The 144,179-nt window shown below is 33.7% G+C and overlaps 2 protein-coding genes across 10 annotated transcripts in view; one reads left to right on the top strand and one right to left on the bottom strand.

Moving 5' to 3' along the window:
* Nucleotides 1-27,444, bottom strand: part of LOC143250371 (putative arginine--tRNA ligase, mitochondrial) — a 219,331-nt gene extending 191,887 nt beyond the window's left edge. The window contains exon 1 of the mRNA XM_076500815.1: nucleotides 27,271-27,444. Coding sequence (XP_076356930.1) covers nucleotides 27,271-27,444 — 174 coding nt within the window. The remainder of the gene's footprint in view (nucleotides 1-27,270) is intronic.
* A 20,948-nt stretch (nucleotides 27,445-48,392) lies between these two features.
* Nucleotides 48,393-139,901, top strand: LOC143251208 (POU domain, class 3, transcription factor 4-like). 9 transcript variants are annotated; one of them, XM_076502648.1, is made up of 2 exons: nucleotides 48,393-50,337; nucleotides 137,497-139,901. In XM_076502648.1, the coding sequence occupies exon 1, from the start codon at nucleotides 48,630-48,632 to the stop codon at nucleotides 49,998-50,000; it is 1,371 nt and encodes a 456-aa protein (XP_076358763.1). In that variant the 5' UTR covers nucleotides 48,393-48,629; the 3' UTR covers nucleotides 50,001-50,337; nucleotides 137,497-139,901. The 9 variants fall into 9 exon arrangements, with proteins under 9 accessions (XP_076358763.1, XP_076358761.1, XP_076358758.1 ...); XM_076502646.1 differs by having other exon boundaries at nucleotides 48,393-50,407; XM_076502643.1 differs by having other exon boundaries at nucleotides 48,393-50,523.
* Nucleotides 139,902-144,179: the final 4,278 nt, after the last annotated feature.

Below are 144,179 nucleotides of genomic sequence, written 5' to 3'. Positions count from 1 at the left end.
AAGATTTCAACAGTTGTACATATTGTTAGATTAGTAATATCGACACAGTATATAGTCTTGGTAAGAAAGATTTCAACAGTTGTACATATTGTTAGATTAGTAATATCGACACAGTATATAGTCTTGGTAAGAAAGATTTCAACAGTTGTACATATTGTTAGATTAGTAATATCGACACAGTATATAGTCTTGGTAAGAAAGATTCAACAGTTGTACATATTGTTAGATTAGTAATATCGACACAGTATATAGTCTTGGTAAGAAAGATTTCAACAGTTGTACATATTGTTAGATTAGTAATATCGACACAGTATATAGTCTTGGTAAGAAAGATTTCAACAGTTGTACATATTGTTAGATTAGTAATATCGACACAGTATATAGTCTTGGTAAGAAAGATTTCAACAGTTGTACATATTGTTAGATTAGTAATATCGACACAGTATATAGTCTTGGTAAGAAAGATTTCAACAGTTGTACATATTGTTAGATTAGTAATATCGACACAGTATATAGTCTTGGTAAGAAAGATTCAACAGTTGTACATATTGTTAGATTAGTAATATCGACACAGTATATAGTCTTGGTAAGAAAGATTTCAACAGTTGTACATATTGTTAGATTAGTAATATCGACACAGTATATAGTCTTGGTAAGAAAGATTTCAACAGTTGTACATATTGTTAGATTAGTAATATCGACACAGTATATAGTCTTGGTAAGAAAGATTTCAACAGTTGTACATATTGTTAGATTAGTAATATCGACACAGTATATAGTCTTGGTAAGAAAGATTTCAACAGTTGTACATATTGTTAGATTAGTAATATCGACACAGTATATAGTCTTGGTAAGAAAGATTTCAACAGTTGTACATATTGTTAGATTAGTAATATCGACACAGTATATAGTCTTGGTAAGAAAGATTTCAACAGTTGTACATATTGTTAGATTAGTAATATCGACACAGTATATAGTCTTGGTAAGAAAGATTTCAACAGTTGTACATATTGTTAGATTAGTAATATCGACACAGTATATAGTCTTGGTAAGAAAGATTTCAACAGTTGTACATATTGTTAGATTAGTAATATCGACACAGTATATAGTCTTGGTAAGAAAGATTTCAACAGTTGTACATATTGTTAGATTAGTAATATCGACACAGTATATAGTCTTGGTAAGAAAGATTTCAACAGTTGTACATATTGTTAGATTAGTAATATCGACACAGTATATAGTCTTGGTAAGAAAGATTTCAACAGTTGTACATATTGTTAGATTAGTAATATCGACACAGTATATAGTCTTGGTAAGAAAGATTTCAACAGTTGTACATATTGTTAGATTAGTAATATCGACACAGTATATAGTCTTGGTAAGAAAGATTTCAACAGTTGTACATATTGTTAGATTAGTAATATCGACACAGTATATAGTCTTGGTAAGAAAGATTTCAACAGTTGTACATATTGTTAGATTAGTAATATCGACACAGTATATAGTCTTGGTAAGAAAGATTTCAACAGTTGTACATATTGTTAGATTAGTAATATCGACACAGTATATAGTCTTGGTAAGAAAGATTTCAACAGTTGTACATATTGTTAGATTAGTAATATCGACACAGTATATAGTCTTGGTAAGAAAGATTCAACAGTTGTACATATTGTTAGATTAGTAATATCGACACAGTATATAGTCTTGGTAAGAAAGATTTCAACAGTTGTACATATTGTTAGATTAGTAATATCGACACAGTATATAGTCTTGGTAAGAAAGATTTCAACAGTTGTACATATTGTTAGATTAGTAATATCGACACAGTATATAGTCTTGATAAGAAAGATTTCAACAGTTGTACATATTGTTAGATTAGTAATATCGACACAGTATATAGTCTTGGTAAGAAAGATTTCAACAGTTGTACATATTGTTAGATTAGTAATATCGACACAGTATATAGTCTTGGTAAGAAAGATTCAACAGTTGTACATATTGTTAGATTAGTAATATCGACACAGTATATAGTCTTGGTAAGAAAGATTTCAACAGTTGTACATATTGTTAGATTAGTAATATCGACACAGTATATAGTCTTGGTAAGAAAGATTTCAACAGTTGTACATATTGTTAGATTAGTAATATCGACACAGTATATAGTCTTGGTAAGAAAGATTTCAACAGTTGTACATATTGTTAGATTAGTAATATCGACACAGTATATAGTCTTGGTAAGAAAGATTCAACAGTTGTACATATTGTTAGATTAGTAATATCGACACAGTATATAGTCTTGGTAAGAAAGATTTCAACAGTTGTACATATTGTTAGATTAGTAATATCGACACAGTATATAGTCTTGGTAAGAAAGATTTCAACAGTTGTACATATTGTTAGATTAGTAATATCGACACAGTATATAGTCTTGGTAAGAAAGATTTCAACAGTTGTACATATTGTTAGATTAGTAATATCGACACAGTATATAGTCTTGGTAAGAAAGATTTCAACAGTTGTACATATTGTTAGATTAGTAATATCGACACAGTATATAGTCTTGGTAAGAAAGATTTCAACAGTTGTACATATTGTTAGATTAGTAATATCGACACAGTATATAGTCTTGGTAAGAAAGATTTCAACAGTTGTACATATTGTTAGATTAGTAATATCGACACAGTATATAGTCTTGGTAAGAAAGATTCAACAGTTGTACATATTGTTAGATTAGTAATATCGACACAGTATATAGTCTTGGTAAGAAAGATTTCAACAGTTGTACATATTGTTAGATTAGTAATATCGACACAGTATATAGTCTTGGTAAGAAAGATTTCAACAGTTGTACATATTGTTAGATTAGTAATATCGACACAGTATATAGTCTTGGTAAGAAAGATTTCAACAGTTGTACATATTGTTAGATTAGTAATATCGACACAGTATATAGTCTTGGTAAGAAAGATTCAACAGTTGTACATATTGTTAGATTAGTAATATCGACACAGTATATAGTCTTGGTAAGAAAGATTCAACAGTTGTACATATTGTTAGATTAGTAATATCGACACAGTATATAGTCTTGGTAAGAAAGATTTCAACAGTTGTACATATTGTTAGATTAGTAATATCGACACAGTATATAGTCTTGGTAAGAAAGATTTCAACAGTTGTACATATTGTTAGATTAGTAATATCGACACAGTATATAGTCTTGGTAAGAAAGATTTCAACAGTTGTACATATTGTTAGATTAGTAATATCGACACAGTATATAGTCTTGGTAAGAAAGATTTCAACAGTTGTACATATTGTTAGATTAGTAATATCGACACAGTATATAGTCTTGGTAAGAAAGATTTCAACAGTTGTACATATTGTTAGATTAGTAATATCGACACAGTATATAGTCTTGGTAAGAAAGATTTCAACAGTTGTACATATTGTTAGATTAGTAATATCGACACAGTATATAGTCTTGGTAAGAAAGATTTCAACAGTTGTACATATTGTTAGATTAGTAATATCGACACAGTATATAGTCTTGGTAAGAAAGATTTCAACAGTTGTACATATTGTTAGATTAGTAATATCGACACAGTATATAGTCTTGGTAAGAAAGATTTCAACAGTTGTACATATTGTTAGATTAGTAATATCGACACAGTATATAGTCTTGGTAAGAAAGATTTCAACAGTTGTACATATTGTTAGATTAGTAATATCGACACAGTATATAGTCTTGGTAAGAAAGATTCAACAGTTGTACATATTGTTAGATTAGTAATATCGACACAGTATATAGTCTTGGTAAGAAAGATTTCAACAGTTGTACATATTGTTAGATTAGTAATATCGACACAGTATATAGTCTTGGTAAGAAAGATTTCAACAGTTGTACATATTGTTAGATTAGTAATATCGACACAGTATATAGTCTTGGTAAGAAAGATTTCAACAGTTGTACATATTGTTAGATTAGTAATATCGACACAGTATATAGTCTTGGTAAGAAAGATTTCAACAGTTGTACATATTGTTAGATTAGTAATATCGACACAGTATATAGTCTTGGTAAGAAAGATTTCAACAGTTGTACATATTGTTAGATTAGTAATATCGACACAGTATATAGTCTTGGTAAGAAAGATTTCAACAGTTGTACATATTGTTAGATTAGTAATATCGACACAGTATATAGTCTTGGTAAGAAAGATTTCAACAGTTGTACATATTGTTAGATTAGTAATATCGACACAGTATATAGTCTTGGTAAGAAAGATTTCAACAGTTGTACATATTGTTAGATTAGTAATATCGACACAGTATATAGTCTTGGTAAGAAAGATTCAACAGTTGTACATATTGTTAGATTAGTAATATCGACACAGTATATAGTCTTGGTAAGAAAGATTTCAACAGTTGTACATATTGTTAGATTAGTAATATCGACACAGTATATAGTCTTGGTAAGAAAGATTTCAACAGTTGTACATATTGTTAGATTAGTAATATCGACACAGTATATAGTCTTGGTAAGAAAGATTTCAACAGTTGTACATATTGTTAGATTAGTAATATCGACACAGTATATAGTCTTGGTAAGAAAGATTTCAACAGTTGTACATATTGTTAGATTAGTAATATCGACACAGTATATAGTCTTGGTAAGAAAGATTTCAACAGTTGTACATATTGTTAGATTAGTAATATCGACACAGTATATAGTCTTGGTAAGAAAGATTTCAACAGTTGTACATATTGTTAGATTAGTAATATCGACACAGTATATAGTCTTGGTAAGAAAGATTTCAACAGTTGTACATATTGTTAGATTAGTAATATCGACACAGTATATAGTCTTGGTAAGAAAGATTCAACAGTTGTACATATTGTTAGATTAGTAATATCGACACAGTATATAGTCTTGGTAAGAAAGATTTCAACAGTTGTACATATTGTTAGATTAGTAATATCGACACAGTATATAGTCTTGGTAAGAAAGATTTCAACAGTTGTACATATTGTTAGATTAGTAATATCGACACAGTATATAGTCTTGGTAAGAAAGATTTCAACAGTTGTACATATTGTTAGATTAGTAATATCGACACAGTATATAGTCTTGGTAAGAAAGATTTCAACAGTTGTACATATTGTTAGATTAGTAATATCGACACAGTATATAGTCTTGGTAAGAAAGATTCAACAGTTGTACATATTGTTAGATTAGTAATATCGACACAGTATATAGTCTTGGTAAGAAAGATTTCAACAGTTGTACATATTGTTAGATTAGTAATATCGACACAGTATATAGTCTTGGTAAGAAAGATTCAACAGTTGTACATATTGTTAGATTAGTAATATCGACACAGTATATAGTCTTGGTAAGAAAGATTTCAACAGTTGTACATATTGTTAGATTAGTAATATCGACACAGTATATAGTCTTGGTAAGAAAGATTTCAACAGTTGTACATATTGTTAGATTAGTAATATCGACACAGTATATAGTCTTGGTAAGAAAGATTTCAACAGTTGTACATATTGTTAGATTAGTAATATCGACACAGTATATAGTCTTGGTAAGAAAGATTTCAACAGTTGTACATATTGTTAGATTAGTAATATCGACACAGTATATAGTCTTGGTAAGAAAGATTCAACAGTTGTACATATTGTTAGATTAGTAATATCGACACAGTATATAGTCTTGGTAAGAAAGATTTCAACAGTTGTACATATTGTTAGATTAGTAATATCGACACAGTATATAGTCTTGGTAAGAAAGATTTCAACAGTTGTACATATTGTTAGATTAGTAATATCGACACAGTATATAGTCTTGGTAAGAAAGATTTCAACAGTTGTACATATTGTTAGATTAGTAATATCGACACAGTATATAGTCTTGGTAAGAAAGATTTCAACAGTTGTACATATTGTTAGATTAGTAATATCGACACAGTATATAGTCTTGGTAAGAAAGATTTCAACAGTTGTACATATTGTTAGATTAGTAATATCGACACAGTATATAGTCTTGGTAAGAAAGATTTCAACAGTTGTACATATTGTTAGATTAGTAATATCGACACAGTATATAGTCTTGGTAAGAAAGATTTCAACAGTTGTACATATTGTTAGATTAGTAATATCGACACAGTATATAGTCTTGGTAAGAAAGATTCAACAGTTGTACATATTGTTAGATTAGTAATATCGACACAGTATATAGTCTTGGTAAGAAAGATTTCAACAGTTGTACATATTGTTAGATTAGTAATATCGACACAGTATATAGTCTTGGTAAGAAAGATTTCAACAGTTGTACATATTGTTAGATTAGTAATATCGACACAGTATATAGTCTTGGTAAGAAAGATTTCAACAGTTGTACATATTGTTAGATTAGTAATATCGACACAGTATATAGTCTTGGTAAGAAAGATTTCAACAGTTGTACATATTGTTAGATTAGTAATATCGACACAGTATATAGTCTTGGTAAGAAAGATTTCAACAGTTGTACATATTGTTAGATTAGTAATATCGACACAGTATATAGTCTTGGTAAGAAAGATTCAACAGTTGTACATATTGTTAGATTAGTAATATCGACACAGTATATAGTCTTGGTAAGAAAGATTTCAACAGTTGTACATATTGTTAGATTAGTAATATCGACACAGTATATAGTCTTGGTAAGAAAGATTTCAACAGTTGTACATATTGTTAGATTAGTAATATCGACACAGTATATAGTCTTGGTAAGAAAGATTTCAACAGTTGTACATATTGTTAGATTAGTAATATCGACACAGTATATAGTCTTGGTAAGAAAGATTTCAACAGTTGTACATATTGTTAGATTAGTAATATCGACACAGTATATAGTCTTGGTAAGAAAGATTTCAACAGTTGTACATATTGTTAGATTAGTAATATCGACACAGTATATAGTCTTGGTAAGAAAGATTTCAACAGTTGTACATATTGTTAGATTAGTAATATCGACACAGTATATAGTCTTGGTAAGAAAGATTTCAACAGTTGTACATATTGTTAGATTAGTAATATCGACACAGTATATAGTCTTGGTAAGAAAGATTTCAACAGTTGTACATATTGTTAGATTAGTAATATCGACACAGTATATAGTCTTGGTAAGAAAGATTTCAACAGTTGTACATATTGTTAGATTAGTAATATCGACACAGTATATAGTCTTGGTAAGAAAGATTCAACAGTTGTACATATTGTTAGATTAGTAATATCGACACAGTATATAGTCTTGATAAGAAAGATTTCAACAGTTGTACATATTGTTAGATTAGTAATATCGACACAGTATATAGTCTTGGTAAGAAAGATTTCAACAGTTGTACATATTGTTAGATTAGTAATATCGACACAGTATATAGTCTTGGTAAGAAAGATTCAACAGTTGTGCATATTGTTAGATTAGTAATATCGACACAGTATATAGTCTTGGTAAGAAAGATTCAACAGTTGTACATATTGTTAGATTAGTAATATCGACACAGTATATAGTCTTGGTAAGAAAGATTTCAACAGTTGTACATATTGTTAGATTAGTAATATCGACACAGTATATAGTCTTGGTAAGAAAGATTTCAACAGTTGTACATATTGTTAGATTAGTAATATCGACACAGTATATAGTCTTGGTAAGAAAGATTTCAACAGTTGTACATATTGTTAGATTAGTAATATCGACACAGTATATAGTCTTGATAAGAAAGATTCAACAGTTGTACATATTGTTAGATTAGTAATATCGACACAGTATATAGTCTTGGTAAGAAAGATTTCAACAGTTGTACATATTGTTAGATTAGTAATATCGACACAGTATATAGTCTTGGTAAGAAAGATTCAACAGTTGTACATATTGTTAGATTAGTAATATCGACACAGTATATAGTCTTGGTAAGAAAGATTTCAACAGTTGTACATATTGTTAGATTAGTAATATCGACACAGTATATAGTCTTGGTAAGAAAGATTTCAACAGTTGTACATATTGTTAGATTAGTAATATCGACACAGTATATAGTCTTGGTAAGAAAGATTTCAACAGTTGTACATATTGTTAGATTAGTAATATCGACACAGTATATAGTCTTGGTAAGAAAGATTCAACAGTTGTACATATTGTTAGATTAGTAATATCGACACAGTATATAGTCTTGGTAAGAAAGATTTCAACAGTTGTACATATTGTTAGATTAGTAATATCGACACAGTATATAGTCTTGGTAAGAAAGATTTCAACAGTTGTACATATTGTTAGATTAGTAATATCGACACAGTATATAGTCTTGGTAAGAAAGATTTCAACAGTTGTACATATTGTTAGATTAGTAATATCGACACAGTATATAGTCTTGGTAAGAAAGATTCAACAGTTGTACATATTGTTAGATTAGTAATATCGACACAGTATATAGTCTTGGTAAGAAAGATTTCAACAGTTGTACATATTGTTAGATTAGTAATATCGACACAGTATATAGTCTTGGTAAGAAAGATTTCAACAGTTGTACATATTGTTAGATTAGTAATATCGACACAGTATATAGTCTTGGTAAGAAAGATTCAACAGTTGTACATATTGTTAGATTAGTAATATCGACACAGTATATAGTCTTGGTAAGAAAGATTTCAACAGTTGTACATATTGTTAGATTAGTAATATCGACACAGTATATAGTCTTGGTAAGAAAGATTCAACAGTTGTACATATTGTTAGATTAGTAATATCGACACAGTATATAGTCTTGGTAAGAAAGATTTCAACAGTTGTACATATTGTTAGATTAGTAATATCGACACAGTATATAGTCTTGGTAAGAAAGATTTCAACAGTTGTACATATTGTTAGATTAGTAATATCGACACAGTATATAGTCTTGGTAAGAAAGATTTCAACAGTTGTACATATTGTTAGATTAGTAATATCGACACAGTATATAGTCTTGGTAAGAAAGATTCAACAGTTGTACATATTGTTAGATTAGTAATATCGACACAGTATATAGTCTTGGTAAGAAAGATTTCAACAGTTGTACATATTGTTAGATTAGTAATATCGACACAGTATATAGTCTTGGTAAGAAAGATTTCAACAGTTGTACATATTGTTAGATTAGTAATATCGACACAGTATATAGTCTTGGTAAGAAAGATTTCAACAGTTGTACATATTGTTAGATTAGTAATATCGACACAGTATATAGTCTTGGTAAGAAAGATTTCAACAGTTGTACATATTGTTAGATTAGTAATATCGACACAGTACATAGTCTTGGTAAGAAAGATTCAACAGTTGTACATATTGTTAGATTAGTAATATCGACACAGTATATAGTCTTGGTAAGAAAGATTTCAACAGTTGTACATATTGTTAGATTAGTAATATCGACACAGTATATAGTCTTGGTAAGAAAGATTTCAACAGTTGTACATATTGTTAGATTAGTAATATCGACACAGTACATAGTCTTGGTAAGAAAGATTCAACAGTTGCACATATTGTTAGATTAGTAATATCGACACAGTATATAGTCTTGGTAAGAAAGATTTAAACAGTTGTACATATTGTTAGATTAGTAGTATCGACACAGTATATAGTCTTGGTAAGAAAGATTTCAACAGTTGTACATATTGTTAGATTAGTAATATCGACACAGTATATAGTCTTGGTAAGAAAGATTTCAACAGTTGTACATATTGTTAGATTAGTAATATCGACACAGTATATAGTCTTGGTAAGAAAGATTCAACAGTTGTACATATTGTTAGATTAGTAATATCGACACAGTATATAGTCTTGGTAAGAAAGATTTCAACAGTTGTACATATTGTTAGATTAGTAATATCGACACAGTATATAGTCTTGGTAAGAAAGATTTCAACAGTTGTACATATTGTTAGATTAGTAATATCGACACAGTATATAGTCTTGGTAAGAAAGATTTCAACAGTTGTACATATTGTTAGATTAGTAATATCGACACAGTATATAGTCTTGGTAAGAAAGATTTCAACAGTTGTTGTAGATTATATTGTTAGATTAGTAATATCGACACAGTATATAGTCTTGGTAAGAAAGATTAAACAGTTGTGCATATTGTTATATTAGTAATATCGACACAGTATATAGTCTTGGTAAGAAAGATTCAACAGTTGTACATATTGTTAGATTAGTAATATCGACACAGTATATAGTCTTGGTAAGAAAGATTTCAACAGTTGTACATATTGTTAGATTAGTAATATCGACACAGTATATAGTCTTGGTAAGAAAGATTTCAACAGTTGTACATATTGTTAGATTAGTAATATCGACACAGTATATAGTCTTGGTAAGAAAGATTTCAACAGTTGTACATATTGTTAGATTAGTAATATCGACACAGTACATAGTCTTGGTAAGAAAGATTCAACAGTTGTACATATTGTTAGATTAGTAATATCGACACAGTATATAGTCTTGGTAAGAAAGATTTCAACAGTTGTACATATTGTTAGATTAGTAATATCGACACAGTATATAGTCTTGGTAAGAAAGATTTCAACAGTTGTACATATTGTTAGATTAGTAATATCGACACAGTATATAGTCTTGGTAAGAAAGATTTCAACAGTTGTACATATTGTTAGATTAGTAATATCGACACAGTATATAGTCTTGGTAAGAAAGATTTCAACAGTTGTACATATTGTTAGATTAGTAATATCGACACAGTATATAGTCTTGGTAAGAAAGATTTCAACAGTTGTACATATTGTTAGATTAGTAATATCGACACAGTATATAGTCTTGGTAAGAAAGATTTCAACAGTTGTACATATTGTTAGATTAGTAATATCGACACAGTATATAGTCTTGGTAAGAAAGATTCAACAGTTGTACATATTGTTAGATTAGTAATATCGACACAGTATATAGTCTTGGTAAGAAAGATTTCAACAGTTGTACATATTGTTAGATTAGTAATATCGACACAGTATATAGTCTTGATAAGAAAGATTTCAACAGTTGTACATATTGTTAGATTAGTAATATCGACACAGTATATAGTCTTGATAAGAAAGATTTCAAACAGTTGTACATATTGTTAGATTAGTAATATCGACACAGTATATAGTCTTGGTAAGAAAGATTTCAACAGTTGTACATATTGTTAGATTAGTAATATCGACACAGTATATAGTCTTGGTAAGAAAGATTTCAACAGTTGTACATATTGTTAGATTAGTAATATCGACACAGTATATAGTCTTGGTAAGAAAGATTTCAACAGTTGTACATATTGTTAGATTAGTAATATCGACACAGTATATAGTCTTGGTAAGAAAGATTTCAACAGTTGTACATATTGTTAGATTAGTAATATCGACACAGTATATAGTCTTGGTAAGAAAGATTTCAACAGTTGTACATATTGTTAGATTAGTAATATCGACACAGTATATAGTCTTGATAAGAAAGATTTCAACAGTTGTACATATTGTTAGATTAGTAATATCGACACAGTATATAGTCTTGGTAAGAAAGATTTCAACAGTTGTACATATTGTTAGATTAGTAATATCGACACAGTATATAGTCTTGGTAAGAAAGATTAAACAGTTGTGCATATTGTTAGATTAGTAATATCGACACAGTATATAGTCTTGATAACAAAGATTTCAACAGTTGTACATATTGTTAGATTAGTAATATCGAAACAGTATATAGTCTTGGTAAGAAAGATTTCAACAGTTGTACATATTGTTAGATTAGTAATATCGACACAGTATATAGTCTTGATAAGAAAGATTCAACAGTTGTACATATTGTTAGATTAGTAATATCGACACAGTATATAGTCTTGGTAAGAAAGATTTCAACAGTTGTACATATTGTTAGATTAGTAATATCGACACAGTATATAGTCTTGGTAAGAAAGATTTCAACAGTTGTACATATTGTTAGATTAGTAATATCGACACAGTATATAGTCTTGGTAAGAAAGATTCAACAGTTGTACATATTGTTAGATTAGTAATATCGACACAGTATATAGTCTTGGTAAGAAAGATTCAACAGTTGTACATATTGTTAGATTAGTAATATCGACACAGTATATAGTCTTGGTAAGAAAGATTTCAACAGTTGTACATATTGTTAGATTAGTAATATCGACACAGTATATAGTCTTGGTAAGAAAGATTTCAACAGTTGTACATATTGTTAGATTAGTAATATCGACACAGTATATAGTCTTGGTAAGAAAGATTCAACAGTTGTACATATTGTTAGATTAGTAATATCGACACAGTATATAGTCTTGGTAAGAAAGATTTCAACAGTTGTACATATTGTTAGATTAGTAATATCGACACAGTATATAGTCTTGGTAAGAAAGATTTCAACAGTTGTACATATTGTTAGATTAGTAATATCGACACAGTATATAGTCTTGGTAAGAAAGATTCAACAGTTGTACATATTGTTAGATTAGTAATATCGACACAGTCTTATAAGAAAGATAGTCTTGATTAGTAAGAAAGATTAGTCAACAGTTGTACATATTGTTAGATTAGTAATATCGACACAGTATATAGTCTTGGTAAGAAAGATTTCAACAGTTGTACATATTGTTAGATTAGTAATATCGACACAGTATATAGTCTTGGTAAGAAAGATTTCAACAGTTGTACATATTGTTAGATTAGTAATATCGACACAGTATATAGTCTTGGTAAGAAAGATTTCAACAGTTGTACATATTGTTAGATTAGTAATATCGACACAGTATATAGTCTTGATAACAAAGATTTCAACAGTTGTACATATTGTTAGATTAGTAATATCGACACAGTATATAGTCTTGGTAAGAAAGATTTCAACAGTTGTACATATTGTTAGATTAGTAATATCGACACAGTATATAGTCTTGATAAGAAAGATTCAACAGTTCTACATATTGTTAGATTAGTAATATCGACACAGTATATAGTCTTGGTAAGAAAGATTAAACAGTTGTGCATATTGTTAGATTAGTAATATCGACACAGTATATAGTCTTGGTAAGAAAGATTTCAACAGTTGTACATATTGTTAGATTAGTAATATCGACACAGTATATAGTCTTGGTAAGAAAGATTTCAACAGTTGTACATATTGTTAGATTAGTAATATCGACACAGTATATAGTCTTGGTAAGAAAGATTTCAACAGTTGTACATATTGTTAGATTAGTAATATCGACACAGTATATAGTCTTGATAAGAAAGATTTCAACAGTTGTACATATTGTTAGATTAGTAATATCGACACAGTATATAGTCTTGGTAAGAAAGATTCAACAATTGTACATATTGTTAGATTAGTAATATCGACACAGTATATAGTCTTGATAAGAAAGATTTCAACAGTTGTACATATTGTTAGATTAGTAATATCGACACAGTATATAGTCTTGGTAAGAAAGATTCAACAGTTGTACATATTGTTAGATTAGTAATATCGACACAGTATATAGTCTTGGTAAGAAAGATTTCAACAGTTGTACATATTGTTAGATTAGTAATATCGACACAGTATATAGTCTTGGTAAGAAAGATTTCAACAGTTGTACATATTGTTAGATTAGTAATATCGACACAGTATATAGTCTTGATAAGAAAGATTTCAACAGTTGTACATATTGTTAGATTAGTAATATCGACACAGTATATAGTCTTGGTAAGAAAGATTTCAACAGTTGTACATATTGTTAGATTAGTAATATCGACACAGTATATAGTCTTGGTAAGAAAGATTTCAACAGTTGTACATATTGTTAGATTAGTAATATCGACACAGTATATAGTCTTGGTAAGAAAGATTCAACAGTTGTACATATTGTTAGATTAGTAATATCGACACAGTATATAGTCTTGGTAAGAAAGATTTCAACAGTTGTACATATTGTTAGATTAGTAATATCGACACAGTATATAGTCTTGGTAAGAAAGATTTCAACAGTTGTACATATTGTTAGATTAGTAATATCGACACAGTATATAGTCTTGGTAAGAAAGATTTCAACAGTTGTACATATTGTTAGATTAGTAATATCGACACAGTATATAGTCTTGGTAAGAAAGATTCAACAGTTGTACATATTGTTAGATTAGTAATATCGACACAGTATATAGTCTTGGTAAGAAAGATTTAAACAGTTGTACATATTGTTAGATTAGTAATATCGACACAGTATATAGTCTTGGTAAGAAAGATTTCAACAGTTGTACATATTGTTAGATTAGTAATATCGACACAGTATATAGTCTTGGTAAGAAAGATTTCAACAGTTGTACATATTGTTAGATTAGTAATATCGACACAGTATATAGTCTTGATAACAAAGATTCAACAGTTGTACATATTGTTAGATTAGTAATATCGACACAGTATATAGTCTTGGTAAGAAAGATTTCAACAGTTGTACATATTGTTAGATTAGTAATATCGACACAGTATATAGTCTTGGTAAGAAAGATTCAACAGTTGTACATATTGTTAGATTAGTAATATCGACACAGTATATAGTCTTGGTAAGAAAGATTTCAACAGTTGTACATATTGTTAGATTAGTAATATCGACACAGTATATAGTCTTGGTAAGAAAGATTAAACAGTTGTACATATTGTTAGATTAGTAATATCGACACAGTATATAGTCTTGGTAAAAAAGATTTCAACAGTTGTACATATTGTTAGATTAGTAATATCGACACAGTATATAGTCTTGGTAAGAAAGATTTCAACAGTTGTACATATTGTTAGATTAGTAATATCGACACAGTATATAGTCTTGGTAAGAAAGATTTCAACAGTTGTACATATTGTTAGATTAGTAATATCGACACAGTATATAGTCTTGGTAAGAAAGATTTCAACAGTTGTACATATTGTTAGATTAGTAATATCGACACAGTATATAGTCTTGGTAAGAAAGATTTCAAAAGTTGTACATATTGTTATATTAGTAATATCGACACAGTATATAGTCTTGGTAAGAAAGATTCAACAGTTGTACATATTGTTAAATTAGTAATATCGACACAGCATAAAGTCTTGGTAAGAAAGATTTCAACAGTTGTACATATTGTTAGATTAGTAATATCGACACAGGATATAGTCTTGGTAAGAAAGATTTCAACAGTTGTACATATTGTTAGATTAGTAATATCGACACAGATTAGTAATATCGACACAGTATAGTCTTGGTAAGAAAGATTTCAACAGTTGTACATATTGTTAGATTAGTAATATCGACACAGTATATAGTCTTGGTAAGAAAGATTTCAACAGTTGTACATATTGTTAGATTAGTAATATCGACACAGTATATAGTCTTGGTAAGAAAGATTCAACAGTTGTACATATTGTTAGATTAGTAATATCGACACAGTATATAGTCTTGGTAAGAAAGATTTCAACAGTTGTACATATTGTTAGATTAGTAATATCGACACAGTATATAGTCTTGATAACAAAGATTCAACAGTTGTACATATTGTTAGATTAGTAATATCGACACAGTATATAGTCTTGGTAAGAAAGATTCAACAGTTGTACATATTGTTAGATTAGTAATATCGACACAGTATATAGTCTTGGTAAGAAAGATTTCAACAGTTGTACATATTGTTAGATTAGTAATATCGACACAGTATATAGTCTTGGTAAGAAAGATTTCAACAGTTGTAGATATTGTTAGATTAGTAATATCCACACAATATATAGTCTTGGTAAGAAAGATTTCAACAGTTGTACATATTGTTAGATTAGTAATATCGACACAGTATATAGTCTTGGTAAGAAAGATTCAACAGTTGTACATATTGTTAGATTAGTAATATCGACACAGTATATAGTCTTGGTAAGAAAGATTTCAACAGTTGTACATATTGTTAGATTAGTAATATCGACACAGTATATAGTCTTGGTAAGAAAGATTTCAACAGTTGTACATATTGTTAGATTAGTAATATCGACACAGTATATAGTCTTGGTAAGAAAGATTTCAACAGTTGTACATATTGTTAGATTAGTAATATCGACACAGTATATAGTCTTGGTAAGAAAGATTTCAACAGTTGTACATATTGTTAGATTAGTAATATCGACACAGTATATAGTCTTGATAAGAAAGATTTCAACAGTTGTACATTTTGTTAGATTAGTAATATCGACACAGTATATAGTCTTGGTAAGAAAGATTTCAACAGTTGTGCATATTGTTAGATTAGTAATATCGACACAGTATATAGTCTTGGTAAGAAAGATTTCAACAGTTGTACATATTGTTAGATTAGTAATATCGACACAGTATATAGTCTTGATAAGAAAGATTTCAACAGTTGTACATATTGTTAGATTAGTAATATCGACACAGTATATAGTCTTGATAACAAAGATTTCAACAGTTGTGCATATTGTTAGATTAGTAATATCGACACAGTATATAGTCTTGGTAAGAAAGATTTCAACAGTTGTACATATTGTTAGATTAGTAATATCGACACAATATATAGTCTTGGTAAGAAAGATTAAACAGTTGTACATATTGTCAGATTAGTAATATCGACGCAGTATATTATCTTGGTAAGAAAGATTTCAACAGTTGTACATATTGTTAGATTAGTAATATCGACACAGTATATAGTCTTGATAACAAAGATTTCAACAGTTGTACATATTGTTAGATTAGTAATATCGACACAGTATATAGTCTTGGTAAGAAAGATTCAACAGTTGTACATATTGTTAAATTAGTAATATCGACACAGCATAAAGTCTTGGTAAGAAAGATTTCAACAGTTGTACATATTGTTAGATTAGTAATATCGACACAGTATATAGTCTTGGTAAGAAAGATTTCAACAGTTGTACATATTGTTAGATTAGTAATATCGACACAGTATATAGTCTTGGTAAGAAAGATTTCAACAGTTGTACATATTGTTAGATTAGTAATATCGACACAGTATATAGTCTTGGTAAGAAAGATTTCAACAGTTGTACATATTGTTAGATTAGTAATATCGACACAGTATATAGTCTTGGTAAGAAAGATTTCAACAGTTGTACATATTGTTAGATTAGTAATATCGACACAGTATATAGTCTTGATAACAAAGATTTCAACAGTTGTACATATTGTTAGATTAGTAATATCGACACAGTATATAGGCTTGATAACAAAGATTCAACAGTTGTACATATTGTTAGATTAGTAATATCGACACAGTATATAGTCTTGGTAAGAAAGATTTCAACAGTTGTACATATTGTTAGACTAGTAATATCGACACATCATATAGTCTTGGTAAGAAAGATTTCAACACTTGTACATATTGTTAGATTAGTAATATCGACACAGTATATAGTCTTGGTAAGAAAGATTCAACAGTTGTACATATTGTTAGATTAGTAATATCGACACAGTATATAGTCTTGGTAAGAAAGATTTCAACAGTTGTACATATTGTTAGATTAGTAATATCGACACAATATATAGTCTTGGTAAGAAAGATTTCAACAGTTGTACATATTGTTAGATTAGTAATATCGACACAGTATATAGTCTTGATAACAAAGATTTCAACAGTTGTACATATTGTTAGATTAGTAATATCGATACAGTATATAGTCTTGGAAAGAAAGATTCAACAGTTGTGCATATTGTTATATTAGTAATATCGACACAGTACATAGTCTTGGTAAGAAAGATTCAACAGTTGTACATATTGTTAAATTAGTAATATCAACACAATATATAGTCTTGGTAAGAAAGATTTCAACAGTTGTACATATTGTTAGATTAGTAATATCGACACAGTATATAGTCTTGGTAACAAAGATTTCAACAGTTGTACATATTTTTAGATTAGTAATATCGACACAGTATATAGTCTTGGTAAGAAAGATTTCAACAGTTGTACATATTGTTAGATTAGTAATATCGACACAGTATATAGTCTTAATAACAAAGATTCAACAGTTGTACATATTGTTAGATTAGTAATATCGACACAGTATATAGTCTTGGTAAGAAAGATTTCAACAGTTGTACATATTGTTAGATTAGTAATATCGACACAGTATATAGTCTTGGAAAGAAAGATTTCAACAGTTGTACATATTGTTAGATTAGTAATATCGACACTGTATACAGTCTTGGTAAGAAAAAGTTCAACAATTGTACATATTGTTAGATTAGTAATATCGACACAGTATATAGTCTTGGTAAGAAAGATTTCAACAGTTGTACATATTGTTAGATTAGTAATATCGACACAATATATAGTCTTGGTAAGAAAGATTTCAACAGTTGTACATATTGTTAGATTAGTAATATCGACACAGTATATAGTCTTGGTAAGAAAGATTTCAACAGTTGTACATATTGTTAGATTAGTAATATCGACACAGTATATAGTCTTGGTAAGAAAGATTTCAACAGTTGTACATATTGTTAGATTAGTAATATCGACACAGTATATTAGTCTTGGTAAGAAAGATTTCAACAGTTGTACATATTCTTAGATTAGTAATATCGACACAGTATATAGTCTTGGTAAGAAAGATTTCAACAGTTGTAGATATTGTTAGATTAGTAATATCGACACAGTATATAGTCTTGGTAAGAAAGATTTCAACAGTTGTACATATTGTTAGATTAGTAATATCTACACAGCATAAAGTTTTGGTAAGAAAGATTTCAACAGTTGTACATATTGTTAGATTAGTAATATCGACACAGTATATAGTCTTGGTAAGAAAGATTTCAACAGTTGTACATATTGTTAGATTAGTAATATCGACACAGTATATAGTCTTGGTAAGAAAGATTTCAACAGTTGTACATATTGTTAGATTAGTAATATCGACACAGTATATAGTCTTGGTAAGAAAGATTTCAACAGTTGTACATATTGTTAGATTAGTAATATCGACACAGTATATAGTCTTGGTAAGAAAGATTCAACAGTTGTACATATTGTTAGATTAGTAATATCGACAAAGTATATAGTCTTGGTAAGAAAGATTTCAACAGTTGTACATATTGTTAGATTAGTAATATCGACACAATATATAGTCTTGATAAGAAAGATTTCAACAGTTGTACATATTGTTAGATTAGTAATATCGACACAGTATATAGTCTTGGTAAGAAAGATTTCAACAGTTGTACATATTGTTAGATTAGTAATATCGACACAATATATAGTCTTGATAACAAAGATTTCTACAGTTGTACATATTGTTAGATTAGTAATATCGACACACTATATAGATTTGATAACAAAGATTCCAACAGTTGTACATTTTGTTAGATTAGTAATATCGACAGAGTATATAGTCTTGGTAAGAAAGATTAAACAGTTGTACATATTGTTAGATTAGTAATATCGACACAGTATATAGTCTTGGTAAGAAAGATTTCAACAGTTTGTACATATTGTTAGATTAGTAATATCGACACAGTATATAGTCTTGGTAAGAAAGATTTCAACAGTTGTACATATTGTTAGATTAGTAATATCGACACAGTATATAGTCTTCATAACAAAGATTAAACAGTTGTATATATTGTTAGATTAGTAATATCGACATAGTGGATAGTCTTGGTAAGAAAGATTTCAACAGTTTGTACATATTGTTAGATTAGTAATATCGACACAGTATACAGTCTTGGAAAGAAAGATTTCAACAGTTACAGATTGTTAGATTGGTAATATGTCCTTAACAAGCTCTTTTCTTGTGAAAATATATGGAAAACGTTATTAGGAGACATCCGTCGGTTGTTTAAACAAAAGACGAAACTCTTTTGTTGAGTTTATTTTCAATCGCTTAATTCATATTGTAATCTTAAATACATCACGATTATGTTTTAAAATATTACACCAGCTGTCGTATATTTCTACAGCTAATATCGAACTTTATCCTAATGTTTATTTTTCTACTACAACACATCATGAACTCGTAATTATTTAGTTAGGAAGTGACTGAAATTTAAAACGTTTAAACCAAAATTTCGTTATTAAAATATCTCTACACTGCAATATGTTTTCATGTTCTTCCTAATTAGTTCTTTTTACTTCATAAAAGTTAATTTAAGATCCGTGTAAAAAGATAGTGTTAGAGTTATCTTTGGCTCTCCTTTGCTCGCGATTTGATCCATATAAAAAGTAGATCAGAAATTCAGTTTTCACAGACATGTGATCTGAAACCTATAACGAGCTAATTAAAGTCAATGGTTTAGAGTGGCAATCGCACGAGAGATGTTGCCGCGATTTTTTACAAAACTGAGCCGACTCTTTGATTTGAACATCTTAAACTTAGTAAAGGAAAAATGAAAAAAAAAACGTGCAGACAAACAAGGCACGTGAACAAATCGTCTTGCAAAAGAATATAGAAAAGTTTTGTTTCAAACGAAGTAATGACTTTGAGAACGGTACGTTTAGTCGAGATAAAAAAAAATACGTGTCGTTTGGAGCAGGTGAGACTGATAGACAATATCAATACCATAAGAAGAATAACACAATAAAAACATGTAAATAATTTATTACTTGTTATCATGCAAAACTTATCTTACTAACATCAGGTCCTGTTGACTTTATAGCTAAATTTATCTGTTGCAGCATCACTTCTCAATTTACAGCGGATCTAATGGAGCTCTGGTGGTCAGAAAATGTCAACAATGGAATTATGGGAGATTGATAGTGTCACCACCTATATAAAAAAATTTACAAGGTAGAGTAAAAACGTTATTTTTTGGTTCAGGTAAAAATTCCAAAGAGGAAATACAAAATTATGAGCTAAAATAAAATACATTATTTTTATTCTATACATAAAGTGTGTGTTTGAGTGTTTGTGTTTTCTTATAGCAAAGCCACATCGGGCTATCTGCTGAGCCCACCGAGGGGAATCGAACCCCTGATTTTAGCGTTGTAAATAAGTAGACTTATTGCTGTCTCCACGGGGGACATTGGTGTGTTTAACATAAGCACCCGCTGGAAAAGAGAAAGAGGGAATATCACCACCTAACATTTCACAAATCATTACACATATTGTGAATTAAATTTAACACCGTAACTAAATTAACTTTTGTTGATAATGTTTGTTAAAATTAAATTTGTGTTCGCTTTCAACCACACATAATACATATCCTTCCAGTCTGTTGTCCTGCATTCTAAAGGCTGATTCCTTACATTCATGTATTGCCCCTCAACACCTGAAAATATTTCTGTGGGCGTCCAGGATGCTTTACACATGAGGAAGTATTGTTTATGTCTCGTTAAATTTAATATGTTAATAATTCAGACTTTGGCAAGCATTTGTTATGTGCTATAAAAGTCACAAAATCCATTCGTCGGCTAACAAGTTTTATCGCATTAAAAAATTATCCGAATTTGACTTACGTGAACGTTCGTTAATTTTCAGCTTCGTCATCAGAATCAGACTGATTTTATTAATTTATTTTTGGCATTGCTACGTTTTACAATTAAAATGAATCTTTATCGGAATAAGGGCAACTGTGCAAAAAGAAACACACACAAAACATGGGTTTTATTAAGCTATATAGTTGGTATGCAGTAAGTTTTCGGATCTATAATCCTAAAATCCTGGGTTCGATTACCCCCGATAAATGTAGAACAGATATTGTTTTACTCTAGCCCACAAGCGGCATGCCTACGGACTTAAACGCTAGAAATCGGGTTTCGATGGTCGTGTTGGGCAAAGCACATATGGCTCATTGGGTAGTTTGTAATTAATTTTAAACAAACAGCTTTGAGTTAAAACAACTATAACAGCTAGGTAAGCTCTTTAAATTTGATATCGAGACAACATTACTGATAAAAACAAAATATCTGTGATAAAAAGATGGAATTACTTCTAGATACATTGTTCTTTGGCAGAAAAGGGAGTTATTTAGGATAGGTGTATTTAAAATGAGTTACATCTGTAGGGGACCATTTACAAATCATAATTGTTTGTTTTTAATTTTGCACAAAGCTACATAAGGGCTATCTGCGCTAGCCATTCTAAACTTAGAAATTTAAGAATAAAGATAAGGCAGTTAGTCATCACCACCCACCTCCTACTGCTGGACTACTCTTTTACTATTGAATAGTGGGATTTACCGTAAGCTTATAATGCCCCCAAGGCTGAAAAGGCGAACATGTTTGGTATGACGAAGAATACAAATTATGAAAACGTAAGTTACATTAAGTACCCGTTATCTGCTAATGTTGGAATATTTCTGTAACTATGGTAAAAGATAGACAACTGTCTCACATAGTGATCGAGCCTGAAAAATGCCTTGAAAATATAGTTTGTGGCGAGATTTTTGGAAGATGTAGAACCATAGGACGTAACGTTTCGAAAAACCAAAAGGTGTTATATTTGGAAGCGGAAAAGAAAAAAAGTTCTCCCTCAGCGAAACGATTGGAACACAAACGGTCTCCTGGATGGTGGTTTAGCAAAGTGTAGTCTGTGAACCCTGAGAGGACAATCCGTGAAATTGAGACAAGTTCCTGGAACTGTTAACATTGTAACAGACAAGAAGTTAAAGACAAACCAGATGTTTACAATTTTCCTCGAGTATAAGGGCTACTGTTTTGAGAAATATAACCAATGGAAAATAGCCATCACTTTCGACCACATGTCCGTCAGTCCCCCTGCGTTGTTTCGATCAGCTTTTACGGTTTTTGTCCTGCTTAATTTACTACTTCGAAATCATTGACCTAAGACATCAGTCAATTTATCGAAAGCTGCACAAGAGGGTTGTACATTGTACTAGGCCTAGTATATTGTTTAATACCGCATTCTTGATCTGGTCCCTTAGGGATTTTCAAGAATTACAAGTGTGCAATAATAATATTCAAACCACGCTACACTCGACGAGGATGCTCTCCGAGGAAACGGACTCATGTAAATATCATTGCAGGGTCATTGTTAAGAAACAGAACATGGACATTGAGTTTGCATTGGAAAAAAACGACTTGAAATACAGAAAAAAAAATATCATATTTTTTTTAAAGAGAAAACTGTTTTAAGCTTATGTTTTATTATTCTAAACTGTTATATTAATTTCACGAAGAAAAAAGGGTAAATACGGTAGGAGTATACAGTGATCACGTAAAAAGTAAGACATAGATCTGTAAAAAACAAAAGTATTCTGTAGTAACAACAATATCATCACGTAAATTACGTGCAATCAAAGAAAGTACGTTAATGATCCTGAAGTAAGTATGTTCTAGTTTAACTAATAAAAGGCCCCGGTATGGCTAGGTGGTTAAGGCGCTCGACTCGTAATCTGAGGGTCGCGGGTTCGCGCCCGAGTCGCGCTAAAACATGCTCGCCCTCCCAGCCGTGGGGGCGTTATAATGTGACGGTCAATCCCACTATTCGTTGGTAAAAGAGTAGCCCAAGAGTTGGCGGTGGGTGGTGATGACTAGTCATCACTAGCCTTCCCTCTAGTCTTACACTGCAAAATTAGGAACGGCTAGCGCAGATAGCACTCGAGTTGCTTTGTGCGAAATTCCAAAACAAACAAACAAAACAAAATTTATCAGCTACAAGTAAGTGTGTATAAAACATGCAAAGCACAAATAATACAGTGTTAAAGCAAGCAGTGCAAAGTCGTCGGTTTATCTTGTTTACTATATTATAATAAATGATCTAGTCCAAGTTCGGTAATATGTACACATTACCTAATATACTTAAATTAACGCTTACTGTACTTGTACTTTACTGCCTATTCAAAGATATAAAATGTGGCCCCATATGGTGCATAATAAATATGCCCTAATTGGATTTTACAATTAGTATATATTTATACGATACAATATATTGTTGTTATACTTAAGTATATTATGATTAGTGTTACGCTTTGCTTCCCCCTATATTTTAGCTGGCTTCTTCTAGAGAATACTTCGAAATAAACTTTTTCTCTCAATGACTTAAAGCTTCGGGCTCAGTTTGCGAAATGGTTTCGGCAAATTCCTTAATGTATTTTTTCACCAACAGATGTCCTACTATACTCAAGTGGCTCTGATACCAGGCTGCCTGAATACGAATTGGGTCTATAGTTGTAACAGCCGTTACTTAATTAATCTAGAGAAAGAGACGATGGATGTTAAAACACTCGTTGTTTTTTTTCTATATCCTGTTGATAAACACTTTCTTTGTTTTCCAACACGTTCAAACAGTCACTAGTCAGTTAATAATTTTACAGAAAACCACACTTTCTTCCAAATATATATCACAATTACTTCTTAAAATCTTAAATCGCGTTTTCGATAAATGTTTTCATAGCAAAGTTTCACTTTAAAAAAACCAAAACGTGTAGTTCTGTTTCCAAATGCGAAGCATAAAAAAAACTTATACGAATCGAGCTTCTCGTTTAAATTACCGTTTTATAATAATGTTTGTCCGGTGAATCAGTGATAAGTTTTTGCCGTAGAATGCTTTTATGCGTGGTTCGATTTCCCGAAATGGACAGAGTAGACATCTCCATTATGTAGTTTCACACAAGTTCCCGGCATGGTCAGGTGGTTGAGACACTCCACTCGTAATTTGAATGTCAAGAGTTCGAATCCCGGTCGCACAAAACATGCTCGCCCTCTCAGTAGTGGGGGTGTTATAATGATACGGTTAATTCCATTATTTAGGGGTAAAAGAGTAGCCCAAGAATTGGCGGTAGATGGTGGTGACTAGCTCTCTTCCCGCTAGTCTTACACTGCAAAATTAGGGACGGCTAGCGCAGATAACCTTTGGGTAGCTTTGCGCGAAATTCCAAAACAAACAAAGAAAAACAAAACAAGTCTAAAGTAATACATAACAGTAAATACCAAGTTACAATCGTGATAACTGTACGGTTGTTTTATTGTTTTATTAAGGAATAAAATAGAAATAATATATACTTTTATAACAGCAGAGGAAGTCCAACAGTATTCCATTTTAGGATAAATTATATATTAACGTTCTGGGCTCTCATGAATTGTGCCCTGAAAAGCTTAAAGATATAAAACAAAGTTACCATAAGTTCAAAGACTTTTGTCTCTTACAATGAATTCTGGAACACCTAGACTCACGTCTACAGTGCATTGACTCCCCTTTGAAGTGACCCTTGCCGTAAGCGATAAAGGCTTATTGGCCTAAAACTGCTGTTATATTTTACTTCATTTAACGCTTCAACAGTTTTTGTTGTTGTTTTTTCGCAGTCATAACTTTAAACAGAAATATGGAGGGACTTTCGACTTTTTATAGAGTTTTGTTTTTTATGATTTTGAGATATTAGAAAAGTTAAGATAATGATAATAAACTGGATAAAAGATAAGGTGCTATTGAATGCAAAAAATGTTCCCAAGCGAAGTGCATAATCTTTAACTAAAAATAATGAGTAATTGTTTCACTTGTCACAAGTTGATTAAAATGAGTAGATTACAAAGCTGTAACAAAATATTTTAATCGTGATAAAGATAAGTAAGGCAAGGCAATTTGTGAGCTCATTAACTTATTTAAAAAATTGTCCAATCAGATGCGGTGTTTTATCTTAACTTATTTTCAATGTTACCCAATCAGATGAGGTGTTTTATATTCACTTAATTAAAACGATATCCAATCAGATTAAGTGTTTCATCTTAATTTATTTAAAAATTATGCAATTAGATGAAGTGTTTAATCTTAACTTATTTATAAAGTTATTTAATAAGATGATTTTTTGTTTTCTTGACTTGTTTTAAAAAGTTGTCCAATCAGATGGTGTTTTTGTCTTATTTTATTCATGAAATTGTCCAATCAGAAGAGTTGTTTCTATCTTAACTCATTTATGACGTTGTCCAATCAGATGTGGGGTTTCCTTATATTTTATTTAGCAGACGAACAGTTACAAAACAAATACGATTTATAGTCTAAAAGTTATTATTTACATAAATCAAATAACAACTAAATAATCGCTAGTTGTTATTTTTAATAAGTTAGTAAGATTTCTTTTGTACTTAATGTTCTAATTTTGTTTTGTTTGTTTTTAAATATCGCGCAAAACTACACGAGGGCTGTCTTGCGCTACCCGTCCATAATTTAGCAGTGTAATACTAGAGGGAAGGCAACTAGTCATCATCACCCACCACCAACTCTTGGGATACTCTTTTACCAACATATAGTGGAACTGACCGTCACATTATAAAACCTCCACGGCTGAAAGGGCGAGCATATTTGGTGTGATGAGAATTCGAACCCGTGACCCTCAGATTACGAGTCAAGAGCCCTATTCACCCGGCCATGATATTCTAATCCTCATAAAAGAGTTGGAAACTTTTGATGGTATTTTTGAAAATCCCTCTAATTCTGAACGATCCAATCAGATATTTTATTTTGGTTGTTAAGTCACGGGATACATTGCAAGATGGTGGCAGAGTGAACTGGTCCAAAACCTTTAGGCTTAGCTCATGTATTTTCTCTTCAATTTTATTTTACAAATTCGACCGAAAAAAATTTTAACCGAATAACGTTGTGCTTTATACTATTTTTTACTCTGCTTGGCCTAATAGTTAGAATGTAATTCCGAGGATTTATCGCTCGCAAATCGTTGTAGAATAAACACTTTGGGACCTTAGGTGCGCTGTAAGAACAACAGTTAAATGTCCTAATATTCTTGAAATACAAATAGCCTAAGACTTAACGGTGAGTGCTTTTAACTAACTGTCCTCCCTCTAGTCTATAAGCCTTAAATCAGGGATGAATATGCGCATATAATTCTTTGTGTAGTTTCTCGCGAAAAACCTGAAAAACAAACAAATCCTTACTGTTAACCATAAGTGGCTTATGTGATTCTGTTGTTACCTAAGCAATATATCACTTTATCACCATATTTTAAAAGTAATTTAGCTTAAAATAAGTTATTTGATCTCAGTGAGCAAGCACACTCATGTAGCCAACAGCTTTCTGAAAGAGAACATATATATGAAGATATGACATTTATTGTATTGTAATAATATTCGCACCGTCAGATTATGTTTCTCATGGGTTATCTTGTATATAATTATTTAGATAAATGTGTATAATGTACAATTATATATTTTTTGTTTCCCTTGTGAATTCCTCTACGTAATGACAGGACCTCCCTAAGATGGTTCTGTACTTTCAGTTTACCTCCTCTGGGACCTCTCTAAACATCTACCCACGTATCTGCCATGCGTGAAGACCTGTGAAGGTGAGAAGAGGATCCTTGTTGTTGAGGTTTCTAACACGCTACTTTGGCCTAGAATTCCAATGGACGGACGGCCTTGGGGTGGCCCATAAGAGTCAATCGGTTGATCCATTTGGGCTAGGGTCAACCAAGTACCAGTGTTGGACATTCTCAGCATGTGCTCACGTTGCTGCAATATTCTTGTTTGGCATTTTAGTGTGTCTCCTCGTAGGATTTCGTGGTGGGTGGGAACAGTGGACATTGAAATGTTTTTATTTGACGATGGATACCCCCACTCATGAACAAAAAAAAAAAAAAAAAACAAACAAAAAAACAGATTATCGGAAAACGATCACGCATGGACTACTCTGTCATACAGTCACCATCAAAGTCAGACTCAACACCTCAATTTCGTATTCTGCATTCATTGTCTGAAAATATTTAGGGCAGATGTCCCCCTTCTCATCCAAAAGGAATTAGAAGGGCTTGCTGGCTCCCCCAAGTCAGTAAGAAAGATGCACTCAGGAGACATCTTGGTGGAAACATCTTCACCTGAACTCCTCTTGAAGCCATGGGAGATATCGACGTTACTCCCCATGCAAGTTTGACCAGAGGAGTTAGAAGGGCTTGCTGGCTCCTCCAAGTCAGTAACAAAGCTGCACTCAGGAGACATCTTGGTAGAAACATCTTTACCCGAACTCCTCTTGAAGCCATGGGGGATATCGACGTTACTCCCCATGCAAGTTTGACCAGAGGAGTTAGAGGGGCTTGCTGGCTCCTCCAAGTCAGTAACAAATCTGCACTCAGGAGACATCTTGGTAGAAACATCTTTACCTGAACTCCTCTTGAAGCCATGGGGATATGGACGTTACCTCCATGCAAGTTTGACCAGAGGAGTTAGAGGGGCTTGCTGGCTCCTCCAAGTCAGTAACAAATCTGCACTCAGGAGACATCTTGGTAGAAACATCTTTACCTGAACTCCTCTTGAAGCCATGGGAGATATCGACGTTACTCTCCATGCAAGTTTGACCAGAGGAGTTAGAGGGGCTTGCTGGCTCCTCCAAGTCAGTAACAAAGCTGCACTCAGGAGACATCTTGGTGGAAACATCTTCACCTGAACTCCTCTTGAAGCCATGGGGGATATCGACGTTACTCTCCATGCAAGTTTGACCAGAGGAGTTAGAGGGGCTTGCTGGCTCCTCCAAGTCAGTAACAAAGCTGCACTCAGGAGACATCTTGGTAGAAACATCTTTACCTGAACTCCTCTTGAAGCCATGGGGGATATCGACGTTACTCCCCATGCAAGTTTGACCAGAGGAGTTAGAGGGGCTTGCTGGCTCCTCCAAGTCAGTAACAAAGCTGCACTCAGGAGACATCTTGGTAGAAACATCTTCACCTGAACTCCTCTTGAAGCCATGGGAGATATCGACGTTACTCTCCATGCAAGTTTGACCAGAGGAGTTAGAGGGGCTTGCTGGCTCCTCCAAGTCAGTAACAAAGCTGCACTCAGGAGACATCTTGGTAGAAACATCTTTACCTGAACTCCTCTTGAAGCCATGGGGGATATCGACGTTACTCCCCATGCAAGTTTGAATTATTCCAGAGTAGTTATAGTTAAAGGGATTTAAAGAACATTCCATAGTCGGAAATTTTCGCTGGTTTCTCCAACCAAGGCGTTTCTGTGGTGCACCACTCAGAAGGATTATGTTTCTGTGGTGCACCACTCAGAAGGATTATGTTTCTGTGGTGCACCACTCAGAAGGATTAAATAGAGCTACCTGTAAATAAACTTATTTTGCCGTTTACATCCCACATCCACCTGTTACTATCAAGGCAGGATACGTAAATTATAAGATAAAACCACATATTCCCAACCCTCCCCAATGTTTCCAGTGCCAGTGGTTCGGACATTGAAAGATCTCTTGTCATGGACCTTTAACATGTGCTCGTTGTGGTGGCAAAGACCACGACGTCTGGGGTGGTGCTGATATTGATGGGAAGAGCTGTTCCATATTCTGTCGAATCACAACATTTCTCTCTCCAATACTGCTTATTATCAAGCACCTAGTCAGTCATTTACTGCCATTGAACTCTCTATCAGCTCCCCTTCACTCTTCTATCAGTTATCGTGGGGGGTGACAGAAATCTACGGAACAGTGATAATTTTCTTATCCATTTGAATGAGACTGGTCATATTCGATGCCACCAGACCCGGTGAAAGCTGGATCAGGCCAATTAGCCCTCTCTCACTTCTCTCTTTGAACTTGATCCTGCAGTCGTCTCTAAGCCATAGATAGACGAATATTATCCAGGCAGCTGCTCAATGTATTCCTGAAGCCTTGATACGTTTCCATGGTATCCTCATTCGTGGTAAGATTCTGCCGCCACATGATAATGAAGGCTCAAAAATGGGCCTGGAGTACCTTTTGTAAGCATCCCACACTTTCAAACTGCATCGCTTTTCAGTTTACTCGTGCACATGCTCAGCAAGTAAGACATCAGAGACAGAAGGAATCTTGGATTAAGTTCACAACTGGCGTCTCTTCTATCACCAGTTCCTAAGTGAGATGGAACAAAATTCGGAAGGTGAGTGGGCAGTATACTTCGGACTCTCCTTCGATCTTACTCTCTGATGGTCAGGAAGATACTGATGCTCAGAGCATCATCGATTCTCTCATCGAAAACTTTTCTCGTGAAAATACCTGGGCAGAGTGATCGTCTTTTTCCTTTTAGAATGATCGTCTCTGTGACTATAATCGCCTCTGTACACTGGTGGAATTCAAGCTTGCTCTTCCTTGGTCTGGCAGAACAGAAGTATGACCTGATACTATTCACTACGAAATGCTATGCCATCTCTCTCCTGTCTCTTGGTTATTTTAACCGATCTGGCATAAGAATGTTTTTCCTGATGCTTGGCGTGGAGCTATTGTTCTCCCTTTCTAAGCCTGAAAAGGATCCCAAGGTTTCTTTTAACTACTGTCCAATTGCATTGACATGTTGTCTCTGTAAGATCTCAAAGAGAATGGTTAATTTTCGTCTTGTTTGGTTCATCGAATCAAACAACCTCCTCTTTCCCACCAAGTGTGGGTTCTGACGACAGTACTCCACTATGGATCAAGTGATTTGACTTGAAACATCAATCAGGGAAACATTTTTCAAGTTAAAACGTTTTGTTTTCATATTTTATGACCTTGAGAAGGCTAATGATACTGCATAGAAATATGGCATTATGCAAGACTTCCACTCATATGGATTGTGTGGCCATTTGTCCGTTTTTATTAATCATTTTTAGTGGATTAGCGATTCCAAGTCCTTGTGGGTTCAACACTTTCCCGTTCTTTCTTAAAAGAACTTGGAGATTTTCAAGGCTGTGTCATAAGTATCACAACTGAAACGAGATGTGAAAGTCATTGGCATAAACACTATTTGCAAATGTAGGAGGATGTTGTCCAGTGACCTCCACATCTCATGTCAGTTGTCTAACATGAACGGCAGCTACAGACTGCCCTCAATCGTTTACTGAAGTGGACCACAGCAAACTGTCATACCTTTATCTCTCTAAAATCGTTTGCATGCACTTCTGCCACCAACGGGGTATTCTCCCAGAACCCGAGCTCTGTCTCAGTAAAGTTGTTCTTCCTGTGGTCCCCTCCATCAAAGTTCTTGGGACTTATATTGGCTGTAAACTGACTTTCGTCCCACACACCAAGTAAAGTGTACAGGGGCACTGGACATCCTCCATATCCTCTCTTTCACCACTTGCAGAGTAGATCGATACTCTATGCTAAAAGATCTATCATTCCCTTATTCAATCGGCACTGAGCTATGATTCTCTGGTCTATGGCTCTGCCAGGACCTCGGCTTTGAAGATTTTGACCCCTGTTCACGGTCAAGGGTTTCAGCTCTATATGAGTCCACACTTCTCAGAGTTTGTATACTGAGTTTCATGAACCCCCTCTATACCTCTGCCATTTGCAACTGTCTTTACTTCAAAATTTCGACCACAGCATCCTACCTGGACTTGTTTTTCCTTCCTCAGTGAGCTGTGCTTTTACAGAATAGACGGTCTGCTATTGTTTCTTTGGCTTTTCATATCCAGGCGCAGCTTGCTGAATTGGATTTGACCTTGGATGACGCTGCTGTCTCCAATGGTCAGCCCCTCCGATTATGGCTTATTACCATCTCCAATTGTGACCTTTCTTTGAGTCATATGATGAAGGCGAATATTCCCAATTGAAAGTACTGTCTTCTGTTTGCTCAACATCTCTCGAACCATCCTTTCATTCCATTTCATTCGGATGGTCCAAGATCAGATGATTTTGTAGGCTCTGACATGGTTTGTTTTGGTTCGGTGGTTGCATATAGGATCATCTGTACAGTTTCTGCACTCACTACCTAATTGTACGTCATGTTTCTTGCCCTGGATCACGTAGAAGCTATACAATACAAGAACTGTACGATTTATACAGACTCGCTTAGCTCTCTTTTTGCCTTAGAATCGATTCACGTTGGTTCTCGTAGATATTCAAACCCATTTCTCTTTATCATTCATTTCCATCCAGACCAAGTCGGTATTCACGAGAACGAGCTCGCTGACCTACAGCTAAGTCCGTCTGCTCTGGTGCTATTACAGCTGTGCCTGTCCCATATATGGACTGTGGTCCTGTAATAAGGCTCTGCTCCTTGCCCGTTGGCAACTGACTTGGAGTGAGAAACATGATAACAAGCTTTTCCAGATAAAACTTTGTGCTGTTCTTTGGTCTCTTGCTTCCGAAAGAATCGAAAGAAGGAAGTTGTCACAGTTTTCCATTTCTTTTATCTGGTACTGATGCACCGATGCGTGGGCTGTGTGACACTCAAGTTACAACAGCCCACATTTTACTTTCGAGCTGTCGTTACGACAGTAAGCGACGACAACATTTCGCTACGTGTTTACCATGGGTTCTCCCTGACGTTAGACAGTGTCATAAGCGATGCTGACACTGTCCACCTTGGTTGTGTTTTCAAATTTTTAAGGGCCATTAGCTTTGTTAGTTCTATTTAAGTTTTTCATTCGAAAACTGACATTTGTTGTTTTTTTAACATGATTCATTTTTATATATTATAATAATTATACTTTTATTTTTTTATCAGTTGTTTGCCGCGGACAGCCTAGTTGCTTTGTGCCAGTAAAGGCTAAACAACTAACCAACCAATCATGTTGTTATCCGCCTGAACTAAGTTACACATCCAGATCATAAATCATGTTTTTATCCACCTGAACAAAACCTTATTCATACAGTAAGTTACACATCCAGATCATAAATCATGTTTTTATCCACCTGAACAAAACCTTATTCACACAGTAAGTTACACATCCAGATCATAAATCATGTTTTTGTCCACCTGAACAAAACCTTATTCACACAGTAAGTTACACATCCAGATCATAAATCATGTTTTTGTCCACCTGAACAAAACCTTATTCACACAGTAAGTTACACATCCAGATCATAAATCATGTTTTTGCCCATCTGAACAAAACCTTATTCACACAGTAAGTTACACATCCAGATCATAAATCATGTTTTTATCCACCTGAACAAAACCTTATTCACACAGTAAGTTACACATCCAGATCATAAATCATGTTTTTATCCGCCTGAACAAAACCTTATTCACACAGTAAGTTACACATCCAGATCATAAATCATGTTTTTATCCGCCTGAACAAAACCTTATTCACACAGTAAGTTACATATCCAGATCGTAAATCATGTTTTTGTCCACCTGAACAAAACCTTATTCATACAATAAGTTACATATCCAGATCATAAATCATGTTTTTATCCACCTGAACAAAACCTTATTCATACAGTAAGTTACACATCCAGATCATAAATCATGTTTTTATCCGCCTGAACAAAACCTTATTCACACAGTAAGTTACACATCCAGATCATAAATCATGTTTTTATCCGCCTGAACAAAACCTTATTCATACAGTAAGTTACACATCCAGATCATAAATCATGTTTTTATCCACCTGAACAAAACCTTATTCATACAGTAAGTTACACATCCAGATCATAAATCATGTTTTTATCCACCTGAACAAAACCTTATTCATACAGTGTGTTACACATCCAGATCATAAATCATGTTTTTATCCACCTGAACAAAACCTTATTCACACAGTAAGTTACACATCCAGATCATAAATCATGCCTGAACAAAACCTTATTCGCACAGTTTTATCCGCCTGAACAAAAAAACCACATCCAGATCATAAATCATGTTTTATTCACACAGTAAGTTACATATTCAGATCGTAAATCCTGATGAGTCAGGCTTAACAGTTCCTACTTTTGGTCTGTGGACAGATCATTCAGTCTGGAGCATTTTCCGTCCGTAACGGCTGTTCTTAACCTAATAGTGTGATTGACTGTCAATCTTATAACGCACCTACAGCTAGAAGTGTGAAGTGTATTTGTTTAATAGCAGCACCATATTTCTGATTCGAGACTTTAGGATACCTATGTATTGTTATTATCTGCAAAAAGGCTTTAAATCTGATATTGTGTTATTCGTAAGGTCTTTTCTCTTCAAACCCTCTTACCATACGTATACAACCTTGACTTACCATACGTATACAACCTTGACTTACCATACGTATACAACCTTAATATATGGTTATTCTCTGCATACGGTGTTTCGATCGAATCTTAACTTTCTCTGTATGTAATACGTAAGGTTCTGATTTTGTGTTTCTTCCTCTGAGATTTAGAACCAAGGTTTCTAAATGACGTTGATAAAACGAAAGTAGTCTATAAAGTTTATAAAGACATCTGCACAATTCTCTATGCTTTTCTTTATTTAAGCTAACAAATATTTCAGTTTAGAACTAGTTCTAGCAACGCCCGGTTATCTACACAAACAGACACTTCAGTTTAGAACTAGTTCTAGCAACGCCCGGTTATCTACACAAACAGACACTTCAGTTTAGAACTAGTTCTAGCAACGCCCGGTTAACTACAGAAACAGACACTTCAGTTTAGAACTAGTTCTAGCAACGCCCGGTTATCTACACAAACAGACACTTCAGTTTAGAACTAGTTCTAGCAACGCCCGGTTATCTACACAAACAGACACTTCAGTTTAGAACTAGTTCTAGCAACGCTCGGTTATCTACACAAACAGGCACTTCAGTTTAGAACTAGTTCTAGCAACGCCCGGTTAACTACACAAACAGACACTTCAGTTTAGAACTAGTTCTAGCAACGCCCGGTTATCTACACAAACAGACACTTCAGTTTAGAACTAGTTCTAGCAACGCCCGGTTATCTACACAAACAAATATTTCAGTTTAGAACTAGTTCTAGCAACGCCCGGTTATCTACACAAACAGACACTTCAGTTTAGAACTAGTTCTAGCAACGCCCGGTTATCTACACAAACAGACACTTCAGTTTAGAACTAGTTCTAGCAACGCCCGGTTAACTACAGAAACAGACACTTCAGTTTAGAACTAGTTCTAGCAACGCCCGGTTATCTACACAAACAGACACTTCAGTTTAGAACTAGTTCTAGCAACGCTCGGTTATCTACACAAACAGGCACTTCAGTTTAGAACTAGTTCTAGCAACGCCCGGTTAACTACACAAACAGACACTTCAGTTTAGAACTAGTTCTAGCAACGCCCGGTTAACTACACAAACAGACACTTCAGTTTAGAACTAGTTCTAGCAACGCCCGGTTATCTACACAAACAGACACTTCAGTTTAGAACAAGTTCTAGCAACGCCCGGTTAACTACAGAAACAGACACTTCAGTTTAGAACTAGTTCTAGCAACGCCCGGTTATCTACAGAAACAGACACTTCAGTTTAGAACTAGTTCTAGCAACGCCCGGTTAACTACACAAACAGACACTTCAGTTTAGAACTAGTTCTAGCAACGCCCGGTTATCTACACAAACAGACACTTCAGTTTAGAACTAGTTCTAGCAACGCCCGGTTAACTACACATACAGACACTTCAGTTTAGAACTAGTTCTAGCAACGCCCGGTTAACTACAGAAACAGACACTTCAGTTTAGAACTAGTTCTAGCAACGCCCGGTTAACTACACAAACAGACACTTCAGTTTAGAACTAGTTCTAGCAACGCCCGGTTATCTACACAAACAGACACTTCAGTTTAGAACTAGTTCTAGCAACGCCCGGTTATCTACACAAACAGACACTTCAGTTTAGAACTAGTTTTAGCAACGCCCGGTTATCTACACTGACAAACACTTCACTAAGGCTAGTTCTAGCGAGGTTCAACTATGTAAACTGACAAACACTTCACCAAGGCTAGTTCTAGCGAGGTTCAACTATCTACACTGACAAACACTTCACCAAGGCTAGTTCTAGCGAGGTCCAACTATCTAAACTGACAAACATTCTTAGTTATATCACCCCAACGACTGAAATACACGATAAACTTAAGTTTGTTGCTTCAGTAATTACTCACTGTTATTAAAATTCTAAAGTTTAGTTTTTTAAACGAAGCTCATGTTCTCGTAAAGAATGTGCTGATTAACAAAACCCTAAGCTGTTAATTTAATCATGTTAAACTAAATCAGGAACTCACATAAAAATCAGGCTTAAACAGTGTGTAAACCACCGGCCTTACTGTATATTATCATTATATATATATAATTACTTCCTGTTTATGGTTTTTGAAGTTGAAACAATAATTTCACATAATGGTTAGTTTTTATTAATTTCATATACTTCCAAAGATCCATAACTCACAGATAATTAATGAATTAGTGCCTGAAACAAGAATTGAGTAGCCTCAAAACTGGTAGTGGGTGATGCTGACAAGGTGTCTTTCCGCTAGTCTATCACTGCTATATTTGGGATAGCCCGTGAAACTTGGCGCGAAATTCAAAACAAACTAAACCAAATTTTTTGACGAATTAATAAAAGCTTTTTTTAAAACATATTATTCTGATCACTGCTAGAGATAATTTTGAACTATTTTTAAAAATTCTCACAAAACTAAACGAAACCTTTGTTTATTTGCATCAATAGTTCTATAACCAGCTACTGAATGAGATTACGGAGCTAAACTTGTGGAATATTATTTTCCTAATCGTTACAAACAATTAATTGATTCTGGGCTTCGAGGGTTTAGATTTAATCTTATGTTCCGCTTGAAAAGAGCACGTTTTCACTCAGATTTTTATTACAGCAACGTACCAACACATGCTATTATCGCTACGTGTATTTTTAAGTACAAGTGTGTATCATATAAGCTAATTATTTTGAATATAATTTTATAGTTTACGTAGGAAAACAAGAGTTCTAGACGAACGTTTTGGTTTATTGGTTTCTTTGCTTCGATGCTAAGCTACACAATATTCCATTTGTGCTCTGTCCATCGTGGGTATCGAAACTCTATTTTTAGTGTTGTAAGCCCTCGAACTTGTCGCTGAGATACTGGAGGGTGTTAAAAACAAAGATTCTGATATGTGAGATAACTTAAGATGTGAAGGAATACTGGGATTGACCATCATATAATAATGTTCCCTCAGCTGAAAGGGCGAGCATGTTTGACGTGGTTGATATTCGAACCTGCATATTACGAGTTGAGCGCCCTAACCACTTTGTCATGCCGACTTCACTTGGAAGGAAAGATTAGTAAAGTTAAAAGGAATTCCATACCTTTGGTACTGACTCATTTTCTAGCTATAAATATTGATATCTCATTTGTTAACACACAATTTAAACAAGCAGTGAAGAAGTGAAATCGATTCGAGATAAAATTTCGTTAAGTTGTCATCATAAAGTCACGTTATTGAATAAGACTAAAAACACAGATTATTTCTATTAAAATGTGTTCATTCATGAGAAAAACGTTATGTTAAACACAGATTATTTCTATTAAAATGTGTTCATTCATGAGAAAAACGTTATGTTAAAACAATGAAACCAGTTCAAAAATATAATGTATCAATATTAATATATTCTATATTGGTGAAACAGACGATTCGAGATGGAGGAAGAACTTACATCAATTGATGTCAAATGTCACGAAACAAGCCCACAAAATGTTAACAAACATCTTAATGAATGAATTACGAAAAAAATTGTGGAAAACAACATTTTTTTCATTGATTTCTTACAATTTCTTTGTTTTATTATATAAAACAATAAAATATTTTGTAATTTTTTTACAACACTTTAAATAGACAGAGGTAAGGGGGCCAGCATGGCCAGGTGGTTAAGTCACTCACCTCATAATCTGAAGGTCATCGGTTCAAATCCTCGTCACACAAAACATTCTCGCCCTTTCAGCTGTGGGGGTGTTATAATGTTACGGACAATCCCACTATTCGTTACTAAAGAGTAGCCCAAGAGTTGGCGGTGGGTGGTGATGACTAGTTGGCTTTCCTTTTAAAGTAGGGACAGCTAGCACAGATAACCCTTATGTAGCTTTGCGCGAGATTCAGAACAAACCACAACTAAACGTAGTTATCCTATGTTATAACTCGCACCCTTTGAATTGGTGCAACGTTTTCATTTTTACTTTTGTTTCGACTTATTTTCGGTTATAACAAACTAATATAATAAGTCAGAGGCTTCGATTCTCTGTTTTTAACGCAGTTCTTCCTTGATTTTGTTTCAATTTATTTAACTCTTTAGTATTAATATATATATATATATACACCGTTCTATAAGTATTACATAGAAGCCTTTCAATCGTTAAAATTATATTATATATATATCGTGTTCAGTATTTATTACACGTCATATCTAAATGTATGTTTTAAATGCATAACACATTTCATGTCAAATAGGTATTATATATATAAATATTTTTCATGATAAATATTCGTGATGTTATATAAACATACAACGTGCTGACGGCACCTTATACATTCAGGAACTAAAGGGTTACGTGAGAGACCCCTATATTCGTGTACAGCTGCTCCTGGTTTCGAACTGCGGACCTGAAGGAAGGAAACTTACCATGAACACCCGTAGTAACAATGGCTTTCTTAGGTATTGAAACGAGTAATGGTAGTTGTTTTTCACTCTTGTAACGCACACCCATCTGTATGTGTTGCTCGTATTCGATGGCATGGCGGCTCGAAACTGGAATCTTACGATCTGCAGACCGCCAAATTTAGTGTTCGATATCCCTTCCCGTTCCTGCAAAGTTCATAAAGTTAAAAAGAGATGATACAGTATTTAACTTTTACTGAATGTGCTACCTAACTTCAAACTATTCACGCCAATACCTATCGTCTCAGTGCTTACATTTGATGTCGGACAATGAACTATTTTTTAGAGTTATTTTTCATTTCGTGTCTTTAGTTTTTTCAGGTTATAACCCGTGTTCATAAGCAGTGGCTCTGACAGATAAAGGCTTAAAAGGAGGAATTATTTGTAGAGGTTGTTTTTTTTTTCTGTAAAGGAGGAAAGATGGGGCACAAAAATTGAGAGACAAACATGATGTACGTTACTATTAATTCTGTCGTTTCTTAGAACTGATTTTGTATTCCGCATTTCCTAAAGCGTTAAAAGTAATTTTGTGATAAACGTTAATTAACATAAGTAAATTTAAGCCAAAGTATTCTAAATGGTGTAAGGTACATTGTTTATTACTACATTTTATTATGACTCCTCACGCAGAGATCTGGAATGGTCTTGGAGGGATACAGACACTCCTCATCACGAGAACCATGTAAGGCTAAATAGCTATAATATAAGAAGAAATATTGTGCTATATATATATATATAATTACAACATTTCTCTTGTAGGATAACTTTCATTAAACCAGACTGTTAAACGATGTAGAGAAGAAAAAAAAAGACGAGGCGTTTTGTATAATTTATCTATAATGTTTGCCATGCAAGTGAGGAACTCGTTCAATAGTGCGTTTAAGGCAGCAGTGGATGTTGAAACCACATAAATCTACTCTGGGACAATGCGGTTATACCAAATATGAAGACTGCGGTTACGAAAGAGAATCTTTTGACCCAAAAAGCCATTGTTATCAATAGAGCAATATTTTCTGGTTCTTTAAGCAAGATAATAAACAAGCGTTTGAAGTCAACGAAAGCTCACCAGCTTCTAGTCACGTGGTGAAATCATAATTAAGCACAGTCTCGGAAGCTGACGTGTAAAGAAACGTGTGTGAAAAATGTGTGGTGAACAAATGACCTTACTATCTCTGGTAGAAGCTTGTGTTAACATAAATTGTGATGTCTAGCAAAACAAAACGACAGAAGTAGTTCCAAGGGATCTGAAACATCTTTTTTATAAGATTAGTTTAGGAAGTTTGAAAAAGTTTTACTTTTACTTATAGTTTATTACTATTATATCTTACTCAGTAGTTTCTAGGTTAGGTTGGAGTTGTGTAGCTGAAGTGGACCACTTGCCTCCTAAATTTAGTATCTAGGTCACTTCAGTGCTGTTTGTGTAACACTTGCATTGTGATTTGTAGTAGTGGTCCCACAGGCATGACATGCAGGCGACCTAAGTTGGGTATTAAACCTGTTTTCATGGTCAGCATGTGCGGATTGCTCATGGCTTGTAATATAAAAGGTACGCGAGAAAGTTTTTATTTTTCAGTCTTGCGATTAATAAAGCGAGGGAACATTTTGCCAAATACGGACATGTTTCTTCAACGAGATTTATACTGTCATTTCGGAATACTTATCATGTTCCCTTATAGATTGTTCAGTAAAAAAGTACTTATGTCCATACTGAGTTTAATGCACCAAAACTGTATGTTGTAGAAATGCAAGCGTAGAATACGGCATGTCAGAAGTCTTCCACTTTTCGTCTTCAGGATGACTTTCGAAACATTGTCTTATTTTCTTACATTTCTACAACAGACAACTGTTGTGCATTCAACTACATTTTGTTGCTTTTTATACGTGTGACAACGGACATCATCATAAAACAAAGTTTCTCAAAATTGCAAATGTGGTAAAGCATGTCACGCTTTCTAATTAATTCCTTTTAACCCAGGCCTGGCATGGCCAGGTGGGTTAAAGCGTTCCACTTGTAATCTGAGGGTCGCGGGTTTGAATCTCCATTGCACCAAACATGCTTACCCTTTCAGCTGTAGGGGCGTTATAATGTGACACTCAATCCCACCATTCGTTGGTAAAATAGAAGCCCAACAGTTGGCGGTTGGTGGTGATGACTAGCTGCCTTCCCTCTACTCTTACACTGCTAAATTAGGGATGGTTAGCGCAGATAGCCCTCGTGTAGCTTTGCGCGAAATTCCAAAACAAACAAACAAACTTTTATCCCTTTTGTGAATTAAATGTATTAATATTCAGGCTGTAATAATTCGTTTTATTTATCCAAAGGAAAGAGCAAGTATACATATATTCAGCATGAAATAATCGTCAAAGAAAGTAGTCCATACAATCCTTTAAGCCTAAATCTTTACACATTTCTTTATTTATACTAGAACCACCGGTTACTAAACAAGTTTTACATTTTGGCTACTTAACTGGTTTGGTTTGTTTTGAATTTCGCGCAAAGCTACACGAGGGCTATCTCCGCTAGCCGTCTCTAATTTAACAGTGTAAGAATAGAGAGAACACGACCAGTCATCACCACCGACTGTTAACTCTTGGGCTACTCTTTCACCAACGAATAATGGAATTCACCGTCACATTATAATGCCCCCACGGCTGAAAGGGCGAGCATGTTTGATGCGACGGAGGTTCGAGCCCGCGACCAGGTGAAAACAACTGCACGTGATGAGAGTTCAAAACCAGGTCTTGTTGTCAGTTGTTCATTCGTTTTGAATTTCATCTTAAAATACTTAATTCGAGTGACTCCCCGAATGTTTTCAAGATGGCTCCATTCCTTGGATGGTTAGGAAGTGGATGTATTCCAGATATCCACCATTATCTGTTAGATTTGCACATGGACGTTTACAAGGGGGGCTGAATTTTCTACAAGTAACTAAAAGTGTTCCAGATGTGTATCATTCCATACTAGTTGAGTAACTGGATATTTTCAAGATGGACACCAGTCTAGAATAGTAACCAGTTGCTTTCAAGATGTACACCATTCCATGCTAGGTTGGCTGTGTGGATTCACAATCACTGAAATATAATAAACATCTCTTATTTTTCCCTCTTTATTCGAGTGTAATTACCTGTTATTGTATTATATTCTCGGATATGATGTTATGCTACTGGAGATCTAATATTTCATAATTGAACTTTGGTTTCATTGTGTTTGTTGGACTCTACATTTACAATAGATATATACATGTATATTTTTCGAGTATTGTCTATTTCATGGTTTTTGCTTGTTTTTCTCTTCCCTCTTAGCTTTTTCTGATTTAAAAACTTTGTTCTACCTCAGAACTAAGTCAGATTATGATGCCCGTCTGTACCATGGTGTGATATGTAGTTATCTTTATATAAGTAATTATCAGAGTTTATGGGGTCTCTATAGTTCCACGGTACAGAAACTATGTTTCTTGGCTATCATAACGTATGGGGAAAGGGAGATGTTACCTTTACCTTCGATTTTATTACAAGTTGTTTCTCTGGCTGTTGGTGAATATTGGAAATTATTTCTATGACTAGGCCCGGCATGGCCACTTGACCATGGTTAGGGCGCTCGACTCGTAATCTGAGGGTCGCAGATTCGAATCTCCGTCAAACCAAACATGCTCGCCTTTTCAGCCGTGGGAGCATTACAATGCTACGGCCAATCCCACTCTTCGTTGGTAAAAGAGTAGCCCAAGATTTGGTGGTGGGTGGTGATGACTAGCTGCCTTTCCTCTAGTCTTACACTAGTAAATTAGTGACGGCTACCACAAATAGCCCTCGAGCATCTTTGCGCGAAATTCAAAAAACAAACAAACAATCTGTGCCTGATGATTGGAATGGTGAATATCTGTAGTTAACTATGGAAGGCAACCACAGATGTGGGAAGGTATCGGTTTCCCTCTGTATCAAGTTTTCTCTAATGTTTATTGACGTGAGGTTTGAATTGCCGTCTTAAGGGATTATATACTGTCCATTATAATATTTATCTTCAGATAGGAGCTACCAATTGTATTCTTCAACTTACGTTATTTTTACGGCGTGTTTGGTCCTGTCTTGGAACAAGACGTTATTGAGTTTCTTATTACCTGATTAGCGCACGTGTATCTTGAGAGCGTCTGTGGAATATCTTATGACCATGTGGGTGTCATTTAATTCTATTTATTAGATATGTTTACTGACACAGCACTGTGTTAAGACCAAAGAATGTTTCAACATACTTCCCATTTCATGGGACTAATTCTTCCTTGTCATCACTAGCCCCCCAGACGCTCAGCGGTATGTCTGCGGACTTACAACGCTAAAAACCGGGTTTCAATACCCGTGGTGGGCAGAGCACAAATAGCCCATTGAGTAGCTTTGTACTTAATTCAAAACAATAACAACTGTCATTATAGAACGTATACTGCAACACCATAGTAATGTTTTACTGATCCCTGTTCACAATTGAATGAGCCAGGGTCAGAATACTTATCATTCTATAATTCTCATATACTTGTACCAAGGGTGTGTCACAAGAGTTATGTTAAAATGAACATACTGGTTAAATTTAGGGTCTGAAATAACTGTCATGGTTCTCCATGTAGCTAAGCTAGCAAGGAGCTACCATACGGTACTGGTATATGTTGTAAGATATCAATTTAATAGCATTTCACAAATAAAAAACAACGTTTATCGCTATATATTAAGTTTTGTTGTCACACTACAACCCAAAAGACATAGATAATTGTAAGTAGAACAGAGAGTTTGAATAACAGATTTACGTGATGCTGGTTGGACTCGCTGACAAATTACTACAGACTTGATGCTCCCCTAACACTGTCAAGTAAACCCTAAATCGTGAGACCAAGACAGGTAGATTTGAAACTAAGAAAGGAAGAGACAAAACACCTGAACTCAATGATACTTGGTGTTAAGTATCTTTGTTTATTCAGACTTTAGAACAGAAGGAAGATTGACACTGATCTCAAGCATGAGATAAACAACCATGTACCAAATGATAGGAAAGTGTCCACATTTACAGTATTAAGAAGACTTAATAATAATGGAATACTTGGTAGTGTATCAGTTAGGAAAACCTTGACTTAGATCTACAAATATTGTTAATATATTGAAATATGTTAAAAAGTACATAAACTGGACTGTTAATGATATGAAAAGTGTGTTGTGGACAGATGAGTCCAAGTTTAAAATATTTGGTTTAAAGTGTAGGTTGTATGTCCAGCGAAAGAAAGGTGAAAGACACCTCAATCAAAGTACCTACCACGAAGCCCGGATGATAATTTGAAGATGTTTTCCTGCTGAGATGTATTTATAAAACAGATGGAATAATAGATCAGTATAAGTACCGCCAGACAATGATCCATCATGGTATACCAATGGTCTGTGTACTATTGGTAAATAATTCTACTACCACGAATGTAATGACCCAAAACACTCATCCAGCCTGTTCAGAAATTATTTAGCTAAGATAGAAGCTGCTGGAGTCATTCAAATGATGTAACAGTCCCACAGAGCCGTGACCTCAACCCAATTGAGGTCAAATTCTCAAACGAATTGAGAAGATATGGGATTTGATAGATCAAAGACTTAACAAATCAAACGTTACCCCCAAAGAAACTTTATAGAAGTCTATTAAAGACATTTAGAGCAAAATTACAAAGGACTCTTTGATTAAATATGCCACAACAATGCCTGAAAAGCTGTCTCCAGTTATTAGAGCAAAACGGGAGATACACAAAATATTAACTGTTTGCTGAGCTCACACACTTCTACCAGAGTTTCTGTTGTACGAACTATGAAGTTTCATAAAGGTTTGATATTTCACTTGTGATTTATCTTCAACTGTTTTTGAAAGTAGCCTGAAATCTAACTTTTGTCTTTGTTCTAACATATTTCCATATTACTGTATGCTCACATTTTATGTCATCTTATAATAAATCTTCATTCACTTTTTTCAAATACAGAATCAATAAATGACATCACACTTTTATAACCCAAGCGAAATTATATTTTAATGGTTGGCAGGGAATAGAAAATAACCAACGATAAGCTACTCGAAAATTCATAAACTTATCGTACAGTTTTCTTTATATTTATATCATTAACAACAAACAGAGTTTATTTGTTTTGCATTTCCGTGTAAAGCTACATGAGGGCTATCTGCGCGAGCCATATTTATTTTAGCAGTGTAACACTAAAGAGAAGGCAGTTATTCATCACCAACCACTGGCAACTCTTGGGCTACTCTTTTACCAACAAATAGTGGGATTGATCGTCACATTATAACGCCCCCACAGCTGAAAGGGCAAGCATGTTTAGTTTGGCAGGTATTCGAACCCGCAACTTTCGGATTACAAGTTGCCTAAAGATTTGAAGGTAAACGTTTAATGACTTCATAAATAAATGTTCTTATTCTATGAGATATGTCGTGACGGCCCGGCATGGCCTGATGGTTAAGATTCTTGTTAAATTATCTTTAATACGACCTGGTTCTTGATCTATGTGTCCAACACATAATCAATGTAAAATATAACGCACTTTGCCTAACAAAATAAAACGATATATTTTTGTAACAAGACGAATCAATATGTTTTCTAACAAACAGTACGTGTTAAGGATATTTTAATGACATTTACTTAGGTTAAAATCCTTATGAAGAAGTCGCTACGACATCATGAACAGAAAATCACTGACATTTTTAATCTGAACGCCACCCCATACATCAGATGGGCTAAGCGCTCAGTCCGTAGTTCCTTATAAGAGATGAGTACAATCATCTCTGAGTTAGATCTGTTGGTCAGATGGAAGAAAATCTTTCAGCACTCTCCTTTCATATGGCTACTCTTGACCAAGTAGCGAGATTTAATGTCATTGTTATATCCGGTGTACATACACACAAGACATTACGGTTCCTCAGCTAACTACTAAATTATGTCTATCTATGTAGATACAATCGTTGCGACGCTACTGGAGAAGTTAAAGCAGTCAATTTGTGTCGTTTTAACGATATGTTTTCCCTACATTTGACAGCAAAAGTAAAATTTAAGAAATTCTAGAGTGTCGGTTTCAAGCTGCAGTATTACACGTGAAGATATCATGTCCAATGGATGGACATAACTTTCTGTTACTTTGAATCAAATACACCACGTAGGAACCCAACAAAGATAAACGATAATTGATATGATACTATGGAATATTCTGTAACAGATAAAGATGGATAAATTCACAAGGATGCTACATTTCGTCTAATCCTAATTAGTATGTATTGCAATGATACTGTGGAATCCCCTAAAACAATTGAAGATGAAAAGGCTTAGAAGGAAGCTACATTTTGTCTAACCATAATTAATGTGTGTTGATAAAATACTGTGGAATCCCCTAAAACTACTGAAGATGAAAAATTTTACAAGGATGCTACATTTCGTCTAACCCTAATTAGTATGTTGACATGATACTGTGGAATCCCCTAAAACTACTCAAGATGAAAAAGTTTACAAGGATGCTACATTTCGTCTAACCCTAATTAGTATGTTGACATGATACTGAAGCAAATGAAAATAGAGAAATTTACAAAAACGGCACATTTTGTCTAATACTAATTAGCACATATTATATTGTACATATACAGTTCGCTGTTTCCGCTACATTTTCAAACCACGCTCTCAATAGGAGATAGGAAACTTGTCGGTTCCTCCACGTATGTTGAATTACATAAAATAATTATTTGTTGAATAAGAGTTGTCTATGGGTAGGTGAGTGATACGTCTAATGATTTAACATGCTAGAACTGGGTTGTGGTACTTTTGAAATTCACAGCACAGATGGCCTTGCAGCTTTGTGTTTGACAACCAGCTTACCTGGTGACGCTGTAAAGATACTTGTGCACATATGTTGAAATATTCCAAATTTCATAAATGCAATTGAAACTGAAACTCTGGACTGTACAGTTTGTTTATTTTTGTTTCTTTTGATAGTGAAAAAAAAAAGATTAAAGTATATTCACGCCATTTTGAAAGATTACACTTGGTTTAACAACGAATCTGGGCCCTGCACGACCAAACGTGTTAAGGCGTGCGACTCGTAATCTTAGGGTCGAGGCTCATCAAAATATTTTGTGAAACAATTGTTCACGATGAATTTAATGATACAATTTTGGTTCGTTGAATCGTAATTATTACCTTCACCTTATTTATTTTTTGCGTATTGGTTCGACCGTAGAAACACAACTAATGAAGATATAACAGTAATATAACTTCAAGAAATTAAAGACAGTTTCTTAAAAATCAAGGAAACATATATCGCGACAGAAACGTACTTTTCACGCTAATTCCACAGTTAGAACAATCAGGTTAAGTTTTGTTTTATAACAATAATTAGTATTTTTTTGTGTTTTATGGAAATGTTAAGGGAATTTTTCTCCAATACATGACAAACACATAATTAATTGAAACACATTTCATCATGACGTTGTTTTTATTTCGTTCTAGAACAGATAGTAATTAAACATTTAAAGCTTGTCATGAAATAGCACAAAAGTTTAAGTACGTTTCCAGTTCTTCGCTCTATCATAACGTGTTGTTTTAAAACAGGTAGACATAAACACATAGAAACAGATTTAAAACTCACTCACGGCAGACTCCAGTTTCCTCTCGCTTCTGCAGAAATGTTTTAAAGAGGAAAACCGTTTTACAAAGCAATTAGTATAAAATATTATATACCTAGCGAAAATCTCCGTGTGTCCGTAATTAATTTGATCACGCAAAACTTTCATTAGAAATGAAAAACCAAACTTAATTCGAGAGGTTAGGGCTTGTGTAAATATGGTATCTTTCTTAACCTGTAGGGAAGGCAGCAAACAATCAGGGGAGAGCGAAGCACGTGGATATTCATATTACTGAAGACCTACCATATAGATTTCGACATACTCCATGAGCACGTGCGGTGTTCTTAATACATTTATTTATTATTAAATTACTTATTCACGTCAGCTATATACCAGACGAATCTCTTACGGTATCGAAATAAAAACTAATCGCATATGTAAAATACATACTATGGCTTCACGAACTACAATGTTTCGTATCACGTTCAAAATACACACATGTATATATATAGTAGGTGTTAGTTCGTGTAGCAAGTGATAGATAGAGGTCACCCTGTATGTTTTTTAGGTTGTTCTTCGTACAGTTTTCTCTGTACATCTTTTCGACTGGAAGTTTCAGATCTCATAAAGTATGTCTTTAGGTTTCTTTGTTTAGTTAATTTCGCGCAAAGCTTTCGTCCCTACTTAAACAGTGAGACTAGAGGGAAGGCAGCTAGTCATCACCACCCACCGCCAACTCTTGGGCTACTCTTTTACTAACGACTAGTGAGATTGACCGTCATTTTATAACACACCCACGGCTGAAAGGGCGAGCATGTTTGGTACGACCGGGATTCGAACCCGCGACCCTCAGATTATGAGTCGAACGTTTTAACACACTTGGCCATGCCAGGCCCCACACAAGAACGTACAGCTATAAATCGATAACTGATTTTTAAATAAAAACATCAATATAAAAATTATTTATCAGTGAATTCATTTTTAGCCTTATTTTAGAGGAAGTGTATGACCTTCATGTGTATCGGAACTTATAATTCATAACCTTCATGTGTATCGGAACTTATAAGTCATAACTTTCATGTGTCTCGGAACTTATAAGTCATAACTTTCATGTGTATCGGAACTCATAAGTCATAACTTTCATGTGTCTCGGAACTTATAAGTCAAGCCAAACTTGAAATATTAGTGTTCTCTACTTAAAAAAAGATATTTCCTCAGTAAATAATGGATCCTAAGGAAAATTAACGTGGTGAGCATGCGTATAATCAATCACATCTCGTGATTTTGGCCTAAAGAACACGTCACTGTCAGCTGATCAAGACCAAAGAAGACAGCGATATATTTACGTGTCAATCAAAAGGTCATAACTCCCGCCTATTGCTGAAGTACCGCCTTTCGGTTTTCTCTGTTGTCCGTTATTTTAGAAGGAAGAAAATAAAGTCGACATCTGGACCTCAGCAACAGGAAAACACCACCAATCTTCAAATGTTGAGTTTGTTTCCCAACAAGGTGGTAAGGGTGCGGTTCCGTCTTGTTCCGGGCCTACTCAACCCTTCGTCTGCATCGAGTCGGAGCCAATGAGTTCTGGAGTGTTGTGATGTATTGTGTGACGCCTTGCCTTTTGCATGTCGTCATCTGAGCTTGCGCCAATCGACAACGAGAAACGTACCCATTCATCAGCGCCATGCTGGGGTGCTTTGCTCTAAAGCGAGGCCACCTTGGCTTGTTTTGTAAGTATGATCGGCTCGGCGCCAATGTCTTCTGTACAATGGCTACCAACTCGCCAGATCCATACGCAGTCACAAGTAGCGTGGCCTCTCTGACGAGCACACACGCTAGTAGGAGTAGCGACATGCAGCTCGCAAGTTCGCAGCCCGGTTTTATGCGCGACCCTGCGGAGTTCAAGTACATGCCGCAGCAGCACCAGGGCCCTAACGGGCACACTCTTGGCCCTCACACCCAGTGGGTCGGCTTTTCTCCTCACGGAGACCCGGGTACGTGGCCGTCCAGCATGGCTCACCACGGTTTACATACACAGGACATTAAACCTCCACCCCACGCTGGAGTTGAACTACACTCGGGCACTCTCGCCCAGTACCGTCCCTCACAGCAGGTGCCAGCGTCCTACCCGTGGCATCCGTCGTCGTTAGCAGCGTCTCATATGACGGGCATGGTGCCTCCGGGTAACGGATCATCCCCCCCGCAACGTCCAGCTTATGGGATGAATGGAATGCTCAGTCACAGTGCTAGCCAGCTTCAGCCGGTCATGAGGGACTCGTCTCAACATCTGGCAAGTGACCATCATCACCGTTATCATGACTCCATATACCATCGCAGTTTCGATTCCAGATCGTTTGATAATGACCATGCCGTGATAAACGACTCGCCACCACCCAATTCAGAAGATCTCGAAGTGTTTGCCAAGCAGTTCAAACAGAGAAGAATAAAGCTCGGCTTTACGCAATCGGACGTCGGCCTGGCTCTGGGGACTCTCTACGGGAACGTATTTAGTCAAACAACCATCTGCAGGTTCGAGGCTCTACAGCTGAGTTTCAAAAACATGTGTAAGCTCAAACCACTGCTGTCTAAATGGCTGGAGGAAGCCGACAGCTCTACTGGTTCTCCGACCTCGCTGGACAAGATCGCTTCTCAGGGTCGCAAGCGAAAGAAGAGAACAAGTATTGAAGTGTCTGTGAAGACAGTGCTGGAAACTCACTTTCACAGACAACAGAAACCAGTGGCTCAGGAGATAGCAAGTCTGGCGGATAGCTTACAATTAGACAAAGAAGTGGTACGAGTCTGGTTTTGTAACCGACGTCAGAAAGAGAAACGTATGACCTCGAACACTGATGCCGCCGAAAACCCTCTACCGGACAACGAAATGACAAAGGGAGGACAGAAAAACAACGGAAACCAAGATATTCTTCTGAGACATAGAGAAGAAGGGTTTCACAACAGTCAAGTCCCACTCGCCACAAACAGTCCCCCCGTGCTACGTTCTCCTGCAACTCATTCTGCTGACCACTCTATAGGTCAGTCCTTAACCGCACACTAACATGAAATAATAGGGCTCTCGTGATTTTGTTTTTAATGATTAGGAACCACAAGCATTTCACACTTGACACGTGATTCATAGGCCTAAAACAAGTTATGTGTACTGGTGCAATGTATAAACAAAATTTTGGTCTTTTCTTGGTAAACAGAGGGTTTACGTTTCGTTTGCTCATGTTGAGGTAACTTGTATATAATAATGACGTAACGTCGTCTTAGTTTTTGTGTTTTCGTGCCAATTTTCCATTCTCTGCCATTATCGTCGGACAGCATCCTAAATCTCGTGCACTCGTGTGGAGGAGACGAAACAACGACGAAAGAAGCTTAGATAAATACGAAAGGTGAGAACACACACTAGTCCAAGTAGGAACCATGGGACGGAAACCAGGAAACGTCTGCAGTGCTATCAAGGTAACAGTTTGGTTTATGACCTTAGTATGTGCCACCCCTTGAAGAACTTATAGATTTAAAGATCGAACCTTTCTGTCGAACTGGGTGTTCTATTTGATTTCAACTTTAATACAAAGGTAACATAAAGGTAAATTTCTATCCTTAGGCCTAATAATTGTATTTTTAACCTCTATTCTTACTTCATGTAAGTTATTTAGATGACATCATTAAAATGTGTAATTTTTTTTTAATGTTCGTTTACAGACAACATTTCATGTTTCGAGTGTCAGCGTTAAGACTTATTGTTATTATTTTTAAACTGAAAATTAAACCCCCGAATGCTTAACTGTTTATAACACTGAGGAAAGAGAATGTCTTTGTTGACGTAAACTAATAATAATAACAAATACGAGCCATACAGTCAAAAAACTTACCCGGTGAACTATTGTATATAATATTTATGAAATACTTTATATGTGAAAGACCCATTTTATTTATGGATTTCCAATGCTAAAGTAATTTTACAGAATAAAATAACGTGGGCTAAGTTTTATAACACTCTAGAATAACAAATGCGGTTCCAAACCAATGAGGAGATGGAAAAACACTCATAATAAAACTAATATTGTTCAGTAATGACCGTGAAGCTTAAAAATTACAAAGTTGTTTGTGCTGTTTGTATTAAAAGTGTGAAACATCACAACTACAAACATTCATAAATAACGTATACAAATCATGATAACTAAATTGCAAACAAAGGGTTTGTTTTTATTTGGTTTCTCGCTGGTACAGCGGTAGGTTTAAGGATTTAAAATCGCTAAAATCATGAGTTCGATTCCGTGGACTCAGAAGATAGCCTGATGTGGCTTTACTATAAGAAAAGCGCGTATTGTTATTTGTGTAAACGATAATTTAAAATTACCTGTTTATATTTAATTTTTATTTTGAACCAAATCGCTTGACTGAATTTAATGTAATGGAAATAATAAACGATCGCATTGAAAGGTACTTTTAATACTAACAACACGTTATTTGAAATACAAATAAATATATGTGAAAAATAATTGTGTTAATATATTTTATTTACTTTATTATTCGCGTTTCTTCAATTATGACGCGTTTGTTGGAAGTTTTAAAACCCAAAAGTGCTTTAAATAGAAATACAGATTGGAAATTCGAACGGAGGCTATCTCAAATCGAACTACAAATATCTGTTTGTGCGAGGTACATTTACGAACGTTTGAAATGGAATTCAAAAGTTTTATATGGAACAGAAACTGTACAATTTTCAACTCTAAAACCTTGTATTCAAAAAAATATCAGGGAATAACTCGTTTTGTTTTTAACTCGCCTATTATTGTTTTGTAGAATTACTGTTAAAACGTTTAATATTATATGACGTAAGATAAGCGTCTAAAAAGTAAAACAGCGTTGGCGCACAGTAATTGGAACACACATAACAGTGTCTACCAATCAAGGTGGTACTTGTTGAGATAAATTTATAATTTAAAATAATATGATTATGTACCAATACAAACAAACCACGAAACACTGCATATTAAAATTGATTGGAAAACAGTTTCAATTATGAATTATGTGAACTTATAATTCCTACTTTTAGTAAATTATGGTGATAACAACGTAGATACTTTTGATTCTATTAACACCTAACACATAACACGCTCACTGTTTGAATATTTTTGAATGGCAAAGTAAGGTAATACACATCTGAAATATTTAATCAATCGATAGTTAAAGGAAATCGATCAAATTTTCTAATTCTTTGATAATTTTGTTTTAAAGCACATAATAAAACCACATTATTTGTTGTTAATGTAATTTTAAGATGCAATGTTTTCTGTTTTTGAAAGCATATAAAAGGCGTTTATTTTGGTTAAAATAGTTAAAGCTATTTTACGGTAATAGATAATACGAAGGTCATACTTATGTGTGTACTTATAGAACTTCTCTATATATGAATATGTTTGAAAAGTGACTGAATGAAATGTATACGATATTTTCAAAGTCACTCTCCAATAGGACAGTTTCTCAGATCTCAAAATTAAAAAAAAATTAAATTATTTTCAATACTGAGTCCCTTCTATTAATGTATAGTACACAGAAGATAGTTTTATAGAACTCATAAGAACTTGTAGTTAGTTGGACATATCCTATTTATCGTATTATATCATATACCATTTTGCGATTAAAACCCAGATTTTTTTCTGTGCGTGTGTCTGTGTTACGAAAGACTAGCAGATATGCCACATTATTCACTTCACAGAAAGGACTATCTCTCACCCTTTCCTGAATTGATTAATATATACTTCAAAACCCTTGTTGAATTGCGTCTTTTATGAGTCGTTAGTAGAGCCGATGTTATCAAAGTGACTTTAATTCGAAAACACTGAAGTCAAAAATTTTATGTTATTGCTAAGATAGTTATAAGCCCGGATGATATTATCTGGGAAATCGCTATATGTTTATTTACGTCGCTTCGCCAGCTCCTAACAGTTAAAAGTTCGCCCTCTTACGGCTGACCTTCATTTCTCAGAATCCCACTGCCAGTTGCGTGTTCAAATTCATAATTCATGTTGAGTAGCAGTCAAAAATTTTTATTTTACCTTTAGGTTAAAAAAACAACAACAAAAAAAAAAGTATCGAAGAAAACATACATGCCTACAGCTATTGCGAAACTTCAAATATCCGTTTAGAGAAACGTAACACACTCCACGACAAGGGATTGGCTGTTATATAAACAAAAGTTCCTGGTCTTGCTACATTACGTAACTTGGGATGATAGATTAGAATTCGATTGGCCAGTGGCCCTATGTTTGTCTCACACAAATTTGAAGAATTAGGCATTTCTGAAAGACAGATTGGCCAGTGATTCTATGTGTATATTACATAAACCTGAAGAATTAGGCATTTCTGAAAGACAGATTGGCCAGTGATTCTATGTGTATATTACATAAACCTGAAGAATTAGGCATTTCTGAAAGACAGATTGGCCAGTGATTCTATGTGTATATTACATAAACCTGAAGAATTAGGCATTTTTGAAAGACAGATTGTCCAGTGATTCTATGTGTATATAACATAACCCTGAAGAATTAGACATTTCTGAAAGACAGATTGGCCAGTGGTTCTATATGTATATTACATAAACCTGAAGAATTGCATATTCCTAAGATGATTGATCAGTGTATGCATTAGCTAGTTTTTTCAGAATACTTGTTTGGTAAAAGTTTGGTAACCGATGCTATTGAGATGTGAATTATAAATACATTTGAAATACCAAAACTGGTATATTTTTATATACATAGATACGTGTCGAAAGTTTCCATTTGCAGTTCAACTTCACCATATATTTAGCTTGTGCATGTTGTGTAGGTTTTAGGTTTCGTCTCCAACGAGGACGATAGAAATAGACCACTGATTGTGTTCAGTGTTTCAATAGTTAAAGATTAAGCCTGTGATTAAATCAAAATAACATGCGGCTCTTTTGAAAATGTGCTTTGATAAGACCAGTAAAGTGCACTCAAAAGTGGAGTTATGTTAAATTGCACTCAAAAGTGGAGTTATGTTCTTTGCACTTTGATTATTTAATGCTTCGAAGTATTGGATTTTTATTGCCACTGTACATTCAGTTGGAGTTGACACTTTTACCCGTGTATATTAATGTATTTGTGTGTATATATAGTCATTGACTGTATTAAATTTATATATATATATATATATATATACCTTTGTATAACTGTATCATATAGGTTGACATGAAATGACAAATAATAAACAAGTGATACTGTGACATGAAATTCTTGTCTTTTTCTGCTAAACCCATCATCACTGTAATATCTGGATTTTGAAAGTTGAGAGACCTGTTTTGTTTCTTCATCAAACTTCAATCAAAATCACAACAACCTATGACACCACACATCAGATACATTATGTAGGGATTTCTGTTTATTCTATTAAATATTTTTACATTGAGTGCTCTCAGCTTTACATTATTAGGAAATACATACCAAAATGTCATCACATTAGTTTCTAATTTTAACATTGAATATCCAGTCATTGTTGGAGCAAACTATTAACTGAATCTGAATACTACCTTTAATACAATATAATGTTGTTGTTGTTGATTATAGATACTATATTTATTGTAATATAGTGTTGTTGTTGTTGAATCTAGATACTATATTTATTGTAATATAGTGTTGTTGTTGTTGTTGAATACTACCTTTAATACAATATAATATTGTTGTTGTTGTTGAATACTACCTTTAATACAACATAGTGTTGTTTTTGTTGAATACTACCTTTAATACAATATAGTATTGTTGTTGTTGTTGAATACTACCTTTAATACAATATAGTGTTGTTGTTGTTGTGGAAAACTATATTTTTATATACTATATTTATTGTATATTGTAGATACTATATTTATTGTAATATAGTGTTGTTGTTGTTGTTGAATACTACCTTTAATACAATATAATATTGTTGTTGTTGTTGAATACTACCTTTAATACAACATAGTGTTGTTTTTGTTGAATACTACCTTTAATACAATATAGTATTGTTGTTGTTGTTGAATACTACCTTTAATACAATATAGTGTTGTTGTTGTTGTGGAAAACTACCTTTAAAACAATATAGTATTGTTGTTGTTGTTGAATACTACCTTTAATACAATATAGTGTTGTTGTTGTTGTGGAAAACTACCTTTAATACAATATAGTATTGTTGTTGTTGAATACTACCTTTAATACAATACAGTATTGTTGTTTTTTAAATTTTTCAATTTTTCCTCGTTGTTGTTACTGACGCAATGATTATATAATATATTGATGTACTACCGACAATATTTCAACCAAACATGAGTACGGTAGTTGTTGTTACTGACACAATGATTATATAATATATTGATTTAGTACAGACGATATTTCAACCAAACATGAGTACAGTAGTTGTTGTTGCTGACACAATGATTATATAATATATTGATTTACTACCGACAATATTTCAACCAAACATGAGTACAGTAGTTGTTGTTGCTGACACAATGATTATATAATATATTGATTTAGTATAGACGATATTTCAACCAAACATGAGTACAGTAGTTGTTGTTGCTGACACAATGATTATATAATATATTGATTTAGTACAGACGATATTTCAACCAAACATGAGTACAGTAGTTGTTGTTGCTGACACAATGATTATATAATATATTGATTTACTACCGACAATATTTCAACCAAACATGAGTACAGTAGTTGTTGTTGCTGACACAATGATTATATAATATATTGATTTACTACCGACAATATTTCAACCAAACATGAGTACAGTAGTTGTTGTTGCTGACACAATGATTATATAATATATTGATTTAGTACAGGCGATATTTCAACCAAACATGAGTACAGTAGTTGTTGTTGCTGACACAATGATTATATAATATATTGATTTAGTATAGATATATTTCAACGAAACATGAGTACGGTAGTTGTTGTTGCTGACACAATGATTATATAATATATTGATTTACTACCGACAATATTTCAACCAAACATGAGTACAGTAGTTGTTGTTGCTGACACAATGATTATATAATATATTGATTTACTACCGACAATATTTCAACCAAACATGAGTACAGTAGTTGTTGTTGCTGACACAATGATTATATAATATATTGATTTACTACCGACAATATTTCAACCAAACATGAGTACAGTAGTTGTTGTTGCTGACACAATGATTATATAATATATTGATTTAGTACAGACGATATTTCAACCAAACATGAGTACAGTAGTTGTTGTTGCTGACACAATGATTATATAATATATTGATTTAGTATAGACGATATTTCAACCAAACATGAGTACAGTAGTTGTTGTTGCTGACACAATGATTATATAATATATTGATTTACTACCGACAATATTTCAACCAAACATGAGTACAGTAGTTGTTGTTGCTGACACAATGATTATATAATATATTGATTTACTACCGACAATATTTCAACCAAACATGAGTACAGTAGTTGTTGTTGCTGACACAATGATTATATAATATATTGATTTACTACCGACAATATTTCAACCAAACATGAGTACAGTAGTTGTTGTTGCTGACACAATGATTATATAATATATTGATTTAGTACAGACGATATTTCAACCAAACATGAGTACAGTAGTTGTTGTTGCTGACACAATGATTATATAATATATTGATTTAGTATAGACGATATTTCAACCAAACATGAGTACAGTAGTTGTTGTTGCTGACACAATGATTATATAATATATTGATTTAGTATAGACGATATTTCAACCAAACATGAGTACAGTAGTTGTTGTTGCTGACACAATGATTATATAATATATTGATTTAGTATAGACGATATTTCAACCAAACATGAGTACAGTAGTTGTTGTTGCTGACACAATGATTATATAATATATTGATTTAGTACCAGACGATATTTCAACCAAACATGAGTACAGTAGTTGTTGTTGCTGACACAATGATTATATAATATATTGATTTAGTACAGACGATATTTCAACCAAACATGAGTACAGTAGTTGTTGTTGCTGACACAATGATTATATAATATATTGATTTAGTATAGACGATATTTCAACCAAACATGAGTACAGTAGTTGTTGTTGCTGACACAATGATTATATAATATATTGATTTAGTATAGACGATATTTCAACCAAACATGAGTACAGTAGTTGTTGTTGCTGACACAATGATTATATAATATATTGATTTAGTACCGACGATATTTCAACCAAACATGAGTACAGTAGTTGTTGTTGCTGACACAATGATTATATAATATATTGATTTAGTATAGACGATATTTCAACCAAACATGAGTACAGTAGTTGTTGTTGCTGACACAATGATTATATAATATATTGATTTAGTATAGACGATATTTCAACCAAACATGAGTACAGTAGTTGTTGTTGCTGACACAATGATTATATAATATATTGATTTAGTACAGACGATATTTCAACCAAACATGAGTACAGTAGTTGTTGTTGCTGACACAATGATTATATAATATATTGATTTAGTACAGACGATATTTCAACCAAACATGAGTACAGTAGTTGTTGTTGCTGACACAATGATTATATAATATATTGATTTAGTACAGACGATATTTCAACCAAACATGAGTACAGTAGTTGTTGTTGCTGACACAATGATTATATAATATATTGATTTAGTACAGACGATATTTCAACCAAACATGAGTACAGTAGTTGTTGTTGCTGACACAATGATTATATAATATATTGATTTAGTACAGACGATATTTCAACCAAACATGAGTACAGTAGTTGTTGTTGCTGACACAATGATTATATAATATATTGATTTAGTACAGACGATATTTCAACCAAACATGAGTACAGTAGTTGTTGTTGCTGACACAATGATTATATAATATATTGATTTAGTATAGACGATATTTCAACCAAACATGAGTACAGTAGTTGTTGTTGCTGACACAATGATTATATAATATATTGATTTAGTATAGACGATATTTCAACCAAACATGAGTACAGTAGTTGTTGTTGCTGACACAATGATTATATAATATATTGATTTAGTATAGACGATATTTCAACCAAACATGAGTACAGTAGTTGTTGTTGCTGACACAATGATTATATAATATATTGATTTAGTATAGACGATATTTCAACCAAACATGAGTACAGTAGTTGTTGTTGCTGACACAATGATTATATAATATATTGATTTAGTACCGACGATATTTCAACCAAACATGAGTACAGTAGTTGTTGTTGCTGACACAATGATTATATAATATATTGATTTAGTACCGACGATATTTCAACCAAACATGAGTACAGTAGTTGTTGTTACTGACACAATGATTATATAATATATTGATTTAGTACCGACGATATTTCAACCAAACATGAGTACAGTAGTTGTTGTTGCTGACACAATGATTATATAATATATTGATTTAGTACAGACGATATTTCAACCAAACATGAGTACAGTAGTTGTTGTTGCTGACACAATGATTATATAATATATTGATTTAGTACAGACGATATTTCAACCAAACATGAGTACAGTAGTTGTTGTTGCTGACACAATGATTATATAATATATTGATTTAGTACAGACGATATTTCAACCAAACATGAGTACAGTAGTTGTTGTTCTGACACCAAATATGATTTAGTAGACGATATTTCAACCAAACAGTAGTTGTTGTTGCTGACACAATGATTATATAATATATTGATTTATTGATTTAGTATAGACGATATTTCAACCAAACATGAGTACAGTAGTTGTTGTTGCTGACACAATGATTATATAATATATTGATTTAGTATAGACGATATTTCAACCAAACATGAGTACAGTAGTTGTTGTTGCTGACACAATGATTATATAATATATTGATTTAGTATAGACGATATTTCAACCAAACATGAGTACAGTAGTTGTTGTTGCTGACACAATGATTATATAATATATTGATTTAGTATAGACGATATTTCAACCAAACATGAGTACAGTAGTTGTTGTTGCTGACACAATGATTATATAATATATTGATTTAGTATAGACGATATTTCAACCAAACATGAGTACAGTAGTTGTTGTTGCTGACACAATGATTATATAATATATTGATTTAGTACAGACGATATTTCAACCAAACATGAGTACAGTAGTTGTTGTTGCTGACACAATGATTATATAATATATTGATTTAGTACAGACGATATTTCAACCAAACATGAGTACAGTAGTTGTTGTTGCTGACACAATGATTATATAATATATTGATTTAGTACAGACGATATTTCAACCAAACATGAGTACAGTAGTTGTTGTTGCTGACACAATGATTATATAATATATTGATTTAGTACAGACGATATTTCAACCAAACATGAGTACAGTAGTTGTTGTTGCTGACACAATGATTATATAATATATTGATTTAGTATAGACGATATTTCAACCAAACATGAGTACAGTAGTTGTTGTTGCTGACACAATGATTATATAATATATTGATTTAGTACAGACGATATTTCAACCAAACATGAGTACAGTAGTTGTTGTTGCTGACACAATGATTATATAATATATTGATTTAGTACAGACGATATTTCAACCAAACATGAGTACAGTAGTTGTTGTTGCTGACACAATGATTATATAATATATTGATTTAGTACAGACGATATTTCAACCAAACATGAGTACAGTAGTTGTTGTTGCTGACACAATGATTATATAATATATTGATTTAGTATAGACGATATTTCAACCAAACATGAGTACAGTAGTTGTTGTTGCTGACACAATGATTATATAATATATTGATTTAGTACAGACGATATTTCAACCAAACATGAGTACAGTAGTTGTTGTTGCTGACACAATGATTATATAATATATTGATTTAGTACAGACGATATTTCAACCAAACATGAGTACAGTAGTTGTTGTTGCTGACACAATGATTATATAATATATTGATTTAGTACAGACGATATTTCAACCAAACATGAGTACAGTAGTTGTTGTTGCTGACACAATGATTATATAATATATTGATTTAGTATAGACATGATATTTCAACCAAACATGAGTACAGTAGTTCAACCAAACATGAGTACAGTAGTTGTTGTTGCTGACACAATGATTATATAATATATTGATTTAGTACAGACGATATTTCAACCAAACATGAGTACAGTAGTTGTTGTTGCTGACACAATGATTATATAATATATTGATTTAGTACAGACGATATTTCAACCAAACATGAGTACAGTAGTTGTTGTTGCTGACACAATGATTATATAATATATTGATTTAGTATAGACGATATTTCAACCAAACATGAGTACAGTAGTTGTTGTTGCTGACACAATGATTATATAATATATTGATTTAGTATAGACGATATTTCAACCAAACATGAGTACAGTAGTTGTTGTTGCTGACACAATGATTATATAATATATTGATTTAGTATAGACGATATTTCAACCAAACATGAGTACAGTAGTTGTTGTTGCTGACACAATGATTATATAATATATTGATTTAGTATAGACGATATTTCAACCAAACATGAGTACAGTAGTTGTTGTTGCTGACACAATGATTATATAATATATTGATTTAGTATAGACGATATTTCAACCAAACATGAGTACAGTAGTTGTTGTTGCTGACACAATGATTATATAATATATTGATTTAGTATAGACGATATTTCAACCAAACATGAGTACAGTAGTTGTTGTTGCTGACACAATGATTATATAATATATTGATTTAGTACAGACGATATTTCAACCAAACATGAGTACAGTAGTTGTTGTTGCTGACACAATGATTATATAATATATTGATTTAGTACAGACGATATTTCAACCAAACATGAGTACAGTAGTTGTTGTTGCTGACACAATGATTATATAATATATTGATTTAGTATAGACGATATTTCAACCAAACATGAGTACAGTAGTTGTTGTTGCTGACACAATGATTATATAATATATTGATTTAGTACAGACGATATTTCAACCAAACATGAGTACAGTAGTTGTTGTTGCTGACACAATGATTATATAATATATTGATTTAGTATAGACGATATTTCAACCAAACATGAGTACAGTAGTTGTTGTTGCTGACACAATGATTATATAATATATTGATTTAGTACAGACGATATTTCAACCAAACATGAGTACAGTAGTTGTTGTTGCTGACACAATGATTATATAATATATTGATTTAGTATAGACGATATTTCAACCAAACATGAGTACAGTAGTTGTTGTTGCTGACACAATGATTATATAATATATTGATTTAGTATAGACGATATTTCAACCAAACATGAGTACAGTAGTTGTTGTTGCTGACACAATGATTATATAATATATTGATTTAGTATAGACGATATTTCAACCAAACATGAGTACAGTAGTTGTTGTTGCTGACACAATGATTATATAATATATTGATTTAGTATAGACGATATTTCAACCAAACATGAGTACAGTAGTTGTTGTTGCTGACACAATGATTATATAATATATTGATTTAGTATAGACGATATTTCAACCAAACATGAGTACAGTAGTTGTTGTTGCTGACACAATGATTATATAATATATTGATTTAGTACAGACGATATTTCAACCAAACATGAGTACAGTAGTTGTTGTTGCTGACACAATGATTATATAATATATTGATTTAGTACAGACGATATTTCAACCAAACATGAGTACAGTAGTTGTTGTTGCTGACACAATGATTATATAATATATTGATTTAGTACAGACGATATTTCAACCAAACATGAGTACAGTAGTTGTTGTTGCTGACACAATGATTATATAATATATTGATTTAGTACAGACGATATTTCAACCAAACATGAGTACAGTAGTTGTTGTTGCTGACACAATGATTATATAATATATTGATTTAGTATAGACGATATTTCAACCAAACATGAGTACAGTAGTTGTTGTTGCTGACACAATGATTATATAATATATTGATTTAGTATAGACGATATTTCAACCAAACATGAGTACAGTAGTTGTTGTTGCTGACACAATGATTATATAATATATTGATTTAGTACAGACGATATTTCAACCAAACATGAGTACAGTAGTTGTTGTTGCTGACACAATGATTATATAATATATTGATTTAGTATAGACGATATTTCAACCAAACATGAGTACAGTAGTTGTTGTTGCTGACACAATGATTATATAATATATTGATTTAGTACAGACGATATTTCAACCAAACATGAGTACAGTAGTTGTTGTTGCTGACACAATGATTATATAATATATTGATTTAGTATAGACGATATTTCAACCAAACATGAGTACAGTAGTTGTTGTTGCTGACACAATGATTATATAATATATTGATTTAGTACAGACGATATTTCAACCAAACATGAGTACAGTAGTTGTTGTTGCTGACACAATGATTATATAATATATTGATTTAGTAGTATAGACGATATTTCAACCAAACATGAGTACAGTAGTTGTTGTTGCTGACACAATGATTATATAATATATTGATTTAGTATAGACGATATTTCAACCAAACATGAGTACAGTAGTTGTTGTTGCTGACACAATGATTATATAATATATTGATTTAGTATAGACGATATTTCAACCAAACATGAGTACAGTAGTTGTTGTTGCTGACACAATGATTATATAATATATTGATTTAGTATAGACGATATTTCAACCAAACATGAGTACAGTAGTTGTTGTTGCTGACACAATGATTATATAATATATTGATTTAGTAGTAGACGATATTTCAACCAAACATGAGTACAGTAGTTGTTGTTGCTGACACAATGATTATATAATATATTGATTTAGTACAGACGATATTTCAACCAAACATGAGTACAGTAGTTGTTGTTGCTGACACAATGATTATATAATATATTGATTTAGTATAGACGATATTTCAACCAAACATGAGTACAGTAGTTGTTGTTGCTGACACAATGATTATATAATATATTGATTTAGTATAGACGATATTTCAACCAAACATGAGTACAGTAGTTGTTGTTGCTGACACAATGATTATATAATATATTGATTTAGTATAGACGATATTTCAACCAAACATGAGTACAGTAGTTGTTGTTGCTGACACAATGATTATATAATATATTGATTTAGTACAGACGATATTTCAACCAAACATGAGTACAGTAGTTGTTGTTGCTGACACAATGATTATATAATATATTGATTTAGTATAGACGATATTTCAACCAAACATGAGTACAGTAGTTGTTGTTGCTGACACAATGATTATATAATATATTGATTTAGTACAGACGATATTTCAACCAAACATGAGTACAGTAGTTGTTGTTGCTGACACAATGATTATATAATATATTGATTTAGTATAGACGATATTTCAACCAAACATGAGTACAGTAGTTGTTGTTGCTGACACAATGATTATATAATATATTGATTTTAGACGATATTTCAACCAAACATGAGTACAGTAGTTGTTGTTGCTGACACAATGATTATATAATATATTGATGATTTAGTACAGACGATATTTCAACCAAACATGAGTACAGTAGTTGTTGTTGCTGACACAATGATTATATAATATATTGATTTAGTATAGACGATATTTCAACCAAACATGAGTACAGTAGTTGTTGTTGCTGACACAATGATTATATAATATATTGATTTAGTACAGACGATATTTCAACCAAACATGAGTACAGTAGTTGTTGTTGCTGACACAATGATTATATAATATATTGATTTAGTACCGACGATATTTCAACCAAACATGAGTACAGTAGTTGTTGTTGCTGACACAATGATTATATAATATATTGATTTAGTATAGACGATATTTCAACCAAACATGAGTACAGTAGTTGTTGTTGCTGACACAATGATTATATAATATATTGATTTAGTATAGACGATATTTCAACCAAACATGAGTACAGTAGTTGTTGTTGCTGACACAATGATTATATAATATATTGATTTAGTATAGACGATATTTCAACCAAACATGAGTACAGTAGTTGTTGTTGCTGACACAATGATTATATAATATATTGATTTAGTATAGACGATATTTCAACCAAACATGAGTACAGTAGTTGTTGTTGCTGACACAATGATTATATAATATATTGATTTAGTACAGACGATATTTCAACCAAACATGAGTACAGTAGTTGTTGTTGCTGACACAATGATTATATAATATATTGATTTAGTATAGACGATATTTCAACCAAACATGAGTACAGTAGTTGTTGTTGCTGACACAATGATTATATAATATATTGATTTAGTATAGACGATATTTCAACCAAACATGAGTACAGTAGTTGTTGTTGCTGACACAATGATTATATAATATATTGATTTAGTATAGACGATATTTCAACCAAACATGAGTACAGTAGTTGTTGTTGCTGACACAATGATTATATAATATATTGATTTAGTATAGACGATATTTCAACCAAACATGAGTACAGTAGTTGTTGTTGCTGACACAATGATTATATAATATATTGATTTAGTATAGACGATATTTCAACCAAACATGAGTACAGTAGTTGTTGTTGCTGACACAATGATTATATAATATATTGATTTAGTATAGACGATATTTCAACCAAACATGAGTACAGTAGTTGTTGTTGCTGACACAATGATTATATAATATATTGATTTAGTATAGACGATATTTCAACCAAACATGAGTACAGTAGTTGTTGTTGCTGACACAATGATTATATAATATATTGATTTAGTATAGACGATATTTCAACCAAACATGAGTACAGTAGTTGTTGTTGCTGACACAATGATTATATAATATATTGATTTAGTATAGACGATATTTCAACCAAACATGAGTACAGTAGTTGTTGTTGCTGACACAATGATTATATAATATATTGATTTAGTATAGACGATATTTCAACCAAACATGAGTACAGTAGTTGTTGTTGCTGACACAATGATTATATAATATATTGATTTAGTATAGACGATATTTCAACCAAACATGAGTACAGTAGTTGTTGTTGCTGACACAATGATTATATAATATATTGATTTAGTATAGACGATATTTCAACCAAACATGAGTACAGTAGTTGTTGTTGCTGACACAATGATTATATAATATATTGATTTAGTACAGACGATATTTCAACCAAACATGAGTACAGTAGTTGTTGTTGCTGACACAATGATTATATAATATATTGATTTAGTACAGACGATATTTCAACCAAACATGAGTACAGTAGTTGTTGTTGCTGACACAATGATTATATAATATATTGATTTAGTACAGGCGATATTTCAACCAAACATGAGTACAGTAGTTGTTGTTGCTGACACAATGATTATATAATATATTGATTTAGTACAGACGATATTTCAACCAAACATGAGTACAGTAGTTGTTGTTGCTGACACAATGATTATATAATATATTGATTTACGTACCAGACGATATTTCAACCAAACATGAGTACAGTAGTTGTTGTTGCTGACACAATGATTATATAATATATTGATTTAGTACAGACGATATTTCAACCAAACATGAGTACAGTAGTTGTTGTTGCTGACACAATGATTATATAATATATTGATTTACTACCGACAATATTTCAACCAAACATGAGTACAGTAGTTGTTGTTACTGACACAATGATTATATAATATATTGATTTAGTATAGACGATATTTCAACCAAACATGAGTACAGTAGTTGTTGTTGCTGACACAATGATTATATAATATATTGATTTACTACCGACAATATTTCAACCAAACATGAGTACAGTAGTTGTTGTTACTGACACAATGATTATATAATATATTGATTTACTACCGACAATATTTCAACCAAACATGAGTACAGTAGTTGTTGTTACTGACACAATGATTATATAATATATTGATTTAGTACAGACGATATTTCAACCAAACATGAGTACAGTAGTTGTTGTTGCTGACACAATGATTATATAATATATTGATTTAGTACCGACAATATTTCAACCAAACATGAGTACAGTAGTTGTTGTTACTGACACAATGATTATATAATATATTGATTTAGTATAGACGATATTTCAACCAAACATGAGTACAGTAGTTGTTGTTGCTGACACAATGATTATATAATATATTGATTTAGTACAGACGATATTTCAACCAAACATGAGTACAGTAGTTGTTGTTGCTGACACAATGATTATATAATATATTGATTTACTACCGACAATATTTCAACCAAACATGAGTACAGTAGTTGTTGTTACTGACACAATGATTATATAATATATTGATTTAGTATAGACGATATTTCAACCAAACATGAGTACAGTAGTTGTTGTTGCTGACACAATGATTATATAATATATTGATTTAGTACAGACGATATTTCAACCAAACATGAGTACAGTAGTTGTTGTTGCTGACACAATGATTATATAATATATTGATTTAGTACAGACGATATTTCAACCAAACATGAGTACAGTAGTTGTTGTTGCTGACACAATGATTATATAATATATTGATTTAGTATAGACGATATTTCAACCAAACATGAGTACAGTAGTTGTTGTTGCTGACACAATGATTATATAATATATTGATTTAGTATAGACGATATTTCAACCAAACATGAGTACAGTAGTTGTTGTTGCTGACACAATGATTATATAATATATTGATTTAGTATAGACGATATTTCAACCAAACATGAGTACAGTAGTTGTTGTTGCTGACACAATGATTATATAATATATTGATTTAGTATAGACGATATTTCAACCAAACATGAGTACAGTAGTTGTTGTTGCTGACACAATGATTATATAATATATTGATTTAGTACAGGCGATATTTCAACCAAACATGAGTACAGTAGTTGTTGTTGCTGACACAATGATTATATAATATATTGATTTAGTATAGACGATATTTCAACCAAACATGAGTACAGTAGTTGTTGTTGCTGACACAATGATTATATAATATATTGATTTAGTATAGACGATATTTCAACCAAACATGAGTACAGTAGTTGTTGTTGCTGACACAATGATTATATAATATATTGATTTAGTACCGACGATATTTCAACCAAACATGAGTACAGTAGTTGTTGTTGCTGACACAATGATTATATAATATATTGATTTAGTATAGACGATATTTCAACCAAACATGAGTACAGTAGTTGTTGTTGCTGACACAATGATTATATAATATATTGATTTAGTACCGACGATATTTCAACCAAACATGAGTACAGTAGTTGTTGTTGCTGACACAATGATTATATAATATATTGATTTAGTACCGACGATATTTCAACCAAACATGAGTACAGTAGTTGTTGTTGCTGACACAATGATTATATAATATATTGATTTAGTATAGACGATATTTCAACCAAACATGAGTACAGTAGTTGTTGTTGCTGACACAATGATTATATAATATATTGATTTAGTACAGGCGATATTTCAACCAAACATGAGTACAGTAGTTGTTGTTGCTGACACAATGATTATATAATATATTGATTTAGTACAGGCGATATTTCAACCAAACATGAGTACAGTAGTTGTTGTTGCTGACACAATGATTATATAATATATTGATTTAGTATAGGCGATATTTCAACCAAACATGAGTACAGTAGTTGTTGTTACTGACACAATGATTATATAATATATTGATTTAGTATAGACGATATTTCAACCAAACATGAGTACAGTAGTTGTTGTTACTGACACAATGATTATATAATATATTGATTTAGTACCGACGATATTTCAACGAAACATGAGTACAGTAGTTGTTGTTGCTGACACAATGATTATATAATATATTGATTTAGTACAGGCGATATTTCAACCAAACATGAGTACAGTAGTTGTTGTTGCTGACACAATGATTATATAATATATTGATTTAGTACAGGCGATATTTCAACCAAACATGAGTACAGTAGTTGTTGTTGCTGACACAATGATTATATAGTATATTGATTTAGTACAGGCGATATTTCAACCAAACATGAGTACAGTAGTTGTTGTTGCTGACACAATGATTATATATTATATTGATTTACTACCGACGATATTTCAACCAAACATGAGTACAGTATTCATAAATATAAAAGTATTTTAATACAAATAGTAGATTATCACTGTAAGAACAGATAGTTGATTTTAAGAATATGATAACATCAGGTTTCTGAACCCATGCAACTAAGTTATTACAGTTATAACTAACGACATATTTTACAGCAGAAAAGCACCGTAATACAAAAACAGTTCTTGTGTTTACATAACTCTGCTAAATACAGAGTTGGTTTTCGATGTTTGGGAGTTAAAAATGTCTAATGATATGAAAAATCTAGCTGAGTATAACTTATATTTAATTCGCTAGTGGATGTGTTTGAATGTTATATGAACTGTGATTTTAGTTTAGGAATATATCCTCTAATTTATAACAATGTTTGATCTCTTACCGAATACAAGAAAAACGGTGTTAAGAACACGAACAAAAAAACGACATTATGAAACACACCACGATTCGTTTAAATTTCGACTATCGTACCCTTGTGTCACAGCTTATGTTAATTTCATATATTGCGTTGTTTAAGACATCTCTAAACTACACTATCGCAACATGTTTGGTAAATGTAAATTAAATTGAGTTTAGATCTCAAGATAAATAATATTACAACTTATATTTATGAATATAATTTGATAAAGACAGAGTTTCAATGCTAGATGAATCTTTAACAAATGATTTCAGCCTGTGAACAACAACTCCTGATTAGAGCATAATATTTTCTTCGAGTGAAATGAAAATTCACCCTCGTAATGAATATAGATAATTGAATATATTTATCTTATAAAAAATGATAATGTACTGGAGTTTATCAGTTGGATAACTTCACTGATAAGAACATTTTTGATCGTAATTTCTTATCATTGTCTACGCATACTAACCTAATATGACACAGGAACTTTTTTGGAACTTCATTTAAAATTGCATGGGTGTCCATTAACGTGATATGTTTGTCAAGATTTCTTACCAAAGTCTTTGATCAATGAAGCTGAAAACGTCTTCAAGGAAGGTTTTAAAAATAACTGATGTTCTTCCGTTCTCGCCACATTCTTTTCGCTTGTATTATAGAAGTGTAATCACATTTTTGTTTTGATTACGAACTTTTTTGTGTATTTGTTACTAATGACAGGAACACTTCCTGAGCTTTATCCCATATAGTGATCTTATATGTATAAAGACGCAATATAAATATACGGGTTCTCAGAAGATGAATCTATTTTGAGTACGTGGTCTAATCGACACAAACAGAAACACCATCAGGCCGTCAGAAGATGAACCAATTTAATCATGTGGTCTAATCGACACAAACAGAAACACCATCAGGCCATCAGAAGATGAACCACTTTTATCATGTGGTCTAATCGACACAAACAGAAACACCATCAGGCCGTCAGAAGATGAACCACTTTTATCATGTGGTCTAATCGACACAAACAGAAACACCATTAGGCCGTCAGAAGATGAACCACTTTTATCATGTGGTCTAATCGACACTAACAGAAACATCATCAGGCCGTCAGAAGATGAACCAATTTAAGTATGTGATCTAATCAACACTAACATAAACAGTATCAAGTAGTCAGAAGATGAACCAATTTAAGTATGTGATCTAATCGACACAAACAGAAACACCATCAGTCCGTCAGAAGATGAACCAATTTTTTCATGTGGTCTAATCGACACAAACAGAAACACCATCAGGCCATCAGAAGATGAACCACTTTTATCATGTGGTCTAATCGACACAAACAGAAACACCATCAGGCCGTCAGAAGATGAACCACTTTTATCATGTGGTCTAATCGACACAAACAGAAACACCATCAGGCTGTCAGAAGATGAACCACTTTTATCATGTGGTCTAATCGACACAAAGAGAAACACCATCAGGCCATCAGAAGATGAACCACTTTTATCATGTGGTCTAATCGACACAAACAGAAACACCATTAGGCCGTCAGAAGATGAACCACTTTTATCATGTGGTCTAATCGACACTAATAGAAACAGTATCAAGTAGTCAGAAGATGAACCAATTTAAGTATGTGATCTAATCGACACAAACAGAAACACCATCAGGCCATCAGAAGATGAACCAATTTTATCATGTGGTCTAATCAACACTAACATAAACAGTATCAAGTAGTCAGAAGATGAACCAATTTAAGTATGTGATCTAATCGACACAAACAGAAACACCATCAGGCCATCAGAAGATGAACCACTTTTATCATGTGGTCTAATCCACACAAACAGAAACACCATCAGGCCGTCAGAAGATGAACCAATTTAAGTATGTGATCTAATCGACACTAACATAAACAGGTTACGTTGTTCTTCTGTGCGTTACGAAAGTGTTTTAACAAAACCTTTAAACCCTTTATACATCTCACTCTGTAAGATCTTACACAGTGACAAATTCTCCTTGTTTCGACTATCGTGTGTTCCTACCCTTATATCTGTTTCATACGTAACGAAATATGTTACATCTTTACAGAAGCCAGCAAGTCGCTTAAACTCACATTATGATGTTTGCCGAAGGCCTTTCAAAGGGTGTGGGTTAGGGGGGATGCGATGAGTAATAATAAACAGTGGCGCAAGGGGTAGGGGTTGCAGAGGATGAGCTGTGTATGGTTTCTGAAATAATAACCCTACATATATCGAGAAGGACTAAACGTATGTTTTTATGGGATACAATACTTAAGTTGCAGACCACACAACAGATATGATACATAAATACGTAAGGGCTAACTGAGACAGTGTTAGTTCATATGAGATTGAAACATATTGTTTTCCATCCATTGTTTTACTTATTTATTTATTCATTTTAGTGATTGTGTTGTGTTACGTAAGGGCTAACTGAGACAGTGTTAGTTCATATGAGATTGAAACATATTGTTTTCCATCCATTGTTTTACTTATTTATTTATTCATTTTAGTGATTGTGTTGTGTTACTTTCAGGTTTCTTGAGTCAAATGTTTTCAGTGACACAAATTTCAGGTTTGCACGAGCTCTTCTAAAACGTAACGTAGTTCCATTATATCCTTTTCTTACCCCATGTTTTCAAAGACACGACGATCCGATGACCTGTTTCTTAGTTTGAAGATGTGACAATATAAAGTTAAATAGTTAAACGTTATTTTTACCTCAATCTTACTTTAGTTCACACTTTCTGCCTCGGCCCGGCTTGGCCAGGTGGTTAAGGCACTCGGCCCGTAATATGAGGGTCGAGGGGTTCGAATCCCCGTCACACCAAACATGTTAGCCCTTTCTGTCGTGGGGGTGTTATAATGTGACGGTCAACCCCACTATTCGTTGGTAAAATAGTAGTCCTAGAGTTGGCGGTGGGTGGTGATCACTAGCTGCCTTCCCTCTACTCTTACACTGCTAAATTAGGTACGGTTAGCGCAGATATCCCTCGAGTAGCTTCAAGCGAAATTGGAAACAATCTAACAAACTTTCTGCCTGAAGTTTTGCCGTCGTCCAGAAGACCTGTTTTGTTTTTTATTGTTGTTTTCTTTTTGGGAAGGGGTGTACGTCCAATGAGAAGATCGTGTTGAATCTCACGTTTAGGCTTACGTCTCATCGTTGTCCAGGAAAGCAGTTGTTGTTGTTTTTTTTTGGGGAGACGTATAAATGGAAATCTCCCATTGGTTAAAAATACACTTGATGCACGATTTGAAGCTGGTATATTGGAGCTATATAGGTAAAACAGGATTTCTTCTTTTTGGTGTGAACATAAAGAATACAAATGATACGAAAGTTGGTTGACCGAAATGACAATTCGTGTGTTGTTTCTAAACACGCTAAAAACAAACAACAACAACACACGGATTGTCATTTCGGTCAACCAACTTTCGTATCATTTGTATTCTTTATGTTCACACCAAAAAGGAGAAATCCTTTCTTTTGTGTCTTCACTACAGCCATCAAGTTTATTTCAACACGAATGAGGAAGATGAGTAAAAAAACAGCTTCGTTTTACACACAACAAGTTGGAAACCTAAAGACGACCAAAAGTATATGACAGAACACCAAACATGAATATCCACAAGTGTATTTCTGTCTAGCCTATTACATAAGAAACATGTCTGGCACCAAACAAGAATATCCACAAGCGTATTTCTGTCTAACTTATTACATAAGAAACATGTCTGGCACCAAACAGGAATATCTACAAGTGTATTTCTGTCTAACCTATTACATAAGAAACATGTCTGGCACCAAACAGGAATATCTACAAGCGTATTTCTGTCTAACCTATTACATAAGAAACATGTCTGGCACCAAACAAGGATATCCACAAGCGTATTTCTGTCTAACTTATTACATAAGAAACATGTCTGGCACCAAACATGAATATCTACAAGCGTATTTCTGTCTAACTTATTACATAAGAAACAAGTCTGGCACCAAACAGGAATATCTACAAGCGTATTTCTGTCTAATCTATTACATAAGAAACATGTCTGGCACCAAACAGGAATATCTACAAGCGTATTTCTGTCTAATCTATTACATAAGAAACATGTCTGGCACCAAACAGGAATATCTACAAGCGTATTTATGTCTGACCTATTACACCTTGACATATTTCTAAGTACTAGCTTTTCTTTTAATTGGACACTCTCTCCAAGTTTGTGCAATCTTATTTGTGTTCATGACAAATCACCTGTCCCAGGACTTTAAAATAATTCTATTGTTGTAGGCCTGTATTTCATGAATTTTAAGTAACAAAGAATTATAAGTTATATAAAAGTCTGTTTTAATCTCAAAGTTCATTAGAATGTCAAAGTTTATTTCACAATCCTTTTCTATTGATAAAAACAACCGAGCGAGATGGAAGGATATATGTGTGGTTCTAATGACTCAACCGAGCGAGATGGAAGGATATATGTGTGGATCTAATGACTCAACCGAGCGAGATGGAAGGATATATGTGTGGATCTAATGACTCAATCGAGCGAGATGGAAGGATATATGTGTGGATCTAATGACTCAACCGAGCGAGATGGAAGGATATATGTGTGGATCTAATGACTCAACCGAGCGAGATGGAAGGATATATGTGTGGATCTAATGACTCAACCGAGCGAGATGGAAGGATATATGTGTGGATCTAATGACTCAACCGAGCGAGATGGAAGGATATATGTGTGGATCTAATGACTCAACCGAGCGAGATGAAAGGATATATGTGTGGATCTAATGACTCAACCGAGCGAGCTGGAAGGATATATGTGTGGATCTAATGACTCAACCGAGCGAGATGTAAGGATATATGTGTGGATCTAATGACTCAACCGAGCGAGATGTAAGGATATATGTGTGGATCTAATGACTCAACCGAGCGAGATGTAAGGATATATGTGTGGATCTAATGACTCAACCGAGCGAGATGTAAGGATATATGTGTGGATCTAATGACTCAACCGAGCGAGATGTAAGGATATATATGTGGATCTAATGACTCAACCGAGCGAGATGGAAGGATATATGTGTGGATCTAATGACTAATATATGAGTGAATATAGCCCATCCAGTAATAAGACGACTGTTACGGCTACAACCAAGATTGTAACCTGCTTTTTCTACAAAACTTATTCTCACTGCATAGAGCAGCATTATTAACCCTACTATTATCCGGTCGCTGTTTATCGGCACAAACTACTGCGTTACCAATCAGTGTTATTTCAACTCTCGCACGAAGTTTCTTACGAATAATTACGTGTACGTTCCATTTGATGTCACTTCACAGATTGCGTTTATTCAAGAATATAAATGAGTGGTCATTTTTCATATCTTTTGGGGTTTATCCTTAATATCATAAGGTTAATATTTTTTAATATACCTCAATTATTAGGGTTATCCTTGAAGTTATGCAGTCGATACATGTTATCTCGCTTTGATTATTATAAGGTCAGTTACTTTTTGTCACTTTAATTGTTAAATTTATCCACTAGGTTGTGCTAGTTGGTCATCTTTAACTCATTTTGATCACTAGGTTTATCCTGAAATTTTCGTGGTAGGTCATCTGTTGTGCGAATACGTTCACTGAGCTTTTAAAATATTACAAAAAAACATTAGAACGAGTTATATTGACACGTTCGTGACTAAACTGACCGTCGTTTGATGACAGATTTTGTGCACATATACTTTTATTACTGTGTTTATGCGATCAAAATATATTCGAGGTTTATATATTACAAAACCTAATGTATTGCGGTATATTTATTTGTTTTTTACTGTAATTATTATATATTTGCTTTAGTAAACCTCCCATATTTTGTCGCTTCTTTATCTATTATATCGAAATATGTAGAAAAATATTTTAATCGTCAATTTTTCACCACAGAATTAATATAGGAGGAAAAATAATACGGGTATTGCTTTGAAATTATTTCTTTCGAGTACGAAATAAATTAAAATACAGTTAACTAAATTAATATGTTTTACCGATATTTGATCCTATTTCGTCAGTAACGATGGCTGGCCGTGTAATACTAGAAGGCGTATAGATAAGAAGGTCCAAGGTTTGATCTCACAGCATGTTGCCAGCAAACTCCGCACGTTTGTCTTGAGAGTAGAAGAAAGTTGACAGTTATTTAGGTGGCGGGTAGTGTTGGCTGATTGCGCTCCCTCTGAACGACAGTTCTATGTACTAGGGATGGCTAAACTTGGGCCTCTGACCTACCCATACATACTAGCGGTTCCCAAACTGTGGGCCACAAAAGACACGTAGGATAGGTACATGTCGTAGAATAATACAAAGTAACATATACAAGTACCATATATATGGCTCGACATGACCAGGTGGGTGAAAGCGTTCGACTCGTAATCTGAGGGTCGCGGGTTCGAATCCCCGTCGCACCAAACATGCTCTCCCTTTCAGTCGTGGGGACGTTATAATGTTACGGTCAATTTCACTATTAGTTGGTAAAATAGTAGCCCAAGAGTTGGCGGTGGGTGTGATGACTAGCTGCTTTCCCTCTAGTCTTACACTGCTAAATGAGGGACGGCTAGCGCAGATAGCCCTTGTGTAGCTTTGCGCGAAATTCAAAAACAAACAAACAAAGAATAACATATATATCTGTGCGTGTCTAACAAAATAATAATTCTAAAGTGTTTTTGAAAAAGTAAAACAAACACAAGATATTAACAGACGTCACAAAAATCTCTTATAACAGTACATTTCTCGTCTCCTGTTTAAGTTTGGATCCCACAGATATACATGCCTGGTTTCATGAGTTGTACAAGATTAAAGCCTTGTTTAGCACATACGGTGCCGTTCGTATTGAAAATACCAAATACAATAGTTACCCTAAATATAAGAAAATACCTGTTTACACGATAGTAAACTATGTTTATGGGATGACATTTATTGTAAATTTTGTATTAGAGTTTCCAACGTTTAGGTCAATCGACGTCAGTAACACATGTATGTAACTTAACATTCATTGGCTATGTTTTGACGACCAAAGGTTTTTAAATATTTTTTGTATGACTTATTCTATATTTATTTTTACAATATAGACTGTCTGGTGGCGTACTGCCATATTATCATACCATAACCTTTTTTTACCCTGTTATTATAATATGGACTTTTTAATGAATACATTGTTTCATGTTTATTATAACATTAACAGTTGAATGTTTTTTACTACACTGTTGTAAATACAAATTTAATAAGTCTATAAAACACCTATGTACATATCATGGATTTACATAACTGTGAGATTATACAACGCTAGATTTTCACGTTAGGAAGTAGATGTAAGTGAAATAAATTGAGATATTTTAATCAGAAATTTTGTTACCAAGCGTTATACTGTACGTCAGATGTTAGGGTTTGTTCTATCTCAGAATCTAGTGAGCACAGCCGTAAACCAACGCTTAGATTGCTCACCTGGGATAGAATTTCCATATGAAAACACAAACAGCTGGTGTCAACCGAGCCACGTTCCATTATCTTTCCTATAATTCCATTCATTAGCACGTCCCACGAAAAACGAAGATACTTGTCGTGTTTGATGTACGTTATACAGTTCGTTTCACACCGAACTTCGTCGGTGTGTTCTATTGGATGACAAATGTTCTAATCAGAAGCACAGTGATATCTTTATATAAGTTTGCCCCTGAAGAAGTAAGATCCGCTTTTCGAAAGCGCTCGGGTCGCAGGGTTTCAATTTCATTTCTTTCATATCATAAAGATGGGGTTTAATGTTTGGACAACAAATGAAATTAGATAAACGTGAAGCTGTTTAATCTTTTAGAAGAATAGTCACCCTACCTGTAGTCACTATACCTATAGTCACCATACCTGTAGTCACTGTACCTGTGACCACTTTATCTGTAAACAATAAGAGGTTTCAAAACACACAAAGTTCATATATCAGGAACGTATTAAGTGTTAAGTATTAAGTACTAACTATTACATACTAAGTGTTAAATATTAAGTACTAAGTGTTAAATACTAACTATTAAGTACTAAGTGTTAAATATTAAGTACTAAGTGTTAAGTACTAACTATTAAGTACTAAGTGTTAAGTGTTAACTATTAAGTACTAAGTGTTAAGTACTAAGTGTTAAGTGTTAACTATTAAGTACTAAGAGTTAAGTACTAAGTGTTAAATATTAAGTACTAAGTGTTAAATATTAAGTACTAAGTGTTAAGTACTAACTACTAAGTACTAAGTGTTAAATACTAACTATTAAGTACTAAGTGTTAAGTGCTAACTATTAAGTACCAAGCATTAAGTACTAAGTGTTAATTATCAAGTGTTAAGTACTGACTATTAAGTACTAAGTGTTAAGTACTAACTATTAAGTACTAAATGTTAAGTGTTAACTATTAAGTACTAAGAGTTAAGTACTAAGTGTTAAGTACTAACTACTAAGTACTAAGTGTTAAATACTAACTATTAAGTACTAAGTGTTAAGTGCTAACTATTAAGTACCAAGCATTAAGTACTAAGTGTTAATTATCAAGTGTTAAGTACTGACTATTAAGTACTAAGTGTTAAGTACTAACTACTAAGTACTAAGTGTTAAATACTAACTATTAAGTACTAAGTGTTAAGTGCTAACTATTAAGTACCAAGCATTTAGTACTAAGTGTTAATTATCAAGTGTTAAGTACTGACTATTAAGTACTAACTGTTAAGTACTAACTATTAAGTACTAAGTGTTAATTATAAAGTGTTAAGTACTAACTATTCAGTACCAAATGTTACATGTTAAGTAGTAAGTTTTGATTAAGTGCCAAGTGTTAAGTACTAACTATTAAGCACAAAGTGTTAAGTATTAAGTGCCAAGTGTTAAGTATTAAAGTACTAAGTGTTAAGTATTAAGTGCCAAGTGTTAAGTATTATGTACTAAGTGTTAAGTATTAAGTGCCAAGTGTTAAGTATTATGTACTAAGTGTTAAGTATTAAGTGCCAAGTGTTAAGTATTATGTACTAAGTGTTAAGTATTATGTACTAAGTGTTAAGTATTAAGTTCTTGAATTTGACAGGGATATTTTTCTTCATAAATAATATAAATAATTCGTCTGTTCAATAAGGGTACGAATATTGTCTTTACTCATGGACTTCTCTAACGTTTTGGCTGCTACAACATGTCGTGTGTTTTGTTTGGATGAGAATCCATCTTTGTTATCGGACGTCATTCTTTGTAGTGACAAATATCTTGAGTTTTAACTTTCCAATAAATTCTGGAAGAAAGGTTTCGAACATGTCTACTAAGAAACAGACACTCAATAGGCGAGGAAGGTGATAAACCAATCACGTTGTAGTGTAGTAAATGAAAATGAATAATAAAGTTGGAGATTCGAGAAATAAGGGTAAGTTGTTTATTTCAAAGCCATTTATATACCAGCTTCATTAACAAGTTTATAACGTTCAAAGTCATTTATATACTGGCTTCATTAACAAGTTTATAACGTTCAGATGTCCAGACGTAGTTTCACGCCTAAAAATCCTGTCACCTGACTCGAAGTCCTTGGTAAGTGTAACTGAGTTGCTGTATTCTCTCTTCTTCAGGACTTCTCCAGAAAACAGGAAGGTTAACCCGCCGCACCTGGTCACGTGCGCCTAGTCGCGTGTGTTGTGTAATCAGCATTTTTATGTTTCTGTCACAAATATTACATACCTTACATCAGTTTGAGCTAAAAATTAATTAATTATAGTCTCAAAGACAACAAAAAGTTATCTGTATGAAGGTGAAGAGTTATACTGAACTTATATACAAAAAGGACACATTAAATATTTAAAGTTATGAGCCTTTAACACTTATTATTGTTAACAGTTTTATTCATAATATACGGACTGTTGTTAACCAGTTCAAAATAGTAATAAATGATTAGTTTATGTCGCTCATGCTTAATCTGTTGTTTAAACTTTGATATTTATTTTAATATCTATTTCTTTCAGTTTGATGACGTATGTTGTTAAATGTGTATTGCGCAAACCCCGCCTGTTCTCTAAATTTGTAGAAGATTCTTGAGTGTAAGAATCAACAATATACGACATGTGTAAAATACTAGTGATTGACAGTATTGTTGGCAAGTGAACTTTCGAGAACGTCTGCTAAACAAGTTGATCAGCCAACGTGCCAAGAGATAGTAATAAAATATTGTTAGCCACCTATAGTCAGTGTACGACAACCCTCAGAAGCTATAATTGTGACAAACGCTTGTTATTAAAATAATCGGAAAACTAAAGAATTTGACCGGGAACGTTTACAGATTTCGAACATTACGAACCGTTCAACTACGAAGAATTAACTTCAGACGTTAGTATTTCTTCGAGGACATTAGATATCTATCTTCCTATGTGAAAGTGGGCTCATAAACCTCGTTAGGCCAGACAAGAATAGAACTAGCTAGCATTCCTCTAAAGTGAAGTGTGCGTATGTATCAACATAAAATTAATTCGCTCGTCATGGACCCGGATTGTTGATAAAGTATTCAGTTTCAGACCAGATAAAAGATTGAATATTGTTTGTGAGTTTGTAAACTTTTATATATAAACCAGTATTAGTAATAACCGTTATTATGAATTGTATTGTTGTTTGTATATTAAAATATATTTGTGTTAAAAAAAGACGATTGTCTGTATCAATCTTGTTGCCAAATATCTTAAATAGGATATTTATATCATCATCCAATTAACCTATAAATTAAAATTTCTGGTTATTTGAAATCGTTATAAATAACGTACGTAACACAATAAATTGAGGACTCGTCCGGGATAAATTATAATGCGTAAAATTATGTAGTCCATAAATTCAAAATTATGGGCGAGTAATAATGAAACAAAACCTGTGTCGCATTTCATAAATATTCAAAATAAGCGATTATTCCATAACGAAATATCTGTATGCCAAATTATAAAAACAAAAACATGTCTGAATATAAACGACAAGATACTGAGTGTTTGGAAGAGGGTTTCTTTTTTTTTTTCGTACTTAAATTAATTAATATACCATTTTTATATAACATATGTACGTATTCTATATATACTTTTGTCACGTGTTTTTATAGGACTTATATATAACTCTAATATTGGTCTAACTTTTTCCGAACATTAACCCTACTTGCCCTAGTAGTAGGTAAAGAGAACTACAGATCTAAAGGTCCAAGGTTTATTCCTACGGTATGTAGCTGCCACACTATACACGTCTGCTTTGAAAACATAAAAAGACTGGACAGTCAATCGTGTTATTTGGTCAAAATAAGCTACGGAGGTGGCGGGTGGTGTTGAGTGATTGTGTTCCCTTTAATACTGGGTTCACTTTTATTCGCGATAGAGGTTAAACTTATAGACAGTGCCTCCCCACCGCAATGTGTGTCCTATTCCACAGTCACCTCCAAAAGTGGAGTACATTTTATATCCCACATTAATAATTACCCTGTATCGTGGGGACAGTTTTGATTGGAACAGCGTTTTTTTATTTTTGTTTCGGCTATTTTCTGTTTACTAGACACCGAACTTAAGAATGCAACACAAGAAAATCGAGCCTTATTTCCTAGCTTAATACGTGGTAGACGTAAACTGGTTTAAACTGTTTAACTGATGTTACTAAACTAATTAAAGTGTCCGATATGGAAACACAAACTTCTGGGTAATTTGATTAAAGTCCTGTGTATGATTTGTTTAGTCTTGGCTTTCTCCCGCGGCCGTAGTTTGCGCGCGCGTAACGGTAGGTCTTGCGAAGAATACCCAAAGTTCGAGCGCATTCGTCTTTCGTATGGTTCAGTTTCCTTCTTTATTACTAAATAGTAAAAAAACAAAACAAACGGGGATTACCTTCCAAAATTTCCAAGGTTTAAAAGTTTCTTTGTTTGTCTTTTATTTTTGGTTATTCCACGTGCTTATTTTTAACCTTATAATAGATTTTAGAGAGTGAAATGTTAGAGGAACTTATTTGTATATTCTTCGCACTTTAGTAAGTATTAATTTAAAATAATTGTCCGTATTTATTAGTTAATGTTTTAAGTGTGTAAGTGATAATATAAATCCCTAGGGTGTCATGGCAACTGAACATAACATAAGAAAGGGTTTTATATTCAGATTTCAGATATATAAAACTGTTTACATTGAATACATGGATCATCTATTATCATTATGTATTAGTTAGAATATTTTCGATTGAAGTCAATAAAATAGGCATACGTATTAGTGTATATTAATTATAAAAATATACCATTAAAAGCTATGAATACGAAAACGTGAATCAGCAGAGAAATTACTCAAAGACAGGATTTTACCGCATAGTGAAGTAATTAATATAATACAAAAGTAGAAATTACCGCGTATAATTTACATATATAATGAAGCTTGCAGTTCTGATTCTCACCAGAAACGTTTCTACAAGTAAAGTGTACGTAAGCCGACCAACAACCACCTGGTCTTCACGCAGAGTTGAAGCTCGGATGATATACAAGTCAATTTATCTCTTCTACCTCTTAGACTTCTCACAGATTTGAATAATCACTGATGCGCTGAAACTCTTGTCCTCCGGTAGGACAGTGGTAAGTTTACGGACTTACAATGCTAGAATCCGAGGTTCGATCCTCCGCGGTGGAAACAGCAGATAGACCAACGTGGCTTTAATCTAAAAATCAAGCAAACTGATACTGTGTGAGTAAGTGAGGTTAGGGCGCTTGAGTCGTAATCTGAGGGTCGCGGGTTTGAATCCTAGTCACACTAAACATGCCCTCCCTTTCAGCCATAGGGGCGTTATAATGTGATGGTAAATCCTTGGTAAAAGAGTAGCCCAAGAATTGGCGATGGTTGATGATGACTAGCTGCCTTCCTTCTAGTCTTATACTGCTAAATTAGGGACGACTAGTGCAGATAGCCCTCGTGCAGTTTTGCGCGAAATTCAAAACAAACTCTTTGAATATATAAGAACATTGAAGACTTCTGTGAAAATTATATTCTATGTATCTCTTTATGACATCTGTTTTATGATGCTAAAATTGAATTATTCTGTCTCATTAAACAACTTTTATCGGTTTGTTTACGGATAGTTGTTTGAACGTTATCCCACTTGTCCCACTGCCTCACGTAATATCCCTTGCCTGTCGGACCCTTGTCCCAGTTCCTCACGTAATATCCCTTGTCTGTTGGACCCTTGTCCCACTGCTTCACGTAATATTCCTTGCCTGTTGGACCCTTGTCCCACTTCCTCAAGTAATATTCCTTGCCTGTTGGACCCTTGTCCCACTGCTTCACGTAATATTCCTTGCCTGTTGGACTCGTGTCCCACTGCTTCGCGTAATATTCCTTGCCTGTTGGACTCGTGTCCCACTTTCTCACGTAATATTCCTTGCCTGTTGGACCCTTGTCCCACTGCCTTACGTAATATTCCTTGCCTGTTGGACTCATGTCCTAATGCCATGATATTCATTGCTTGTTTCAGTTACCTATGGCGTCTTTTTTTTTTTTTTTAATGTAGCAGCCTTTATAACAGTGGTTTAAGGACCCTGGTTTTTAAACACAGGTAAACAATCTCGTCAACATAAATATCGGATACTTGAGTAATAAGGTACGTTATGCTAATATAATTAGATAAACGATTTATAACCATATATAATGAATATTTATTGATTGTGGAACCTTACCATACATGTTAAAACATGTCCCACCATCAATAAAAATATTATTTACGCTCGTAAATCGTTGTTTGTTTGTTTCTTACACATTCCAGACATTCTGTTTGTACAATACGGTTGTATAAATAGATCATGTAGTCTACAATACGGTTGTATAAATAGATCATGTAGTCTACAATTAGGTTGTATAAATAGATCATGTAGTCTACAATACGGTTGTATAAATAGATCATGTAGTCTACAATACGGTTGTATAAATAGATCATGTAGCCTACCATACGGTTGTATAAATATATCATGTAGTCTACAATACAGTTGTATAAATATATCATGTAGTCTACAATACGGTTGTATAAATAGATCATGTAGTCTACAATACGGTTGTATAAATATATCATGTAGTCTACAATACGGTTGTATTAATAGATCATGTAGCCAAATTCATTCACCATGTGATAAGACGAAATAAACCAAAGTAACAAAAAAAAACGTCTCTATCAGAAAAACTCGCTTTTCTATTTCTGTCTAGTTGCTTGTGCTCCCATTCGTTGTACAAAATAAACTAAGTGCTAGATAATGTCACGTGGAAACTAGCTGTGAGACGTTCATATTCTTTCAAACAGACCCAACTCCGATTGGTCCGAAAAGCTCCAATAAAATGGTAGGGTTGTCAAATTAGTGTAAACCACACGTAGCTGGATGTGCAAATATGTACTTTGAAAGCTATAGGGTGTGACTGAAAATAATATTAAGCCTGTAATATGTAAGGACAGTTACGTTTTGAAAATGAAGGTTGTTTTTAGCAAAGTGAAATGTTCTATCTTTCTGTTTTATATTCCTTGCACGTACCTGTAGAATAAAAGGTCATCTCGTGAATTTGAGTAATTCTTGTATAAATAATACATTCCTTGCAAGGATACTTACCGAAAATTTACCCATAAAATCGCAGGCCTTGACTGTGATCCTTTTCATCCACATTGCTGAAGGTAAAGGCATTTCAGTGTTCATTTTAGGTTAATATAATGGCATTGTCCGGACAGTACCGAACGAGGCGCGCATTTTGCAGGAATTGTTTCAAATGTCTTCTGTGGTTGACACTTTTTATTTATACACGTGGCATTTTATTAGTATAATAAAAGTCCTTCATGTGTTTTTAAGTTTCTTCGTCCTGGAAGCTAGAAACTGAAAGTTGATCACGAATTGTTTGTTTATTGGCTGTTTGTAGAACCAAATCACGTTAGCCTAACTAGTGGATCCTCCGCGTGGAATCGAACACTGGATTGCAAGTCCGTGAACTTAGCGTTGTTTCCCGTGAGACTCCCCCAGATAACACGGTTTGTTTCTGATGTAAATCTACCTCGATTGCTGAACGGGCGTTAAATTGTTATTTTTTTCATCAATGAAAATGGAAGCATTCTAATATTTTGAAACTGATGACGTGTAGGTCTCACTTCTTAAAGAAATATTAGATCACATACTTTGTCTGCACGCAAACTGTACATACAGATATTTATTGGTGGGAAAATTATTCATTTATATTTCAGAAAGTTGAATATTTCAGTGTCCGTGTGGTTCATAAAGTCTTTCATTTTCAAACTTGTAGTTGATATACACTCGAATATCGTACTGGTCAACTAATATATTATAACAAATAAGAAGGCGCTTTCTTCATTTCGTGTCTAATTAAAAGTGTTCTATGTTGACTTTGGTGAAATGTTCGGCCATATGGAGCTAATAGTACTTTATGTAAGAACGATTTGCATATGTCACCACACATGCGACCCGTGGGGACACCTACCGATCATCTGACAGTGCAGTACCGGCATATCACAACCTTGTCCGGGAAAGAACATACACACAGCGATCTAACAAGGATATGGAAAATGGTTATTTCAAATTGTATTGACTATCTCAAGCACAATGAATACATACATATACGTAAGGAGGGATTGGTACATCAATCTAAGGATGTAATAACACTTACCCCCCCCCAAGAAAATCATTGCTAACAATCTGCGTATATTACATTAAACTGTGTTCTAGCTTTTCGCAAAAAAAGAATCGCTTTTATAAAGAACAAAGTTCTCAAATATTTAATGTACAAACTGTACAGAAGAAATATTTTCCTTTAGGAGAAACAAAACCAGACATTAACGTAATAAAATAACGTTCATCCTTCATTTCTTTCTTTCAAGGAAGGCTGTCAGAAATTACATTATCACTTCAGAGGTACGTATATTTGTCGATCAGTGGTACCTATATTTGTCGATCAGTGGTACCTATATTTATCGAATGAAATGAAGCAATGCAGACGGACTAAAATCGTTCAATTCATATAAATGTTCCCTACACTATTTGCAATACGACTTCGACATGTGCAGTTTGATTAAGACTGGGTACCGTACAAAGACTAAAACGTTTCCTTTCGCGAAACGTTTCGTGCGAACTTTTCAACTCAGCGTACGATTTGAGAAGTAGATAAGTTATCTGTTTGTGATTAAGCGTAAAGCTATCTTCGCTGTGACCACCACCGGTATCGAGCCCCGATTCTTCTCATTTTAAGCAATAACTAGATACTATACAACGTGTGTTACTGTTCTTAATACACAAAACTTATTGTGGTCATAAGTAAAAGTTCTAAACAATAATGTTTTTATTCCTCTTTCCCCGTAGCTCACCGATAAATTTCAAGATTTTTCGTTCGTTAGATTTGGATAAAAACCTGATGAAAAGAGCTTTCTGCTCTGCACCTGTCGCGTGGACCAAAAGAAACTCTAAGTCAAGTTAGCACAAAAATAACCTTTAAAAATATGTTAATAGACTTCAAATAATCATGTGTTGTTAGAAGTAGCGAAATGTTGAGAACAAACGAAATTTTGTAGATTACAGAATCATTTTTGTCTTTCGATTTAAAAAAAAAATGATTTCTATTAGTATGTTATTTGAATAATATTTGTGTTAAATCAGAAGACTCACTTAACATGCGGTCAACAACTGACGCTCACAGTGTCCAACCATCTAATTTATACTGGGACTTATTTAGACAATAACTTCAAACGTTTAAATCTCTTCATATCTGGATTTCATCTTTTACCAACTCGAAGATATCTTATTTGTTCTAAAAATGCTCGCCCTTTCAGCCATGGGGGCGTTAAAATGTTACAGTCAATCCCACTATTTGTTGGTAAAAGAGTAGCCCAAGAGTTGGCAGTGGGTGGTGATGACTAGCTACCTTCCCTCTAGTCTTACACTGCTAAATTAGGTATGGTTAGCGCAGATAGCCCTCCTATAGCCTTGCAAGAAATTCAAAACAAACCAAACTGAACAATAAAAGCTCTTGGTTAATCACACATATTACTAGACGGTTAGGGTTAGATTATCTGTATATTAAACTGTCAAATGATTTTCATGGTTTATACTTATAGACCACTATGGTCTCTTAGGTTATTTTAAAACGCATTTGTTCTAAGGTTATTTGAAATATATGCTTTATAATATTCTAAATGACAGTGTCTTCATTTATACGTATAGATAGATAAACAGAGAGAAACAGACATGAATGGATAATTTCGTTTTGTTTGCTTGTTTAATCACAGAAAATAATTGGTAGAACAAACGAACTGCTATGCTAAAGACTTTAATTTTCAGATGATTTATATCATTTTCCGGAACAGAGAATCTCATATTGAACCTATATTGCGCATGTCACTATATATAGAGATAATCACTGTTTTGCACACGATTGTATGTGATAGTAATTCTACACATAACACTCATATAGATGTTTTAGTTCACAAATGCGTATCGTTTCACGAAATGTAAATCTAGATATCTACATTACATTGAAAATACTTTTTGATTAACTTCTGATTATCTGATAAAGCAGACACATTTCTGATTTTCATGTCATTTTGAATGTCGTTCATCGGTAAACCTTATGTTTCGGTCTATCTTTCTTTTCTTTTTACAAGCTTTAGGCTTAACGACAACTACATGACACAAAAGTCAAAAAACTTCTGAAAATAACAAATATATAAAAATGCGAACTCTACCCCTTTGTTCTGCATTTATGAGATCTATTTACGTTTAGAGACTCACAGAATATAGAGTTAATTGTTTTTATTGCATGATAAGATACAATTCAATATTTCATGAAAACATTCAATCAAGATCGTATATATACTTTCATTTTAAGAGATCGTATTTCTTAACCCTAACTTTACGAGTTGTGCTTTACAAGGCAAAAAGAAACAAACATTTAAACCAGTTATACCTTCCTTACACAGCATAGAACAATAGTCACTAGGACTTTAAACACACAATACGTTGCACTTGTTCCACACACATATAATATTATATTCACAACCCTTACTCATATCCTTAATTACTGTACGTCTATATATATATGATTGATTCTTTTAGTACACATTTTACTAATACTTCTGACAAAGTCTTACGAAATTCATAGGCCCAGCATGGCCAGGTGGTTAAGGCACTCGAATTCCCATCACACCAAACATGTACGCCCTTTCAGCCGTGGGAGCGTTATGATCTTCCAATCAATCCCATTATTCGTTCGTCAAAGTGTAGCCCAAAAAATTGGCGGTAGGTGGTAATGACTAGCTGCCTTCCCTCTGATCTTACACTGCTAAATTAGAGACGGCTAGCGCAGATAGTCCTCATATAGCTTTGCGCGAAATTCAGAAAAACAAAAACAAAACAATCGAAATTGATTAATTATGTTCCAAGGTTAGTTGGAGGCACGACACACATTTTACGGCTACGGTTACTTTACTTAAGTAATATCGCATTACTGTAAGTGCAAAATGTTTGGTGTAATTGACAAGTAACCTCAAAGATATGACTACATTTAAAAATGTGGGTGGTTATGATATCATATGATTTATTGAGTATTAAGTTATCCTACTTAGAGACCATTTATGTTCCGTACCTTATTGAAGAACTATTGACTAGAGTTAGGTACTGTCTAAGCTTTTCACTTCTTTCACGCGTGCGTGTTTTTTAAGCATGTATATACATGTGTATGTGAGTGTGCGTGTGTTTTAAGTATATCTATACATCTGTATATGTCAGTGTGTTTCTTACGTATATATATGTGTGTGTGTGTGTTTCGTAAGTATGTATATATATGTATATGTGAGTGTATTTTTACGTATATATATGGGTATGTTTCTTACGTACGTATATATATGTGTGTGTGTGCGTTTCTAACGTATGTATATACATAATATATATATGTGTTTCTTACGCACGTATATACATATACATATATGTGTGTTTTACATATATCTATATATCTGTATGTGTGAGTGTTTCTTATGTATGTATATATATTTATATATATGTATGTGTGTGTCTTTCTCACGTATTTCTATATATATGTGTATGTTTTTCTTACGTATACATATATGTGTCTGCGTTTCGTACGTATACGTGTGTGTGCGTGCGTGCGTATTTTAAAATAAACGGATAAAACGTAACAACAACAGTAGAATTAAAACAACTCCCTCAAGCACCAACATTTCTGTCCTGCATCCTTGTTATACATGTTTCTGTACCCAACCGTAGATCCACAAACGACATAAGCTCAGCATGGCCAGTTGGTTAGGACCCTCGACTCGTAATATGAGGGTCACGAGATCAAATCTCCATCACTCCAAACTCTTTCAGCCGTGGGGGAGTTATAGTGTAACGGTAAATCCCACTATTCTTTGGTAAAAAAGTAGCCCAAGAGTTGGTAGTGTGTGGTGATGATTGTCTGCCTTCCTTTTAGTTTTTCACTGTTAAATTAGGGACGGCTAGCACAGTTCGCCCCCGTGTAGGTTTGCGAGAAATTGAAAACAAGTAAACAAACGCCATGACAGTACTCTGACAGGTTAAGAAAGAAAGAAGTATAACACGAATACAGCAAAAGCAGAGCAGAGCAATAAAAGTTACTTCTGATAAAGTTAAGACATCCCAAAACAATCACATCTCGTGACGCCGTCAATGTTCTTCATAAAGTTTCAGAAAACTTTGTGAACTATGGTCCTCAAGATTTTTAACCATCATTAAATCGCTTGTTTTTATTGTCGAATTCAATATATATATAGAACATGAAGCGTAGATGATTGAATTCGATATTAATTTCGATTATCAACAATTTTTACCCACTCTTTGTCTTAAAGAAACAGTTAAAACAAAGATAGCTCATCTGCTTTACAAGAAACACGATGGATTTTTTGTGGAAAAGGGTTAAATAGCAAATAAAGTTGTTGTTTTTTTCTGTTCTAATATTTAAAGCACAGTAATACCAGACAGTTGTACTCAGACTCAAAATCCTGCACTGTTGTGTGATGCGCCTAAATACTTACTGGAGAGCACGTGCAAGCCTTCGTCTTTCCTCCTCCCCTAATTTCCCGCCCGTGACAGTCTGTGATACAAAGATAGATACGACTATTCTGTTGATAAGGAATTTTTAGCCTGGAGTATTTTGGTGGAAGAAACATTCAACAAGATGGCGCAATGTTTATTAGAGCCATGGACATCAGTGCTGCCATCTGGAATGTGACACCTGTCACACAAGACTTTAAAGATAATTAACTAGAATCTGTAGTACAGGTACAAGAACAGATAATAAAAAGTTTCTGGTTTATAGGTTTTTTGGATACACCACATGTGCAACCACTAACATATCAGAAAACTGAATTTTGTTTAGGAATATTTGAATTTCATACCTTCCTGGGCTCGGCATGGCCAGGTAGGTAACGTACTCGACTCATAATCCGAGGGTCGCGGATTTGAATCCCCGTCACACCAAACATGCTCGCCTATTCAGCCGTGGGGACGTTATAATGTTACTGTCAATCACACTATTCATGTGTGTGTGTCTGTGTGTGTTTTCTTATACCAAAGCCACATCGAGCTATCTGCTGAGCCCATCGAGAGAAATCGAACCCCTGATTTTAGCGTTGTAATTCCATTGTAAAACAATCTATTCGTTTGTAAAAGAGTAGCCAAAGAGTTGGCGGTGGGTGGTTATGACTAGTTGCCTTCCTTCTAGTCTTACACTGCTAAAATAGTCAAGGCTAGCGCAGATAGCCTTCGTGTAGCTTTGCGCGAAATTAAAAACAAACAAACAAATATGCGTCTTTCACACCATAAGTGTAGATTAAATTTATTGAGTAATATAATAATAATAGTAATAACGTTTACCTTACGTTCACCAGAATTTCTAATTTTTCATTATTTTGTTTATCACTTGCTCTTGTCCTGCTACGGTGGCTCAGCAGTAAGCTTAGAACGCTAAAATCAGCGGTTCGATCCATGCGGTGGTCACAGCTCTGCAATTAAAGCAAACGACCATGCATTAAATGCTCAGTAACTTACGTAACAACATTAAGTCTTTCTGACAACTCTGAACACGATATTAATAGTCATTGCGAGTATTAATCGTATTGTTGATAACGTGATGTGGAACTTCAATTGCGTCGTCTTCACCACGCGGCTTGTGATTTATAAACTAAACACTTCCATCTGGGTTAGTACAATAAATTGATTAAAACAAGTTTGAATAACTTTCGTTAACCCTAAACTGCTAAAAGTTGTAACCTGACGCAGCCTTTCTCAAACTTTTGTCGTCATCACCTCCTCCTCCAATAACAATGGTTTCCTTCGCGCCCTCTCATTTTTTAAATGAAAGAAAGAGTCAATTAACCGAGATGTGTAATAAACGAATACACAATGTGTGTTGTAGTAATTATTTCACTAATCCTGTTACGCAACGCCCTCCACCCCTCTCGTCTTCCAATTATTTGTATTCACGCTTCAGGTTTCCTTTGTTTTGAATTTCGCGCAAAGATGCACGAGGGCCATCTGTGCTAGTCATCCCTACTTTAGCAGTGTAAGACTAGAGAGAAAGCAGCTGGTCATCACTACCCACCGCCATCTCTTGGGCTACTTTTTTACCAACGAATAGTGGGATTGATCGTTACATTATAACGCCCCCACAGCTGAAAGGGCGAGCATGTTTGAGATGACGGGAATTCGAACCCGCGACCCTCTGTTTACGACTCAAGGGCACTAACCACCTGGCCATGCAGGACTCACTCTTTAGAAAACGCTAGCCGAACAGACAAGTTTGCATTTGTAAGTCTGTAAGGTACGTGACAAACTTTACCTCGTGAGTTGCTAGGCAACGATCATAAGAAATATTAGTGAGTGTTTAGCAACAAAATTATGAATATACTAAAATTTCAGTTTGTTAAAATATTAATATTTGTGAAATTCTCTTATTAATCGAACATGGAAAATAGTAAAACAGGATCATTATGGTATTACTAATACTTTAACAATAAAAAATATATTAATGATCACAATCTATGATATGATTGACAGCTGAAAGCTAAGTGACAGACATGATTGAAATCACTTTTTGTTTCATCAGATAATGTTTTCTTCTGTCTGTTGTTGTTTAATTCGGATAACATAAAGTGTGTTTTTTAAAAAAAATCATATTTTCATCTGCTGTTATGGCGGGATTCGTCCAGGTGTTTTGAAATTCAGATTGATTCGTTTTTATTTCACATCTATAGCACATATGGTTGTGTCGAAACGTTCCGTATCATGCCTAATAGGTAGTTAGTGATACATTTTTCCTCTATGGGACAACAGTAGATATTGTAGCGGAATAGTTTTTAAATTATGTGTCCACTTGAAGAGATATAATAGGCAGTTACTGACACAACACACAACACACTGTTTTCAGTATTACGTGAGGAAACGTAGGTTTATTTATGGGCAACAAAATAGCAGAAAATAGTAAGTCGATACGTCCATTTTCCAGAATGTATTATATGAATTTAAAATGATATTTATTTACATCCCCCACCCCACAAAAAGAGAGTTACATGACAAATATTACAAATTATTTGTCGACAAAAGTTCATGATTTGTGATTGTTATTATTTCGATAAAATATATAATTATGGTATAATTATAATACTAACATGTACGTTATCAGAATACTTACCGTATTGTGCGGGTTAGTTACGAAGTTTTGTGAGGAATTCTGAGCTATTGAGGGGTTATTATGGAGTTATAGGAGCTGCTGATTTTGGTGCACTTGTTCCTAAATTATTTGTTGTCTTGCTTGGCGGTCTTCGGTTAGCTTCGATACTTCGTTGGTTTATTCAGTTAGTGATCAAATTCGATGTTTTTTCTCTCGACTTATTTACCTACAGCGCTAGTGATGGCTTGTTTGATACTACATATACATATATACAGTTAAAATATATCTGACGTCGTTCTGTAGATAAAAATGAAATCCAAATCGGTGATTAATTTTGAACATTTATATTCAATTATCTGGCTGTACAACGGATCAGAGATAACAACGAGTAGTAGTAAACCATCGTTCATATATATCTTAATATGTAGCAGTTTTTTTGGTTAATACATACCTAAATATGTAGCAGTTTTGTTGGTTAATATATACCTAAATATGTAGCAGTTTTGTTGGTTAATACATACCTAAATATGTAGCAGTTTTGTTGGTTAATACATATCTAAATATGTAGCAGTTTTGTTGGTTAATACATACCTAAATATGTAGCAGTTTCGTTGGTTATGACATACCTAAATATGTAGCAGTTTTGTTGGTTAATACATACCTAAATATGTAGCAGTTTTGTTGGTTAATACATACCTAGATGTGTAGCAGTTTTGTTGGTTAATATATACCTTAATATGTAGCAATTTCATTGGTTAATACGTATCTTACTATATAGCAGTTTCGTTGGTTAATATGTATCTTAATATATAGCAGTTTCGTTGGTTAATATGCATCTTAATATATAGCAGTTGTATTGGTTAATACGTATCTTAATATATAGCAGTTTCATTGGTTAATACGTATCTTAATATGTATCAGTTTCATTGGTCAGCAAATCACCCCAAATCACTTGATGTTAGTGAGGAAACTACATATATCATCTGTAGAGCTTCAATGTTATTGTTATTCATACAATGATCTCCCCTTCTCCAAGTGACTCAGTAATAAGTCTGGAAACTTGTAACATAAGAAAACGAGTTTTGATACCCGTGGTGGGCATAGCTAAGACAGCCCACTGTGAGCCTCTGCGCTCAACAACAAACAAAGATACTGAACTATATCCTGATGGAAAGGAAATCAAAATCAGAATATTTCTGAATACTTCAAAATTATGTGAACACTTTTCGCTAGTTCGTATATGCCTTTAACGGATAAGCCTAAGAGTTTTATAACTCAAACAATTATGTTTCGATAGCCGAGATGAACACAACGTGAATTTTCTCTTTTGCAGCCTTGCGTTTCACATCAAGCAAAACATTGTATACAATTATCAGCTAATTACACGAGCGAGACAGTTTCAAGTAAAAAAATATTAAATTTTTGACGTAAAATGTTTTACATTAAAAAGAGTGTATCAGCCTTTCACGATTCAACTTTAAGGTTGTGAAGAAACATGGATTTCCTCGGCTAGGACTCGTTTATTAATACTTATGTAAGTTTTTATATTTTAATTATTTACTCTGGTCCTCATCGTGAACAGGGTTCGTAGGTATCATATGTAAGTATTTGAGTGAGTAATTTAAATCAATGCCTTCAAATGCACGAACATTTTTTTCGGGTTAAACTGCAGCTCAAACACTACCGAACTGTAATAACGTTTTGAGAAACTATGGCTGGATCTCTCCGCCCGTGTTCACTTTGTTCTGTCAAACAAACGTTTACCGTATAGCTAGTTCTACTTGTTATTCAAACGTGTTCGAGTTTAATAAAAACATAATATATCTTTTTGTAATATATGGTTGGATAAAAAAAAAGTCATATCAGTGTGGTAATTATACAAGCCTAGACTATAAACATACACATACTGGCTGTTTACTACTTTTAATTTTCGTAAAAAGGCTTAGTTTATCATATTTTTGCTTTCATGAAAGCAGTGTATTATATATTAATGTATATTTCACATATTTGTAACAGCACTCCAGCTATATATCTGTCTTTGTGTTTCTATCGTATGTCTGTCTCCATATATGTACCCATCTACCTGGAACTTCCCAATGGTTCAGCAGTAAACATACTGGCTTATAACGCCCCAAATCGGATTTCGATACCCGTGATGAGCAGAACACAGAAAGTGTCTGCGCAGCTTCATTCATAACAAAGCTCCACCTACCTGTCATTTTTGTCTCTCTGGTAGTTTATTTGTTTCCACCTACAATAAATTCAGATGTATTAAACAGTAATGCAACTCAGCGCTCTCGCAGTGCCAAACCCGATGTCAAATCATTTCAAGTGCACTTTGAAGTATATACTATAATGGACAGAGGTTACAGGCTTTTGGTTAAGTCTAATGAACTGTTTAAAGGTTAAAAAACCTTACCCTGGCGTGATAATTAGAACTTATAGACAGATACTGATCTAAAGAGTCACGAGGGTGAACGTTTCAGGACGGTAACACTTTTTTATAAGTGGGTGTGTAGCAGGGGCATAAAGAGATAGGTGTCAAAAGTCTTACATCTGTGTACGTTTAAACACGTCTATAAAATACGACGTTTATATTCATAACATGTAACTTTGAGAACTTCATAGCGAAAACGTGAACGTATACTTTAAAGAATGTGCTTAAAGCTGTAGCGTAAAAATATGGTTATTAGTCGGTATTTATATGTTCATGTTTGATACTTGTGTATATACAGACACGTGTATTTCATAATTATTTCAGTTTATATCTGTTCACTTTTGATACTTATATTTATATATATACACACACACGTTTGATATTTCTTTTCGGATATATCTGTTCATATACCAGTGGTATATATATACATATCATTTGTAAATTATATTATTATATTAATTTTCTGAGGAAGGACATACCTCCAGATATTTCTAGCTTGAGCTTTATGTCTCTCATTGTATGATCTGTATGTCCAGCCAAGCTCCCGTACCTTGTAATTCTGAGCTTTATGTCTCTCATTGTATGATCTGTATGTCCAGCCAAGCCCCCGTACCTTGTAATTCTGAGCTTTATGTCTCTCATTGTATGATCTGTATGTCCAGCCAAGCTCCCGTACCCTGTAATTCTGAGCTTCATTTCTCTCATTGTATGATCTGTATGTCCAGCCAAGCTCCCGTACCTTGTAATTCTGAGCTTTATGTCTCTCATTGTATGATCTGTATCTCCAGCCAAGCTCCCGTACCTTGTAATTCTGAGCTTTATGTCTCTCATTGTATTATCTGTATGTCCAGCCAAGCTCCCGTACCTTGTAAGTCTTTCCCACACCACTGCCTTCCGCTAGTACAACGGTATGTCTACAGATTTACAACGCTAAAATCAAGGGTTCGATTCCCCTCAATGGACTCAGCGGATAGCCCGATGTGGCTTTGCTACAAGAAAACACACACATGCACAAGAATACTATATAAATTTTGTACTGGTGTATTCATGTATGTACACACATATGTGTTTGATATTTGAGTTTTTATAATCACACGTACGTTTAATCTAGTACTCATATATATTTAATATTTATTGTTATACACATGTGCGTGTGTAATACTCTAACGATTCGACGATTTATATGCATGATTGATATTTGTGTCAGAAATATATATATATATATGTGCGTCTCTGATATACTTGTGATATCTATACATAGAAGTAAATATAATGAAGATTCTGCTACAAATTATTTGTATATGAAATGTTTGCCGGGATACACAAACATTAGTCCTACAACAGATAATAAGCACGTTTTCGGTTTGTATGTATTTGTGATATTAGTAGCACATCAATAAATCAAAACGTTGTATGCTTTTGAAGAAAAATAAATGACCGTTCTTAATATAATTTAGATAAACATTTATTATAAATAGTCTGTTGGATTTGTGAAATCTTCGTGTAATATTGGAGATTAGTTCCATTGTTGTTATTATTAATCAACGTGCCACACAATAGGTTATCTGTTCTTTTCTCACTGTAGGGATAGAGTCCAAACTTTTATCGTTATAACCTCTGAAGCTTACTGCTAAGTTATCAGGGCGTACTTAGCTATATAACAATTTAAACATGCTGCTATTGAAACCACAACCGTGTTTGATAATTTCATTTCGTAACTTGCTTAAACCATATCTTGCGAAAATATCTTTCAAACACTTCTTAATAATGCGAAGAATAATTTACTGATATCTTAAGGTGAACTGTTTAGAACAAGAGCAAAGTGTTTAAGGTCGTATGTTTGTCGAAGGTTTCTTGAAGTGTGTGGAGTTTAGGGCAATATTAAAGGGTTTAAGATCGTATGTATGTAGAAGGTTTCTTGAAGTGTGTATAGTTTAGGGCAATATTAAAGGGTTTAAGATCGTATATGTGTAGAAGGTTTCTTGAAGTGTGTATAGTTTAGGGCAATATTAAAGGGTTTAAGATCGTATGTGTGTAGAAGGTTTCTTGAAGTGTGTATAGTTTAGGGCAATATTAAAGGGTTTAAGATCGTATGTGTGTAGAAGGTTTCTTGAAGTGTGTATAGTTTAGGGCAATATTAGAGGGTTTAAAATTGTATGTATGTAGGTAGTTTCAAGGACTACAGTTTAGAACAATATTAAAGTGTTAAAGGTCGTATGTATCTTGGTAGTTTCAAGGACTACAGTTTCGAACAATAATAATGAGTTTATGATCGTATGTATCTAGGTAGTTTCAAGGACTACAGTTTAGAACAATATTAAAGAGTTTAAGGTCGTATGTATCAAGGTAGTTTCAAGGACTACAGTTTAGAACAATATTAAAGAGTTTAAGGTCGTATGTATCTAGGTAGTTTCAAGAACTACAGTTTAAGGTAGTTTAGAACAATATTAAAGAGTTTAAGGTCGTATGTATCTAGGTAGTTTCAAGAACTACAGTTTAAGGTAGTTTAGAACAATATTAAAGAGTTTAAGGTCGTATGTATCTAGGTAGTTTCAAGGACTACAGTTTAGAACAATATTAAAGTGTTAAAGGTCGTATGTATCTTGGTAGTTTCAAGGACTACAGTTTCGAACAATAATAATGAGTTTAAGATCGTATGTATCAAGGTAGTTTCAAGGACTACAGTTTAGAACAATATTAAAGAGTTTAAGGTCGTATGTATCAAGGTAGTTTCAAGGACTACAGTTTAGAACAATATTAAAGAGTTTGAGGTCGTATGTATCAAGGTAGTTTCAAGGACTACAGTTTAAGGTAGTTTAGAACAATATTAAAGTGTTAAAGGTCGTATGTATCAAGGTAGTTTCAAGGACTACAGTTTAGAACAATATTAAAGAGTTTGAGGTCGTATGTATCTAGGTAGTTTCAAGAACTACAGTTTAAGGTAGTTTAGAACAATATTAAAGAGTTTGAGGTTGTATGTATCAAGGTAGTTTCAAGGACCACAGCTTGTAAAACACATAATTTCATTTCCCTTCCTAGTGGTAAATATTTCATTGTTAGTTTAGCAGGATAATCACCACTAGCAGACAACATCTATGATATTCAAACATAGTTTCTTAACCCTTGGGTCTCAACCCAAAATGGGGTCGTCATAAGATGTAAAAGGGTTAGGAACATATGATGCATCTATTTGTTTAAGATTTTTTTGTATGTTTGTTTTTTTAGTACTGATCGCAACTGGACAATGAACTTTAACAAATTGGTCGTTAACCGAGAAAAAAGGTTGAAAGACACTGGTCTTAAGAAATATCACTAGGTCATAGGTTAACAACTGGAATATTTAGTTCTCAGTGCATTCATGTTCGGCTAGTTTCTTACAAGTTAAACTATTATGGAGCCATGACTAGGTGTAGTCATTGTCTGAACGCCTTATGTATCTTTAATAGAAATTTGAAACAAATCGACTTGGTGTAGTTGTTCTCAGAACGTAATGAGATTTTATAAAAAATAAACGTTTGGTCGTTATTATATCAATAGAGTTGTTTGTTTAGAACCAAACATAAAGCTACACAAAAAGCTATCTGTGCTCTGCCCACCAAGGGTATCAAAACCCAGTTTGTAGCGAGCGGTGTAAGTCCGAAGATATGCCGCTGGGGAGTGTATTCATCTAAATCGGATAACGTTTAACATTTGACATAAAGGTCACGGTTAGAAATACAGCATATGTGGATTGCTAAATTATAACACTACATTATTTAGATAAAAGAAGTGATAAATAACTGTTATTGTTTCTGCTCAAGGACCAAGACCCAGCCGTTGTATAACAGAAGAAAACATAAAAAGGGAGGGAAAAAAAATACCAGTTAAACGTCTGCGCGTGACAAGTTGTTATGATGTAATGAATTTACCATTTTAACAGAACATAGTCTTTGGTAGACGGAAACGATACCTTGGGCAGACTTGGAAATGCATTTCGATTATTCGCTATCATAAGAAAATAACTCGATTATAATTTATAGTAGCGACGCCCCAACCAATTAATGTTGTCATTTGAAAACGTTTCTGGTCACGTTATTCGTCCGCAGCTGTAAAAATATTTAATACGATAAATCAACAACGTTATAAAAACATCTCGAAAAGACACAACTGTATACCATATTTCGGCCGGAAATAAGACACATGAAAGGTTTATAATTTTAAAATAAATTAATAATTACCACCAACGCCACAGTTGTAATGAAATACATTCATCTGATTTTATGTGCAACTTCAATAGTATATCGTATACGGGGAAAAAAAATACGGTGTTTAATAAGGGACATTAGTATGATTAAGAATTATGTGGTTTTACAGATTTATAGATATAGTAATGTGTTAGAAAAGTGAGTAACCGTTGTTAAGCTCCTTACTGTCAAGTGGATTTAGAATATTTGATCTCCTACAACAAAAGTACCGTGACTAAAAAGGTATAATCTTCTATCAGTCGCGATAAATACAAGCAAATCGATCGGATACAAATCGACCAAGTACCTTGTTCATAAAAGTTTTGAAACACGTATTCAGCGTGATCTGGAATAAAGATATTTCAAAGATTACACACATTTAGAAGACCGTTGTTATTCCACAAAAAAATACTTGTTATTAAACACGTTTCAAGCGAAGATCAAATTTTAATGTCCGTAAATCCTCACTTCCATACTTCACTCTTGAATCGAAACATTTCCGAAACGTTTCTTTCAGTATTTTAAAGTATTACGAACGTTTCGCGTGGGAAAATATTGAAACAATTTCGAAATGTTTCGGTCAGGATCTCAAAGTATCGTGAACGTTTCGCGTGGGATATTATTGAAACACTTTCGAAATGTTTCGGTCAGGATCTCAAAGTATCATGAACGTTTCGCAGAAGAAATGGTTAGCATTTTATGTTATAAAATTATTTATGTAATTATCGACATAATGTTTTATATATTTTCTAAAGATTCGAGCTCATTGCATCGTAGGATTTGGAATTTTTTAATCTGAAGAGCACTCCATGTATCCATAAGCTAAACAATTGGGTCAGAGACCTGCAGAGGTTCAAACATAGCCGTTTTTTTTTTATTTATTTCGAACTACTTACCAGAGGGATGATAGCTAGCTAGTAGTACACATTGCAATCGAATAAAGGGATTTACTGTCACGTTTATAACACTCAAAGACGAAGTTTCAGGGAGCGTTAAGTATATCACGTTTTGAACCCTGAACCTTCCAGTCGACAGTCTGACAAGTTATCCACTACCTACGCCAGTTAGGCTTAATTACAACTTGGAGTCTAATTTATATTGGTAAAATATAGTTGACTTTAGATTTATAGAATTTTTTTAATTCTTATTTCGAGTTAATGTTTGTCTATTTTTAGTACTAAAAAGTAGGCTAACCGCCGAGCGTCAGAGACTTTTCGACTTAAAATCATACCAGTAAGTGCACATTTTCTGAAGATGGCAAAATGGAAATCAGGTGGAACTTGTTACCCCCCTCTTTTTATCAGAAGAGTATTTGACCTTTGACATTTCCATGGCGAGTGCTAAGTGGAACCTGTGATTCGAAGCACTAATGCCTTAAACCTAATTAAAGTAAACAGTAAACAGTATACTTGAAGGAAACTAAAGTCAAATGAGCTACAAACGTAGAACCTTCCTCTATCATATATATTTTGCTAGTCTTCTCGCCCAACCATATAAGGGTTATAAGTCGGGTTTTGTCAGATAACAGCTTGCGTCGTTTCTCATGTGTACCTTCCTGGGAACCGGTCTGACGCTGGCGACAAGCCTGTCCTGCCTGTGTCAGCCACGGCTGATGAATGTCTAAATTACCCCCATGTTAGAGGTATAACTGCATGTCTCGGTGCATGTCATATGTTTCTGCTCTCATCTGTCCATTTTCGTTATTTTACTTCATAATTTCTTTTATTTATAAACGTTTCACTTTGCGGGTAAGTTTTATTCGAAATTAGCCATCCAAATGCCTCCAGTAAGCTGATAAAAATAATGAAGTATTTAAGCGACTAGAATCTGTTTTCAATATTTCCTGCAAACTTGTTTTAGAAGACGACGCGAACAGAGTTACCTGTCCAACTCCACAACTGTTTGTAAACATTACAGATTTATTCATGGCTCGGCCTGGATAGGTGGTAAGCGCGATCGACTTGAGGGTCACGGGTTCAAATCTCCCTCACACCAAACATGTTCGCCATTTTAGCCGTGGGGTATATATAATACGGAGAACCCCACTACTCGTTGGTCAAATAATAGCCCAAGAGCTAGCGGTGGGTGGTGATTATAGCTGCCTTCCCTCTAGTCTTAAACTACTAAATTAAGGACGGCTAGTGCAGATAGCACTCGTGTAGCTTTGCGCGACATTCACAAAACAAACAAACAGACTTATAGTGTGAATATTTGGAATATTTTGTGTGGCTCCCCTAATTTAAATATAAAATACGAGGTGATTGTTGTGAATTTCTCAGTTTGCATTACTATAATACAATGGAGGAGATTGTTGTGAATTTCTCAGTTTGCATTACTATAATACAATGGAGGAGATTGTTGTGAATTTCTCAGTTTGCATTACTATAATACAACGGAGGAGATTGTTGTGAATTTCTCAGTTTGCATTACTATAATACAACGGAGAAGATTGTTGTGAATTTCTCAGTTTGCATTACTATAATACAATGGTTGTGATTTTTGTGAATTTCTCAGTTTGCATTACTATAATACAATGGAGGAGATTGTTGTGAATTTCTCAGTTTGCATTACTATAATACAATGGAGGTGATTGTTGTGAATTTCTCAGTTTGCATTACTATAATACAATGCAATTTTCGTACTGGCAGAATACAAATTAAATGTTCGAATATGATTTACCACCCACGAACACATCACTGATTAATATTCAAAATAAGTCTGTTAATCGAGAAAGTAAACCCAAAGGACGATTGTGGTACGTTTGTTTGTTTTGAATTTTCGCGCAAACGAGGGCTATTTGCGCTACCCATCTCTAATTTATCAGTGTAAGACTAGAGGGAAAGCGGCTAGTCATCACTACCCATCACTAACTCTTGGGCTACTCTTTTACCAACGAATAGTGGGATTGACTGTCACTTTATAATGCTCACACGGCAGAAAGGGCGAGCATGTTTGGTGTGACGGAGATGCGAACCCGCGATCCTCAGATTACGAGACGAGTGCCCAAAAGACTTGGTCATGACGGGTCGAGATGAAAAGATTGTAGAGAGAAGCGAAGTCGATATGTGTCATTTGTGGGTTTCAGTATGTAATATGGGGTTTGGATTAGAGGGCTCTCAGTTTCTTACATAAGCTTCACCCAAGAGATCATAATTAAAACTTTATTTTTATATGGTTAGTTATTGATATTCGTTGTTTAGGAATATTGTATAAATAAAACACTCACTTCAGTCAGAAAGAGCAGTTCCAGTAACTTTCATTTATCACCGCCCTCTAGCGACGTACGAGGAAAAATATAAATATATTTCTGACTAACCACACACATCTAACAGTGGCTTAGCGGTAAGTCTGAAGGCTTATAACACCAAAACTCAGGTTTCGAGACCTGTTGTGGGTAGAGCACAAATAGTTCTTTGTATAGCATATATGCGATGAGTCTTTATCAGTTACCGCAATATTCGTTTGAACATAATTTAGTAGCGGTCTACATTAGAATAAATGTTGCTACCATATTTCCAATGAATTCCTTATGTTTTACAAATATTCGATGTATCATGAAACATATCAGAAAAACATACTTGCTCTCTGGACTTCCAAAAAATACCACTCAGAAATTGACCGGAAAATAATAAAGGAAATACATTTTTGATTTAAAATGGGTACCAATGATAAAACAGTCAACATAGTTTATTGGTTTGAAAATGTTTCGTTTTTAAAAAACCTTCTCCGTTTCACAGTACAGAGAGCAGTATTTGAGATACCACTGACAAATAATAGTTTAATATTAAGTATGTGCTAGATTTTTATATGAGATATAGAGTAAAAATAACAATTAACATATTGTCAGATTTTTACCTCCACAAGAGATCTCTCACATACAAATTCGCCAATAGGCACCAGCATTCTGGACCAGGCTACCGTTCGGACGAAATAATTCATACATCCTTATAAAAAACCATCAAGGTTCATTTTCAAGACAAGTTTGTATTTCTCATCCAATAGAAACATAGGCCTACATTCACCACTCATAATAACAAAACATATCATTGTATATAATTTCATCAGCTGGTCTTAGAGATAATGTCATCACTTTTACATTAGGCGAAACCCAAAACCCGGAGCGAACGAGCTGTAGTCGAAGGAAAAAAAGGCTGAAAGTTTTTATGAAAAAAGTAAAAATATCCATGAAACTTTTACTCAACTGAACAGTTAAAGTAAAGAAGAAAACCACGAAACTAAGAAAAAGCTGTTCAAACCGTATCTATATACATAATACTGAACAAAGTAATACGAAATTAAGCTTAGGTCCAGTATTACTGAAATAAAACAAGAAATATATATGTATGTAAGTTCTGACACTTTCACGTGTTACCTTCAGTGAAGGAAACAAACGTTGGACTACAGAGGACTGGTGGAAATGTCGAATGTCGTACTCACTTAAATATGTTGTTGATTCCGTAACACTGGTTCTCAAAATTAAAGCTGTAATCAGAAATAAGTGAAATAAACCTGTATATTTATTAAGTAAGTCGTAAGTAAAAAAAAATACTAAAAGTTTATATGAAGAAAATAAAAATATCCATGAAACTTTTGCTCAAATAAACAGTTAAAGAATAGATTTATCAGAGTTCTGAAAAAGATTCCACCATGAGTTCGTCACAATCTTGGAAGAGATGCCATCACGAGTTCATTAGATTCCTGAGAGAGATACCATAACTAGTTCGTCAGAATCCTGAGATATGATCGTAATACGAAGAAGTGTTTTTACCAATTTTTAAGAATATCGAAAGCAACAGATACTGAGAATTTGCTCTGACTAGAACTTAGATTACACTAAAATACTGCGGTGAAGGTATTCAGGTGAAAGATTTGTACACAAGGATTTATTATTACAATATGATTACGTAACGATCCTTATAATAATCCCACCAGGGTGTGTTAGTTTGTTTTGGAATTTCGCACAAAGCTACTCGAGGGCTATCTGTGCTAGCCGTCCCTAATTTAGCAGTGTAAGACTAGAGAGAAGGCAGCCAGTCATCACCACTCACCGCCAACTCTTGGGCTACTCTTTTACCAACGAATAGTGGGATTGACCGTCACATTATAACGCCCCCACGGCTGGGAGGGCGAGCATGTTTGGCGCGACCGGGATGCGAACCCGCGATCCTCAGATTACGAATCGCACGCCTTAACACGCTTGGCCATGCCAGGCCGCCCACCAGGATGTGAAATTCTGGGTATCGGGCTAAGCAGGGCTTATAAGCATGCCACCAGAACGTTATGATAAAAAACGATTCCACTGGTATCCATTTAGGGATATAAGTAGTAAGGCATCATTGATCAAGAAAAATGTTATAGTTACAATTACTCCAGCAAGATCATATTGGAAAAACGACTATTGGAAATCGGATTCATGTAGACTTATGACCAACAATTTATGAATAATGTTATTATAGTACAAGTTCTGATGAACTGGGTCAGCTGGTGTTTTAGTTGTTGTTGTCAGTCTATTGTGATACAATTAATTCATTAAAATTTTTGAATCTCACTTGGAATGTAAGTAATGAAGAATTGGACAGATTAAGACTTTATATGTCGGTGAGCAGCACTATTTGACGAGAATATAAAAGCAACAAATGGTTTAAGGAGTGCCATTATTTACAGATGTCACCAAGAAGACAATAATGAGCTGACAGAGAAATGAATCCATTAAAACCTGAATATTTTACAATTCAATGGTCCCAAAGAAATAGTCGAAGTAGACAAATGAGTATGGAGAAAAAGTTTTAATTTTAAAATTAAATACTAAGTATAGATTAAAAATACGATCTCTGTAGAAAAGTTTACGGTTTGTATATGTCATATTGATTACAGACAAATATGGTTGTCCAAACAGAACACTCATGTTTCACTTACATGAAACTTGTCTAACTATTATTGAGGTTAGAATATGTTTAAATATAAACATGTTTATTTCAGATATAAACGGAATTGAAGAAGTTGTTAAACTTCATATATTGCCTGCAAACTTATCTGTGATATTTGTATTTATAGCAAAGCTGCCAAAGTCAATACTGCCTTTAACACTAAAACTATATTAAAAGTTTTTTTATACGTTTCCACATACAAGGCCTGACATGGCCAGGTGCTTAAGGCACTCGACTCGTAATCTTAGAGTCGCGGGTTCGAATCCCCGTCGCACCAAACATGCTCGTCCTTTCAGCCGTGGGGGCGTTATAATGTCACGGTCAATTCCACTATTTGTGGGTAAAAGAGTAGCCCAAGGGTTGGCGGTGGGTGTTGATGACTAGCTCCCTTCCCTCTAGTCTTATATTGCTAAATTAGGGACGGCTAGCGCAGATAGCCCTTGTGTAGCTTTGCGCGAAATTCAAAACAAACAAACAAACAAACCATGGATATTGTGTACTGCTCAGTTTGTACACTGACAAACAAACATACAAACCATGAATATTGTGTACTGCTCAGTTTGTACACTGTTTTCAACATTATACTTTAAAGGAAACGCTGAAATCAGTTTTTGTACAGTTTAAATAACTAATTGTTGTGTTTTACATTTAACAGTTAACAAATGTGATAACAAATATTGTACTTAAAGTTACAGTTTGACCCTGAAGGTGGAAGATCTACCTTTCAAAAGCGCTCGCTCGCGTTATAGGTTTTTATTCATTTCTATCAGGACTTCTTAAACCTACGTGTTTTTCTAACATTATGAATGATTATTGTAATATATTTTTAATTGATAGAGTATGCCCTAAAATCTCCTGGTGTTGAATGTGAGACAGCTAGTCGCTAACAACATCTGGTGTTTATTACGATGTATCTAGTCTCGAATAACATCTGGTGTTGATTATGAGGTACCTAGTCGCTAACAACATCTGGTGTTGATTATGAGGTACCTAGTCGCTAACAACATCTGGTGTTGATTATGAGGTACCTAGTCGCTAACAACGCCTGATGTTGATTGCGAGACACCTGATCGCTAATGATACCGTCTACGACTGTGATGCTCCTTGTCGCTAATAACACTTAGTGTTGAAATTATGATGTGCCAAGTCGTTAACAACATCTGGTGTTGATTGTGAGACACTTAGTCGCTAACATCCATCAATGTTCTTTATGAGGTATAATTTGAAGACAACATGGATTTCAGAATACACAGAATACGACATACCACTAACTCTTCTACTGACACTGAAACTATACTTAAGGATAGGAACAGACTATGAAATATACAAGATACAGATTTATCTAAAAATTTATTTTTTCACTGTAAACGTTCGTGGTAACTTTGAAATGTTTTGAAATAATCTTCCCGATCAATCAGTGATCAATCACTATTAAAAGTTTTGTTTTTGAATACGAGACACCATATGAAAGGTCAATATAAATAAAGTTATTTTGTGTAACTGTTTCAACTAACGGAAGTAAGTTTGTTTTAAAAAAGGTAGACAACAGAAAGATGTTGTAAGGTTAAACATATTAAAGTGTAACATTGCATGTGTAGAGAACACTTCAGAGAATCTCTTTCTCTCACCGTCCAGCCCATCTGACGAGTTCTAGTATTGAACGAAAGGTCACTTGGGCATTGACTTGCAGGAGACAAAGAGAGACCCTGAACTTCTGTGTTACACGATTCTAATTCTGGATCTAAAATGAACAATTTCAGAAAAACGTGAGAACCACGAAAAAAACAACTGTATTTATATAATATTCATATAATATTTATCACATATTTTAAGCCCCACGAGTTTCTAACTTTTATAGTTAGGTAAAATTACCCATTTTCAAAATAATATACCCAAGACACCGGTGTTTAGAAGAGCACAGATAGCACATTGAAGTACTAAAATATTAGTAGGAGTTTGTTTGTTTTTTTTCTTGTAATTCTAAAGTTGTTTTCTGTAAATTTCTTTGTGTAACGCCTTCCTTAATGGGAGTTCTTTATCCAATTTAATAAGGGTTCTAACAACGACTAGACATACTAATAGTTCAATATAAATCAAGTGAAGGAAAGAAAAATACATGAAATACTGATTAACTTCCACCTGATACGATACACACAGCTTTATATAGTGTTAAATACAAATATTGTTTGACTACCCCCTGATATAATACACACAGGTACCAGCAGTGTTAAACACCAATACTGTTTGACATCCACCTGATATGATACACACAGGTACCAGCAGTGTTAAACACCAATACTGTTTGACTTCCACCTGATATGATACACACAGGTACCAGCAGTGTTAAACACCAATACTGTTTGACTTCCACCTGATATGATACACACAGGTACCAGCAGTGTTAAACACCAATACTGTTTGACTTCCACCTGATATGATACACACAGCTTTATATAGTGTTAAATACAAATATTGTTTGACTACCCCTGATATAATACACACAGGTACCAGCAGTGTTAAACACCAATACTGTTTGACTTCCACCTGATATGATACACACAGGTACCAGCAGTGTTAAACACCAATACTGTTTGACTTCCACCTGATATGATACACACAGGTACCAGCAGTGTTAAACACCAATACTGTTTGACTTCCACCTGATATGATACACACAGCTTTATATAGTGTTAAATACAAATATTGTTTGACTACCCCCTGATATAATACACATAGGTACCAGCAGTGTTAAACACCAATACTGTTTGACTTCCACCTGATATGATACACACAGCTTTATATAGTGTTAAATACAAATATTGTTTGACTACCCCTGATATAATACACACAGGTACCAGCAGTGTTAAACACCAATACTGTTTGACTTCCACCTGATATGATACACACAGGTACCAGCAGTGTTAAACACCAATACTGTTTGACTTCCACCTGATATGATACACACAGGTACCAGCAGTGTTAAACACCAATACTGTTTGACTTCCACCTGATATGATACACACAGGTACCAGCAGTGTTAAACACCAATACTGTTTGACTTCCACCTGATATAATACACACAGGTACCAGCAGTGTTAAACACCAATACTGTTTGACTTCCACCTGATATGATACACACAGGTACCAGCAGTGTTAAACACCAATACTGTTTGAATTCCACCTGATATGATACACACAGGTACCAACAGTGTTAAACACCAATACTGTTTGACTTCCACCTGATATGATACACACAGGTACCAGCAGTGTTAAACACCAATACTGTTTGACTTCCACCTGATATGATATAATACACACAGGTACAAACAGTGTTAAATAACAATACTGTTTGCAATGCATTTGATATGATACACACATATGCTAACATATTTAACTAAAAAGATGTTGACTTCCACGTGATCTAGCACGTACGGACACTGACTCCAGACAAAACTACACGTCATTTCGGTTATTGACGTGTTGGACAATCTCAGCGGGCTTGTGCATTACACACGAGGTTTGCACCTCAACTATTTGTAATCTAATTAATGTTATTCAGTTCTTTGCGGTATCAACTCCCGTATTTAAGTAAAATAAACTGAGCTTTACGAAAAATTCTAGATAAAAACAGACATTTTCACTGGTGAAAAAGAAAATAAACAAAAGAATGAACACCTGAGGTAACAAAAAGTTTCCAGTGTGAAGTTTAATGTGATATAATTCATTCAAATTTGAGTCAGGTTTATATAAAGAAAAGTTCACACAGACATTTCGAAACTGACACCTTTTGACTCAAACCAAATAATTAATTACAACACAAACAAACATAATTCAGATGGTGTTAAGCTTCCCCGCTAGTTTAATTTTTCTCAGGAGTTTCATGTATCATTTATCTAAACTAATATTTTCCTCTCTCCTAAAATATATTTTATTTAATATGGAATACTTTCGTCTACGTATGCGGATACTTACTAGGATCAGTACCCTAATTAATAAATGAACTACATATATGGTTAATTATTAGGATCAGTACCCTGTATATTAAAGGTACTACGTGTGTGGTTAGTACCTTAATTAATAAAGGAACTACATATATGGTTAATTATTAGGATCAGTACCCTATATATTAAAGGGACTACGTGTGTGGTTAGAATCAGTACCCCAATTAATAAAGGAACTATGCTTTTAGATTATATTTTAATATCAGTATTCTGATTCGATTTTTTTCACTTTCTTGCTTCACGGTTGTAGGATCGACATTTTCCATTCGCGTCGTTTCTCAAGTCCAGCTTCATGATATGGATTGAAATTGTTACACAAAGCAGGAGTTTGTTCCTACTTACTGACACACCTGTGTGGTAATCACCTTCCGTGACGCCTCCAGGTAACACAAAAAAGATACGGCGCTCAGGTGTGGCTAAACTCTGCGTGCCTTCACCCGAGAACACGCGTGCCAACCAGACGGAGAGGGTTACTGGTGCCTCACGGCTACAAACGGGTTGCAACATGGGCTCAGTCCAGAAGATAAATCACGGAGTTGTCAAAACGAAATCTTGTTTGAAGCTAGTATGTTATAATCCATCATAAAAAAAACAGACTGCCTCCGGGAAATTGTGTGAGAAACCCCTCCATTGTCTTGACCTTCGCCTGCAGAGGAAGTGAGCTTTAATATTACGGCAGAGGAAGTGAGGAAGTAATATTACTTCTTTTGACAGAAGTCTCGATCTTAAGGCGAAGCGATGATGAGTAAAATAAATGATGAAACCACTTAGAAACGTAAATAATCCTAAAACAAATGACCTCAAACAAATAATCTTAAAACAAATGACCTGAAACAAATAATCCTAAAACAAATAATCTTAAAACAAATAATCCTAAAACAAATGACCTAAAACAAATAAACCTAAATCAAATGAGCTTAAAACAAATGATCTTAAAACAAATGATCTAAAACAAATAGTCCTAAAACAAATGACTTAAAACAAATAATCTTAAAACAAATAATATTAAAACAAATGACCCCCACGGTCTTCTATTCTTTATATTTCTGGATGGGAGGGACTTTTTTGTTTTCTATTTGGAGCAAAGCTATAATTGTTACAAACTTTGACAGTAGCGTAAGTGAAGTTCAGAAACGAATTAGAGATCCCCAAGAACAAACTCAAAGTTTCTTCTTTTGAACTTGCCAAGGGTGAAAATCCATTTTTATGTTTTGATGAATCACTGTGTGATAACACAGTAAAAAGTCACCAAACATTACAGACAGTTTCGATTGAACTTTGTATAATAACACAGTAATAAGTCACAAAACATCACAAATAATTTGTTTCTGACTGCCAAAAAATAACTTCGTTGTCTCTTATTCGTGAGAATGTGAGTGGAACAAACGACTGGTTTGGTTTGGTTTGAATTTCGCGTAAAGTTACACGAGGGCTATCTGCACTAGCCGTCCCTAAATTAGCAGTGTACGACTATAGAGAAGGTAACCAGTTATTAACACCCACCGAAAACTCTTGGGCTACTCTTTTTATCAACGAACAGTGGGATTGACTAAATCCTGAATGTTTACCTTATAACGCCCCTAGGGCTGAAAGGGCGAACATGTTTGGTATGACAGTGATTCGAACCTGCGACCCTCAGGTCACGAGTCGAGCGCCTTACCCACCTGGTCATGCTGAGCCAAAATCCATCGCCCCAACGGAACAAACGAAACCAAATTTGTTTTGTATACAGAATAGATGTTCAACAATTACAGATATAATTTATCTGTGTTGTGTCCATCTCAGACGTGGAGACCCGTTATGAGCCCTCAGACCATCTGTTGACATTTTTAAATATTAATGTTGGTGTGTTTTGGTTGACACAGTTTTCAGACACAAGAACTGTTTTATCACAACGCCAGAAACTCTAACACTTTAATGTTAACACCTGTTAATGGTAAAATGTAACAGCTAGTGCAAAGATGAAAACCTCAAATGTTTTAACAATTATTTCCTAAACACTGTTCAACGTTCGTCTTATCTGAATGAATTTAAGCCATCACCAGTTTACTTAGAAACCAAAAGTGTTTTAGATGCTTGGCTAGATGCCAGTCAATGCGTTGATACCTTACTTCAGAGCGGTCATTGATTTGTGCTTAAATCAGTAGTCAATAATTTCACTGCTGAGCTGACTAACAAATATCTCTTGCACTCTACCCAGTGGTACGGCGGAATGTCTACGGACTTACAACGCTAGAAACCGGGTTTCGATACCCGTGGTGGGCAAAGCACGAATAGTCTTTTGTGTCGCTTTGGCTTAACTATTACAAACAAGCAAATAACTCCTTTGTTTTTATCACTCATGAGGCAGAACATAACAGAACCTTTGCAATAAATGAGACGGTGAACACGTCCCTTAGGCATCAAATAGGCCTGCCCAATGTTGGTTCCAACAATAATGTAGTAATGGTTCTAATCTCTGGTTCGGTCTGACCTTACGATGCCTTAGAAAACAGTCCATTAACCACCAGTATAATTTCCGAACAAAACATCTGGTTGGAGCGACACTCAACAAGTCTACACGGTGTCATTATATGATTGCTAATGTTTAGCCTTACCAAATTATATCACAAACCACACGGCTCGAGCAGTAAGTTCTGTATTTAGAGGGGCTGGTTAAGTTGGCTGTAGACAGTTGTTTGGAAGTCGTAACGCCCCATTACATTTCTCGAATGTCAGGTAAATCTTCTTATTAACTTCGCGCGCTTTATAGTCGGGTGGTTATGTTTTGCTACGTTTTTTTTTATTGTAAAGCAGCTGTTATAGTGTCTTCCTATCTTTGTAATTTTTGACAGTTGCTGATAGTTTTAGTATTTTCATTAACATGCAATAAATCATTAAAGTCGTGACAGCAGGAGTAATGAACAAAAATATGTAATTATACGGATACACCAAGAATGATTCTGGGGTCAGAAGTGTCAGGAAGAGGACTTTGTACAGATAGAAAGGCCAGGGCGCTCGACTCGCAATCTGAAGGTCATGTGTTCGAATCCCCGTCACGCTAAACATGTTCGGCCATTCAGCTATGGAGGACGTTATGATGTAACACTCAATCCTACTGTTGGTAACAGAGTAGCCCAAGACTTGGTGACGGGTGGTGATGATTAGCTAGCTGCCTCCCTGTAGATTATAACTTCACAAATTAGGGATTGTTAGCGGAGATAATCCTCTAGTAGCGTTAAGCGAAATTCAACAAGACAGCCAAACCTAAATTGATGCTTGAAATTAAATGTTATTTTCATCGAAATAAATGGATTATAAATGAATCAAATAAAAAATGCATTACTGTATGTTATCAAAGAATAAAATCTGTTTCAGGTTTTCAATGTTCTAATTAATAGTGAGATATATTTTCAAACTATTATACACTATATATTAAAAACATTTGTTAATGAACTGAATGTCCTATTTCTGTACAAGGAATTTATTATTTATTATCTGTTGAGTCCACCGAAGGTTTGGTTTTCTTTCGAATTTCGCGCAAAGCTACACGAGTGTTATCTGCGCTAGCCGTCCCTAATTTAGAAGTGTAAGGCTAGAGGAAAGGCAGCTAGTCGTCACCGCCCACGCCAACTCTTGGGCTACTCTTTTACCAATGAATAGTGGGATTGACCGTCACATTATAACGCCCCCAGGGCTGAAAGAGCGAGCATGTTTGATGTGCGGGAACTGTATCTTCAACCCTCAGATTACGAGTCGAGTGCCTTAACCACCTGGCCATGCCGGGCCTTCCAACGAAGGAAAACGTAGATTTTAATTAATGTTTAAAGTTTCTTACTTTGCACGAAATTCAAAGTTACAAGAGAGATATCTGCGATAGCCGTTTTTATTTAACATTGTAAGACTAAAGGGAAGGCAGCTAGTCATCACCACCCACCGCCAACTCTTGAGCTACTCTTTTACCAACGAATAGTAGGATTGGTCTTAACCTTATTATGCCCCACGTCTGAAAGGGCGAGCAGTCTGGTATGACGGAGTTTCCAGCCCGTGACCCTCAAATAATGAGGGAAGCGACCTAACCACCTGACTATGCCAGGCCTAAATATATTCAAAATTATATGAGTATCCATTCCTTGGAGTGAGGACAAGTAAGACATAGAGATGTGTTATTTAGACTTTTAATTCATAGTACATGTGGATAAGTTTTTGTGATTACATTTACGTATCGTGTCTTGTTATCTCCACAAATATTAACTTAAACAGATTTAATTTTGCACACATTTAGCCTTCAACTACTTAACTCTACAGGATAGAAAAGCGAGGTCTTCAGATTGACTTTTATTAACGTTGACAGCCCGTGTCATACGATATTTGTTAACTTTGACATCCCGTGTTATGCGGTATTTGTTAACTTTGATATCCCGTGCTATACGGTATTTGTTAACTTTGATATCCCGTGCTATACGGTATTTGTTAACTTTGGTATCCCATGCTGTACGGTATTTGTTAACTTTGATATCCCATGCTGTACGGTATTTGTTAACTTGTAATATTGTGAGTAGTCTAATATTAATTTAATATATTCCGTGTACGGTCTCACCTTCTAAGGAGACAAAACCTGTTCATAATTATTCTATATCTATACTGGCTAAAATATCATCTACTAATCTGACAGGACCTAGTCATAAATATTGTTACCGTAACTGTTAAATCCATGAAATAAAAGTCATAATACAAACACGATTACACATATATGTATTCAACACTTCTAAGTAAAATATTAAATTACTGAATTAAATTACTTAATTATTTATTTTTAAAAATACGTTTTTTTAAACGTTCCACTTTTTTGCACACTAGGGTGCGTGTGTTGCCACCACATGCAATTTGTGTTGTCTTTGTGTAGACGTCACGTACTGCAAGTTAATAACGGCATTAAAATATCTGTTGTTTTATTACTTTAATTATTTACGGTATTTAAATAGATGTTTTTTTTTCTTAGCCAAAAGTGTGACTTTTTTTTTTGTGACTTCATTTCCTTTCACCATTCTGTCTACAGTCTCACCATCTAAGTTTACGTGATCAAATAATAACAATTCTATAAGTACAGGAAGTCGTATCTTCGTCAAGACGTGTGTTGTAATTTATCTTAGAAATGTGTACCTTTAGAAGCCCTTTCTTTGACTAATTTTCATATTCACGCAAGTATCTAGAGACGTGAATCGTGATTTTCTTGGTAGAAGTCTACACTGAACCTCTCTTCTGCAAGGGTGTCCAAATCTTCCACCCCTACATGAAGAGGTGGATGGTTGTGGACTTGTGGACTTTTATTTCAAGAATTGGGAGACTCAGATTACAGATTTTACTAACTGATTCGACTCCCAGTACAAAGAACTTTAGTGAATAATAATGGCTGTAGGTCACACATCGAGAGCAGTTTTATATTGTAAAAGAACTTTAAACAAGTTTATCCGTACCCTCATCGTGTATTCTTTGTATCGAATGTATTTTCGTATTTTAAAAAGTTTTCAAAGTAAGTGTATGAATATAATCTTACGTTTCTCTGTCACATACTAAATATTACTGTCTGTATTTCGTGTATTCTCAATAAAAACAGTCACAAGAAATAGTATTTTAATAGATAATTATCGAAGATAAGAACACTATATATCTACTATAAGATAAGAACAGTATATATCTACTGTAAGATAAGAACACTATATATCTGCTATATGATAAGAACACTATATATCTGCTATATGATAAGAACACTATATATCTGCTATATGATAAGAACACTGTATATATCTACTATAAGATAAGAACACTATATATCTACTATAAGGTAAGAACAGTATATATCTACTATAAGGTAAGAACAGTATATATCTACTGTAAGATAAGAACAGTATATATCTACTGTAAGATAAGAACACCATATATCTACTATAAGATAAGAACACCATATATCTACTATAAGATAAGAACACTGTATATCTACTATAAAATAAGAACACTGTATATCTACTATAAGATAAGAACACTATATATCTACTATAAGATAAGAACACTATATATGTACTATAAGATAAGAACACTGTATATCTACTATAAGATAAGAACACTATATATCTGCTCTATGATAAGAACACTATATATCTGCTATAAGATAAGAAGACTATATATCTACTATAAGATAAGAACACTATATATCTACTATAAGATAAGAACACTGTATATCTACTATAAGATAAGAACACTATATATCTGCTCTATGATAAGAACACTATATATCTGCTATAAGATAAGAACACTATATATCTACTATAAGATAAGAAGACTATATATCTACTATAAGATAAGAACACTATATATCTACTATAAGATAAGAACACTGTATATATCTACTATAAGATAAGAACACTATATATCTACTATAAGATAAGAACACTATATATCTACTGTAAGATAAGAACACTGTATATCTACTATAAGATAAGAACACTGTATATCTACTATAAGATAAGAACACTGTATATCTACTATAAGATAAGAACACTATATATCTACTGTAAGATAAGAACACTATATATCTGCTATATGATAAGAACACTATATATCTGCTATAAGATAAGAACACTGTATATATCTACTATAAGATAAGAACACTGTATATATCTACTATAAGATAAGAACAGTATATATCTACTGTAAGATAAGAACAGTATATATCTACTGTAAGATAAGAACAGTATATATCTACTGTAAGATAAGAACACTATATATCTGGTATAAGATAAGAACACCATATATCTACTATAAGATAAGAACAGTATATATCTACTATAAGATAAGAACTGTATATATCTACTATAAGATAAGAACAGTATATATCTACTATAAGATAAGAACACTATATATCTGGTATAAGATAAGAACACTATATATCTACGTATATGTACGCATTCATTATTGAGTATTTTATTCAAGACAATGAACGAATAACGTGTTTAGTTAATTTGTTATTCATCCTCGTTTGTAAAGAGTTCGTAACGAATACTCTCGTGCAAAGTTCGGGACGTTCAACTCTAGCAAAAGGAGCGTATAAATCACGCACGGAAATTTAAATTTAAAAATGAACACGTTTCAAAAATTGCGGTAGATGTATGACCAGCATTAAGTAATATATTAACAACAATTTAATATAGTAAGATATTGCTTGTTTGTGTGTTTGTTTTGAATTTCGCGCAAAACTACACGAGGAGTATCTGCTCGAGGTGCTTCTAATTTCGCAGCGTAAGACTAGACAGAAGGCAGTTAGTCATCACCACCCACCGCCAACTCTGGGGATAGTCTTTTACCAACGAATAGTGGGAATGATCGTAACAATATAACGCCCCTACGGCTGAAAGGGCGAGCATGTTTTGTGTGACGGGGATTCGAACCCGCGACCCTCAGATTACGTGTCGAACGCCTTAACAACCTAGCAATGTCGGGCCAAGTAAAATATCATCTCCAATATATACACGAGTAGATCATACGGGTTGCGGTGAAGGACGCACAATAGAACGCACGTGTAGAAAGAAGTAATAAAAAAAACTTTCCTCACCACTGAAATAAACAATCAGAATACCAGTTTGGTTTCTTTTACATAAATGACTTAAATTCGAAGAAAATGTCTATTTTAAGCCACGGTTCAAATGTTTAATTTCTATATACATAAAGAATCTTTCGAAATGAAAACCTAGCTTTTAAACTTATATGCATAAAAACCTCTGGGATGGTTAGAATAAAAAGAACAAGCGCTCGTACACAAATATATGTAATACAGAATTAAGAACACGTTTACGTTTGTGTTAAACGAAATACAGATGTCGCCCTGTAGGATTGAAAACCGTAGAACTGACTTCCCGATGAAGACTTCTTCTTTCTTTTGGTTTGGTGTGGCTTGTTTTGAATTTCGCGCAAAGCTACACGAGGACTATCTGCGCTAGCTGTCCCTAATTTAGCAGTGTAAGACTAGAGGGAAGGCAGCTAGTCATCACCACCCACCGCCAACTCTTGGGCTACTCTTTTACCAACGAAAAGTGGGATTGACCGTCACATTATAACGCCCCCACGGCTGAGAGGGCGAGCATGTTTGGCGCGACTCGGGCGCGAACCCGCGACCCTCAGATTACGAAGCGCACGCCTTAACGCGCTAGGCCATGCCAGGCCCCGGGGTCTCTTTTAACCGCAAGAATAACCGTTTGAAGTAAGATCGAATTTTTGTTCAAATTAGATGAAACCTCATTTCCATCTGACATAGAAAGCTGTATATATCATTAAGTTGTAAGAAGTGAGCAAAAATCATTCTAAGTACAGAGAAATGTCACTCAGTTTAACATGAAAATGTGTTACAAGTCTTATATGTAGGACACATCATTATTGGAAACTTTCACCATTTACATCGTAAGTGGACTATTGTTCTAAATAATAATTCATTCTATTCTTTATCCAGTTAATATATTACAAGTATAAACACGCGATCAGAGTACTGTACCAGGAAAACTGAGCTCTCAGTATGTACGACAAACTGTCTGACACAGATAGCTCCCTTTCCCGGTAGCTTAACTCTATTCTTAGGAGCCTAGAACGCTAACAATCGGATATCGAAACCAGTGGTGGGCAGTGTACAAATATCCTAGTTGTATAGCTTTGTGACAACCTACAAACAAACAGACACTGAGAGAACGTGTTTGTTTCAGATATTGTAAAAAGCTGCACAAGGGCCCTCTGCGCTAGCTATTCTCCATTAAATAGTGATATTTGACCGTTTCTCTTATAACGCACCAAAGGCTTTCAAGTGTAAGGTACGATTTTATATTGAGGGATGCAAACCGTGGACCATCGGATTGATAGTCTGCCACGTTAACCACTACGCAACTCCCTGTCTAACTGAGAAAGAAGTTTCGTTAACAAAAACCAATCCTTTTCTTATTTTTCTTTTAATTCTTCGGTCTATTACATTCTTATCTCCAGCATGAGCAGGTGGTTAGGGTGCTTGACTCGTAATCTGAAGGTCGCGAGTTCAACTCCCCGTCCTACCAAACATGCTCACTCTTTATGTCGTGGGGGCGTTATAACTAAAGCTCAATTCCACTATTCGTTTGCAAAAGAGTATCCCAAGAGTTGGCGGAGGGTAGTAATGACATGTTGTTTTCCTTTTAATTTTTCACTGTTAAACTTCGGACAACTAGTACAGACAGCCTTTGTGTAGCTTTGCTTGAAATTTGTTATTTCATAACTCCTAACACCCATTTTAATATTTCATAACTCCTAATATCCATTTTAATATTTCATAACTCCTAAAACCCATTTTAATATTTCATAACTCCTAACACCCATTTTAATATTTCATAACTCCTAACACCCATTTAATATTTCCTTCACATAATTGCAACAAAATGGTTTTCAACCACCCTACCTAAGCCTTTTTTTTCCTCATTAATCATTAATTGTGAGGTCCATATATTTTATCATACCTGAGGAATTTGATGTTCTTGCTTCTGATCTTCATTGTCAGAACGTATGGTACGCATCTCCAATCTTGAGGGTATACATCAAATTTATATTGTCAGGATATACGTACACTTTTGTCTCCAATCATTAAGGGTATGTTTCACATATATAGCCATTAGAAGTAATTTTTTATATCTCTATCGTCAGAACGTTTACTTCGAAAATTACCCACCAAGAGGTATGCTTGGGATCTGTTTTAGATCTCCGCCTATAACTGGATGTAATTCGGATCTTCAACCTTTAGGAGGTAAGCTTCGGATCTGCTTTAGATCTCCGCCTATAACTGGATGTAATTCGGATCGTCAACCTTTAAAAGGTATGCTTTCAGATCTTGAACCTTCAATTATCAGAAGGTATATTTCACACTTCATCTGTCACGGGATCTGCTTCGAATCTTTAATCGCCAGGATGTAAGCTTTACACATAATCCGGATGTTGTTTTTGCTTACCATCATGATAAATCTGCCAAATACTGCGATGAAGAAGTGGCAGAAGCGATTAAATGAATACTTTAATATACATACAACCATTAACTGTAAGAAGCTTCTTACCTGTTGTAAGTTCCGCCTTTTGTAGACTCACCGTTTTAAAAACTACCCACTTATGCTGTAAATACGTACACATAATATAATAAAAATTTCATATTCAAGGACTTTTTTGGTTTAGAAAACTATTATCCAAACTGTGATTTATTCTCTTGATGTGATGTTTTTCTATGCACACACTCGGACAACAACACCAACGACTTCCAGAGCGGATTTAACTTCGATGACCCCTGTAGGCTTTACATTTGGGTTGTTACAAGATTACGAAAGGGTGTGTCAGGTTCTAGAGGAAGTGACGATCAAATAACCTTGTTTCACGTGCAAACTCTGTTTTGGGCGGAAACTGAGGCGGAGATCGTCATCAACAGTACGTTCTTCAAAAAAACAAGGAACTTCTGTGTTTTTCTTACAAACAATAGCTTGTTTGTAGGTGTCAGTTTATCTCTCCTCCTCTCACTTCTGCGAATCCCCCCTATTTTTCTAAAGTACTGCATGAAACATTTTCTAGTAAATAGTATAGTTACTACATACAAAAGTTACCTAAATCAGGCATGGTAAAACTGTTATATCCGGAACGTTAAAAGTTGCCTGCATCTATTATATTTAGAAACGTTTTAAAATACACATACACACTTCCTGCTAAGTGCATTATTACCAAAAGTAGGAAGGACAGTTTGTGAAGTAAGAAAAGACTGATTTCAAATAAGGCCCGTTATGACCAGGGGGTTAGGACGCTCGACTCGCAATCTAAGGGTTGCGGGTTCGAATCCCAATCACACCAAAACATGCTTGCTTTTCAGCCGTAAAGGGCATTATAAAGTTACGGTTAATCTCACTATTTGTTTTTAAAAAAATAGCCCAAGAGTAAGAGGTGGGTGATGCTAACTAGCTGCCTTCCATCTAGTCTGATACTTCTAAATTATGGACGGCTATCTTAGACAGCCCTCGTGTGGCTTTGCGCGAAATTCAAAACAAAAAAACAACAACAATAAACAGTAACTAACACGTAAGGTATCACTATTATTGAAAGTAGAAAATAACATCCTAGCCTAAGGTAATATTCGTTTCAGTTCCTGATATGCAAGATATTACTGAAGGTAGGAAAAGACTTATTACATCAAAATTTGCAATAATCAGGATAATATAAGTCTCAAATGGAAGCACAAGTCCATATAAGCATGCGCAACAGCGATTTTTGTAAAAATTCATTTCCCAAAATATTTCATGAAAAATATGCAATGACGTAATAGTTTCTACAGATCGAATAATGTATTTTTCCTTATTTCAATATGGTAACTGGTAACCTTTTTTGGTGCTGGTTGTCAAAGTTAAACGTATTTTACTTTTAAGCTCACTGCTTGTCTCTTTCTTTAAGTTGGGTGTTAATAGATTTTTGTAGGGTGTTTATTTGGAAGTTTGAAGTTGTCAACGCCACCTAGCGGTCTCTAGCTTGAAGTTCTTGCAACGACTGTCAGTTGCCTCCGGCAAAGTTAGTTCTCCTCCAATCTCGTGGATAAAACGAGAGTTGATACAGCCATGCTTACCCGTCACTTTAAGTCTACAACTATTGAAATTATAACCTTGACAACAAACATCAACTCGAGAACACCGGATGGATGTGATGGACGACAGAAGTTATATTTTTTCTTGACATCCTTTATAGTACAATGTCATCTCAACATCATACACAGAACTTACTTATAGCAGAATGTTTCTTATGTTTATTTATCTTAGCATTGCACATATAACATTTACATGGTAAACATTCCACATAGAACGTTTGTATATTACATATTGTTAAATGTTATTTCTTGTTATCTGAACTTAGTACATAGAACGTTTATATATTACATATTGTTAAATGTTATTTCTTGTTATCTAAACTTAGTACATTGAACGTTTATATATTACATATTGTTAAATGTTATTTCTTGTTATCTGAACTTAGTACATAGAACGTTTATATATTACATATTGTTAAATGTTATTTCTTGTTATCTAAACTTAGTACATTGAACGTTTATATATTATATATTGTTAAATGTTATTTCTTGTTATCTGAACTTAGTACACAGAACGTTTATATATTACATATTGTTAAATGTTATTTCTTGTCATCTAAACTTAGTACACAGAACGTTTATATATTACATATTGTTAAATGTTATTTCTTGTTATCTGAACTTAGTACATAGAACGTTTATATATTATATATTGTTAAATGTTATTTCTTGTTATCTGAACTTAGTGCGTAGAACGTTTATATCTTATATATTGTTTTCTAAATGTAGTACACAGAACACTTATATATTATATATTGTTATTTTAACTTAGTGCATGGAACGTTTATATATTATATATTGTTAAATGTTACATGGTGTGACCTGAACCTATTATTATATTGTATGGTGTTACCGGTTGTTACGTCAGTTTCGTATACATAACTTTTATACATTAGAATTTCATGTAATCTTTAAAATAATTTCAAAGTAGCTTTCTTAAACTATGCTCTACTGTTAAAGCACTTTCCTTTGCTATTGTAAACCCTTTAAGGACCTTATAAAACCATCTACAAAAACGTTCACAGGATTTTGCCAAACTTTATAAATGGTTTCATATCTAATACGTATTAGTTTATTACATGAAATGTAGCAAGTAGAATCGTGGGCTCGAATCCTGTTTGTGATCTACTCAGAATGTAACTCCTCCTCTTTCATGTCAGTCGCTGATACGGGACGAGCTATTTTTGATGATGTCTACTGTCGCGTGATGACACACAATATATTTATTACCAACTAATTAACTCAGAAAACCTGAGCAGAAGGATAAAAAAAAACGATTTTCGCATTGAGAAAAAAAAACTTGGTTAGCATTAGCAAGTAAACTTATCTCTTGTTTCCAGAACTTAATTAAACAAGACTAATTTCCAGGAGATCTTGTGTAACAGGGGTTAAGCTGTACTGTTATTCAAAGTATTCGTAGTATTCAAAGTAGCCGTCCCTAATTTAGCAGTGTAAGACTAGAGGGAAGGCAGCTAGTCATCATCACCCACCGCCAACTCTTAGACTACTCTTTTACCAACGAATAGTGGGATTGTTCGTAACATTATAACCCCCCAGGGCTGAAAGGGCGAGCATATTCGAACCCGCGACCCTCGGATTACGAGTCGAACGCCTTAACCCACCTGGCCATGCCGGGCCGATAAGAACTTACACCACGCGGGATTGCGAGTCGAGTGCCTTAACCAACAAGCCATGCCGGGCCATCATGCCTGAAGAATAGTATTAAAAGAATCACGTTTATAATGCGGATAAACACGGCTTGCATATCGAGATACAAGGCCCTCGTCAGATAATTATGAAAGTTTTAGTCTCCCCAGTGAGAACCAGAGAAAATTCCGAATGTCTACTTGTTTAGAATTCTATGTACGTATTTAACACGTCAAGAAGTACAGGCATCTATCGTCGCTTATGACATCTTTATCGGATGCAGTTATGTCAGGTTTCAATCAAAATGTTGAGTGCAAGGAAATTTGACAGCTTCAACGTCGCGTGTGAGGTTCATTAGAAACCAACAACAGAATGACTGATGGTAGTTCGAACGATAAGTGTCCAGAGTACGATGATACGTTTAACCAAGTAACACACATCCTTATTGGTCAGAAATATCTCATATCATCAACAACTGAATCATCTATAACAGTAAAAGATATTGGGAAAAACATGTTCCAAAATAACTTTCATAAACGGAGTTAATGAGAAAATCCCACTTGTGACTTCAATATAGAATATTCAAAGATAATTACTAAAAAATATATGATTTCACTGATAAATACAACGACTTCAAAACAAAGTCTAAAAAATGTGTTGAAAATAAAAATCACAGATTACTGTAATATATATACATCTCTTTTAATGTAATTGTGAATATGTGAAGGTAAAACTCTTAAGTGAAGTATTATAAGAAAAGAACTGCTTGAAACTATTTACCAGATTTCTGAAGTGGTGAGTGACATTGTTACGTATATTGTATTACAAGTATGAAGTGAACCCTTAGAGGTTCATTAGCTCGTTGTTTACTCTTAATATAGAGTTTACTTCTTGGTGACGAGAAACTCACTTGAAATAAAAATGCATCAGGTTAACCTGAAGATGACCCAAAAAGGCCAAAACGTTGTTTTCTGCATATCAATAAAAATGTTAATACCCATACTAGCCGTTCTGAGACACAGAGCTTACCAATAAAAGTGTTAATACCCATACTAGCCGTTCTGAGATACAGAGCTTACCAATAAAAGTGTTAATACCCATACTAGCCGTTCTGAGATACAGAGCTTACCAATAAAAGTGTTTATACCCATACTAGCCGTTCTGAGATACAGAGCTTACCAATAAAAGTGTTAATACCCATACTAGCCGTTCTGAGATACAGAGCTTACCAATAAAAGTGTTAACACCCATACTCTGAGATACAGATCTTACTTCTGCACATTAGGCTGAAATGTTCTCTTTAACAACTTGAGGTAAAAGTAAAGATTAACCGAAATGTAACCGACAGTTTTATAAATCTAACTTCAACAGAACGATTCACCCAGAATTTGAGCGACACGTCCGCAAGCTTACGACTCTAAAATTCGGGTTTCGATACCACTGGTGGACACAACATAGTAATCCCATTGTGTAGTTCCGCGCTTAACAACGACAACCAAAACGATATTTAAATGAAATGTGTCTTCCTATAGACTGATGTAGATTGACTGTTCCAAATTACCCGTAGTGACGAAAATTAAATATTAAAGTGCTACAACATATAATAAGTTTGTACGAGATAAATATGTTGGCCAACTGTGGTCTGGGTTAGAGAATTATAATATACAATTGGATAATTTTGAAGAACGTGTAATTTAAATGGGTTTTTTTTAATTAACATATTAATAATACATTTAGCTAGTCGATTTTTCAGTGTGGTATATTAGGATGGAAAACATTATATTCAAATAACTGAAAACGTAGGTTAAAGTATGAAAAACGTAGTACGTCCGGCATGGTCAGGTGAGGTAAGGCGTTCGACTCGTGATCTGAGGGTCTCGGATTCGAACCCCCGTCGCACCAAACATGCTCACTCTTTCAGCCGTGGGGGCTTTATAATGTGACGGTCAATCTAACTATTCGTTGGTAAAAGAGTAGCCCAATAGTTGGCGGTTGGTGGTGATGACTAGCTGCCTTCCCTCTTGTCTTATACTGCTAAACTAGAAACGGCTAACGCAGATAGCCTTCGTGTAACATTGCGCGAAATTCAAAAACAAACAAACAAAAAATGTAATATGAAAATTATTTTAAATCGCTTAGTATATTACTCATTATTTCTTTTCAGAGACATTAAAGCAATCATTACTAGATGATTTTATTCCAAAGTTGTACTTACCTAACAATACGTTATAATGAAGATATCTTGTTTTGGTAATAATGAATATTATATGAATTAAGCCTGATACGTCGATAAATATTTGATTTATGACTTTACAAAGTCACTCAAAGAAATGTGAAATATTTTGGTGCAAAGATGTGTAATACATGACCTTATAAAATCCAAATAACGAAACTAAATTCAAAAGTCTCACAACTGATTTTGTCGAGAATTTGTTAGATGATTTATTTATATTAAAAACAGTGAAATAATGTTCTATTTATTTTCAGTAATACTTATTTATTGATTAATTGTGATTGCGTTTATACAAAAGTACATTCATGTAAGAAACTTTACATCTCAAATGCTTATTTGTTGTTGTTGTATCTTTGTATTCTGAAAATATAGATAAAAATCATTTTTAAACTTTTACGACAATAATTCGAAAATTACTGTGTAAATGTTATATTTGGTAGTGTAACAAATGTAATGTTTACAATTAGATTCATTTATCAACACTGAGTGTCAGACGTGAGAACTAACTATTCATTACTTTCAAACTCTAGAAGCACGATATTCTGATGTGTGTTAAGCCTATATCCTCGGATATATAGTGTATATCACTTCATCTGAATGATTTGTTTCTTTGATTTTTAAATTGTGCTAGCGCTAGCCGTCCTTAATTTAGCAGTGTAAGACTAGTCATCACCATCCACCGCCAACCCTGGGGCTACTCTTTTATCAACGAATAGTGGGATTGACCGTCACATTATAAAGCCCCCAAAGTTGAAAGAGCAAACATGTTTGGTGTAACAGGAATTGTGCCCTCGACCCTCATATAACGAGTCGAGTACCTAAATCATCTGGCGATGCTAGGCCTTTATCTGAACGACACTATTACATCAAATAGGTTGAAAACTCTCAATATCAAACCATATGTATTCGTTAGTAATATAAAATACAATTTCTTGAAAGTTGTGTGAATCATCGTGCATGTTTAGGTTATTTTATTTTAGTTTTAAAAGGTTTACTGTGCAAGTATTACTATTAACTGTGTACTATTACGTTAACATGCACGTGCTCCATCAAGTAAACAGATCAAACTTGCTAGCTGTCAATTCGTGTTCTTTATATTGTTGTTTTCGCGCGTGATTATTCACGAGGAATACATTTCAAATAAGAAAACTGTGTTTCTTATAAGTTAAGTTTCATTTGATGTTACATTATTTCATTCTTATGAAATATAATCCAGTTTACGAATATTCCGTTTTCATCTTGTCCTTATCGTAATGCTTAATTCAAATCGACTCTAATATAATGAATACACGTTAGAAGTATTTTCATTACCTATAGAACAAATTACCATGGCATACATCAGGTCACCCTTTAAGTAATGTCTGATTTTAGGTTCAGGAAAAAGAGAAAGAATTTCAAACACTTTTAACGTTATTTAATCAATAATGTATGTTTCATTATTATTAATTATTTCTTGCTAACGATTCACAAGCTTCTGAATGTCACTTCTATAAAATTCTTGGGGTTTGGAGGAAAAGAATGTAGAGAGGGTAGTTTTGACATCTTCATGTGTTCCAAGCTCTTTTCCATCAAGATAGTTCTACAAACTTTAGAATATATGATAAACAGATGGAGCAAGATCTGGAGAATAAGGAGGATGTGGAAGTTTTTCCCAGTCTAGCTCTTCAATCTTTCCAGATGTGATCCTTACTGTATGGGGCCGTGCATTATCCTGGTGTAACACAACACCTTTATAACTGATTAAAGCAGGCCTCTTTTCTTTCATTGCAACATTCAACGCTCTAACTGTTCACAATAGAAGTCTGATGTAATCGTTACATTGACTGGCAGCAACTCAAAATGGATCACACCAACAAGACTTTCCTAGGGTGAAGGTCCACTTTGGGCTGTGCTTTAGCTAACTTACTTGCACTGAGCCATTGTCTGCGGTGCTTAACATATTTATAATATTTTCATTTTTCATTTCCAGTCAATAACTTGTTCAAAAAAAGGTGAGTTACGTTCACGAGAGTGCAGAGAAGTGTAAATGTCCACTCTTGCTCTAAAGTTGGCTTCTGTCAAATCATGTGGGACCCATTTTCCAAGTTTTGACACCTTTCCAAACTGTTGCAGATGACGGTGAACTGTTGAATGGGTTGAATTAAGGTTCTGTACTAGTTCTTCAACTGTTACAGCACAATCTTCATCAAGTGCAGCCAGCAGGAAGTTATCATTAAACTCAACAGGACAACCTGAACGTGGCGCATCACTTAAACTGTATTCATCTGATCTGAACTTCTGTAACAACCTTCAACATTTTCTTTCATTGAGAGACTCTGCACCTTGAATGTTTCGTGTAGTTTCTGCTGCACTATTGCCTTTTTTAAACTTATAAATCATTATATACCTAATGTGTTCCTCAGACACATCCATCTTCATAAGGGTTTATTTGATTAATGATATGAAAAGTTGGGTTAGTTTTTTATCTGTCTGAACATTTTTATACACTTCCTACTTCATATTTTAGTCATTAAAACCTTCTATAAAGACAGAAATGATGATACACTTTCTATATTAAATTTTCGGACATTATTTATGACCTGATATTTTACTTCTCAGAAAGCAGTTTAGATTTTCCTATCTATGTACATTTAAGTCCATGTTTATTAATTTTGTGTTACGTTAATAGTGTGTTTTGTTTTTAAATCATGAAATAACAATCAATATTAACAAGGGATAAGAAGACGATAAGACGACGTTAACACATCATACGATGCCAGCTCTCTCTTCCTGTAGAGATTGAATAATCACTTTGCTAATTATAATACTTCACAGAATTAGTACAAACTTGGCTCATAGAACTGATCTACACTCTTTTTTCTATCACAGATTGTGTTCTGTTGTGAAGAAACTTCACAGCGATGGTTTTTCCTGAATGGACCGTGTAAAACTGTAAAACGTAGCTCCACGTTGTTATAAACTGACCATTCTCTCTTGAATGAACTATTTAAAAACATATCTCTAAACTGTAATAAACTGACCATTCTCTCTTGAATGAACTATTTAAAAACATATCTCTAAACTGTAATAAACTGACCATTCTCTCTTGAATGAACTATTTAAAAACATAGCTCTAAACTGACCATTCTCTCTTGAATGAACTATTTAAAAACATAACTCTAAACTGTTATAAACTGACCATTCTCTCTTGAATGAACTATTTAAAAACATATCTCTAAACTGTAATAAACTGACCATTCTCTCTTGAATGAACTATTTAAAAACATATCTCTAAACTGTAATAAACTGACCATTCTCTCTTGAATGAACTATTTAAAAACATAGCTCTAAACTGACCATTCTCTCTTGAATGAACTATTTAAAAACATAGCTCTAAACTGTAATAAACTGACCATTCTCTCTTGAATGAACTATTTAAAAACATAGCTCTAAACTGACCATTCTCTCTTGAATGAACTATTTAAAAACATAGCTCTAAACTGTAATAAACTGACCATTCTCTCTTGAATGAACTATTTAAAAACATAGCTCGATATTATTACATTATTATATACTGATCGTTCTGTCGTAATAATGTGAAGCGAAATTCTAAACTAAAAGCCAATAACAATAATTTCTGTAACAAATTTTATGGGAGTTAATTGAATAATTTTTTTATATAATGTAAAAGTATCGTTCTTGTATTTAAGCCAGTTTCTGAGTTGCAAATAAAATAGACTTTCAGTGTCTAAACGTAACGTATAAACATTACACAACTTAGCCTGATATTATGAAAGTCTTTTTTTTTTTTAAGATTATGTGTCACCACTACCTGCATTTCGCCCTAGCAATATAATGGTCATAATTAACGAGATAGATTTCAATATTTCCTGTGAGTCAGGTTTCGTTAAAGATCCCCTAGCCAAGAAAGTCGTAGACCGGCATCCAAGAATAGTTTACCAAGAATTTAGGAAAATGTACTTAACATTCCAATATAGAGGCCCATCATTTAATTCTTTATCAAGGTCCATCATTTAGTTCTTTTATTAAGGTCCATCATTTAGTTCTTTTATTAAGGTCCATCATTTAATTCTTTTATTACGGCCCATCATTTAGTTCTTTTATTAAGGTCCATCATTTAATTCTTTTATTAAGGTCCATCATTTAGTTCTTTTATTAAGGTCCATCATTTAATTCTTTTATTACGGCCCATCATTTAGTTCTTTTATTAAGGTCCATCATTTAATTCTTTTATTAAGGTCCATCATTTAGTTCTTTTATTAAGGTCCATCATTTAATTCTTTTATTACGGCCCATCATTTAGTTCTTTTATTAAGGTCCATCATTTAGTTCTTTTATTAAGGTCCTCCATGTTTTTTGCTTTGCTTTTAAGAAACGTCATAAAAACGTGGATATAATTTAAATTCACCCTGTTTTCATTGGAAATTACTAGTTTTCTGATTATTTTACTCACTGAGTATAAATATTATATTATTACAAGTTGCAGCTTTTACAGTCAGGGATATAATTTCCTTAAAACAGGTGTGACGTTTTGATCGGTGGTGCGATCATCCCGAAGTTACAACGTGTACTTGGGATGTTTTGAAAAACTATTTTACTTACTGTGGAACTGTAACTTGAAGTAAAAGAACTGGGCATTGTTGTTGAACAAAATTAGGTAACAATAAGCTTCGTTTTGTAATGCACTGTTGTGAAACGCCAAGACAAGACTGTTCCAATCCTACAAGCCACACTTGATGATTTATTTAACTGTTTCTTAGAAAATGGAATTAAAATTTCACTCATCTTTTTGAAAGTTAGATGATATCATGATTGAAATTCCTAATGTGAAATTTATTTTCTGGAAACACTTATTAAAGAAAGTCCATTCCGACAATTTAAATTTCTATTTTCTCTTCGTTACTATATTAAATACTATTCCTAATACTGTTTGTAACGTTTTTACAAACCTCTCGTTTGTATTGTTACTGTATTTAATTAATTAAACTCTGGGTGCAACACGAAGGCCACTTATTACAAACTTTTTGTTTTGTTTGTTTTTGAATTTCGCGCAAAGCTACTCGAGGGCTATCTGCACTAGCCGTCCCTAATTTAGCAGTGCAAGACTAGAGGGAAGGCAGCTAGTCATCACCACCCACCGCCAACTCTGGGGCTACTCTTTTTGCCAACGAATAGTGGGATTGACCGTCACATTATAACACCCTCACGGCTGAAAGGACGAGCATGTTTGGTGCGACCGGGATTTGAACCCGCGACCCTCGGATTATGAGTCGAACGCCTTAGCAAGTTTGGCCATGCCAAGCCCGTTTTATAAACTGTGATGAGATTTATTATAATGTACAGAAAAAAAAAACTATAGATGTCACTAGTTAATTCCATTTTTTATTATACCACGAGGGCTTCTTATTTCTCCCTAAATATTTCTGATTTAAAAACGTGTCTAGTAATATGAATGTGAAGATAAATGAACGTTGGTGGAACCGTTCAATGTGAAAGACGAATATGATTCACACGCGGTAGATATTAAAAATGGTGGATCTTTATTATGCTCACAACAGACGTATATCGAAGAATGAAGGATGTTTCAAATGATGTAATTTTATAACGTCCAAAACGTTAAAAATAATGACATTACTTAACCCGCAAAATAAATTCAAATCCAGCAAGGCTAATGTTAAACATGGCGGACGTTAACATATTGTAACAGTACAACGTTTACAAAATAAAAAAACAAAAAAACATAATGTAAACAGCAGGAAATTATAAACGTTAAAGCAGTGCTGTTGTTAGTCTGCAGAACAAATTTAAATCAAGCAGAGCAGCTGTTAAAAATGATGGTTCGTTCAACGTGAAAAACACACTGAAATTAAATATGGCAGATTTGTAAAAATGGTTTAAGCATTCGTCGCCCGAAACAAATTTATATTGAATATGGCGGATTCTTAAAATTATGACACTGTTCAGCTTTCCAAATGAAAAGAAATTAATCATTAAGAAAGTCCAAAATGGAGGAATTGTTCAGCATTTAAAACATCTTAAGCAAACCATGGCGGATTTTAAAAATGGCGGAATTTTTGAAGATACTAAATGACTTTGAATTAAACATATAATGGATGTTGAAAGATAGTAGTTCGGCTCAGAGTTATCATTTAAAATTAAACATGGCGGACGTTGTAACTAGTTCAATGGTAGAACTGTTCAATGCGAAAAACAAAGTTAAGTAAAACGTAACGATCATTCTCTTGACTCTCAGATGTCTTATAAAATTACCGATTACATTTTAATACAAGCAAAAAGAAAATTATATTTTTAAAGAATGCGAAGTATATTTGAAAGTAGCTTTTTTTTTTAGTAAGTCTGAGAAAAGGTAAATGATTCAATGTCGACATGAAATGAAGTTTTGTGTAGAAGCTAGATGGCGCTAAATTAGTAAAGTTTCGACCTTGTGCTAACAGTTCTAATTTAACCAACAATCTTCTTCATCCCTCTCGCTGGAAGACATTATATTCACTGCTTATTTTATTGTAAATTTGTTTGTTTTATAATAGTGTATGGAGAAGCAAACGGACTCCAACATTTCGCTTTGTGATAATGCATGTGAAGAAACAAACGGACTACAACATTTCGCTTTGTGATAATGCATGTGAAGAAACAAACGGACTCCAAAATTTCGCTTTGTGATAATGCATGTGGAGACAAACGGACTCCAACATTTCGCTTTGTGATAATGCATGTGGAGAAACAAAGGGACTCCAACATTTCGCTTTGTGATAATGCATGTGGAGAAACAAACAGACTCCAACATCTCGCTTTGTGATAATGCATGTGGAGAAACAAACGGACTCCAACATTTCGCTTTGTGATAATGCATGTGGAGACAAACGGACTCCAACATTTCGCTTTGTGATAATGCATGTGGAGAAACAAACGGACTCCAACATTTCGCTTTGTGATAATGCATGTGGAGAAACAAACGGACTCCAACATTTCGCTTTGTGATAATGCATGTGGAAAAACAAACAGACTCCAACATTTCGCTTTGTGATAATGCATGTGGAGAAACAAACGGACTCCAACATTTCGCTTTGTGATAATGCATGTGGAGACAAACGGACTCCAACATTTCGCTTTGTGATAATGCATGTGGAGAAACAAACGGACTCCAACATTTCGCTTTGTGATAATGCATGTGGAGAAACAAACGGAGTCCAACTTTTCACCTGTTTTCTCTTTTAAAAAAACATTTCACGTTAATAACTTGACATGAAAATATCACTTCCGTGCTGTTATAATAATTGCTTGTTGTACGATTTTTACGACAGTGTATGGACAAATAAACACACTACAACGTTTCACCTTGTGATAAATGTATGTGAACAAATAACAGTTCATACTTCCTACCTTGTCATCTTGACAGAGAGATTCCGTCATAATAATCCATTAGAAATATCGTCAACATCCTTTTTAAAATCTTTGCGATAGTGTTTGACAGTTTCTGAAATTATATCACACTGTTTATATCACACAAAACTTAGACATGTTTTCATATAGATAAACTGTGGTTTTTTAATGTTCTGTGAAATTGGTATTTAACTTTCTTCGGTTTCTTTAATTTATGAAAAAGTGGAGCCACAAGCTAAACCTATATAAGTATACAACTATATAAACCTATATAAGTATACAACTATATAAAACTATATAAGTACACAACTATATAAAACTATATAAGTATACAACTATATAAAACTATATAAGTATACAACTATATAAAACTACATAAGTATACAACTATATAAAACTATATAAGAATACAACTATATAAAACTATATAAGAATACAACTATATAAAACTATATAAGTATACTTCATGTATACTATACTAGTTCAAGTTAATTTTACCTTCAGGTTATAACACACCAGGTATTACAGTCGTTGTGGAATTGTATTAACTGATTGATAGTTGTCTTAGGATAAGTCATCATAACACACAATACATACGTGTGTAGGAAAAACAAAATGTTAAACTGAAACCAAGACAACAACGAAAAGATAAACATAAAAAGTTAACAAATAACAATTTTCAAAAGTATGAAAATAACTCTATAATAGCTCAGCCCTCAAACACCCTGCCTTCGTTCTTGTATATTATACACTATATGCAGTGATACTGGGATTTTCATGAATTAAAAAAGTCAATACTAATTGTATTCTAATCACACTACGTTCGTCTTATAATGTGGTTAAAATACCATTGGTCCCCACTGGTACAGCGGAATAACAACGCTAGAATCCGGGTTTCGATACCAGTGATGGACAGAGTCTCAGATATCCCATAGTGAACCTTTGTGCTTGAATTGAAACAGACTGGAATAATATTATTAGACACTTTTTTAATTCTCCAAAAATCAAAAGTGTATCTTATTATAACCATGCTTCGCCATCTTGTACGAAACCTCTACTATACTTGTTGTAATGAATGTCTTAAATACACTATGTAACACAATTTTTACTCTTTCTTGTTCCTGGGCAATGTAATGAATGTCTTAAATACACTATGTAACACAATATTTACTCTTTCTTGTTCCTGGGCAATGTAATGAATGTCTTAAATACACTATGTAACATAATATTTACTCTTTCTTGTTCCTGGGCAATGTAATGAATGTCTTAAATACACTATGTAACACAATTTTTACTCTTTCTTGTTCCTGGGCAATGTAATGAATGTCTTAAATACACTATGTAACACAATTTTTACTCTTTCTTGTTCCTGGGCAATGTAATGAATGTCTTAAATACACTATGTAACACAATTTTTACTCTTTCTTGTTCCTGGGCAATGTAATGAATGTCTTAAATACACTTAGTAGCACAATTTTTACTCTTTCTTGTTCCTGGGCAATGTAATGAATGTCTTAAATACACATTGTAACACAATATTTACTCTTTCTTGTTCCTGGGCAATGTAATGAATGTCTTAAATACACATTGTAACACAATTTTTACTCTTTCTTGTTCCTGGGCAATGTAATGAATGTCTTAAATACACTATGTAACACAATTTTTACTCTTTCTTGTTCCTGAGCAATGTAATGAATGTCTTAAATACACTTAGTAGCACAATTTTTACTCTTTCTTGTTCCTGGGCAATGTAATGAATGTCTTTACATACTATCCAGGAACAAAACTTGTGTTACATAGTGTAATAACACATACTATCCAGGAACAAAACTTGTGTTACATAGTGTAATAACACATACTATCCAGGAACAAAACTTGTGTCACATAGTGTAATAACACACACTATCCAGGAACAAAATTTGTGTTACATAGTGTAATAACACATACTATCCAGGAACAAAACTTGTGTTACATAGTGTAATAACACATACTATCCAGGAACAAAACTTGTGTTACATAGTGTAATAACACATACTATCCAGGAACAAAACTTGTGTTACATAGTGTAATAACACATACTATCCAGGAACAAAACTTGTGTTACATAGTGTAATAACACATACTATCCAGGAACAAAACTTGTGTTACATAGTGTAATAACACATACTATCCAGGAACAAAACTTGTGTTACATAGTGTAATAACACATACTATCCAGGAACAAAACTTGTGTTACATAGTGTAATAACACATACTATCCAGGAACAAAACTTGTGTTACATAGTGTAATAACACATACTATCCAGGAACAAAACTTGTGTTACATAGTGTAATAACACACACTATCCAGGAACAAAACTTGTGTTACATAGTGTAATAACACATACTATCGAGGAACAAAACTTGTGTTACATAGTGTAATAACACATACTATCCAGGAACAAAACTTGTGTTACATAGTGTAATAACACATACTATCCAGGAACAAAATTTGTGTTACATAATGTGTTATGTGATAGTATTAAGGAAACAAACTTCCTGATATAAGTTAAACCTGCTTATCTGGTAAAATAAGGCGGTTTTTAGGAAAGGTCCATGAGCTAATATATAGAGGTATAACGCCTGAAATACTGGTCTTCGTTCATCCGTATTTCAAAGAATAACATGCAATATATTATACTTTCCTTTCTGTCTAAATCAAAATACCGATTAAGTGAATCTGACCGGTTTCAAGGACGTTTCTAGCCTACTGCATTGGAATAGGGTTAGATAGAGCTAAACATGGAACAGAGACACATTGGTGATGCTGTTTAGTATAATGCCAGAACAAAACAGAAAAACATAAGAATAAATAGACTCATACTACGATTATAGAAATTGTTGTGAGATTATTTTAAAAATTATGAATAACACTAATCAAGATATTTTTGAAACAAATTGTTCATGTCAACAACGCCTGATGCGAGCATTAGGCTTAACGGCCAGGTCAGAGACTGAAAATGGCTCAAATAAAACTGTCCTTAATTATAAGCTTAGGACCAGAGAAAAGACAGTCAATCGCCATCACCCTCCGCCTCTAGTGACTACTCTTAGCCAAATAGTTAACACTTAGGCTGCTCTCAACAGTGAAGGTTTGTCACTAGTCTCACATAGCACCCATATCATTGAAATACGAAGCAGGGTTTTTTGAATTATCGGTTTCACAGTACAGGACGAAAGCTACTGGTCAATGACGGTCCAATGAAATTGCTATAAGACAAGCACACTAAACGTGCGTATCGTGCTTGGCAGTACAAAACCTGTTAAAGGTAACTTTGAAACAAACAGGCTCTACTAGTAAGAGAACAATATATTACAATTAGAAAATGACAAACTTATGGATATAACGGAGTGTCACAGCTACTAATTATTGCACACTTCACCTTATGTGGAACCTCTAGTGGTACAGCGGTCAATCTAAGGGTTTATAACGCTAGAAATCGGGTTTAAACAAAACACAAAAACAAAATTAACTGTGCGATTTAAACACAGCTTAATCAAAGTACATGTAAAACTAAAGTTATTTCGGATAACTAGCACGACACTCTCTCTATACATCCATAAATATACTGTATGATTTAAAGACAACTTAAACACGCTACATATAAAACTGAAGTTATTTTGAATAACAAGTACAACTCTTTGCCTGTATATCCCTGAATTTTTTGTATAATTTAAAGACAACTTAAACACTCTACATATAAAACTGAAATTATTTTAGATATCAAGTGCGATAATGCATCTATATATCCATAAGTTTACTGAGGGATTTAAAGTTAACTTGAACATCCAACATATAAAAATCAAGTGCAACACTTTTGCTGTATATTCAAACGTTTACTATAGGAATTTAAAATAATTTATTAAACCTACATATAAAACGAAGGTTATTTTGGATAGCAAGTAATATACCTTTTCTGTAGAACATACGTTACTGTGTGACTGAACTACAATTTAAACACCCTACATATAAAATTAAAGTTAATTTAGATATCAACTACGGTACTTTGTATATATATCAATAAGTTTAATGAATTATTTAAGGACAACTTAAACACTCTACATATTAAACTGAAGTTATTTTAACACAACTTTAACATCCTATATGTGAACTGAAGCTATTTTGGTTATCACGTGCGATACTTTTTCTATATATCTGAACGTTTACATATTAAACTGAAGTTATTTTAACACAATAACACTTATGTGAACTGAAGCTATTTTGGTTATCTGCGATATTAAACTGAAGTTATTTTAACTTAAACAACTATTAACTGAAGTTATTTTAACACAACTTTAACATCCTATATGTGAACTGAAGCTATTTTGGTTATCACGTGCGATACTTTTTCTATATATCTGAACGTTTACTGTGGGATTTAAAGATAACTTAAACACTTTACATATTAAACTGAAGTTATTTTAACACAACTTTAACATCCTATATGTGAACTGAAGCTATTTTGGTTATCACGTGCGATACTTTTTCTATATATCTAAACGTTTACTGTGGGATTTAAAGAGAACTTAAACACTTTACATATAAAACTGTAGTTATTTTGGATAAAAAAGTGCATTATTTTGTCTATATATCCAAAAGTTTACTGTGGGATTTAAAGAGAACTTAAACACTCTACATATAAAACTATAGTTATTTTGGATACCAAGTTCGATAATTTGTCTATATATTCATAAATTTAGTGTACCGTTTGTATTTCAACTCCCTACATATTTTGGATTTCAAACACCATCCTTTATCTATATGTCCATAACTTTACTATATGATTTAAAGACAACTTATACACCCTATAAATAAAAATGAAGTTAATTTGTATATGAAGTTTGATACTTATTCTATATATCAATAACTTTACTGTTTGATTTAAGAACAACATAAACACCGTTCATGTAAGACTGACATTATTTTCGACATCAAACTGATACTGTGTCAATATCTCTATAAGTGTACTGTAGTACAATTTAAACACTCTACATATAAAACTGAACCTATATTAGATATCAAGTACGATACTATGTCTAAATATCGATCAGTTTATTGTGCGATTTAAAGACAACTTAAACACCTTAAATATAAAACTGAAGTTATTTTCGGTAGCATGTGCGATATTTTGTCTATAAATCCTAAAGTTTAAAGTATGATTTAAAGACTACTTGTTCGCCGCACATATAAAACTCAAATTATTTTGGGTTTCAAGTGGATACGTTGTCCATATATCCATTAGTTTAGTGTACGATTTAAAGACAACTTAAACACCCGACATATAAAACTGGAGTCATTTTGGATACCAAGTTCGATACTTTATATCCATAAGTTTACTGTACGATTTAATGACAGCTTAAAAACCGTAAGTATAAAACTGGTGTTATTGTGTATATCAGATGTCATACTTTGTCTATATATCCATAAGTTTGGTGTACCATTTAAAGACGACTTAAACTCCCTACATATAAAACTGACTTTATTTTAGATTTCAAATACCATCTTTTATCTATATATCCATAAATATAATGTATGATTTAAAGAAAACTTAAATACGTCACATATAAAAGTAAATACATTTTGAATACCAAGTATGATATTTTGTCTATATGTCGTTAAGTTTAGTGTATGATAAAAAGACAGCTTAAACACCCTAGATGTGAAACTGAAAATATTTTGGATATCAACTATGATACTTTGTCTATATATCTATTAGTTTAGTATGTGATTTAAAAACAACATAAACACCTTATATATTAAAGTGAAGTTATTTTGGATATCAAGTGCGATATTTTGTCTATATATCCATAAGTTTAGTGTACGATTTAAAGACAACTTAAACACCCTTCATAATAAACTTGATGCTATTTTGGATATCATGTGCGATACTTTGTCAACATACCCATAAGTTTACTGTACGATTTAAACATAGTCTAAACACCCTACATACAAAACTGATGTCATTTTGGATATCAAGTGCAATATACTGTCTATATATCCTTAAGTTAATCTATGATATAAAAGAAACTTAAATACGCTACATATAAAACTAAAGTTATTTAGGATATTAATTACAATACATTGTCTATATATCCATAAGTTTAGTGTATGATTCAAAGACAACTTAAGACTTAACCTCCTGCATATAAAACTAAAGTAATTTTGTATTTAAAGTCCGATACTTTGTCTACATATCCTAGAGTTTGATGTATGATTTGAAGGTAACTTGAACACCCTACGTATAAAACAAAATTTATTTTGAATATCAAGTGTGATACTTTATCTGTACATCCATACATTTATTGTATGATTTAAATACAGCTTAAACACCCTACATATAATACTGATGTTATTTTGGATATCAAGTATGATACTTTGTCTGTATATCCATACGTTTATTGTATGATTAAAAGATAACTTAATCACCTTACATATAAAACTGAAGTTATTTTGGTTATCAAGTACAATATTTGGGCTCACAGATTAAACAAATTGCTTGATATTTAAGCACTACACGTAAAACAGTTGTTTTTATTGTATTTAGAACATAACTTAATGCATTCTAATCACATGTTTCTTTGTTTCCGTCGCAGGTTTCCGCCCTTTTTTGCTGAAACTAAATGCGTCGAAGTGGAATGCTCTAACGACGATGTCAATATCACCACGTGGGCACTCTCCCGGGACTTGGCTCGTGATGTATATTCCATACGAAACAAAGTTATTAGAGACGATGCTACATTGTGGTACATCATTGATTGTACCTAACAGTTATAATATTCAGAGATAACCATCAAATATCAAGGAATATAAAACTAAGGTTTATGAATCGGTGATTTTTTTCTTCAGGATTGAATATAGATGTATTATAATTATCATATACTGTGTATTAATATCTAGAATGATAGGATATGAACTTGGTGTTACGCACGTGAGCTTATTGACAGAACATAGTGAATTAGTAAAAGTATGAATTTCCAAGCCAACCCTCATCTCTTCAGGACTATATATATATAATTATTCCTATATATTTGTCAACTAACGATTCTTTTTCTTGTAACTACAAAAAGTTTAATAGTTTCCTTACCTCGAATTGAACACAACAAATAGGAAGCCTGGAACGATAAAAAAAAACATATAATAGTTAACATATCTACTGCAAAGTGCACATGTAATATTATTTCATCCTCAGCCTGAGCACTTGGTAACACTTTCATCGTCAAAACTAACTGAAGGAAGCGGGCCTACAACTTTTAAACGTAGAGTGTCTCGAAGAAACCATGCAGATTACAAAAGTTCAAGCAAGATAAAAAAGTGGAACGTTTAGTAGCAGTAAAGGGCCTTAAAATCAAATTTGTAAACTAATCATTTAACGTGGTTACATGAATAACATAAGAGGCACGAAGTGTTTAAAAATGTAAGCCTATTTATATAAATGGAATACGTTAAATAAGTTTTAGCTCGGCGTCACAAATACGTCAAGGGGTTATCATATGATTTAAAAGTGCTAAAAATATCCAGTAAGTTCTGTGACACTACGCCAAATGTAAATGATATTTATAATAATTTGAATTTCAGAACTTGTACTTCTCAGCTGTAATGATTTATTCGTTATATGAAGAATAATTATGATACGACAGTAACACACACTGTAAAACTTTTATAAACTATGAATATATAAACAACAGATTAAAATTTTCAAAGTGTAGACGCGAAAACAACGTTAAACGCATTGAAATACCCCATTCCCAGCTTGTAATAGGATCATCCCAGAAAAGCGGAGGGTTTAAGTAATTAAAATCACTAATAGATAATTAAAATAACAATCGTAAAGAATGAATGAGTTAACGAGCAATATCAACCAGGTAACTTCACGTTCATTATCATTGAGTCCATACGACTTTCCTCATATGTCAAGAACTTTCACACTGTTCATAACAAGAGAGAAGTACATTCATTTTGTAGAAACTCATTGCTTCGTGGGAGTAGTTTCTCAGAAAATGGCTGGAGCCCATAAGCAGTAGTAAAATTTGTCACTACTAAAAACACAATGTTAGAATGGACATTCGTCTTTAAACCTAAAAAAACTACCCTCTTACTAATAATATCAGTCTGTCACTAACAATAATATTATGTGAGATTGAACAAAGCATCATACAAATAAGTCATCTTACTGAGCACTATCACATGGATAAGTCAGTTTATTGAACACGATCACATGGATAAGTCAGTTTACTAAACACTATCACATGGATAAGTCAGTTTACTGAACACTATCACATGGATAAGTCAGTTTATTGAACACGATCACATGGATAAGTCAGTTTACTGAACACTATCACATGGATAAGTCAGTTTATTGAACACGATCACATGGATAAGTCAGTTTACTGAACACTATCACATGGATAAGTCAGTTTACTGAACACTATCACATGGATAAGTCAGTTTTTTGAACACGATCACATGGATAAGTCAGTTTACTGAACACTATCACATGGATAAATCAGTTTACTGAACACTATCACATGGATAAGTCAGTTTACTGAACACTATCACATGGATAAGTCAGTTTACTGAGCATTATCACATGGATAAATCAGTTTACTTTAGAAGGCAAGTTATATTTAGAGAAAACAAATTATTTAACGTATCTTATTAATCACCAAAGATTTCCGCTGCTGCTCCGACATCAAGAATATTTCCAAAAGAAGAGAAAAGTCAATACCACGCGATTTAAATGATGAACCATGAAGGTTCAGACAGTTCAAACAATTTGCTTAGCAAGTTTTTCAAAGACACGGGAAATGAATGCCTTATGTAAACGATGTAGCATCTTTAAGAGGAGTTCGGTCCGAGAGAATAGTTCCCGTATGAGAGAAGTTCGCAATGTATCTTTGTTCCTGTTAGTAGTGAGTCACTCTAATAGGACTATTGTAAGCTCAAACGTCAGTGTGTAGTATACACAAGCTTTTAAAATAAAGAAGGTATTTGCACGAGACATTGAAGTGAATCATTTGTTATTTATTCGAACAACCAGAATTGTTCTCTCGATATGAATATGCTCACTGTTCCACTCTATGAGAGAACACTGTTTCAGTTTCACGCTAAAACAGTTACAAAATAAGTCACTCTCATTCATTGAGAAGAATAAATTATTAATGAATATCTCTTTTGAAACTCGTGCTAGCTGTATAGAATACAATATATATTTCATCTCCTTAATAAACGAACATGGAAATAAATATTAATAAAATAATTACTCAAGGTAAAGTTAGAAGAAAAGACAATTTCTGTATAGGTTTTCATTGTTCGTATCACCTAACATGGAAATAAATATTAATAAAATAATTACTCAAGGTAAAGTTAGAAGAAAAGACAATTTCTGTATAGGTTTTCATTGTTCGTATCACCTAACATGGAAATAAATATTAATAAAATAATTACTCAAGGTAAAGTTAGAAGAAAAGACAATTTCTGTATAGGTTTTCATTGTTCGTATCACCTAACATGGAAATAAATATTAATAAAATAATTACTCAAGGTAAAGTTAGAAGAAAAGACAATTTCTGTATAGGTTTTCATTGTTCGTATCACCTAACATGGAAATAAATATTAATAAAATAATTACTCAAGGTAAAGTTAGAAGAAAAGACAATTTCTGTATAGGTTTTCATTGTTCGTATCACCTAACATGGAAATAAATATTAATAAAATAATTACTCAAGGTAAAGTTAGAAGAAAAGACAATTTCTGTATAGTTTTTCATTGTTCGTATCACCTAATTTGAAGAAACGAAAGCCAACAAAAACAAGTTTAAGACGTCTAACATTATTGTTAGTAACAACTGGATAAAGTTGTGAAATTTGTAACGACTGTTCCTTTTATTTTAGTGATCAGTAAAGTTTTGGAAAAGAAGTCACTCAGTTTGAAACGAAGGTACAGAATGTTTCGTCATGAAAGGTTCTGTGTTACATTTAAAACTGTAATCCAATAAACCTCGCGTGTTGTCAGTAGTAAGCACCATGTAGTGTCAGACACGCTTTAAACACTCATTCCATTTAGTTTAAAGTACTTCGTAAGAAACTGCAATCGGTTGAGAATTTCACAAGAAATAAGAACTTTCAGAAAATAATGTTAACTCTTGAATACAAAATATTTATGTCTGGTTATTTTTTTTAATGTACGAAGCAAGTTCCGGGACATATCGAGGATCTAATCTTTGACCTTCCGATCCGCAAATCGATACAGTAGCTATTAACCCACAAACAGCGCGATGACTTCTGGTACAGTTATATGTGCGTCTCGCGGCAAGTTCTTATAACAAAGTCATACCCAGTAAAAACGGGTAAATTATATTACGTAGAAGATATTCAAACTAATGTTCTGTAACCTCTCGAGCCGACAGCACGAGGTTATACATTTAAGCATAAGGCGTATGACGTCAGCGAGAGATCTAGAAGTGTCTCCTGTTCTTCTTGTAGTCCAACATAGCTCTGAGGAAATTTTTTTATAATTATTCATGAGCTATGTTTACGGTAGATTCGGAGACTAAACCGGACGAACCTGTAACATTGCATGGAAATACCAAAACGGTTTTCTGACACGTTAAGTCACCATTTTATTACTTCATGACGTAAATAGCTTAATTTATCGTTTTTAAGGTATACCATCTATCAACAGATATCTTATGTTCACTAATGTTTACATATGTTTCCACATAGGAAGGCCATCCATTAACATTTTGTGAATTATCATATCAGCGCTATCTGTCACACCTGAAGTGTATTTTATAACCGTGATCAGTAGCTCTAAGCACTTTCAATGGAATGTTCTATTTCTAAAGGTAAAATATTAGAAATTATATCTTGCAACACATGTATAGCTCTACGTTAAGATATGAACATGTCTCAGATTGACCTATCCATAGCCTTTGTACCACCTTTAAACCCTGTATAAACTGGAATAACTCAGGTGAATATATATTTTTAATAATACAGAGTTGCATATTGGTTATCTTATCCCTGTCTCCCAGTTGGTCAACGGAAAAGTTTATAGACTTACATCACAAATATTCAGGGTTTGATTCCCCGCGATGATTTGTTTGTGTGAAATAAAGCACATAGCTACACAATGAGCAAACTGTGCTCTATCCACCACAGGTAATGAAACCCGGTTTCTAGCTGTGTGAGTCCGTAAACATACCGCGACTTCACTCAGAAAGTATCCTCTATTGACAGAGCGCTGATAACATACCGTTTATCTCTTCACTAAGAAGACAAAAACAATAGTTGTTTTATCTATAATTATACTTCCTTGACAAATATTATAATGCCTTAGGCCGAACGTGGGCTGATGGTTAGTAATTTCCTTATTCTGAATCCGAAGGTCAAAGGTTATGTTCCTTTGCTACGGATATGTCCTCTGAACTATAAGAGCGATTGTCAAAATCTACTATTCTATTTGTTTGTTTAGGTTAGAGTAAATTTAAACTGGGTTATCTACTGTGATCGGTTAGGCCAGAGGTTCCCAACCTTTTGGCACTCGCGACATGAAAATGTAATTGATGAAATAAAATTAATGTTATATAACATGTAGTATATAACATTAGGTAATCAGATGATAACACTTGTAGTATATAACATTAGGTGATCAAATGATCACACGCGTAGTATATAACATTAGGTGATCAAATGATCACACGCGTAGTATATAACATTAGGTGATCAAATGATCACCAACATAAAATTCCGCCAACACTAATCATCACGTGATAAATTTCAAGATATATTCAAATACATTGTGTTTGTGGCTGATCAAAACGCAGGTTTACGAACCCTGCACGTGTGTACTAGCTTCTCAGTTACGGCTTTAAAAAGATACTCGCGAACTGAACGTGAAAACTCTATACACTGTCACGTTTCACAACGTTTGAGGTACAAATGACACCAGAAGTTAGGCACGTATTAACAAATCTGTGTGTGTTATGAATAGTATTTCGCGAGCAATGAACTGTCTAGGAATTTAAATTATCCCACGAGTCATTTAGTTTAACTGAACAATCCACATTCATATTTGCTTACCTAAAAATTGAAAAAATTACTGAAGTCACTGTGACGGCCACGTTAACATAAAGAAGTAACTGTAACCACAATAACATTGAAGCCACTATGACGTCATATTGTACTAAAAGAGTCACTGTAAGCGCCATATTATTGTAAGAAAGTACTATGGTCGCCATATTGTTACAAGGAAGCTATTGTGACCCCGTATTCTTATACTAAATTCACTGTGACCTTCGTATTTTGTTAAGTAAAAGTTGTGGGCTCAGCAGATAGCCCGATGTGGCTTTGGTACAAGAAAACACACAAGTAGAAGTTTTCCCTTAATGTCCATTTGCTTCAATTATAAAATAATTTGTTCGTTTTAAGCATAAAATTTACATAATGGGCTATCTGCATCGTTCATTCTCACCGCAGCAATCAAACTTCAAATGTTAGCACTATAAGCGGTAGCAGTGAGCTTGTGGTTGGTGCAGTAACTGAAGATATCATATAAATAATTCTTTGTTCAGAGAATTACCACAGTCCAGTCCAAAACGGCTTTTTAACTATATTTTGTTAAACTACTCATGAAAGAGCTTTCCAGTCGTTATTCGTGATAAAAAAAAAACCAGCATGGCCAGGTGGTTAAGGCACTCGACTCGTAATCCCAGGGTCACGGGTTCGAATCCCCGTCACACCAAACATGCTCGTCCTTTCAGCCGTAGGGGTGTTATAAAGTAACGGTCAATCCCACTATTCTTTTGTAAAAGAGTAGCCCAAGAGTTGGCAATGGTGACTAGCTGCCTACCTTCTAGTCTTACACTGCAAAATTAGGGACGGCTAACGCAGATAGCCATCGTGTAGCTTTGCGCAAAATTCAAAACAAACCAAGCCCAAATTTTTGTTCTTTCACTTGGACCGACTTCAATTGACCTTCAAATTCTCTTTACATAAAACATACTTGTCCGTTTCATTGTCGGTGTCACATGTTACAACACAAGTTGTTTGAGGAACAGAATGAACCAGCTTCGATAAAATTTGGCATAGAACTCAAGTGAACCCTCCAAAATGGTAGACATTTATATTTTGTCACCTTAATATTGTGAATACAGGTTAATGGGATAGGATATCGATAGAAAAATACAAAAAGTTGACATCGGATAAAAATGTGACGTTTAATATCATGCATATTACTTGCACCTTTGTATCAGATGTATGGTTCGTGTGCTACGGCT

The sequence above is a fragment of the Tachypleus tridentatus genome, chromosome 5, assembly GCF_004210375.1.
Source record: "Tachypleus tridentatus isolate NWPU-2018 chromosome 5, ASM421037v1, whole genome shotgun sequence".
In the NCBI taxonomy this organism is placed as follows: Eukaryota; Metazoa; Arthropoda; class Merostomata; order Xiphosura; family Limulidae; genus Tachypleus; species Tachypleus tridentatus.
The sequence above is the reverse complement of the archived record's forward strand: the minus strand, read 5'-3'. Positions and strand labels throughout refer to the sequence as shown.

Coding starts and splice junctions, on each gene's coding strand:
- LOC143251208 (XM_076502648.1), top strand. CDS start 48,630: ATGCTGGGGTGCTTTGCTCTAAAGCGAGGCCACCTTGGCTTGTTTTGT.